The 142,082-nt window shown below is 46.9% G+C and overlaps 4 protein-coding genes across 10 annotated transcripts; 2 read left to right on the plus strand and 2 right to left on the minus strand.

Annotated features, from left to right (window-relative positions):
- Nucleotides 1–17,370: 17,370 nt before the first annotated feature.
- Nucleotides 17,371–20,721, minus strand: ATP6V1E2 (ATPase H+ transporting V1 subunit E2). 2 transcript variants are annotated; one of them, XM_084791546.1, is made up of 2 exons: nt 20,677–20,721; nt 17,371–18,364 (listed from the first exon to the last, which is right to left on the minus strand). In XM_084791546.1, the coding sequence occupies exon 2, from the start codon at nt 18,208–18,210 to the stop codon at nt 17,530–17,532; it is 681 nt and encodes a 226-aa protein (XP_084647672.1). In that variant the 5' UTR covers nt 18,211–18,364; nt 20,677–20,721; the 3' UTR covers nt 17,371–17,529. The 2 variants fall into 2 exon arrangements, with proteins under 2 accessions (XP_084647672.1, XP_084647673.1); XM_084791547.1 differs by lacking the exon at nt 20,677–20,721 and adding an exon at nt 19,556–19,742.
- A 17,241-nt stretch (nt 20,722–37,962) lies between these two features.
- RHOQ (ras homolog family member Q) lies at nt 37,963–73,481 on the plus strand. Of its 2 annotated transcripts, none has more exons than XM_084791906.1 (5): nt 37,963–38,673; nt 39,248–39,306; nt 71,127–71,195; nt 71,581–71,676; nt 73,268–73,481. In XM_084791906.1, the coding sequence occupies exons 1-5, from the start codon at nt 38,532–38,534 to the stop codon at nt 73,421–73,423; spliced, it is 522 nt and encodes a 173-aa protein (XP_084648032.1). In that variant the 5' UTR covers nt 37,963–38,531; the 3' UTR covers nt 73,424–73,481. The 2 variants fall into 2 exon arrangements, with proteins under 2 accessions (XP_084648032.1, XP_084648031.1); XM_084791905.1 differs by having other exon boundaries at nt 38,035–38,673; nt 71,127–71,291.
- Nucleotides 73,482–73,621: 140 nt separating this feature from the next.
- Nucleotides 73,622–101,489, minus strand: PIGF (phosphatidylinositol glycan anchor biosynthesis class F). 5 transcript variants are annotated; one of them, XM_084791903.1, is made up of 6 exons: nt 101,364–101,489; nt 99,716–99,964; nt 97,878–97,969; nt 96,331–96,447; nt 85,557–85,665; nt 73,622–73,929 (listed from the first exon to the last, which is right to left on the minus strand). In XM_084791903.1, exons 2-6 carry the CDS (start codon nt 99,941–99,943, stop codon nt 73,816–73,818), a joined length of 660 nt encoding a protein of 219 aa, XP_084648029.1. In that variant the 5' UTR covers nt 99,944–99,964; nt 101,364–101,489; the 3' UTR covers nt 73,622–73,815. The 5 variants fall into 5 exon arrangements, with proteins under 5 accessions (XP_084648029.1, XP_084648027.1, XP_084648028.1 ...); XM_084791901.1 differs by having other exon boundaries at nt 99,716–100,128; nt 101,364–101,455; XM_084791902.1 differs by lacking the exon at nt 101,364–101,489 and adding an exon at nt 100,993–101,127 and having other exon boundaries at nt 99,716–100,128.
- Nucleotides 101,490–101,566: 77 nt separating this feature from the next.
- CRIPT (CXXC repeat containing interactor of PDZ3 domain) lies at nt 101,567–109,367 on the plus strand. Its single transcript, XM_084791908.1, has 5 exons — nt 101,567–101,720; nt 103,118–103,183; nt 104,011–104,065; nt 107,708–107,811; nt 108,495–109,367. The coding sequence occupies exons 1-5, from the start codon at nt 101,705–101,707 to the stop codon at nt 108,557–108,559; spliced, it is 306 nt and encodes a 101-aa protein (XP_084648034.1). The 5' UTR covers nt 101,567–101,704; the 3' UTR covers nt 108,560–109,367.
- The last annotated feature ends 32,715 nt before the right edge of the window (nt 109,368–142,082 follow it).

Below are 142,082 nucleotides of genomic sequence, written 5' to 3' on the forward strand. Positions count from 1 at the left end.
TTACATACAATACACACCACACGTGCCACACAGTACCTCCCCTATACACCATACATAGACCACACACTACTACATACTAATCTACACATACAGACGGACCACACACACCACACACTACTCACACATGTGTTATACACTGATAGGCGTGTTCTTCTGCTGACAAAATGAGCCAGTTCAAGCCAAAGTAGGCACTCTTCACTGCCCTCACAGGAGGAGGTCAGGAAGTCCCCATGCAGAGGGAGACAGAAAGGAGGGGGGGAGGGGGGGAAGTACTTCCACAGAGCGAGAGAGGAGAGAGGAAATGCAGAGAAGAAGGGAACCAAAATGTCTGGGTTATGTAGTGAAGAGCCTCTGGGGAAGAGGAAGTCCCGCCCCTGGGCAGGAAGTTCAGGGTGGAGGGCTGGGTATGTCAGCCATGCCCTGTGACAGGTCGGGCCCGGGGGGGTGCTAGGAGATCCTGGAGGCCAGGTCCTCTTTGCTTAAATAGGCCCCTCTGCAGTTCGTCCTGGGTCTGAATCCCAACAGCCACGTATACATAAAACACCGCAACACACATATACCACACACATGCCTCACATATGTCACACATCCCACACACCACAGCCCGTAGATCATACTACAGAGACTATACACACATATTGTCCATATCACAGTAGCAGACACATGTATATATAGCTCACACACACACCAGATCACATCACCTATATACCACATGGACACCTCAAATATATCATACATGTCACAGCATACACTGCTACACACTACACACACTCACCACACACACCCACCACAGTACCCCCACACACACACCTTACACATATGCCACATAAGCACACTACACATATATGCCACACATACAGTATACCACAAACACACACACACATGTGCGCGCACACACACACACACACACACACACACACACACACACACACTACAAGATACTGTTCTGCTGTACCTAGCAGAACAGCTAGGGTAAGCATTCAGACACCTGATGCCAGGAAACTCAGGTGCATCAGATAAACGGGGAGCTGGCTAGGTGTAGCTGGCGGGAAACAAAGCATCGGTAAAGCAGGCATCCCTACCCATCTCCCACCCTCGCTCTCCCTGTGTGGAGATGCACACACTATGCTTTGGTCCAGGGCAGCCAGATCCAGCTTTCATGTGAGAACTTGCTGGCTTTGAAAGGCTGGTTCAGCTTTCTTTGGTCACTCTGTGGCCCTGGCAGAAGTCTGCAGGGCCAGCAGCTCGTAACCCCCTGAACGTGCGACTCTTTCTTTTTGGGTAGTCTCTGTTTCCCTCAGAGACAGGCTGCGGGGGGGGGGGGGGGGGCAGTGAGGTCTTCTCAAACAGAAACACTCCCAGTACAAAAAGAGAATGTGATTCACTCCTAATGGTGTTTAAACTCTGAGCAGCAACAGGGAGGCCTCTTCCCATCCCAAACTGCCTCACCTTGAGGTGTTCCGAGGAGAGGCAGATTTCTTAATGCATTTCAAATCAGGTTAGAGTGGCAAAAATCTAATTTTCATATAACTTCCTATAGATGGGAGTTTAACTAAAGCCCAGATCAAGATTAAGGAAGGCTCAATTCAGAGGCTTGGGAAAAGGGAGATACGGTGGGAGGTGTTGGGAAAGGGGGGGGATGGGGATGGGGTGAGGGAAGCTGGGGACCCTGCCTGGGATGTGGGAGAGGCTGGCAGCTGCTCTTTGAAGTTGGTGAGACAAAGACAGGTGGGGTCTGGGGACTGAGGAAAGCCAGAGAGGAGGAGGAGAGGAAGGAGCATCATTGGTTGCCATGGTAATGAAGGAACAGGGGAAGGGGCGGGTGGGGCATCTGGAGGAAAAGCTGCAGCTTGCTGCTCCTACAGACTCCTCCCTTTGCCTAAGACACCATGGCCCCTCTGATTACAGTCATCCCAGCACAGATCAGCGACTGTGAAATCGCTGCTAGGCATGAAGAAGTGGGCAGGCACTTGGTGAATCTCTGAGTCCAAAAGACCCCTGGGATTCAAAGTGATTCCAGCTCTGCCTGGCCATGAAGCCTCCAAGGCCCCTGTTAGAGAGGCGTTTCCTAAGGTTTCATCCGTGCTCAATTGCAAATCTTTCCTTAAAAGGGTTGGTGTCTTGGTGATCCACGCATAGGCTTCCGGAAGGCGGTGGTCATTGTGTGCAGCATCAGCCTGCGAGTGTCCACACCAGGGTTCTGAAGGCGTTTGATACACTAGTGGGCGGGACTACAGAGAGCGCATTGGATGGCACCCTTGACAGTCGCTGCATGTTTATGCAAAGTTTACTCCCTCTGACTTTCTTTTGGGCAACTCCTTCTTCCTCCATTGAGGCTCAGGTGAGCCAAATAAAGTTAATTGCCTTTCTCGTGTTTGTGACCAAGGGACGGAAGCCACTTAAGGGAAGATGATGTGTTCACTTCAGCCCCACAGTTCAGGGGATAGATCCATTGGGGCAGAGGAAACATGGTGGCTGGAATGGTTCAAAGAGTGACTAAGCATCACTGTGAACACGATTGATTTGGACTACCCTGGGGACACACCTCTGAGTGTGTCTTTGAGGGAGTTTCCAGACAAGAACCTTAAATGAGGAGGAAAGACCCACCCTGCGAGAAGGTGATCCCATTAGTGAGCTGGGGTCCCAGGCTGAATAAAAAAGAGGTGGTGGGGGGTGGGGCTGGAGAGATGGCTCAACGCTTAAGAGCACTGCCTGCTCTTCCAAAGGTCCTGAGTTCAACTCCCAGCAACCACATGGTGCCTCACAACCATCTATAGTGAGATCTGGTGCCCTCTTCTGGCCTGCTGGCACACATGCAGGCAGAATACTGTATATATAATAAATAAATGAGTAAAGAAAGAAAGAAAGAGGCGGTTGAGGAGAGTTGCTGGGCTGCAGCATTAGCCTCTCAATGCAGTGCTAAGCTGGGGTGGGGTGGGGGTAGGGGGAAAACTGCCTAAGTGCTGGTAGGTATCTTTTTTCACTTTGGGAAAGCTATCTGAGAATGGAGCATGGAGGCAATTAAAACAAAACAAAACAAAACAAAACAAAACCTGGAGATGAAAAGGGCCCAGGGAGAGGAAACAGGAGACAGAGAAGAGAGAATCACAGTGGGCCTTGGTTGGAAGGCAAGTCCACGGCGCAACTCAGGCTTGACAGCAGATGCTGGCCACTACACAGGGCACTGTGCAACTTCAATGTCAATCACGTGATAGATGGGTCATGACATGTGGGCCACCCATATATTATCCCACAATGAAGAGAAATAAAGTGCTTGGTTCTACTACAGCACGGACAGATCCTGAGAACATTCTCGGCAAGTCAACCCCTGCTGCAAAGACCACATCTGGCCTAATGCTGTTTGTATGAAATAAATACCGAGGGTAGGAGATGGGAAATGTATTTGTAGTTGCCTAAGATTACAGAAACAGGGAAAATTTGGGGTGACAGCTAAAGACTACAGGGTTTTCCCTTGGGGTGTTGAAATGTTCTGAAACTGACTGTGGTGGTAATTGGCTGTACATCTCTCTGAATATACTAAAAGCATTTCAGTCGTACGTTGTTAATGGATAAAACGCATGTTATGTGAATAATTTCTTAGTAGAGCTGTTACCAAAAGAAAAAAAAAAAGGCAAGGCTGTTGAGGTTCTCAGTCTGTGTGTGGTGGGTTGGGGCAGGGAATGGCTCCGAAAGCCTCAGGACGCGTCATGCAGCTGCCATGCCCGTAGGCTGAGCTCCTGAGACCTTGCTATAGGCTGGTACTCCAGCCAATCACTCCAGCCTTGGTCATTCTTATGGGAGCTACCTCACCCAGGCGACATACCCAACCACACATGCTTTCTCATCCCCAGGAGTCCCCGCCTCAAAGGCCTAGAACCTGTTTCTAAGGACTCCGGGTGCTTCCCCAGGCTCACCCTTCGTCTGGGCAGACTGTCGCAAGCTCTCAAAGCCTGAGGCAGAGCTGATGTGGAAAGAAGAAGAGCCACCGGACGAGGGGACCAAGTCCCGGCTGGAGGCAGCTGGCCCCACAGCTACTGCGCTCTCATGAAGTCACAGGAGGAATATGCAGATTCTAAATTTAAACTGCACCTTCCAGGTCATCATGGAGTGTGATTCACCAGGGTAAGAGGCTAGAACGTTGTGTGGGCCCATGTGTCTGTCCACTTCCGGCTTGTATTTAAACTCCTGGTTTTTGTGGCACTCCATTTGTAAGCTGCTCCTGGGCGTCTATAAATGTGAGGTGCCAAGATCCTAAAAAGTGCTACATCAGAGAGAGGAATCTAGCCCAGCTGTCTTTCTAGTGACTCAGGGTGTGAGGTTTCCCGGGCTGTGATTACAGATGTTGAAAACACAGTTCATAAATTCCTTGCTCCAGGCTAAACAGAAAGCCGCCACACCGCTGCCTGCAACCTTGAAGTCTAATGATTTCTCTCAGTGAGGTCTCAGCTGAGCCTAGAGATGTGGGAATGTGAGGCACAGGCTGACTGGGGTCCTGTGAGCTGAACTAAGGGGTCCCGTGTCTGTCCAGCTTTCTTGACTTTCCCTTTTTAAGATATAAGAAGAGTCAAGCTGACAGAAGCTCCCTGGAAACCTCTAAGAACAAGGCTCAACATGCTGCCCAGTGCCTCCTGGAGGCCACCCTCACCCCTACTCATGCTAACCCACCCTTACCCCTACCCATGCTAGTCCACCCTCACCCCTATCCATGCTAACCCACCCTCATCCCTACCCATGCTAGCCCACCCTCACCCACCCCTACCCATGCTAGCCCACCCTCACCCCTACCCATGCTAGTCCACCCTCACCCACCCCTACCCATGCTAGCCCACCCTCACCCCTACCCATGCTAGTCCACCCTCACCCCTACCCATGCTAGCCCACCCTCACCCCTACCCATGCTAGTCCACCCTCACCCCTACCCATGCTAGCCCACCCTCATCCCTACCCATGCTAGTCCACCCTCACCCCTACCCATGCTAGCCCACCCTCACCCCTACCCATGCTAGTCCACCCTCACCCCTACCCATGCTAGCCCACCCTCATCCCTACCCATGCTAGTCCACCCTCACCCCTACCCATGCTAGCCCACCCTCACCCCTACCCATGCTAGTCCACCCTCACCCCTACCCATGCTAGCCCACCCTCACCCCTACCCATGCTAGTCCACCCTCACCCCTACCCATGCTAGCCCACTCTCACCCCTACCCATGCTAACCCACCCTCACCCCTACCCATGCTAACCCACCCTCACCCCTACCCATGCTAGCCCACCCTCACCCCTACCCATGCTAGCCCACCCTCACCCCTACCCATGCCTGCCCAATAAGAACCGCTCTTGTCTAGCTTCTTGTATCTGTCTTCATGAGCCCGGCTTCATGGGAGGAGCCACTCTAACTGATCCTCAAAGGATGGAGAAAAACTGGCAGATTTAGCTGCACAGCAGCATGGATACCATGCTCCAGGGCGGAGAGACACAGACCAGCAGCACACTGCACATGCTTCTACAGCTGTCTGAAGCCGAGTGTCCAGCTGGAGACACAGTGCGGACTGCAGTGCTATCTCTTTAGATGAGCAGGTTACATTATCAGCCAAAAAGATGGAGAGCCCCACCCGCCTCCACAAAGGTGTCTTTGGACTCTGCATTGGCCTAAAGAGGACTTTTTCCTTAATGATGAAAAATGTGCCACAGAATCCAGCAAAGCGTCCTCGAATGGTATTCCTGGCTATGACAAGGACAGCATATTAGTTACTTCTCTGTTGCTATGATAAACCCCCATTACCAAAAGCAACTTTAGGGAGCGTTCATTTTGGTTTATGGCTCCAGAAGTTCAGATGCTCATACTGGTGCGGAGGACACGAAGGGAGGAGCGGGGTGCTGAGAGATCATAGCTTCGCCACACACAGGAAGCCGAGTAACCTGGAAGTGGGGTGATGTGATACACTCTCAGAGCCTACCCCACTGAAGTGTTTCTTCCATCGTGGCTGTGGCCCCGAAAGGTCCCATAATATCCCCGAAATAGCCATGAACAAAGGTATTCAAGCTACCCCGCTGACCAAGAGCCGAGGGAAGCAAACCAGCCAAGAAGGCCAGCAGGGCTCCATGAGCGTCTGGTTTGTTGTGTCCTGGATGCTCTCTCTGCCCCTTGCCACTCTGACTGGTAGGAAACAGGCCCCGCCCCGCCCGGTCCCTAAAGAGGCAGGTCCTCCAGAACTGTGGTAGCCAACCATCATCGAAGAAGACAGACCGCAGCCAGGACACTAGAACTCAGAACGTTCACTCCCTCTTCTACCCACTCTGAAAAAAGGGTCTCACGGAGCTAAGGCCGTCTTCCCTGCAGAAATGAGAGAGAGCGCCTTCACCCCTTCAAGTGCGGCCCCTCAGCCCACCACCTTTCTTTGTTCACCAGTCAGCAGAGGCACGCGAAGGTTTCAAAAGGGGGTATGTGTTTGGACCTGGGTCATCTTAAGAGACTCACATGAAAAGCCCTCACAGCCCCAAGGCTCTCCCACGGGTGACCTGAGACCATCTGAGAAGACAAGGCTATGGCTTTTTCCTGTCTTCCCTTACCTTCCCCTACTTCCTAGACACACAATTCTTTCTCATACTGATGTGTTAACTTGGGGTGAAAAAGCTGGAGCAACAAAGGGCCGATCTCAGTCTTGGGGTGTGTGCTGAGAAAGAGAGGAGCAGCTCCAGTCGTTTCCAGGTCCCTGCTTCCTGTACGGGATAGAATCTACTGCCATGGCTCGGCTGACAGGTTTTAATCACCTTTCTCATATAACTCAGAGTTGAAAAGAGTAAGTAGCAGTAATCACAAAAGTCTTTTCATTTCTTTGTACTTGCTTGGAAAATGTAACCTCTTGTGGTCAGTTTTTTAAACTTTATTTATTTATTAATTCATTCCTACTACATCTCAATTGTTAGCCCATCCCTTCTATCCTCCCATTCCTCCCTCCCTCCCACTTTCACCCTATTCCCTTCCCCTATGACTGTGACTGAGGGGGACCTCCTCCCCCTGTCTATGCTCATAGGGTATCAAGTCTCTTCTTGGTAGCCTGCTATTCTTCCCCTGAGTGCCACCGGGTCTCCCCATCCAGGGGACGTGGTCAAATACGGGACACCAGAGTTCATGTGAAAGTCAGTCCCCACTCTTCACTCAGCTGTGGAGAATATTCTGTCCATTGGCTAGATCTGGGTAGGGGTTCAAAGTTTACTACATGTATTGTCCTTGGCTGGTGCTATAGTTTGAGCAGAACCCCTGGGCCCAGATCTGCCCATCATAATGTTCTACTTGTAGGTTTCTAGGACCCTCTGGACCCTTCTATTTCCCCATTCTCCCATACTTCTCTCACCTAGAGTCCCAATAGGATGTCCTCACATCTATCCCACTTTTCTGGTAGGTGAAGACTTTCATGGGACATGTCCCTTGGGCTAGTGTCTAGTTATATGTGAATATATACTATTTGACTGGGAAAGATCTTCACCAACTCTACATCGGACAAAGGTCTAATATCCAAAATATATAAAGAACTCAAGAAATTAAACATCAGCAAACCAAATAACCTAATTGAGAAATGGGGCTCAGAACTAAACAGAGAATTCTCAACAGAGGAATATCGAATGGCTGAGAAACAAAGAAGTGCTCAACCTCTTTAGTCATCAGAGAAATGCAAATCAAAACGACACTGAGATTCCATCTTACACCCATCAGAATGGCTAAGATCAAAAATTCAAGCAACACCACATGCTGGTGAGGATATGGAGAAAGAGGAACACTCCTTCATTGCTGGTGGGAATGCAAACTAGTACAGCCACTTTGGAAATCTATCTGGTGCTATCTCAGAAAACTGGGAATAGGGCTTCCTCAAGACCCAGCTATTCCACTCCTTGGAATATACCCAAAAGATGCTCCAGCACACAACAAGGACATATGCTCAACCATGTTCATAGAGGCCTTATTCATAATAGCCAGAACCTGGAAACAGCCTAAGTGTCCCCCAGTAGAAGAATGGATAAAGAAACTGTGGTACATTTACACTATGGAATACTACTCAGCTATTAAAAGCATGGAATTCCCGAAGTTTGTGGACAAATGGATTGAACTAGAAATGATCATAATGAGTGAGTTAACCCAGAAGCAGAAAGACTCAAATGGTATATACTCACTTGTGGTCAGTTTTTTACAATCCACAGTAATGACTCAGCCGCATTTAACACCGAATAAAGGGCTGCAGAGGCAGCTTGGTGGGTAGCAGTTAAGAAAAGCCTCTGCTTTTCCAGGGGGCCGGAGTTGAGTTCCCAGCACCAGTGTCAGGCAGCTTACAACTTCCTGTAACACCAGCTCCAGAAGATCAGACACTCTGGACTTCCGGGAGTAGGCAGGCTTACATGCACACACACACCCCAACACACACACACACACACACACACCCAGAGTCACACATCTTCTAAAAAGCAATAACCAGTTACAGGTATATGAGCTAACTGAAGTGGGAGAAAGCTCCATCTACGTATGCAGGCGTTTCCAATTAGAGTCGTATGCTTGTATTCGCTTACTAGCTATGAGTTTGAAATCGCACTTGTTTTAGTTGGGAGCAGGTTGTTGTGACACCAAGTCAGACTCTATGGTTGGAAGAGGAAGCCATTTTCATCAGTAGTGTAGCCACTGACTAAGTAACTGTCCATGCTCAAAACCTGAATTCCGGGACACATACACACACATACAAACGTATGTGTGTGCGTACACACACACACACAGAAACAGAAGCAGAACTTGTTGGTAAGAAGGGGCCCAGTGGGATTACAGAGGGTGGTAGGGGTATGTATGATCAAACATAAAGTAGTCAAAAATAATTTTTAAAATGACAAAAAAAAGTATACAGTCATAAGAAATGTTTTAAACTCATTTATATGAGTACACACACAGGTATACGACAATAGCGTTGCTGCAGTGAGCGAGGCTGTGATAGGGGATGCCTAAGGCCGCCATTCATAAAAGTGTGGGCTAAAATAAGAAGTAGAATAAGAATGTATGTTGAAGGAGAAAGAAAAATGAAATGGTTCCAGCTTGCTCATATATTTTTAAAACGGATGGTGGTGGGTAGCCAACCACTGTGGTATTGCATTTAGAAACATCTTTCAGAGTACTGTAACCATTTTATTTTAAAATGTCAATATTTGCAATGTACCAGACCATGTATTTCATGTAACTATTTAAACTTAAGAAAAATATTTGAATGCTGGAACCTAAAAATGTACATGAAGCTACATGGGTTTTTTTTTCCTTAAGAAGCCAAAGAAAAACATTACGGCTCTGTGTGTGTGTGTGTGTGTGTGTGTGTGTGTGTGTGTGTGTGTGTGTGTGTGTCTGTACCGGCATGCACACTTGAGGGAGGTCGTAGGGTGCATTTGAAGGCTTGTTTGCCAGCAATGAAACTGGCATTTGCATGCAATAGGAAGCTGTCTAGAATGCATGCAAAATCTAGGGCTGTAAATGTTCCCTGGGTCTTTGCCAGCCTGGCACAGGCTTTCTAGAGGGGCAGGCGTTCTAGAGGGAAGTGCAACTGCCACAGGCTCTGGGCAGGTGGGAAGGGAGCACTCCTTCACTCTGCGAGTGAATGCTCTTCAGTCCTTTGGGCTAGTTAATATTAGAGTTTCTCTCAAAAATGTCCCTTGTGCCCTATAGATTCGAGTAAGTTCTGTCTGCTGTTCTGCACTGTCGCATCTTTCCTCTCTCCCTTTTTTGTTAGGAAGTTCCCGCACCTGGCGCAGGCAGAGGTGGGGGGGCTGGGGGCGTGGGGGCTGCATATCCTGCGCTCACTTTTTGGCTGGAATCTTAAGTTTTCTCATTCTGTTTCCAAGCCTATTTCCTGAGCAATAAGATGTGGATAATGAGAGTGCAGGGAGAGGAAATGGGCAGATAGCCTGGCACAGGGATGCGCCTGCAGTCGGAGGTGGGCACCCAGCTGCACGCAGCAAACAGTTGCTAATGAAGCAGCGAAATCTCATTTCCAGTCCATGAGAAAAGTCGGAACATCTCCCTCCTCTACACTCAGGGGGCCCAAGAAGAGTTCCCAGACCTGCGAGTCTCCTTTAAGTAACTTGCCAACTTGGAGTGATGCAGCAGCGGAGCTTCCCGCCCCTCCTCCCACAGCTGCTGGGCCTGGCACAAGCCCGGAGCTATGAGGTCATGTTCATGCCACGTGACCGCTGCTGCATCTGTCAACTGTGATACAATTACTAAGACAGTCAGTCAGGGCGATTATGACATTCAAACCTGCTCTTGCCTCCTCCTCCTCCTCCTCCTTCTCCTCCTCCTTCCATTTGCTGGCCCCTTTCACAACCAAGGGATCGTCTCAAAAGTGCAGGAATCCGAAGTGTAAGCCTTCCAGCCGAGACACCTTCAATTTCAAAATAGGAGGTTAAGAAGGGATGAAAACCACCAAGATTGCAGTTCCTGCTGCTGCCGTTTGAAAACCACGCTTGAGCCCTGATCTCAAAAATATTTTCTGTTGACGCAATTTAGCATATGCTTTAGCAGTCTCTTAAAAACACAAGTGGAAACAATTCAAACTGGGGCAGGACTTTAGGTACCCCCAAATCAAATATAGAATGACATTGGATAAATCAAGGTATATAAAACAACGCAGAACCAGGAAGTCACTAAGAACGGCTCAGCCGCTCTGCCATTAAGGACACTGGCTGCTCTTCCAAAGGACGCCCCCCCCCCATTGGATGCTCAGCAGCCACATGGTGGCTGACCACTGTCTGTAACTCCAGTTCCAGAGGATCTGACACTCTCTCCTGGCCTGGAGAGTACCAGACACCACCCACACAGGCCACATACATACATACAGGCAAAACTCAAACACGTAAGACAAAAGTTAAAGGAAAGCAATAAAAACTCATCTCCAAGAATGCTTTGTGACAGGGAGCAAGCATGAGACACGGGGATGGCTGGTATGGAGGAGCACTTGCTGACGAATTCTTACACTGGAAGAGGCAAGTACCACAATTATCCTTCTAAAAGTGTGCCTGGAAGAAGGAAGCTGGCCGGGGTTAACTAGCCTACTAACATATGAATACTGAGACTTACGGTTTATTCGAAGGGTGAAGTGGCAGAGCCAGGATTGACTTAAGTTTCATATTGGTCTAGGCTCCAACCTTCTAACCCTCACGTACTTAACTGCTTACCACAATAGCAGTGAGTAAAGCAAGTAAATAATGAGGCCATTTTAAATCATATAATAGCACTGCATATGGACCATCAGGCCAACAGTGTGCATATCTGTACAAACCTAAGTGCCCCATCACAAAACACAGAAAAAGAATGGAGCTTGGTATGGTCCATGCCTAGCACTTGGGAAGTAGAGGCAGAAACATTAGGAGTTGGTCAGCCTTGATTACACAGTGAGTTTGACACCAATCTCTCTCTCTCTCTCTCTCTCTCTCTCTCTCTCTCTCTCTCTCTCTCTTTCTCTCGTTCTCCAGATCTCCATTTTTACTATGATATCCCTCAGTAGCATAATTAGATTAAACATTACATACAGACCCATTTTACTTTTTTTTAAAAAAGATTTATTTATTTATTATGTATACAGATCTCATTATAGATGGTTGTGAGCCAACATGTGGTTGCTGGGAATTGAACTCATGACCTTTGGAAGAGCAGTCAGTGCTCTTAACCTCTGAGCCACCTCTCCAGCCCCCATTTTACTTTTTAAAGTGTGTTATAGTGTCATATACTGTAATGGAACCTTGAAAGTAGCTCAGCCGTCAACTACTACTGGATCCACTAAATTATGAAACATATTATTTCCAATAGTTTATGGACATTGAAAATGAAAATTACAGCTGGGCAATGATGGCCACACCTTTAATCCCAGCACTTAGGAGGCAGAGGCACACAGATCTCTGTGAGTTTAAGGTCTGGTCTACAGAGTGAGTTCCAGGACACCCAAGGCTACACAGAGAAACCTTGTCTTGAAAAAAACAAAAACAAAAACAAAAACAAAAAAGAAAATAAAAGTTGCAAAGACCCATAATCCCATTATGTGAAAAACCTGGGTATAAAATGGTAAATAAAAATAAGTATATTGTGCACAATCATTTAAATATATCATTTTTTTTATTCAGCAGAGAAAGTGAGCAGATGGCAATTTGAAAAGGCTGGTCAAATTTTAAACATCAAAGACTAAACTTTAAAAGTTTTAAGACTTTTTAAACTTTCTGAACTTCCAAAATATTTTCCTATTTCTTGTATAATTCAGTAATAAAAATAATCCCACTAAGTTAAGGCTGTGTATCAAAATTAGCACAGAACACATAGAACTCTCTGGCTTTTTTAGAGCACTCTCTGTGTTGTCTTGTTTCACTGTCAAAACACCCCAGGGAAAATAAGCATTTCTTTCCTGCCTCACTAAAAGGAAAGCTGGGGCAGAGAATGAGTGAGTTACTAGATTACTCCAGTGAATGGCCTCAACCCAGGGCTGGAGAGATGGCTCAGCGATTAAGAGAGCCTCCAGCTCTTCCAGAGGTCTTGAGTTCAATTCCCAGCAACCATATGGTGGCTCACAACCATCTATAAGGAGATCTGGTGCCCTCTTCTGACATACAGGTATACATGCAGATAAAGCACTCATACACAATAAATAAATACATAAATAATCTTAGCCGGGCAGTGGTGGTGCACACCTTTAATCCCAGCACTCGGGAGGCAGAGGCAGGCAGATCTCTGAGTTTGAGGCCAGCCTGGTCAACAGAGAGAGTTCTAGGACAGCCAACGCTACCCAGAGAAATCCTGTCTCAAAACAAAACAAAGTCTGTTGGTGATCTTCCCATCAGTGCTCCTGCCTCTCTCATTCTTATATTCTTATGTCCTCATAATAAAAGGCTGCTGGAATACAAGCTGCTGTTATGAAGACCCCAAGGCCCTAAGATCCTAGTGTGGTGCTTAGGCAGGAAGTGCCCTATCCATACTCTCTGGGGACACCTATGGCCTGAAGCATTCTCCTGCCTTTCTCCAATCCCATGGATCATTGTGACCCTTGTACCCAAAAGCAGACTTTCTGGGAGAAGCTTGGGTTCCATATCCTAGGCTTTGTGGTGACAAAGCAAATCAACAATGACAACAAAGTACAGCTTGGGGGCGGGGCGGGGGCGGGGCGGGGATGGGGAGATTCATCAGTATCCACTGGGAGACAGCCCCCCAACCCCCCACACCCCCACCCCCACCTCCCGGACAGGTGCCACGGCCTAGCCTCACCTTCCTACCATTCTCCTACGAGGGCTCAGTATCTCCCCAGCCCCCTCCAGTTACTCCTCTTGTAGCCACTGTAGCGTGGGTCCTTGTTGTGACCATAAAAACGAATGGTGACAACCTCAGGCTTTTCAGACTTGTTTTCAATCCCAGGAGCTGTATTAGCTGCACTGCTTCCTTGCTCTCTCGGGACTTCAGAGTCAAGCAGGCATTTGGCAATCTGGGTGTCCTGGGCTCCTGGGCCTCCTGTAGCGTCCAGGACAATGGTCGCCTGTTCTTTGGGGGCCTCCAGGATGACACTAATGTCACCCTCCACGGGCTCAGAGATGAGTTCACTTTCATCGCTCTCAGGAGATGCCACCGAGGATGTAGGTCAAGAGTCCCAAGGCCTATATCTTAGTGCCCAGGGGTTGGGGGTGGGGGGCAGGGACCCCTTTTATTGTGTCTTCAGACAATAGTGCCCCTTCCCTGTAAAAGAGGGCTACTGCATGGGAAGGGCCCACTGACCTATGAGCTTGCTCAGGAATGGGGTTTAGCATGGAAAGGAGATAAAGAACAGTTGGTCAAACAAGGGGCCACCATCGCTCTTCAGAGATGTGAGTAGGGCCGCAGCTGGGCCCAGAGTAACCTGGAGGCCCATTTCTAAGGGTCAGTCCCAGAGCCCTGCTGCGTTTGCATTGTTGCAGGTCTGGTCTCTCAGCTTTCTCTGGAACTCACCTCAGGTCCAAAGCATCCAAGTCTGCTATACTCCAGGAAGCAGAGCTAAAACTATTTTTTTTTCTTCCTCTACTTGCTGACAGACCACTTTTTTTTTTAAAGATCTATTTATTTATTATGTACACAGTGCTCTGCCTGCACATACACCTGAAGAGGGCACCAGATCACATTATAGATGGTTGTGAGCCACTATATGGTTGCTGGGAATTGAACCCAGGACCTTTGGAAGAGCAGTCAGTGCCCTTAACCTCTGAGCCATCTCTCCAGCCCCAGACCTAACTCTTGATGAAGCACTCATATGTGTGGTAGCAGTGGCAGCAGTGGGCTGCTGGGCAGGGTTCACATTCCCCAGCTTCCCTGGGAGGGGGCAGGTGTCTCCACAGTATCCAGGCCACTTTCAGCAGAGCCTTTCTGCCTTGCAGCCACCAGTTTGCCTCACACCTCAGGAGGATGTGCTAATGAGAAGAGCTGGGGGGTGGGGGGGGGTTGGGGAGGGAAAGGCTGTGCCTGCTTGTGGGTTCTCACAGGTGGCCCCAAGAACACCCTTTCTTTTGGGGGGGAGGATGTGATTGCTAATAAAGAGTGCAACCTGCTAACAAAAAGAATGGACCAGCAATTCTAAAGCACAGGCTCTGATGGTACGGCACATGCAACTGTCAGCTCCACGGCAGGCCACCACCCACGGCAAGTTAGTACTGGAGCCACGCAGATTCGAAGGCTGGAATATGCATTCCCACTGCCCCCGTGGGGGCCTCTGGCACAGGCCCTCCAGAGCACCCCAGTTTGTTCACACAGATACAAAGCAAGGCCCTGCCTGTGGAAGACAGAGGTGCAGAAGCCCCAGAGGCATTCAGGCAAGAAGCAAAGCAGGAAGAATAGTCTTCCTCAAGTTCAGCTGTAGTTCTTTCTTGTAGGAGCAGTAGAGATGGATTTTCTTGTCAAACTCTGATTCTAAAATACCACAGAGGTATTGTTCCTTAGACTTTTGGGTCATAGCCCCTTTCCTTCTTACAAGCCAGAAGAGGAGAAACTCCCCTCCGGGATGTCTACGAATGCTCACGCCGAGCCTCTTGTGTCACCCAACCCCGGATGAAAAAGCAACATGCGGCAGGGCTACAAAGAACGAAGATGGCCCCTGCCTGGAAGGCAGTGTGTGGGGGGAGGGACGGGTGGGAAAGTGATGCCAGTACATAAAGGCCTCGCATGCTGAATCATCAAAGGGATACGGTCCATGTGGCCGGGAACTGGCAAGTATTAGGGCTTGATTGCCCACCCCCTTTTGTACTGCTGAAGGGACAGAGTGTATGATTATACTGGAGCCATGGGGGGGGGGGCTAGGAGGAGGAGGGGGAGGAGTCGGAGGAGGGCAAGGGTAAATAATGTGTGGAGTGTCAACTCTGCGAGTAAGAAAATTTGGCAAAACATGGAGACATGGAGATGGGACTTAGGAGAGCGAAGATTCAGTGGCCCCTCTGATCCAGAATCCAAGCCCTTTCCTGGGGCCCTAAGAGACTCTGCCCCTGGACTTGGCAGAGCACCTCAGCTTCCTAGTAACCTGGCCCCAGATGTGTTTGAGTCTCAACGGGGCTTTGACTCAGTACATGGTCCTAGCCAGACAGGGCGTAGCATTTGGTCCAGAAAGTTGCTTGGAGTTTCTTCTGTTCCAAACCTTTTAATCAGTGGCACGTTCTCCATCAAGCACAGAATAAACTTGAAAGCATACACACCCACACAGAACTAAAGCACGGAAGTAGTGGGGTCCAAGTGTAAAGTAAAAACGAAGGCTCCTTTGTTTAAATAGCAGAGGGAAGTGTGTTGATGACGTGGGACGTGCTTTCTTCTGCAGTCTCTCCACTTTTCATGCTTGTTTACTTTTTAATGTCTTCCTAAATAAAGCAAAATTAACACAGACTTTACTGTTCATTTATGAGTGTTTGCCTCATATGTGTGTACACCAGGTGTGTGCCCGGAGCCTGTAAAGGCCATAACGAATTGGGTCTCCTGGAACTAGCGTATTGGTTGTTTTTATACAATTGTGTTTGTTTCTCTTAGCTTATCTCCTAACCTGGCTATCACACAAGTAATTGAGACTCTTTTATATGTGTGTATAAAGCTTTACAACACAATCTTGAGCAGTTTTAGTCTGTTCTTAACTCTCTATGCTATCCTGTCTTACTCCCAGCAAACATTGCATCCATACTTGCACTTCATAGCTTTCCTAGACTCCGGTCTCTTGATCTTCCTCAGACCTCTCCCTATGCCTGAATCCCCTGCTTCCTCTCCTAACTCCTCCTCCCCTGCCTGGCAGGAAGTCCAGCCCTATTCTCTCCTCTGTTCATCCATTGGCTGCAAGCTGTTTTATTGACATATCAGCGGGACAATTGGGGAGCAGAGTTTACACAACAGTTAGACAGGAGACCAGAATTTAAACTACACTAGAGTTACAGGCAGATGGTTATGAGCCACCATGTGGGTGTTGGGAACTGAACTCAGGTCCTCTGAAAAAGCAACAAGCTACGTAACTACTGATTATGCACATAAATCCAGCCCCACTATTCATTTTACACTATGTAATGGCCTCATGTAAACAAAGACGAGCAGAGTTTGTGTTTCTTGGCTTCTCACAGAAAGTGCTTTAGGCTGTCTGGGAGAGAAAACTAATCCCACAGGCATTCAACTATCCAGGGGTCTGGGGATTCTTTGCAGGCCACGGGGATACCCTCGGGGTCGCTGGAGGAGACTACCTTAAACCTTGGGCCCAGAATGTGAAACAACGTGTGGGTTTTCTTTTCCATCAACCCCCAAAGCTCTGCACTGCGTCTGAGCTGAGATCAGGGATGTCTACCAATGCAGACCCTGAGCTCCGTAGAGTATTGACAGCCCCCTCTGACCCACCACGCACACAGGGGTAGAATGTTAGCTGGTTGTGTAGAAGGCTGGGACTTGGATCAGCAGAAAGACAGGAGAGACAGGCCACGAACAAATCCCAGGACCCCAGGCAGGCTTCTGGAGTCCCATTACACATACCCCAGGGTCCCATTGACACTTCTCCTACAGGACGTGTCTCCAAAGATGCCATCAGGAACCTCAAGGCAGTAGCTCCAGGAACATTAAACCCAAAGTGTAGTTACTGATTGCCTGGGGCTTTTCTGAGCATGAATCAGGGGAAAGTGTACAAGACACACATCCATGATGTTGGCCCTCATTAGCTACTACTGTCATAAGTTACTCTAGCTGAAACGAGAGAGGAAAAGCACACTTCATATTTGAATAAGTGTAGAGCCTGGGACAGACACACAGGTCAAAGGCACAATTTGCATCTCATCCGAGATGAAGCTGACAGACATCTTCACTTCCTTCATAAACACAGATGAGCTACAGTTTGATTTCTGAGCACAATTTGGGCTTTATTCCAAAAGTTAACAACATGTAATGATTTTAGCTATTCTAAGCTAGGAAAGAACTACAGAGGAAGATGAAGGTCCCTAGCTCCCGTTGTCCAAATGATATAGGCCTTCACAACTTAATGGTTCAGTGCAAGATTCCCAGAGACTTACATAAAGAACTTTCTATTGGCATTATCTCCAAACAAAGCTCTTCGTATCTCTGGCATCATTTCCAGGGCTGCGAGATTCAGCCGACTTTCCAGGGTATTGGAAACCTTTATTCTCTGATCGCTACTGTATACCTCCACACCTCCTGCGGCGCGGGAAGCTAGGTACGAGACCTGATCTACCTGGACATCCGAATGTTTCCGGCAGAGCATCACGTACTCGGGGACCGCTCTCTGCACCGCAGCCTCCACCAGGTGCAGGTCCTGTTGCCTGCAGCGGACAATCATCACAGGCTCCAGCAGCCGGAGCAAGGCTTGGAGCACGAGTTTATCCAGCAGCCCCTGGTAGGTATCCACGTCTGACACGATCCGGCTTAGTCTCATCTTGGCGTCCCTGAGCAATTCCAAGATGAGGTTGTCTCGGGCTCTCAGGACCGCGATGCGTGCCTGGTTCCTCATGGTGGACAGCTGGATCTTTTTCTGCTGCTCTATCTGTTTCTCCTTCTTCTCGTAGTAATCCATGATCTTCAGGCGCTGGGTTTGCACCAGGCGGCCTTTCTCGATGTTGAACTCCTCCTCCGCCTTGGCGTCGATCTCCTCCGCCTTCTCGTTGGCTTCCTGCTCGATGAAAGCCATCATGTGCTTAATTTGCTTCTGCACGTCGATGTCAGTCAGGGCCATGGCTGCTCCCGGAAACGGGCAGAGGGAGGACTTGGTGGACCTTCTGGTGCCTTCGGTTTAGAGCTGAGTTTCCGGAGTGCCGCTAATGTTCCAGTCCCTCCCGGCGGAGTACATAGAGAAGGAAAGGGGAAAACGGAGTCTGAAGGGAAGGATCCTAAAGACGGAAAGTGAATTGTAGGAAACTCTTCCCTGGGAACGGAAGCTTCCGCCTCTCTTCCATCCCTCATTCACTCACTGTAGCCCAATACCAGGAAGTTAGGGCCATTCTAGGGCAGAATTATCTAGGTGGTGATGACCTAGCACTCAGATCCAAGCCAGTGGAGTAGAAATACCAAATCAATACATAAACACAAAGAATGTCTCAACGTGGGGGCTGGAGAGATGGCTCAGTCATTAAGGCCTGAGTTCAATTCCCAGCATTCACCCGGCGACGGCTCACAGCTTCCTCTAACTCTAGTCCTAAGGGGATCTGACATTTTGTGATGTCGTCTGCAGTCACTGCACATATGTGGTGCGCAGATATATATGCAAGCAAACCCCCAAACATGCAAACTTTACAAAAACAAAGATTAAAAAGTAAATAAGCACATTACGGTGTGGGAGGGACTGAAGAGAATCCTGAGACCCTGTTAATGCAGGATTCAATCCAGGAAGCCTGCTCGGAGGCAGAGGGCTTCACATAACCTATAAAGGTGCCAAGAGAGCATGGCTAAGCGGATAATAAAAGCCCTCTGGGGAGAGGTGTGGGGTTGAGGAGGCCAAAGGCAATCTTTTCACCAGGATGGTTTCCAAGCTCGTATATGTATGTGAACCCCCTGGTGGACCTTTAAGAAGAACTCCACCTTTGAAGGTCTCGCTCCATACTTGCTGCTCGTCATACACCTGCTGCCATCCAAATCTCTGCCAGTGTTGTCTGGGATGCTGTATCTTAAAAAGACTTCCTCAAAGTCTAGAGAGTAAGCGTGCTTGCCAGACAGCCCTGACAACCTGTGTTTGTCCCCAGAGCTCCCTCTGTGGAACCGTCCTCTGACCTCCATGAACGCACTAAGGTATGTGTGCGTCCACACTCACAAACCCTCTTCATAATATATCCTAACCAATAATAATAGTGAGGGGGAGGGGGAAGGGAGGGGAAGGAGGAGGGGAAGGAGGGGGAGGGGAAGGAGGGGGGAAGGAGGGGGGGAAGGAGGGGGAGAACCCTCAGACTTGAGATATGATTCAGTGGTAGAGCATTCGCCTAACATGCACATGACCCTGGGTTTCATCCTAACACACCAGAAACAAAACAAAACAAAACAAAACAAACAAACATAAAAACACAAGGAGCAAAAAAGACTTTTCCTACCAGGGCCATAAAATGCTGTCCTTTGGACATGAAATGGCCATGACACTCCTGACCTTATAAGAGCCGTAGTTGCCTTCATGGGACCCACATAAGACTAAGCATTCCATCATAGACAGATGAGGGGTTGGTGGGCTTCCTGCCCCACCCCCCAGGAAAGTTAATGGTAGTTGCCAGAGGGGAGAGAAAGCCATTTTCTTCAGTAATATAGGCATCTGTGAGTGACTCATGAGACAGTAGATCGCCCCACCCCCACTCACATGAGTGACCTGGTTAAACCCAGTGGGTCACAAAGCAAAACAAAACAACAAAAAGACAAGCAAGCATGGTGGAGATCTGTTGAGAGGGAAGAAAACGGGGTAGGGGAGGAGAGGAAAGAGGATAAGAAAGGATAGGATAGGAAATTGTCAAAGAATAATTTGATTTTTAAAAACTCTCCAAAAAAAATCTCATCAAGCTTGGGGAAATATCTGAATGAGAATATTCAAAAGAGAAAATGTAAAAAAGAACTAAATAAAATTTAGAGCTAAAAAAAAAATAATTGAAAAGATATTAGAGGTCTGACTATGAGGTGGCTCAGTGGGTAGTAATGACACTCGCCACCAGGCCTGAAACCCTGAGTTTGATCCCTAGGACCCACACGTGAGAAAAGAACCAGTTCTAGGAAGTTTTCCTTCAGACTCTACACCTGTGCCCTGATATACATTTGTGTAACTTTACTTCTTCAAAAAGGCCAGGCATGGTGGCACGGGCCTCTCCTCCCAGAGCCTCGGAGGAAGAGGCAGGTAGGGCTCTGTGAATCTGAGGCCAGCCTTGTCGACATAGTAAGTTCCAGACCAGCCAAAGCTAGAGACCAATTTCCTAAATAAAATAATTTTTTATCCAAAAAGAACATCATTGAACTCATGTTATTTGGAAATATCTGTTTGAAAGCCAAGGTTTTTCATCAATGGCTGAGGGTTCCCTGCCCCTACATCGATTTAATCCGTAATAAAAGGCTCCCAAAGTGACTCTGCTGCTCCTCGGCTTTTGGAGCCACTCTGGATGAAAGGACAAGGGGTGTGAGATGTAGGACACCCCCCAGGGCATGTGTGGAGGAACAAACACACCAGGGCAGCTCTTACCCCTTCCCTGCCAGGAGCCGCCTTTGGTCTGGCGCCGGGAGTCTGACACAGACTGTGGAACTTGGAACACACACTGGAACCTGGCACTGCCGTACCCTTCTATACACATGACTTTGGCTGTCGGACCAGGCAGCTCGACTTCACAGAGCCAGGCCGCCGCCCCTTAGGAGGGCTGGCCAGTTCTGCCAAGAAGAGTCCAAGACAGGACTCCTTGGCACCTGGGCTGTAGCCGGGGGCTTAATTCCTGCACACTCAGAATTTCAATTAAGTTGGCACAGGGTTGTTGGCCCCATCCTGAGTTGGGCTTCCCTCAGCAGACATGTGTATAGACCCAGGCTGCCAGTTTATTAATTTACTAATGAAAAATTACAGCTGCCGTGCTCATGGGTCACAGCCTCTTTTCTTGAAGGCGAGGTGCCTGGGGAGACAAATCTGAAGGCTGTTAAACAAGAAAGCTGTCAATGACCGTTCGCCAGATGGTCTTCAAGAAAGCCACTCCTCCTATCACATGGCCGCAGGGTGCCCTTTCACGTTGGTGGCACCTCTCTGTGCGCAGACGGGGGGGGGGGGGGGGGGGCACCTCCCCGCTGGCCGCCACCTGTGCGAGCTTCCCAGCAAGGCTGCCTGCTGCCGCCCAGCTCCTCACTGACCATGCACGTGAGTTTCTGAAACAGCTCGGATTCTCCCCTCATTGCCAGTTTCCGCAGGAGCATGATGGGGATGTGATGGCATCCATATCGTGGGGCCGTTGCTTAAATCAAAGTGAAGGTTTATCCCGGTGGTGGGCAGAGCCAGTCTGTACACATGGTAACCGCTATCAACACACTGCTCCTATGACCTCTCTTGGGTTTGCGTGGCACTCCTCATAGCAATCCCTCTTTTGCGGAAAGGATCTAGATCAGAAGTGACCTTCACTCACTAGCCGTGCCCGCTTTATTAAACTTAGCAGGCCTGGTGGCCTCATGCAGAATCCAGCCACACCCTCAGAGATGGTGGGTAAAGGTCTGAATTTCAAAGCCCTGGGCTCGGGCTGGGGGCGTGGATCAGTCTCATCACGAGCCCCCGGCCAGGCAGATGCAGCAGGTCCACAGGCCTTGTGGCTCGCTCCCAGTGCACCGACTTTTACAGCATTCACTCAGGCTGGCCTTGGAAGCAGCTGCAGGGTGCGCTGAGCGAATGTGTCATGTTGTCCGCCTGTCTGGGGTAGAGATTATGAGCTCACGACGACGGCTTGGGGATTTAGCAAAATGACAAACCAAACTGAGAAATCTCTTGTCTGCTTTGGCACAAGGGCTTAAAGTGGCATTGGCCCTGCCCACACCTGGGGCTGGGGCGGGGGCTGGGGCCCCTAAGACAGACAGACACCTCCCAGCACCTACCCCACGCACAGTAGTGGGCACCTTCACTGCTTCAAATCTGAAATACGAGCCCAGCTTCACCTAGCAGTGTGTGTTGAATCTGTTCCCTCAGGCAAAATGTCCACTTGGCTAAATCCCACCTTCACTTTCAGATTCCTTTGAGAGTGACATTACTTCTTGGGCCTCTGGACTCCTCCTTAGAGTGACAGCAATCCTGAGCTGGGCCCAAGAAGCCAGGACTCCATCAGAGGCAGGGGGAGATGAACGCTAATCCAGTGCGATTGATTGAACTAAGGGCTTGGAGTAAGGGGGAAAATGTCCTTTCTTCTTCTTCTTCTTCTTCTTCTTCTTCTTCTTCTTCTTCTTCTTCTTCTTCTTCTTCTTTGTCTTCTTCTTTTCTCTCTCTCTCTCTCTCTCTCTCTCTCTCTCTCTCTCTCTCTCCCCCCCCCCATCTTCTTAAATTGCAAAATACAACATAGATTCAGAAAAGCGCACAGAAGGGCAAATGTGCGTCTTAATGAATTATTACTAGGCAAATGTTTGGTAACTACCACCCAGGTCAAGAAAGGAAACATCAAGGGCCACTGGCCACCCACATTTCAGTGGGTGAAGAAGGTGCTTGTCACCAGACCTCTTGACCTGAGTCCTATCCCTGAGATCCACATGACGAAGGGAGAGACTGACTCCCACAAGCTGTGCTCTGAACCCCCAGACATGTGCCATGGCATGTTCACAACGATACACAAACAACACTGTCACACAAAAGACGTTAGTTAAGTTTAAAAAAAAAAAAAGAAAGGAATGCTGATAGCCCTCGGATGCTCCTACTGTGTGTGACTGTGGAAGGGAATTTTCAGAACTTGTGATTTTGTATCTGTGGGTGTTGGAAAGGGCCTAGGAGGAAGCATGCGCTTGGAAGTTTCTATTTCTTCCATCCCTCACCTACCTGAAGCTGTGTGCATCCTAGAAAAGTGAGGAATCCTGCACCCAAGAGGAAGCCAAAAGCCTTGTGCAGCTGCCCCATTCCAGCTGTGTGTGGAGGCATGTCTGAGGTCAGCTGTGTGTGGCATGGTTTCTCTGCCCTGTCAAAGGGGAAGCAGCAGCAGATGTGGCCGTCCGGACACTTGGCGATTGCCAAGTAACTAACAAGAAGAAGGGGTTTTCCAGGCCTCGAAGCACGGGACAATGTGTAGGGGCTGGTAAGTAGGGAAGAGATTTAGGAAATCCTTTGGGGGGATTTCAGAATTAACTACATGGGAGGTGGGCATCCCCTCCTCTGTCTTTAGTAAATATTGGTTAAAGCAGGGTGTGAGGCACTGTTTGGGAACCTGCGACAGAACGGACAATAAGACAGGAGCCAGCGCTGGCTCCCAAGCCCTTGGTGTGATGGGAGACACGGTTTGTAAGCTGGAAATCACAGACCAGAGGGTTAGGCATGGGCAACGGCAATAAAGCTACACGGATGACGGGATCTAAGCCCCGTCCTCTGGAGCCCATGGCAGGCTCTGCTATCGTGTATCGCTCTGCAGACAGCTCCCTCTTGCAAAAGGGCGGTTTCAAATGTCTGGGTGTTGACAATATAAGGGGAGGGGCGAGGGGATGGAGATAAATGGAAAGGTATGCAGACATTTAGAAACACTCAGACAACAAAGAGCGAGGTTTTGGGGGGAGACCCAGTACAGTGCCTTAGTTTGGAGTAAGTCACCAGAAAAAGACAGGACATGGGTTGAATTCACAATTGGGGATGCATCCAAGTTGACAGGAATGGCCCAAACTTCATGCAGACCCAATTCTTTTTTTTTTTAAACTTGTTATTCTTTGTGAATTCCACATCATGTACCCCAATCCCACTCATCTCCCCATCCCTCCATATCTGCCCTCTGCCCCTGCAGCAGCCCCCAAGAAAACAACAGCAACAACAACAACATCAACAACAACATATCTCTCCATGGAAGCTGTGGTGTGTCACACAATATACCCCTTTGCTTTGCTTGCAAATGTTCATCTCAATGAGTCATTAGTTAGGTTCAAGGCCTCTGGCTTCTGCTACACTTTTAACACTAAACCCTCATGGGGACTCCTCTTGGATGTATCCTGTTGTTGCCGTGTCAAGGAGACCATGCAGCTTTGGATTTGCAGAATGGGTCCCTCCACGTCCTCCAGCTCCATACATGGGCTAGATGTTGGGGTGGGCCAACTCAAAGCCCTAGATCTAGGCCTGGGTGAAGTCTGAGTTGGTCAGCTCACCAGCTCTCCCATACCTGTACTACCAGGGCTAGCTCTCCTGCACTGCCCAGGTGAGGGGCGGGGCCAGCTCTGTGTTCCCTAGGACATTAATACTGCCCGGGTGGCAACCCAGACCAGGGATGTCCGCATTGCCTTTGGTGGTAGTATGGGGCATGGACATTAACACACACACACACACACACACACACACACACACACACACACACACACCTCGCTGCTGAAGGGCCATGGATCCAGACCGGGCCCTTAGCAGCAGCATGGGCCAGGACATCACAATGGCCTCAGCTGCTGGCATCGCAGGCTACTCACACCAGGCTGTTCCTCACCACCCTCTTGGTAGACCCAATTCTTAATAGTGACTTGACCTTCCCAGAAAGGCTTTTGGCTAAGATATGTGGACAGGTACCTACCACTCAAGGTAAGAAAGGATAAAGGGAAAAGAGAGGCACAGAGAATGTGGCTATAGATTTCAGCTGAGTGACAGATCCTGTGGCTTCCAAATAGGGATGTAACTTGACCAAACTCTGGTCTAGGAAGATTCACCAGGTGGTGGCAGAGGCAGAAGAGACCACCTGGCTAAAGCAGATAGGCACTGTGCACAGATGAGGCCTGGGGTGAGGGACAAGCTGCCAGTAATGAAGGGCAGGAGAGATACGCAAGCTATCAGGTGTGCCCTTGGACGCAGCCCTCAGCTGGGCTGTGGGACAGCAGGAACTATATACCACTGCTCTCTCAGGAGCAAGCTGGAAAGAGGGAAAGTAGGAGCAGAGCACACATTTGATCCAGAAGTAAAAGCCTGCTCTTGGAGAGCAAATCCAAAGTGTCTGACAGTGTGGACCACATACAGTCTTAGAGACTCCAGCCTGGTGCCTAAGCAAGTTCTGGTCCTGGCTGCAGAACATGAAATGCCTGTTGGGGCCAGACAGAAAAGGGAAGAGTGAGTCAGACAAGGCCAGGAAACATTTCTTCAAAAAATAATTTACATTAAGAATCCACAACTTCTGTGTAACAGAGAAACCCTGTCTTGAAAAACCAGGAAAAAAAAAAAAAAAGAAAGAAAGAAAGAAAGAAAATAAAAGAACCCATAACTTAGCTTCATCCCAAGACATCTGGAAGACACACATTTCGAAGCAGAGAAGTTGGGTTCTCCCCAAGAGCAGTTTGCTTCGAATTATCATAGCTTGGTTTCCAGGGACAGTGTCCTCCACAAGAAAAGCCCTTGAGTTCTATCTCACCTCTGGGTGACACAAACGTTAACAACCTTGAAAAAGTAGGGCATCTCCAATATGCTGGGTTCTCCCCTATGAGGCTGCAACTTCACCAATGGCCTCTCCTGGCTTCTTCAGGGACTCCAACTGTGCCACACGGTGCCAAGCCTTCGTTTACCCCGCTCTGGGGTTCTCAGTGCAGCTGAAGCTGGCCTTCACCAGTGACCTCTCCTGACATGTCATGTACCATGCCTCAGCTCCCCACCTCCCTTAACCCCTTCAGTCCCAGTCTTTCACGTGGGATACTTTTACAAGTTACCAAGTTCATTTGCCAGCTCGAACTGCAGGCCTGGACCCTCTGGACCACAGCTTTGCATCCTGTCCCTGAGGAAAAACTTGACAGCTTCACCTCAGTGATGCCTCTCTCTCTGTCTCTCTCTGTCTCTCTCTGTCTCTTTCTCTGTGTCTCTGTCTCTGTCTGTCTCTGTCTGTCTGTCTCTGTCTGTCTGTCTGTCTGTCTGTCTGTCTGTCTGTCTCTCTCTCTCTCTCTCTCTCTCTCTCTCTCTCTCTCTCTCTCTCTCCTCTCTCCTCTCTCCTCTCGGTTTTTTGAGACAGGGTTTCTCTCTGTAACCCTGGCTGTCCTAGATACTGGCTTTGTAGACCAGGCTGACCTCGAACTCACAGAGAGCCTCCTGCCTCTGCCTCCTTAGTGCTGATTATGCTGGTCCTCTTCTTAATCGTGGATGCTTTTTCAGCCCTATGTAACCAGCATTGATTGTCCCAGTAAAGCAAAGATTTCGCTTTATGGGTGCTGGTCTCTTACTAATCACAGCTAATTCTTCAGTCTCAGCTGACCAAGACCCATAGATTCTCAATTAAAAATATCAACAGCCCTGATAGTCTTGGATTCCCTCTGAAATGTCCCAGCTAGGCTTGCACCGTCTGCATTGCTCTCAGCATTCCCTTCCGCTTAGGCAAACCCCAAACTCCTGACAGCATTTCCAGACAAAACTTAAAAATGCTTCCGGAGTCCTCGCCTAAACAGCATGGCCAGGTCTGCCATAGTGACGACCCATTCTCTGATACCAGCTCCTGTCCTAGCTTGCTTCCTATTCTATGATAAAACATTGACCAAAACCAACTCGAGGAGGACAGGGTTTATTTCCCCTTACAGCTTACAGTCCGCCATGAAGAGAAGTCGAGGCAGGAAGCTGGAGGCAGGGGCTGAAACAGACGATGGAGAGGACTGCTGTCCCAGGCTTGCTCACTCAGTCTCCTTTCTTATACAACCCTGGACCACCTGCCTAGGAATGACACCACCCACAGTGGGTTGGGCCCTCCCACATTAATCATTAATCAAGAAAAAGCTCAACAAAGCCAGGTAGTGGTGGTTCACGCCTTTAATCCCAGCACTTGGGAGGCAGAGGCAGGCAGATCTGTGAGTTTAAGGCTAGCCTGGTCTACAGAGTGAGTTCTGGGATAACCAGGGCTAGAAAGAGAAACTGTGTCTCAGAAAAACAAACACACACACACACACACACACACACACACACACACACACACACACCAAAACAAACAAACAAACAAACAAACCAGAAAGCAACAACAAAAGAAAGAAAAAGAAAAAGGGAGGAAGGGAGGGAGAGAGAGAGAGAGAGAGAGAGAGAGAGAGAGAGAGAGTTAACAGATGTGCCCATAGGCCAGTCTGATAGGGGCATTTCCTTAAGTGAGATTTCCTCTTCCTAGGTGACTCTAGTTTATGTCAAATGGACAAAAATTAGCAAGCATACGTCAGAGGATGTGACTCTGACACCAAGAAATGGCATCTGAAAAAGAGACATGTTGGTGAGCAGTCTGCTGCCCTCACAATGGAACTGAGAAGGCCTGTCAGTGAAGGTTGAATAAGTTTGTTACTGCAGAGCTTAGCTTCCCTGCCTCAGCTCCAAGGCCCTGCCCCCTGACCTCACACAGAACCAAGCTCCTCTAACCACTAGTAGGGAAGTGGACCTAGGTCATCAGGAAGTCTCCAGGGGACCAAGCCTAAGGGTGAGGTGGGTGAGTATCTCTGGGATATAGCTCCTCTGAGGGAGCTGTCTGTCCAAGATCCCAGCCTGCAAGCTGACAACGGCCCCAGGAAGGAGTACAGGCGTTCGTCAACCTCAGAGACATGCGGCAGCCACGTGGGCTACGAGCCCTCAGCCTTACGTGACATTCCGAGCAAGCACTGCTCTGACACCAAACTCACTCTCATCCGTGTTTCCTCAGAGAAACACAACTCAATCTCTGGCGCAGGGAAAGTTCTGGTTTGCAAGGACGAGAGGGGAAATGTCTATCTCACATTGGCCCTCACCATGTCCAGGGGCTCTTCAGGGACTTCTTTGGAAAGAGACCTATTCCTCGCCCCCCCCCTTTTTTTTTTACCTGTGGAAGCCAGCACGATGCTGCAATCACAGCTATGCACTGGGCCCACACCTGAATGACTAGGTGGGGAAGACATAGTGTCCCCTGTAAACTGCCAGCAACCTTGGGGGTTTCAGCCCTCATGTCAGAATGAGAGAGGACTGGGTGGATGACAAGGGGAGGGGACACAGTGTCCCGCTCGCAGTCACTTCCTCTCATACATCTTCATTGCTGGAACACAGGGACCCACAAGAGTTTGTAGAGTATGCGGGATTTGGGTGGACTTATCTGGAAGGCTCAAAGACTATGTGACTATGAGGTTGTCGTGATTCTAACCTACACTCAAGAAAAAAGGAGAGGACAACCAGAGTGGTCCTGCCTCCTAGAACTGTGTCCCTGAGCCCCCTGCATTAACCCTCCAGATACCGAACCAGGAGGTCAGGGGGAGCCCCAGAAAGGCTTGGGATAACTTCCCTGGGGGAGCTCAAGGCAAAGAGTGTTTCCGAAGCAAGGCAAAATTATTTCAGTACTTTTACTAACCGTTTAGCCATGGAGCATGGGATGCTGTAAGCTATAAGATAGATCTGGATCTATGGAACCTTCTGGAAGTCCCTGCACTTAGCAGAAGGTCTATAGTGTAGGACAAAGATATTTTTGCCTCCCTTACTGAGAAGTATTCGCTGTTGATAAAATGAGATGATTTTAGTATTAAAGTATAAAGGCGGGTTTATTGAGGGCAGCTCTCAGGCAGGTTTACCTGTCCCAAGGGACAGGGACAGGGAAGTCACTGTGCAGACAGGAAGACAGAGGCGTGGGGTGAGAGGAGGAAGAAAGAAAGAGAGTGGCAAGTGGGGGGGGGCACCAAAATGTCTGGATTACGTAATGAAGAGCCTCTGGGAAAGGGGAAACCCTGCCCCTGGGCTGGAAAGTTCAGATAGAGACTGAGGGATGCCAGGAGAACCTGGAGGCCAGGTCCGCTTTGACACCTCAGCAGCTAGTCCTAAGCCTGAATCCTAACTCATACCATGCAGCCTGCTGCCACCAATGTCCAGTCCCCTCGTCCCTGTGGGACCAGAGAACCTGGACATGTGAGAGACCAGGCTGGTGGCAGGGAACAGACAGGACTGAGCAGAAGTCAATGACATGCTTGGGGTGCTCTGCATGGTTGTGGTAGGGCTGCTCCCTGTTAGGTGGTTACTTTCGTCTTGGGGACCCAGAATCCACCTTCCCTCATTCAAGAACAAACAAACAGCTTGCGTTTTTTTAGGTCCTGAAGCACAAAGGTCTCCTGTGTGCGTGCTCTTTCCATGCACAGGAGGTCTAGTTGCACTGAACCATCCCTTGGTGTTCTGAGATGTGACCTGCCCTTATGCCTGATGATTTAGAAGAGCAAAGCACACAGGCTGCATCGAGGGACTCTTACAAGAAGGTCTTGTGGGTTCAGACCCCATCTTTTCATTCTCTTTTTGCTTTTTCTCCCGCAGAGAAGATGCAATAACAAAGTCATATCCTGCTAGCGGAGGCTGAGCCCTTTCCAGACAGAGTAGAGTTGCCAGTGGTTTGACTCTGAACTTCCCAAGATAACTATATGAGCAGTACACGTCAACTATTTATAAATTAGCCGACCTAGCACGTTTTCTGAGGAATAGACGGATAGAGACAACACGCAAATCGCACTGCGCCTGTCTCAGTTTCTTTTCTATTGACGTGATAAAACTTGGTGACCAAGGCAGCTTATAGAGGAATTTATTTTGGTCTCTGGTTCCAGACAGTTGGAATGCATAATGGCGGAGTGGGGGGGGGGGTGCGGGCAGAAACTGAGAGATGAGCTGAGAAGGAAACAGAGTCCTGGGGGTGAGGCAGAGGGGCTTGGAGGCTCAAAGCCCATGCAAGTAGCACACCACATCCAACAGTTCTTCTCAAAAAAGCTCCGCCAACTGGGGAGTCTATAGGGGCCGTTCTCATTCAAAGTGCCACAATACTATTTAATGCATGATATAGGACATTATACCAGAATATACTTCTGTTTCTGATTTTTTATTGGTGTGTTACTCTTACTATAATGTTATTTCTATAGATATTGTAAGCCATGCAAAATCTTCTGTTTTTTGCTTTAGAGGTCAATTATCTTCTAAAAAAAATTTTTTTTAATGGCAAATAAAAGTATAGTGGAAGTTTTTGTTTCTTTAAAATCTGTTATGTTACATAAACAGGTTTTTGTTTTAAATCCCAAATGTGGGATATGAAGTTGCCTTTAGTTTGCCCACAGCTGATAATCACCTCGTGCAGGATGTGGTCTATGCCGGCTAGTAACAACCTTGCGTGGCAGAGAGAGAGGCGCAGTCTTTGCTTGCTGGACTTAGTGGAATTCTGAGGACTCTGGGAGAGTATAAATATCAGAGCCCAGAGAGAGGGGAGGGCTTCTAGGAGGAAGAGGCTGCTTGTTCGCCCTGCTCTTTGCTGTTGCTGGACTGCGAGATATCCTGGTAACTGAGATTGGTACTTTCCCGAAGAACCCAATGACCCCAACCAGCTGGAATTAAGTCCAAAGAGGTCTACGTCCTTCTAATCTTCTTCCTCTCCTACCTAGAGTCAGGGAGTTGGAAGAGAGGTAGGAGCATTAAGAAACCAAATAAAACTGTTAAAAATAATGCCAACAGAAAAGCGTCATAGATTTGTCTACATATTTTACCACTTCCGAGCTCTTAATTTCATTGTATAGATCTGACTCTTCAAATGGTATCAACGGCTGAAAGACTTTCTTGATATTTCTTGGGGTAAGGCTCTTATGATTAAAATTTTCTTTAAGAGCCCAGAGAAATGGCCCAGGAGTTTAGACATTGGCTGTTCTTCCAGAGGACCCAGGTTCAATTGCCAGCTCTCAGAACTGTCTGAAACTTTGGTCCCAGAGGATCTGATGCCTGCTTCTTGCCTCCTTGGATACCAGGCTTACATGTGGTACACAGACATATATGTTGGCAGAACATTCATACATATAAAAAGAAATAAAATAATAATTTAACTAGAAATATTTAAGGCTGACTGTGGAGTCTAAGCTACAGTGGCTTCTTCTCCTTCTTCCCAACGCTATAAAGACTCCCTTACACTAGACTCAGATTTGCATTATTTCTCTTACACTAGATTCAGATGATTTGTATTATTTCTCTTTATTTCAGATGAGGAGCTGGCTGTCCTACCTCTGTTCCATGATACCTAGTCTTTTTCTTTTTTGCTTTCAATTTTCTTCTTTTTATTACTGATTTTTAGTGATTCCAATATGACATGGGTTTTTTGTTCTGTTTTGTTTTGTTTTTTAAAGTGGTTTACTTTGTGGTTTCCTTGCTTTACAGGTATGGAAATTCTTGATTACTAATTTTCATGAAACTGTAATGTCTTCAAATCATCATTCCCCAGACCTTCTTAGAATCCAGATTTGTGTGCGTAGAAAATCATTTAATGTTGCCATGCATGTGTGTGTGTGTGTGTGTGTGTGTGTGTGTGTGTGTGTGTGTGTGTTAGTTTACATGGCTTCTATTGCTAGGTCTCTAGTGTCAACTATTAATGTTTCCTTTTCAATGTCCAGTGAACTGCTCCCTTCAGGGGATGAACATTTCAACTCTAAAACTTCTATATGGTTCTAAAAACAAGCCTTCTATTTGCCTCTTGTTATGTTCATACTTTTTTTTCAATCCTTTCTGCATATTTTAAACTTATATTTAAGTACTTGACTGCTAATTGCATTGTGTTGTCATTCCTGGTTTGTTTCTGTCGACCAAATTTTCTATGATTTTGTTGCAGCATCCCTCCCATTTATATGTGCAGAAATTTATTTATTTATTTATTTTTGGTTTTTCCAGACAAGGTCTCTCTGTGTTAGCCTTGGCTGTCCTGGACTTGCTTTCTAGACCAGACTGGCCTCGAACTCACAGCAATCCACTTGTCTCTGCCTCCCGAGTGCTAGGATTAAAGGTGTGTGCCACCACACCCGGCTCTATGAGCAGTAATTTTTTAACATTCTTTTTTTTTCTTTTTTCTTTTTGGATACCTGTATTTTGCTGCTAAAAATGAAGATTTCTTTTTACCCGGCTGTGTTTGTTAATGAACTTGCCCTCTCTGAGGCCTGTCTCTAACCCTTGTTGGGGAAAATGTCTGAAGTCACCTTGACACCAGAACTATACATAACCCTTCTACCGGAGTCACCACTGAAGTCCCTGGACTTTCAACACAGTCTCTTCATACTGGCTAGTTGAAGCCCAAACAGCTCCTGGGACACTGTGAACTCCCGTCCTTTGCTTAGCCTGGCAGAGGTTCACTCTACTCATATGCGACATGGTATCCAACAACAGACCCGGGGCCTAGGAGCCTTTTTCCTTCCTCATGTTCTCCTCTGTGGTGCCTGACCTTGGAAGGCCTCCCCAGAGATCTCAGGTGAGCATGGCCACTTTTCTCCTCTTGGTGCTACCCTTAAGAAGATGCTCCTGCAGAAAGTAAGCATCTTCTTAAGGGCTTTCACAACACCATCCCTTTCTTCAGGAACTCGGCCCTGTCCTAGCCACGGTCTGATATCAGGGAAATGGTGGTTTTATGCAGTTGGTGTCATTTCCACCAGGAAGAATAGTCTAGTTCACTAGTAGAAGTGAACACCACTTACATCACTTTCAACATTCAGTGTGGTTATCTTCTCGTCCACATCCTTCTCTGGAGGGTTCTGCAAGCAACAGAAACCATGGCCGGTCAAACAGAAAAGGCATGGGGGGATCTTAAGAAAATCACCGGTCACATACGGGGTTGTAGAAGGCCGGAGAAACTGAGGAAGGCCGGAATGGTGTGCATCACGCGGCTCGGGAGCTGCCCTATAAGAAAACCACGCCCAGCACCCTTGCTGTCCCCACCTTTCAACAAACCCGTGCATGTAACTGCCGTTCACTCTTGAGCCAGGAACTCAGTCACGCCACATCTACAGCCACTGCCCGCCCTGAGGTGCCACTTCCCCTGTGGCACGGGCTTCCATGCCCACCACCGAGGCTGGGCCTCTCCAGACTGTGTGGAGCTTGTATCACTCAAGCTCCACTAACTCATGAATTTGGCAAGGCCTGAAAGCCTGCAGTGTCTAGCTCTACTTCAAGGCGGGCGCTTCTCTTCCCTCTGAGACCTCACAAACTTAGAGCACTTGCTCCTCAACCTTCCTCATGCTACAGCCCTGAAATTCAGGCCCTCGTGTTGAGGTGACCGCCCCCCCCACCCCCACCCCACGCAGCCATAAAGTTATTTTATTTGCTACTTGATAACTACAATTTTGCTACTGTTACAAATCATAATGTAAATATCTGATGTGCAGGGCATCTGATATTTGCCCCCCCACCCCCACCCCCACCCCGGGGTCAGGACCCACAGGTTGAGAACCGCTGAACTAGAAGCTGATCCACATTCAAAATGTGCTTCTGATGTGCAGTGACCAAAACATCCGCTATGAAACAGTAGCCAGCCGTGAGTCTGGCTGGTAGATATCACTGACTCCACATATACCTAAGCGCCTCACGTATCTGCCAGTTCTGGACCAGGAACTCAAGTATACCACTCTTCGTACAGAAGCATGGGATAAGATACTCCCAGAGAACTCTGCGGGCCATCTTCCTTTAAGGCAGATGGAAGGGGACACTTTCATTCCAGCAGTGTCTAAGGCGGTGTCCTCTCCTACTGTTTAGCAACGGGCGGTGATACCACAGGGCACAATGACCGACACCGGCAAAACATTACTAAGCTTAAACTCTACACCTCAGTGTCTGGGGTACGGCTCTGAATTTCTGGGAGGTGCTGAGCTGAAAGGGGGGGGGCGGAAATCTGGTTACATCCACTTGGAAAGGAAATCCACGTGAGGCAATTTTATTAGATTTGGTCATTAAAGTCCAATGACGCTTAAGAAGTCGATGCAGTGTTTAAGCCATTAGTATCCCCCAGCTCAAAATGCGATGTATGTTACCAAAGAAAGCAACACAGATGGGAGGAGGAAGAGGAAGGAAAAGCAGGGGTCACACGTGGCCAGGTGACATGAAGCCAGCAGGGTATGGGTGGCAGGAGGGAATCCTCAGCAGTGACGTGGCTCATGCTGAAGATAAATGTGTAGGGAAGAAGCATCTGGAAGGATGATGATCGTTTTACCTTCCTTGCTGATGATTTCCCAGAAGGAGTTTCGGGGGGGGGGGCGGAGAGTCACAGGAGCACGGGCTGCTGTGTGGACAAACCTGGAATCAGCAGCAAAGGATGGCTTTGGGATGGCTCCGCCTCACCTTCCTCTGTCCTGGACCTGACTAGTGCCTGCCTCACTTCTCCTCACTTCTGTCTTCAAGACTGTCATTTCCACTGTTGCTTTGGGAGACCTCGGAACTCTGGTGAGCAAACCAAGCTGTAACAGATGCAAAGATTCTCCTTCATAGGCGCTGCCTATCACTTAGGAGGTGCAGAATGCAGTCAGAAGGAAGCCCATGTCTCGGTAGTAAGGGCTGACAGGAGCGATCCAAATGGCTCTCACAATGATGGTTCTGTGGACAAAGTGTGCCCAACTGTTAGGCAAAAGCCACCCAACATCTCACTGGCTGCCATGACTGGGTTAAGGATGAACTGAATTTATCTAAGCAGAGGAAGTCTAAGGCTTTTTTTTTTTTAACTAATGAGTCAAGGAAAAAGTGCTGATCAGAGTAAGAGGAAGACATGCCCCCTCCCTGTGCTGTTACCGACCCCATAGATGCTACCTTGACCCTCTCTCTCTTCTTCATGTTCATGGGGATGCTTTGTGATGCAGGTGATCTCACTCTGGCTTAGTCTCCCATTCTCCAAATCCATCCTCTAGCCCCCGAGGGGTCTCAATTAACAGATCTAAATTTTTGTTTTCCTTGTCTACAGTCTTTGATGCATTGTCATGGGACGTATAGCAAGTTAGCATGCATGAGCTTGGAAGACAGCATTTCAACCCCTGGCTCTGCTTCTTGGCTGCGTAATGGAACATGTTTCTTAATGTCTTTGCATATTCCCTACCTCAGCTGTAATAAGAATGCTGTAAGAGTGCAGTTCTTTTGGTTACCAGTGGCTGGAAAGTAACTTCAACTCGTTAGGCAAAAAGGAGAGATAGCTGTGCTAGCTCAATTTGACATTCTGGAGAGCCAGAAAGGCCCCAGGAACAACAGAGCCATGAGCTTAAATTATCTACACGTGCTTTGCCTGTGTGCGCATGCGTATGAGTGTGCGTGCACGCATATGAATGCGTGCACACCTATCTTGAGGGCAGCGCCTCTATTTCTCTCTCCTCTCGTTTCATTTTCTTGCACTGTCTAGTTCCTGAGTGGCCAACAGTTTTTGGACCCACACTAGCCAGCCATGAACCCGAAATTAAAAAATTATAGGAGGCCCAGGTGTGGTGGCGCACTCCTCTAATCCCAGCACTCGGGAGGGAGAGGAAGGTGGATTTCTGTGAGTTCCAGGCCAGCCTGGTCTACAAAGTGAGTCCAGGCCAACCAAGACTACACAGAGACAGAGAAACACTGTCTCAAAAAAACCAAGAGAGCTTTGCTTGCCTTGCCTGGGATTCAGTACCCATGCGGGGTTAGTCCTGGGAGGCGGGTGAGCTTCAGGCGGGACGTGTAAGATGAAAGTTTCCAGTCAAACCACATGAAATTACAAAGAATATTTATCAGAAACCAATGGCGCTGTCCTAGACAGACTAACTAAAAGCTACTGTCTGCAAATCATATCTCGCACAGTCATTTCAGAGATAAAATAAGACTATTTACATCGCTGACCACCAAGTGCCCAGCACAGCACAGGTACTGGACACAGCAGTGCTCTGCCAATCTCCCCCTTGTCCACCATATCCTCGCTCTTAAGGTCACTGGCCCCCCTGGATGGCTCCTTTGTCTCTTGCTGTGTAGGTAAAGATCTACCTCTCGGATTGTATGTACCCCTGTGGGAATAAGGTTTGACAAACAAGCCGTCGGCCTCGGCTCGCCATTCCCAGGGAGCTGTGTGCTGCTCTTCCTTGGCCAGTGTGTTGCGGCTGCTTTTCTGTCTCCTATTAGCCTCACAGGCCTCAGGCCCGTGATACCTCTTCTGTCTTTCCTTCCTCAGCACACCCACAGCCACGCACGACTGCCTCCTCGGCTCTCCCACAAGCTTCTTTATCCTCTCCTTGTACTCATTACATTATATAGCAATTATCTGTTTTTTTTCCCCGCTCCCTCCTTTGCAGCCCCCCCCCCCCCCCCCGCAGCCCCTGGTGATTGGGGCTTGCCAGCTCTAAGGCCCCTGCCCAGGAAGAAAGCCTGGCTTCTAGTCGGCATCAATTCATGCTTGTTAAATGAAATACTGAATGAATCAATGAGGAGGAGGAGGAAGGAAGGAGTAGAGGAAAAAAAGAGAAGTCTGCCTAGACAAGTTACTGTTCTCACACAGACCTGTGTCTGTTTCGATGTGCGCAGTTCAAAACAAAAGGAAACAAGCAGAGGCCTATGGGATGCTCAGAAACAAAGTTGTTTCCTGTCCCCTAGTCCTTGACATTTGAGAGCTGTGTTTGGTTTTGTTCTGTTTTGCCACTTGGGCATTCTTTTTTTTTTTTGCCCATGGGAAAGTGAGGGTCTTGCAGAGGTCTAAGTATTCCAGTTGAAGGGCGCAGGGGCTGACAAGGCAGCATCTGGATGACCCCGCCCCCCTCCTTAACCGGCATCCATACCATGTGTGACTGTCGCCAGAGTTCTGATATGCTTGGCGTTACTGTGGGCCAACAGAATGAGGTCACTGTTGCCAGTGAAATCATCCCTGCACGGCTTCCCAACTTGGGTTATGCTCTAAGAGCTTGCCACAGCCACCCAGAGGCTGGGGTCCCTGGGAGACGAGTCCACATTTTTAGAGCAGAAAACTGAGGCCAAGAGAAAAGCAGCCACGCTGCTAGCTTGCGGTGCTTGGACCAAATTCAGCTTTCTGGCAGAGCTGGCTCCCACAGCTCTTTAACCTCCTTTCAGAATACCAGTCTCTGCAAACCAGGCCTGAGCTGACGGTCCTGCAAGACGGCAAACTTTCCTCTCTTCCCCTCTGAGGAAAAGTGGCAAGCCCTGACTTCAAGGCAGTGTGCGCCCTCTTAAGCTCTCAGAATTTATGAAGTAACTTTCAGATTTATTAATGCAGTTAATGCAAGTACCTCCACTCAAATGCAATGATCCCCCCCCCCCTTACGTTCACAAGGAACTCTAAATAATTCTCGAAATCTCCCCGGTAGAATGAAACCCAAGTTTAGGATTTGAGAATCCGCACCTGGGAACCGTGAACATGAAATGAATGCGCGAGAGGAAGCGATTCTCTGTCAGCAGGCTGGGGATTGAGTTGTGGTGTGAGATCAGCGCAGTGAGCCTTCGCCCCAGGACCGTTAAGTTTAAAGCAGCACTCGCCACAGAACTGGCCCTGGCCAGACAAGTGTTTCCGGGCTTGCCAGACAAGAGGAGCAGGGTTGGCCCTGGACCACTGGCCCATCTCAAGGATCACAACATTTGGGACGAAAGGAAGCCTCGGACAATGTCGCCTCCAGGAGCAGCACAAATAACATCTGCGGTCTCCAGAGGAGGGCTCGCCCCTTTGTGGCTGGCTGGGGGTGCAAAATGCTGCATCTCTCTTAGTCACCAGTTTCACAGAAAATGACTCAAGCTCGTGCTGCGAAAGGCGTGGGGTGGCAATGCGGAAGAGCAAGCAGTAAGCCAGGAGTCCCAGCTTTCCAACTTAGAGACCCACCACCCTCACAGCCTCCGCGCGCCTTTCTAATTATTGTTATTAATTATTTTTATTTTTATAACCCTCTTGGCCGGTGTTCCTGATTTCTAGTTGCGCGGAGCACTTGCAGGTCGATTCCTGCCTTCCAGGCAAGAATTTAATATATATACGTCTGTATAATTTTGCACAATTGCGTCACCGCTGAAGTCGTCGTGGTTCCCCGAAAGGCCTCCACGTCTCCTCCCGGCACCGGGGCCTGCGGACGCTTCCGGGCTCTGGCGGCACTTTCGCGAGGAGCCCTGGGCTCCTCCCGACCGACTGCCGGAGAGCCCCTCCCCCAGCCTCCATCCTCCCGGCTCCCGGGCGCCTCCTCCTCCTCGGCCTCCGCGCCCGCCTCCGGGGGAGTCAAGCTAGGGTGAGCGGCAGGACCGCACGGTGCGCGCGGACGCCGGGGCCCGCGGCTCTCGGGAGCCGCCGGGACCGCCCTCCTCCCGGCCCAGGCGGGCGGGGGCCGGGGCGGCGCGGGGCGGGCAGAGCCTCCTGGCCCCTCCCCTCCGCCGCCCTCCCCAAAGTTGCCGACTCCCCTGGGGCCGGACGGTCTTATGATCCGGCGGATCCTCCTGGGGAGGCCGGGCCGGGGAGCGGGTTCGGGCGCCGAGCGGCGGGGCCAGCAGGCGGGCGCGGGGAGCGGGGCAGCGATCGAAGCGGCGGCGGCTGCGCCCCGGGCCCGCCGCACCTTCCCCCTCCGGTCAGGGGACCGCTGCATGGGGCCAGGGGGACGGCCCTGCTGCGCCGAGCGGCGGCGACGGCGGACCCCCCAGGCGGGCTGGGGCTGAGCCCGGGGCCAGGGCGGGGGCTCCGGGGAGACCATGCCCCGAGGCCGGCCGGCCGCAGCATGGCTCACGGGCCGGGCGCGCTGATGCTCAAGTGCGTGGTGGTCGGCGACGGGGCGGTGGGCAAGACGTGCTTGCTCATGAGCTATGCCAACGACGCCTTCCCTGAGGAGTACGTGCCCACTGTCTTCGACCACTACGCAGGTAAGCCTCTGCCCTGCTGACTAAGGGGCTGATCCCGGGCCGGGAACTTTGGAGCAACTTTGGCTGAGCCCCCTGGCTGCCTCCCCTGAGCGTGCTCCCCTCCCCCGCTGTGCCCTCCGCCTGGCGGCCCCACCCCCCGAGACTATACCTCTGGTCACCCCTCATAGCAACTCCCAGCTCTATTCTGTCTCCCCCGCCTCCCTCGCCCCTTCTCGCACACTTCTCAGTGCCCTGAGTGCCGTTCTTGACCTTCCCACGGTCTCTTCCCTTACTGCCCCAAACCCCCTGGCCGCGAAATATTTGGGAGCACTAGGGTTGACGTGGCTACGGGACTTGGGAGAAGGTGGAGTGGACAGCGGGGGTGGTGGGTGGGGTGAGGGCGGGGGGAACATCGCACCTATATTTCATGTCACTTGGCAGTGAACTGGACTCAAAGCAAAAGGGGGTGTCCTCTCCCGGGGAGCACCCCACACTTCCCAAGTGATTTGGGAAAGGATGGTACTGTGGGGAGTGAAATTGCTAGACATCAGGTCATTGTGAGCTTCTCTCCCCACCCCCACTTCTGTCCTTGCAGTCAGCGTCACCGTGGGGGGCAAGCAGTACCTCTTGGGACTCTATGACACCGCTGGACAGGTGAGTGTCTTGGCCTCTGGCCGGTTCCTTTATCCCCCACCTTTCTCCAGTTCTGTGTATCTGTGAAGGGCCTTTGGAAACTGAGGTGTCTTAAGCGGGAGGGTGTGTCTTCCAGGGGGGCTCCCTCAGGATCAGGGTTTTTTTCCCCCTTAAGTCAGCAAAATAAGGCAACAAACCAAAAAAAAAAAAAAAGAAAGAAAGAAAGAAAGAAAAAGAAAAAAGAAAAGAAAAAAAGCAGGCTAGCGTGAACCCCCGGGATGTGAAAGTTTTTGACTGTGTGGGTCGTTATGTATGTTGCCTTGGCGTGTAGGTCCCAACTCCTGTTGCAAAGTGGCGGCAGCCAATGGCAAAGCGCTCTTATTTTTAGTTGCTGCTGACCAGGTCTGCCCCTCACAGCCTCTGTCTGGTCCCTCATTGGTGAGTGGTCTGCCTGCCCGCGGAGCCTGATTGGTAGGAAATGGCATCATCTAAGAGGATGGGAAGGCTTTTGGTCCTGGTTCTGTTTATTACAACATCATTGCGCTCTGGGGCTCCAGTCCCTGAAAACGTAATTTGTGGTGATACCAGAGGACCACAGGGAAAACGGAAAGAAACAACAACCATCAGCTGCTCCCTGGGGTTCGGGGTGTGCGGGGTTAAGAGTTCAGCTTGGGTCTTGGAGGAAGAGCTTTCTTACCCCTGGAGGGCCAGGTGACTTTGTGTTTTCTTTGGAGAGGTTATTGTGCAGAAAGGAAAGGAACGCTTCTCCCTGCAGCCTCTGGCTAGTGTTTGCAAACCAGAAGGGCCGGGTGGTTCTCCTGTAGGCAAAAGTCGTTCTCTGTCTCCCTGACCCAGCTTTACAGCCTTGCCAGACCCACTTTCTTTCCTCTGGGGTAAGGTGATGAAGTTTTGTGGAATTCAGCTCTGCAATTTGCCCTGAAGTCTCTGGAAGACGTTTCTGTGCATTATACAGAGTTGAGCACCCTGAGGACGAGTGAGCCGCTGAAGGGCCAAGAGTAGCTCTGCAGGAAGTCCCGTCTTAAGGTCTTTATTTGTGAACAGGGGCTAAAAGAAAAAGAAAAAGAAAAAAAGAAAGGAAGGAAGGAAGGAAGGAAAAGAAACACCATCACAGATACTATATGTCAAATATATGTGTCCAGATTTGCCTTTCAGAATTATATGTTCTCAGATTCTATTTTGAAGTCTAGAAATACCTTGTGGGCTTTGTGGGGGGGGGTGGGAGTGGGGGGAGTGAGGGGCTTGATGTGGCCCTGATTTCTCAGCCTGTGGTAAAAGGGGTCTCATATCAGATGTTTGCATTATAGCTCATAACTGTCGCAAAATTATAGTTATGAAGTAGCAGTGAAATAAGGTGACAGCTGGGGGGTCACCGCCCATGAGGAACTGTATTAAAGGGCTGCAACATTAGGAAGGCAGAGACCCACGGAGCTAGAAGATCATCTGCGGATGGAGAAGGGTGGCAGCTCCCAGGGCCATCGACGTTGTCCCGGGACAGAGCAGCCATGGCTGAGCCTGAGCTTTTGGGGCCTGTTTTGATTATTATTTATCCCCACTTTCATCAGTTGTGGAGGGCAAGGAGTGGGACTCACCTAAACCCACCAGTTCTTAAGCAGAGCTATTGATAAGGAGCTGGTATTAGTGAAAATAGTTTGTGGGTGGGGGGGAGGAGCCCTAATTTTAATTTCTCATACTTCCTACCTCACTTCTTGTTGTGGTGATCATGTTTGAATCACGTGCCTTACCCAGCAGGACATGTGAATGTCAGCTCTGTTTACACAGAGGTCCCAGTTATTATTTGCCTTCTACATATCAGAAATGGGGTGGGGCGGGGGGGGGAGCAACCATATGTACATGTATGTACAACTCAGGTCACACAGCTTACAAAAGCTTACTCTTGAGATTATAAAGACCCCTGCACCACTCCAGTCTGAAGTCCTGGGAAGTTCTGAGATGCACCGGTGTTAGTTAGTTTTTAATGTATATAGTACTTGAAGTTTCCCAGCCATTCTCTCAGTGGTAGTTGTCAGGGTGGGGGTGGGGAGGATGTGATCAGGGCCACATGCCACCTGATGGCGGGCACCAGTGGTTTCTCACCCACCGACTAGTAACTTTTGAGTTTAGGTTAGAGTTATTGATGGTACATTTCATTAGTAATAAGCAAGCTTGGCCATTATCAGAAAAAGTGGTGGGGCTGTCGTATCATGCTAAGCATCTGGGGTGTGCCAAAGAAGACGTTTAAATTATGGGCCCACCGGTGCTGGTAAAAGTACATGTAAGAGTCTGGATCATGTGTCTTGTGTAGGCTTCTGTGTTGTTTGTTAAGGCCCAATAATAATGGTGGTAAACAAATATACAGGCATACATGCATACACATAGATAGATGTCTAGGATTTTAGCCAGATAAACAAAAGAGCAAAGCCCATGAGCTTCAAAGTCTTGGGGTCAGATCTCTCTGCCTTGCTATACGAGGCTTGTAATTCTGGCTGAGTTATTTACTTTCTCTGTAATAGTAAAATGCGGAGAATTAGGATCTACACGGCAGAGATGGAGGCTGCCTTAAATTCATTAACCTTTGCAAAAACAGTTGGCACCAACAGTTCTTTGTATATAGTAGGCGTGCAAATGATACTGCAAGAAATTGCTGTGCTCTGCTATGGGTAGGTGGGTAGGGTATTTGTTGGGGGTGGGGGGATGGGTGGAGTAAGTGGAAGAGGACAGTGTATCCTGCCTCAAGTTGACAGACTCCACTAGAGGGCCAGATCTTAGAACTGTTAGCAGAGGTGTGGAGCCAGGGAAATAGTTTCAGGTTCTGTGTAGAGGCTGAGAAGCAAGGGGCGGGTGCAGTTTTCGGCTGGTTCTTTTTTCCAGAGACCGTGGGATGAGGAGATGGTCTCAGCATCTTGAAGGCTCTTGTCTTCTCTCCAAACTGTGTGCTCATGTGTGTGGGTGCTTGGCACACCTACTTAAGTACACACGGCAATGCCTCCCGCGGGTTGGCACCTCTAGCCCAGCTTTTTTTTTTTTTTATTCTTGGCTGTCTTAGCCACACCAGTCAAGTCCAAAGCCACAAGCATCCTTTGCCCAGCTGACATATTAGGAGTCTTATCAGTCAAATGGGGATGGTTAGCAGATGACCTTTGGCCTTCTTGAGCAGGTTGCTGTCTGCTTGACCTCTGCTGCTATCACTAGAGAAAGAGAAGGAGAGCACAAGAGCGTGTGGGCCATCAGTCCTCGTCAGGGACATCTCTCAGTGTCCCACTCACTCACAAGCATTGCTGCCCAAAGGAGCCCCCCACACCACCCACCTCCCCACCCCCTCACCCCCGGCGCCTGTTCTTGTCTGAACCTCAGAGTGGTCCAGGAGTAGTGTGCCATTTTGACTGTCAAAGCATGCATTTTGGAGTGGGAGTCGACACAGGCCCCTTCCTCTACCCCGGGGGCCTTGCAGGGAGGTCTGGCTTTCTGCCTAGGTCTCTGTGGAACTTCTCCTTCTGTGCCTGGCCTTGGGCCTTCATTGTAGCTCTGCACTAGTCCTCTGCCTGCTCTGGGAGGGAATTAGGTGTGATTGTCCCCACTGCCTCTACTGTTGGGACTGGGAGGAACTTCCCCTCTGCCCAGACAAGCCACCAGGGATCTGCTTGGCAGGCCGCTGTCTTGCCACTGCCGCCTCCAGGCCCAATCTCTGCATCCTTGGCGGGAAGGCAGAGCTTGATACTCTGAAGACAGAAAGCACCCAAGTCCACTTTACCCAGGTTGCAGACTACTGACGCTCGGGAGGGTGTGTGGTGGGGGTGAGTTTGGGATCCCTACGGTTCTAGATTTAGCCATGATCTCTGCGTCCAAGTTCACACATATGCTTTAGGCACGCTGTTGCTATATCTGGCCATTTAAGCATCCAAGTTCAGGGCTGCATGCCTGAGAGCTATAAATATCCTTGCTCCAGTATCTCCTGGGGGTAGCTTTTCAATGACAAATGAGATTTGCTTCACACTTGGCATAACCCAGCAGCTGTAGTTCCCCCCCTTTTCCCCCCAAAGCTCTCTGAGTACCTAGGAAGGCACTTCCTCCAACAAAGGGAACCCCAACTGGAGGCAGTGGACCCTCCCCTCTTATAATTTTCATAGGACAGCATCCAAGAACCTAGTGGGAGGGGGCAGAGGTGGTGGGGGGAGAGGGTACTTCTATCTTTTGGTAGAGTTTTTTTCACAACACCTTGGCAGGTAGACTTCCCAGAGAAGAAACAGCAGGCGAGTGAGCCGAAGGGAAAGAGATATGTGAGTCTGAAGTTAAGTTTTCCTACTTCAGTGTAGGCAAGCATAGCACAGAAGTAGGATACAGGGAATGACCACGGGCATCCCTCAGCCATGAGGTTTCCTTAGCCTCACACTCCACCCTTGAGGGACTAGAGTGTGAGAGGAGCCTTGAGGCTCTTTCAGCTATGAGCTGCCACAGGTAAGATATGGCGCCAAGCATCTGGTTTCCCGTGGTAACCCACTGTAGATGTCTTGCCTGCATCTTGCTAACCTTTGTGGGAGCTATTTATACCCCAGGCTGCAGTGTGCCGCACAGGCCACGCTTGGTTTCCTCCGCTGTACTGAGAAGATGGGTGCCCTGTCCATTCATAAGCTGTTGCTGTTTAAAACACACTGTTTTCCTGCGTGGGACTCTGCTGGTCACTTGCAGCTCAGGCTTGGGTCCACAGGCAGGGACCTAAGGGTGGGGGCAGTCCCGACTGAGCCTCGTGTTGTGCCTCAGCCTTTCGGAGCCCTTTGATCGGCTTCCAACGTGATTCTCCTGAGGTCTTGTGGCATTTCCAGTCTTTAAACTAGTGCTTCCTGACTGGGATGCCAAGGATGAGTGCTACAGACATGACAGAGATGCTGCCCTGCCAACCTCGGGGAGCTGGGAGGTGGAGGGCCTGGGAGGGATGAAGGGAAGTGTGTTGCTATGTGTCCATGATATGGCCACAGAGCTAACTTATTTCTTGTACTGGAGTTTAAACTTACAACCCCATGCCCAGGTCAAGGGGCTCTGTTGGAGGATTGGACTTTTGTGGTTTTGTTGTGGAGTTTGGAGTTCCAGGGGTTGAGAACAAGCGGCAAAGCCTAGCAGCTCTCCACGGAGATCAGTCTTCAGCAAGGACATGTGTTGGTGGCAGCAGGTAGCCCTGAGGTTTCAGACACAGTGGTGCTGTGCAGAGAGGGAAAAGGCAGCGGCAGAGAAACCAGGCAAAAAAAGAAGAAAGAAAAAAAAAACCTACAAATGCAGCTTAAAAAAAAAACCCAACAGTTTATGACTGTGATAGGCTGGATTTCCTTTTTCACCCCAAGGAGGTTGATTTTGCCCTAATTTGGCCAGCTTTGGTCAGGGAGTGGCTTTCTTTGCCCTCAGCACTTTGCTGTTCCTCTTTCAATGCCTTTTGCAGCTGCTCTGCACCCAGGAAAGTCTGCAGGTGGCAGGTGGCCAGCTGCCCCGGCCCTTCATGCACCCCAGTGAGTGGTGGGGACCTGCCATTGCCTCTATGGATGCTTTGTGCCCTGGATGAGCACACTGTGTGTCCCAAAGCCTAGTCCAGTGCCTCATGAAGCTGAGTGCATACATCTTAGCATGAGCTCGCTGGCATTTGCTCTCCATTGGCCCAGCTAAAGGCTAACCAGTGGTTAACCCCCCCCCCCCCCGCCCCCCGATGATTTCATCTCTTAAGAGGAGTGAAGCTCGCGTGCGGATGGTGCATCGAACTACCAATTTGTCTCCGACTTAGCTCCCTAGGCTCGACGGTTACCAGGCTCTGGCCTTTGCATCTTCAAGGTCTTTGGCTCCTCAGGCTCCTGACTACAAAGTAACTTGGCAGTGGAACAATGGGTTTTAGAATCTTCAGATGAACACCAAATCTTGTTTATGTTTTTATGTGGCTAGGCTGAGTCCACCAGCCAACTCCTCCCACGACCTCTTTCCTTCTGATGTGTTGGGAGACAGTTTCTACCCTGCAGGCTGACCATGAGGCTTACGGTTACCTATGTCATTGCCTCAGTCTGAGGAGTGCTACACCACCTCAGCTCTGACGATGTCGATTTGGTGCCTGCTCTATGTTCCAGCCTTCTGTGAGACACAAGGAAAGGTGATGGGCCCCTGGAAAGTGGGTTGCCCAACTGGGAGGCTGAAAAAGAGCTGTGCTGCCAGATCCTCTGCAGGGCGAGGGGATACAGGGAAAGGTGGAGGGGCGGGGGGCAGAACACCACCAGCCAGGGTAGGCTGGCTCACTGGGCCGTGGAGTCCTGGCCGGGCTCTGCCACTTCCCACCAAGAAGATTCACCTCTCCCAAACCGATGTGCTCGTCCATAGAATGAGCGTACGATGGTAACTTCTATCCCAACAGAGGCATTCCCCCCCCATTTAGGGTGACCAAGTGGGGCTTGGGACAACTGTGTGTTTAGCTCTCCCTTGGGGCCAGTCACCCTTCTTGCTTCTTGTCCCCACTCAGCATATGCTGGGCACAGCAGCTCTTTTCTCTGTGCCACCAAGTGCACGTCTGAGAAGCCACGTGGCAGAGAGGGGGTGGAAAAGCTCATGTCTTGGGGGTGGAGGGGGTTGGGGGGGAGGAAGCAGGGTGGAGAGGGCAGACATAGGAGGTGTCCCACTTGTGTCTTTATGGGTCTGGGATCCCTGCTGTCACTGCCAGCTTGAGGTGCGGGCTTGATAACTAAATTACAGATTTTTCCTCTTCTGACTGACAACTTAGTAATTAGAGAGATATTAATCTGCAGCCTTATTGCTTGTTGGTTTTAATAGAAAAGTAAGCGGAGGAGGAGGCTTTTATTGTTGCTGTTTCTTTTGTGGTAACTGGCCAGCAAAGTGAGCCAGCCTCCTCTCCTGATCCCCAGATATGTAGAACCTTGGGGTAGACTTGGGGGTGCTCAACCTTGAATGGTGTTTTCCCACAGTGCAAAGAGTGGGGCCTCTCTTTTTTTCCCTGACCTCTGTGAGGTGGAGGCTAGTGGTGTTTGCCCCCTTTCACAAGGTCTGGAAGGTCAAGTGGTTTGCTCCAGGCTGTGTAGTTGGTGAAAGTTAAAACCCATTTTTCCAGGGCAGGACTTGGGATTGCAAGCCTTGGGATCTTTGTGTTAGCTGATGCTAAGCAGCTCGCCAGTAAGCGAATGCCTTGTTCCACAATACATGCTCCATTGGTGACTATTTCATGCAAAAAAAAAAAAAATGCAATCACTTTTCTAGACAGAAGACTTGATGGAGCGGTTCCTGTACCTAGACTGTCAGGGGCAGGTGCGGGAATTGATCCAGCAAATGCTGTTCCCATCAACTCGAGACTTTTGTCTGTTTGCCCACACATCGCTGTACTTCCTTAAAAGGGGCTTGCCTGGGTGGGGCTGATGCTACCCTGCTGACGAGTGAGTAGACTGAGCAGGCTGCCATTTGCTTATGTCCTTAGTGGACTTCCCTCAAGCTTAGGGGGCAACGTCCCCCCACCCCATGCCCTTTTCTGCTTCTTGTGCCCTGTTCTGCCCACTTGACCTGCTGCCGGTCTGCTGCTTGGAATCTGTCCTACCATGGCCACTCAGAACCCTCTTGCCTCTCTTTCAGAGTTGTCTTATTTAGGGGAAGTCGCCATGTCACAAACATGTGTCTGGGGCTAAGGGTGTAGCAACAGTGACAAGCCGGGCGTGGTGGTGCGCGCCTTTAATCCCAGCACTCAGGAGGCAGAGGTAGGCGGATCGCTCTGAGTTCAAGGCCAGCCTGGTCTACAAAGGGAGTCCAGGACAGCCAAGACTACACAGAGAAACCCTGTCTCAAAAAACAAAAAAACAAAAAACAAAACAAACAAAACAAAACAAAAAAAGCAACAGTGACAAGGAGCTTGCCTATTGTGTACACTGAAAAGAAATAGTCTCTCATCTAAACGCATCCGATAGCTCCCTGCAGGTGCTCCGTGCTGCCTATATAGTTTACCTGCTTGTGCCGCCATCCAATTTCGCCACCAACTTGTCCCTGGGCATCTAGAGCTTCTAGCATCTAGCTTTCCACGGTGGCTGTCTAGATGCGAGCATCCCTTTAGCCAGTAAACAGTCCCTGAGCACCAAGTCTGGGCTGGGGTCCGTGATGGAAGTACAGTGGGGTCCGTTTCTGGTGGGGGTGGGCGGTGCTAAGGAAGCCAGTGTCTGCTCCTCTGATTCCTAGTGAGAGCTAAGTCAAAGCAGGCCTGCTGAGGGGCAGAGTACCGGACTGCATGCCTCCGTGTGCTGGCTTCTCCAGGTGTGGTCCTCAGCGCAGCGGCCTGCCTGGGAGCCGGTTAGACACCTCGGATCTTAGGGTCTACCCCGTCTCCTAAATCACAAGCTTGGGGGAGTCGCTGTGGGTCCAGGCTGGATGAGTGAGTCTGCTCTAAGCCAGAAGGTCAAGAGCTGCACAATGTTTGTGAGTCCTGGCATCTCTCAGCACGCTGCCTTCATCACCTCCGTACACACTGTCCCAGTGGCTGGGGAACAGGACAAGTGTCACGTTTGGCCTTCTTCCCTCCTAAACATTCGCCCGGCCTCCTTCCTCATTTTGAGTGTGTTGGGACTCTCCACATTTGCTCAATAAAAGGACGCCTCCCACTTGCCTGTGGACACAGGAGAAGACTGAAGGCCTCTGTGAGTGTGATGTCTGTCTTAGGGGTGTGCAAATAGTAGGCTCCTTGGATATTCCTCAATGAGGTCTACATGCCAAGCTATGTTCTCTCATGGTTTTGGGCCGTCTTAGATCCAGAGTAGCGGGTGGGCTGTGGTGTCTTTGTGGCACGAAGCCCCAGGTAGGTCACCACGGCCAGAGGTAGAGAAAGTGCCGTGCTGCTCAGTACCCACTCAACAGGAATCACTCTCCGTGGCTGACCTCTATTCCTTGACGTGACCTCCTCTTTCTCTTTCCGGCTGCTCCCTTCCTTTCAAATGTTACCTTTTTGTTTCCCTTAAGAAATGTTTTGGTTCCAGCCTAGCAGTGACATTCTTCAGAGTGTCATGGCCAGGAGTGTGAGCGAGCTGGCTGGAGGGGGCCCCTTGTGAGAGCTGCCACTGAGCCAGCCCGATTAGAACTCCATTTGCTGTAGCTAACGGCTAAAGGCTGTCCTCTCTGGGCAGCTGGGTCAGGACTCGCTCACTCTTATTACCTGAAGGTGTCTCTAGAAGCTTCCTTGGCCCTGAAACCCTGGGGATGGTGCTATATGTGGGGAGAGGACAAAGGGGGGGCAGAGGTGGCCTGGGAATTTATGCTTCTCACACCAGGGACTCTGTCCAAAAGGGGGAGTCACCCAGGCCTTGTCCAGAGATCAGAAAGTCATTCTGAGGTGGCCCGCTCAGCAGCCCCCTCCCATTTGAGGTTAACATATACCCCACTTTTGAATCTGAATTAAGTAACTGACTGAGCTACAATCTGACATTTGGCTTTGTTCCTGGGGTAGGATCTTTATCACCCAGGAAGATTGGTGAAGCCCCTGAGGCAAGCTATATGTGAACAACATTTTACACAACGTTTGAAATTCACCGTAGGAACTAGGCAAGCGTTGGATTTCAGAGAGTCTGTTGGTCAAATTACTTACGGGAAAAACCTGACTTTCATAAACACTCTGCCCTTTGCAAGAGGATTCTGACCTGTCTAGACTTGGAGACTTTAGAATCAGCGTGCAGGTGGTGGTTTTCAGTGCATTGCCTGAGTAAGCACTGTGGCACTCACCGCCAAGCCCGGTGTAGACAGACTGCCGGGTCTTGCTGCATGTACCACTGCCTGGGGGTTTGAACTGTAGAGTGGGTGGGCTGTGGAAATGTGTTCTCCTGTGAGCCTGGACTGACACAGCTAGGCATGATGTCAGGCGTGCCTCCAGAGTGGCCTGTGGAGATGCTCTAGAGGGAGCTGGCAGGAAGGCTGGATTGTCCAGGTGGGCCTAGACCAGCATGGACATCTGTGCATTTTACGTGGCCACTTGGGTAGCAGAGGTATCAGTGACCAGGAACGTGGGCCAGGGGTGTTCGCGGTAGATCACACTGGCCATGCACTCTTGCTCTAATACTTAAAGCTGCTGACACGCTGTATATCACAGACCATTTTTTTTTATCATTCCCCCTGCACCCAAAGAAACTTCACACCCATCATTGGTCACCCCCCCCCCCTGTATCCCCTTTCTCCTACCTCCTAGCAACCACTGGTCCACTCTGTTCTACAGATTTGCCTGTTCTGGGCATTTTGCATTAAGTATTTGGTCTTTTTATTTAATATAACGTTTTCAAGCTTCATCTGTACTGTGGAAAGTGTCAATATTTCATCCCCTTCTAGCTGGGTTTCCTCTCTTTCAATCTTCCTTCCTTGGCCATTCTCCCGCAGACACGGGGGGGGGGGGGGGGGGCGGGGGGGCGGGGCGGGGAGTCACACGGATGGTGGAAGCAGAGTGCAGGCACAAAGGAAATGGCCTTATGGAGCCAGTCGCGGATGCTCTGGTCCATGGGTCCTTCTGCACTGTGCTGTTTGATAAGAGGCCAGAGTCTAAGTGAGGTTGCCAGCAGGCACGTAGTAGGAAAAGGACAAAGACATAAACCAGTAGGTCACAGAAGAAGAAAAGCAAGTAGCCAATCACAACTCACCATGCAAAGTTATGTAAATAAATTGGATAAAATAGGAAAAGGTGATTCCCAAGAGACAGGAAAGTTAATACCCTATCAGGCATGACCAACCTACGGCGGCGTGTAGGCTACACGTACCTCAAGGTAACTATAAATGTGGCCTGGAAAAAAAGCTAGAAATGTATTCAAAACATTCTGGAATCTTTGTGTGTGCGAGATTTCTGTTTAACTCAATTACAGAGTTCTTGAGTGTGAACTTCGTGGATGACAGCATAGTGTTGATGCATCAAAAGGTTGGACACACCATGATGCTGCGAGTCAAAACTGTCCCAGCTAGCTTGAGGATACTTGACAAAGCCCCTTGAGTATGCAGGGATCCATTTCTCTGAGTTGATAACAAGAAAACAATCTGAGTGCATAGAGATTTACACAACGTGTATTCTTCATGGCATGCCTTAACGCAGGACCAACTGTGAACGCATTGATGAGTGGTGAAAAGACGATTATTGAGCACAGGACAAAAGTATATTAGGGTAGGGAAAAAAAAAGTATACTAGGATAATAGCAGCCGTTAAAAACTGCTCTCACAAAAATGTAAGGGTGTGTAAAAGCTAATGATGTGCGCAGTGTGAAAAGCGTGGGTCGAAACTGTAAGCAGCAATGATTACATTGAAAATAAACACGTGTATAATAAATGGGGAAATTGGAACAGAATGTCAGCGTGATTGGCCCTAAGTGATACTGAATGGTTTCAGAAATCTACTTGATTTGGTTTCCCTGTGTTGGTTTTTTTTTTTTTAAGTCACTTTATTTTTATTAGAGTTTTAATGTGGATGGTTTAGGAGCCAACAGTCCTGAGAGGGCCCATTAAGGAGGGACAGAAGGTCTCGCCACGCTTGTCCTGCAGCGTGGGCATGTCCCCTCCCTGTGGTAAGCACTGCTGACGGCGCAGCAGGCATCATGGCGGGACCCTACGCTACGAACGAACGCTCCAGTTCTCTCAGGATGTGTCCACGTTCCAGGCGCCCTTTCCAGTGGCTTCTTTCACAATCTCAGCCCGAGCAGTGATGAATGCTTAACTCCGCGGGGTCGCGGAGGGCGCCATGCTCAGTCATCCTGTCTCCATCCCGTGTTTATGTAGAGTTGGGGACTGCCATTCTCTCTTGCTTAGTTTAACCTCACCTTCAGCCCATCATCTGTCAGCCTCTCCTTGGGGGCACCCTCCTGAGCCTTCCAGCCTCTCCTGGTGGCCTGGTGCCTTGCACGTGCTACACACTTGTGATTTTCCTGGCACTATCCCCTAGCTCAGTCCCAGTGTTCAGGGTTTCCTGGCTTTGGTTCCTCATTCTGATGGGGGACATCCTTTAAATCAGTTTCCTGAGTGAAGGCTCATCAGGGGCAGGGGTTTTGTTGACACCTAATAGGTTTTGTTTGTTTACTTGGTTGTTGTTGTCCTTCCCCCCCCAAACCCCCACCCCCCCACCCCCCTCCCCCGCAGACAAGATTCCTCTGTGTAGCCCTGGCTCTCTTGGAACTCACTCTGTAGACCAGGCTGGCCTCGAACCACTGCCAGACCTAATAGGTTTTTGTTGTTGCTTCTTTCAGAGTCAATTCAGAATTTCAGAGGCATTGCTTTGTTCCCTTATAGTTTCTGTTCAGCTCTTTGAGACTCATGCTAGCTGGGTTCTTGAGCTGGCTTCAGGAACCTGTGTCTGGAAACAATCGGAACCATTGATTTCACCTCACCCCCTGCAAAGCCGCAGGCGTGAGCTGTTGGGACCTGTCCAGCTGGCAGCTGCACCCCTGCAATGCCGCAGGTGTGAGCTGTCGGGGACCATCCAGCTGGCAGCTGCACCCCTGCAATGCCGCAGCCGTGAGCTGTCTGGACCTGTCCAGCTGGCAGCTGCACCCCTGCAGTGGAAATTCGTATTTTGCTTCTGGCAAACTTTTTAGTTCATTTCTTTGATTTCTTCACTTCCTGTTACTTCACTTCTGTTACCTAGATTTAAATGCCTGAGTTCCTGGAATGTCTTCTTGGTTTTCTTATATTTTACTTTCTCTGTGTCGTTTTGCTCTATTTTAGGTTTGTTTCCTCAATTTTATTACTTCCCAGTACATCCCTATTTTGGTAAGTGTAGTTCTATTTTAATGTTCAAGGGCCTTTCTTGTTTTGTGGATGACCCTTCCCACCTCTTTGCTCTTCTAAGGGTTTTCTTCTTTGAGACCGGGTCTCACTATGTGGCCCTGGCTGGCCTCAGACTCAGGGACCAACGTGTCTCTGCCCCTAAGTGATGGGATTAAAGTCGTGTGCTGCCACACCCAGCATTTCTTTCTTTTCTTTTCTCTTCTTTTCTTTCCTTTCCTTTATGAAATATCCTCTGTAATATCTCTTAAGGATACTCTTGGGAGGCAGAGGCAGATGAATCTCTGTGAGTTCCAGGTCAGCCTGGTCTACAGAGCGAGTTCCAGGACAGAGAAACTCTGTCTTGAAAAACAACAACAACAACAACAGCAACAACAACAAAAAGAATGTTAGTGTAATTCCTTTGAAGTTTTCCTAACTACAGTATGTTGATCTAGTTTATTATTTGTTATTGACTTTTCATTATGCCTAATTTATAAATTAAACTTTACCATAGGTATGTGTATAGGGAAAATACAGGATATTAGGTTTGGATACCTCCACAGTTCCCAGTGTTGGAGAGTCTTAGACACTATGTCTATAGATTTGGGAGGCCTATGCTATACATTAGGGAGTGACAGGGTCTAGTGGCCATGCTATACATTAGGGAGTGACAGGGTCTAGTGGCTGTGCCATACATTAGGGAGTGACAGGGTCTAGTGGCCGTGCTATACATTAAGGAGTGGCAGGGTCTAGTGGCCATGCTGTACATCAGGGAGTGACAGGATCTAGTGGCCGTGCTATACATCAGGGAGTGACAGGGTCTAGTGGCCGTGCTATACAGTAGGGAGTGACAGGGTCTAGTGGCCGTGCTATACATTAGGGAGTGACAGGGTCTAGTGGCCGTGCTATACAGTAGGGAGTGACAGGGTCTAGTGGCCATGCTATACATTAGGGAGTGACAGGGTCTAGTGGCCATGCTATGCATTAGGGAGTGACAGGGTCTAGTGGCCATGCTATGCATTAGGGAATGACAGGGTTTAGTGGCCATGCTATACATTAAGGAGTGACAGGGTCTAGTGGCCGTGCCATATATTAGGAAGTGACAGGGTCTAGTGGCCGTGCTATACATTAAGGAGTGACAGGGTCTAGTGGCTGTGCTATGCATTAGGGAGTGACAGGGTCTAGTGGCTGTGCTATACATTAGGGAGTGACAGGGTCTAGTAACTGCTATACATTAGGGAGTGACAGGGTCTAGTAACTGCTATACATTAGGGGGTCTAGCAAAGTACAGTCTTTCATTGAGTCCTCCTTTGTTTCTATGGGTGCTTGCTGTAGATGTATCTGGGTCCTTTGAATGGACCTCACTCTCTTGTACGTGTGCTTTAGGAATTTTTGTCTCCACCCCTGCCACTCAAGAAGCATAACTTGGCTTCTGCAGGCACTTACTCATATTTAGCACATGGGAGGCAGGTGTACGAGAGGTCTGTTGTAGGTCAGGGTTTCTTAACAAATACTATTGGTCTGGCCTGAACTATTTTCTTTATTGGGAAGGAGGCTGTCTCATGCACTATAGGATGTGTAAAAGAACCATCCATGGTATCTCCTCCATAGATGCTAATAATACTTTTAGTTGTGGCAGTCCAGACACTGATCTGTGTTCTTCTGGGCAACACCACCAGTATGTTCCCCCCATTTTCAGTTAAAAAACCATGATCATATGGTGACCTGTCTAAGCCTTTCCATTTGGGGTTTCTGTAAAGTCAGCAGGTTTTTGTTTTTCCTTTAGGGATAGGACCATATTCCCCAGAAAAGAATTCTCCATTCTCCAGCCCAAGAGCTCATACGGAGGTGTAGTGTCGTGAAAGCAGGTGGAAAAGCAGCTTGGGGGGGGGACTTGATTTTATGCACACACTCTCCATCTTTTGCAAGGGTAAAGAGTATATCACGGTAGAGAAGGGGACCAGAAATTAAACCATGTCTTCACCTTTGTCCTATATCTAGACGTGCACACTGCTCCGGCCCTCATACCTTCAGCTCCCTGGGGCATGGTGGTACTGCAGAGAGCTGCCCCCGAGCCCCACTCTGCTGGCCCAGGAGCTGCAGTCCTGGGTCTGCTAAGCAGGTTCACTTTCTTCTTGTTGCCTCTGGATTCTAAAATTTCATGGCTCCTGTCTTCTTTCCTATTGGTCTCCCACCCCCCAACCCCCCCGCCAATGTGACTTTATGCCTTTAAAAAAAAAATCACAGTACGTCTTAGAGGATTCTGGAGAGATAGGAGATAAATGTATGTTCAGTCAGCTGGGATCTAGCTGAAGCTGTCCCCTTTTATAATTAGAAACATAAATATGTCCCCGCAGCGGCTCCTTTTCAGCTCCTGCCTCAACACTGGGAAGTGAATTTGCAAGAAGCTCGCTTGGCATTCGGGTTTTGGAGCAAAAGTTATTGGGTGTCTCAGAGATTTTGTGCTAGAGCCGCATCCTGGCGCTTTTCTTCCACATGAGAACTTGGCTTTTTAGTGACCAGAATCTGTGTCCACCAAGTCCAGTAGCCTTCTCTTGGACTGGAATGCTGATGTAGACCAGCTAAGACTGGGATCTAAGGTCTGTATAGACCATGACTCCCCAGTGAGCATGTTTTTCAGGCAGCCCCAAAGACTGTCTTTTATCTTTCAGCTTTCTCTGGTTGCAGTTGAGTCACCTTGGTTAGGTGTGATTGTTTTCATGTCCCCCAGTCACCTTAGTCACCAGCGCTACTGATGACTAATAAACATAGTTAGATTTCTGTTCATTCAAGTCTCAAGAGTGTAGCCTTATTGGCCAGTGGTTAGATGATTTGCTCTGAAACCCCCCCCCCCCTTTACACTAACTGTCTGCAGTGCGGTTGATAGTGGAAGGCAGGAAAAAGCACTTCTTACTTTGGGTCAAAACACTATAACCAAAAGCAACCTGGGGAGGAAAGGGTTTATTTGGCTTACATGACCACACAGCATAGTCCACCATCAAAGGAAGTCAGGACAGGAACTCAGGCAGGGCAGGAACCTGGAGGCAGGAAGGCCCTGATGCAGAAGTCATGGAGGGGTGCTGCTTACTGGCTGGCTCAGCCTGCTTTCTTATAGAACCCGGGACCACCAGCCCAGGGATAGTTCTGCCCAAAATGGTCTGGACCCTCCCACAGCAATCACTAATTAAGAAAATGCCCTACTTTGGCCTGTATCCTATCTTGTGGAGGTGTTTTCTCAACTGAGGTGCCCTCCTCACAGATGACTCTGGCTTGTGTCACACTGACACAAAACCAGCCATCACAACTGACCCCTTGTCAGTTCGACACACAGACACCTCACTGTCAAGCCATAACCTTCCCTTCCTTTTTTATCCCCAAGATCACACTGTAATATTAACATTGCAATAGAAAACATTTTAGGAACTTGAAAAGCCTCCACAGTATTTACAAATTCAAAGACATTAAGATTCAGTTAAAATTCAGTTCTCTTGTAAAACCATACTTTCTTTAAAAACTCAATCATTCAACTGTGGATTCCTGGGGGGAAAAAGTTACATACTGTTGGTTCACAGGCTGGTCTGCTAACCTCCTAGCCAGTCTGATCTGCCTCTAGGTTGCTTAGCAAACGCTGACATCATCATCTGCTGCCCACCACCAGGTGTGTGCACTCTCTCTAAGGGGTGCCCCCTTTCCCTTTCTTCCTCCCGCACCGTCTCTCTGTCTCTGTCCCTCATGGCCCACTCAGTCCCTAACTCCTCTGCCTTTCCTTTCCCCCATATAAATCTCTCTATAAATATTTGTTGCATGGCATCTCATTCTTAATGATAACACAGACTTCCTTACTTCAAGAGGGAAGAGCCAGGCGCAGTCACAGTCTGAATAAAGTAAATCCAGACTTCACCTGTGTAAACAACTCAATGCCCGATGACTGGATTCGCTCGCAATATTCTGGTCTCCTCCAAAGGATTTGGGGCTCCTCCTCACCGCTGCTGCTGTTCTTGGTGGTCATTCCCTGGAACTGGCATCTCCAAAACTGTGGGGTCGCCAGCTGCAACTAGGCTGCACTGTCACCAATAGCCTTGGTGCCAAGCCTCAACTTTCTGCATCAGCCCCTCAACCCTAGGCCTTCAACTGCTACCAGGGCTGTTCTTTTACCAGTGCCTCTCTTGGCCTCTCACAGTGCCAGGCCTTATCAGCTGCTCTCCATGCCCCGCCCCCTTCCTGCCTTCAAAACCAGTCGTGCCTGGGACTCTTACGCTACCAAGTTCCCCAGCAGCACGAGGCACAACTGTGGCCACCCCTGGAGCACAGCTTCTGTATGTTGACGCCAAGGAAATGCTTCCCAGAAGGTGTCATTCACCTCAACGATGCTGGTCTCTTCTTAATCGCCGCTAATCTCAGCTCCTCTGACCTGAATCGATGATCCTAGCAAAGCAAACTCTTTAGTGTTTCTGGTCTCTTGTTAATCGCGGCTGATTCTTCAGCCCCAGCTGACCAGAGGTCACAAGTTCTTACTTCACAACACGCAACGACCCTGACAGAGGTTTTAAGTCACTCTCAAACTTCCCTCTGGAAACTTCTCGAGTCCCACTCCATTGTCAGGGTTCCTCTCAACACGCTTTTCTTCCAAGCTCCCACAGAACGGCTCATAAGGCTCTCAACACCCAATGGGCAAAGCCCTTCCCCAGTCCTCCCCCAGTCAACATAGTCAGGTCTGTCACAGCACTACCCCACGGTGCTCGTACCATTTTCTGTCCTAGTTAAGATTTCTCTGTTGCTGTGATGAAACACCATGACCAAAAGCAACTCGGGGAGGAAAGGGTTTATTTGCATTATGCTTCCACATCACTGTTTGTCACCTAAGGCAGACAGGACCGGAACTCAAGCAGGGCAGGAGCCTGGAGGCAGGAAGGAGCTGGTGCAGAGGCCACGGACGGATGCTGCTTACTGACTTGCTCTTCATGGCTTGCTCAGCCTGCTTTCTTATAGAACCCAGGACCACCAGCCCAGGAGTAGCCCCACCCACAATGTGCCGGGGCCCTCCCCCATCAATCACTAAGAAAATGACCTACAGGCCTGCCTGCGCCCCATCTTATGGAGGTGTTTTCTCAGTTGAGGTGCCCTCCTCACAGATGGATGACTCTAGTTTGTGTCACGTTGACATAAAAGTAGTTAGCACGCAGACTTTAACAGTTTCCTGGGTGAGGAGATAGCATGAGCATGTGGGTTGGGGTGTACAGGGGTCACCCTAGGTGGGTGAAGTGTGCCAGGCTAAGAGGAAAGCAGAGGGGTTGTGCAGGAGCAGTAGGGGTGAGTGAAGGGTGTGGGGGAGCATCCTGTGTCCATTTTGGTCAGAATGGGCTCTGGAAACTTAGGCGGGCAGAGGAACGTGAGGTCAGCTGTGGCAGGTCTGGAACATTCTGCTCAAGAGCGTGGTCTTTCTAAAGGGTCCATCAGGAGAAAGCAGTGCCCAGAGATCAGTACCTTTTAAGTCCTCAAGAGGGGACAGATGTTCTGCTTTTTTATGTCCCGTGGCACATGGCACCTTGTCTCTTATCATCAGCCGGTACCTGCACTCAAGGATTCAAGAGCTTTTGTGGACCTGAGTACTGTTTAATCACAACAGAGAACTTATCAAGTCCAACAAGGATCTATCCCTTTGCTTTAAAAGATAAACAAACAAACAAACAAAAACAGTGGATGATGTGGTCTGGTGAGACGGCTCAGTCAGTGAGATGCTTGCTGGACCAGCACCAGGTCCTGAGTTTGGATCCCGAGCACTAGTCCATTAAATGCCGAGGGGATGGGGCAGATCTGTATCTAGGACTGGAGGCTTCCTGGGGCTTGGTGACTCCTAACCAGGTTAGCCAACGTGGTGAGCTCCAGATCCTAACCAGCTTAGCCAAAGTGGTGAGCTCCAGATTCAGAAATAAGGCAAGAAGCACCGGGAAGACATGTGATGATGGCCTCTGGCCTCTGCACACGTGCACAGCAGCACATGCACATACATGTGCACACTTGTGCACGCACACTAATGATGAGGAGGGAGGCTGAAGAACACTGAACTCATGGTTACACCTGTGGCTTCTGAGAGTCAGCGCTCACCCTCAACCCAGACCCCACACTCTAGATCTGCAGCCCACAGTTTACAGACTCCCTGCCACCAGGCCTCACCAGCTCCATTAACAAGCCTTGGGAGGGATGGAGGCAAGAAGGTCAGAGGTTCAAGGTCATCTTCAGCTACGTAGCACATTTGAAGAGTGTCAGTATAGTCCGGCTACAAGAGACCATCTCCAGAATCAGTACCTGAAGAGCAGACTTGGAGCCGCCATACCCCTTGAAGCTGCCTATCTGCTACTTTCTAATGGTGGTTGGTTGCTCATCCACTGAGGTGCTGCGTCACTTTGGCTCTTAGTTTGTGTTCAGTCAGTGTTACGTATGTATCTCCCTATATAGGTTCCGTCTTGTGAGAAATCCAGTCTGGACTGGCTAAACATTCACATCCGTAGGTGAGCATCCGCCCACATTGTGTACATGTACACGGAAGCCAGAGGGTGTCAGCCCTAAGCTAGCGTCGGCCTTACTTTTTGAGACATGGTCTCTCACCGGACTGCCGTTTGCCAAGTGGGCAGGTCTGGCTAGCCAGTGAGAGGTCTGCCCATCTCAGCCTCTCCAGTGCCGAGAGTACAAGCAACACCACCACAGCCAGCTTTTTAAAGTGGGTTCTAGGGCTAGAACTCCGTACGGGATTCCTGTACTTGTCAGTGAAGATTTCACTGAGTGAGCTGTGTCCCTACCCCTGGGAGCAGGTTTGGTTTTGGTTTGGTTTTTGGTTTTTCAAGACAAGGTTTCTCTGGGTAGCCTTGGCTGTCTTGGAACTCACTCTGTAGACCAGGCTGGCCTGGAAATCAGAGATCCACCTGCCTCTGCTTCCCCAAGTGCAGGGATTAAACGTGTGCGCCACCACCCAGCTGCGCAGAGAACTTTTTGAGGTTTATTGATTTGTGTTTTTCTCAAAGTCAGTTTCACTCACAATTCATTCATTCATACACACACACACACACACACACACACACACACACACACACGCACGCACACACACATCTATTTATACCTCTGCCTCAAATCCGACACTGAATGAGGAAGAGACTCCGCTGGTGGGCTGCTATAGACGAGCAGCCACTGTGTGCTAAGTGCCTTTCACACCCCGGCTTTTCTACTCTCACTCCCACACCACTTGCTGTGAGACTCTTTAGTAGTCTGGATAAAGGGAACAGGAAAGGTGACCTGCTGGAGACTGCGTAGCTAGCAAGCCCAGCTCAGGCTCCCAAGGCCAGTGTCTCAAACCTCTGATGTATTGCCGCCAAAAAATCGCTGTGTAGAGAACTCCGTTCGGCCTAGAGTTTAGCCCGGCTGTCCATGTAACATTGGACAAGTGATAAGCTTCCTTGAACCTCTGTTTCCTCATCAGTAAGCGGGGAGCAGCCCCATTACTAGGGCTAATGGTGAAGTCCAGTGGGATGGTTGGAGCGTATGTGAAAGCAAGAACCAGGTAGCCTTCCCCAGTCCGAGGATGCAGGTCTCCATGGAAACCCTTACAATACAGTAGGTCAGAGCTGAGGAAGGCGATTCGCACGGGTGGGGTGGTATCTTACGTGTGCCCGGAGGGTCATCCATGCTCCACAGTGTGGAGGTGCACATAGCGTTCTGACTACTGCGCCTCTGTCTCCTTAGTGCTGGACCGCAGGCGTGTGCACGGTGAATGGCTTCTGGGGCACTGGCACTCTAACTCGGGGCTTCTTGAGTGCTAAAGCAATGACTCTACCAGCTGAGCTGCACCTCTAGTGCTCTCCGTGAACTTTAAGTTATCTCCAGGTCTCTTAACAATACCCAACACAACAGCTGGTTAGGTCACTGTGTTATTAAGGGATAGTGATGGGGAGGAGGGGTTAACGGGGGGGGGGGGGCATTCTGGAGCTGGGCACAGGTTCTGTGGCTGAGCTATCACCTATACAGAATTCGACTTTTGGCACTGACCCATTACTAAGACACCCTGGCCTGACTCCATGCACTGCAGAGATCAGAGCTGTGAGTGGTAAGTCCTTACATTTTGGGGAGAGTGCCAGAAGGGATGTCCAGGAAGCAGCGGGAAAGGCAAGAGCATCTTGGACTGGTCAAGTGTTGCTTCATTCTGAATGGGCAGTTTAGGTCACGTGCAATTGCAAGAACGAGGGGCAGGGAGCAGGGAGCAGGGAGTGGAACTCACCACGCAGTTTAACCCGTGTGTCTAACCGGAAGTGGATGGGCCTTGATCCGAACCCTGATTGGGTTCTGGAAAGAAGGAAAAGACAGGATGCTGGGTAGACAGTGTCCTCCACATCTCGACACATAATGTGAAAATGGTGTCCAGGCGCTGGTGGGAGCAGCAATAACTATAGTGCTGGAAATATCTCCGTGTGAGGCCCCTGGGCTATGAGGTCACTGCTGAGTGAGTTTAGAGCAAATATCAGTCAGCAGAGAAGTGGCCCCGGTCTCAGGAGTCAACTTGACCCCTCCTTAAAAGTGGCAATAGCAACCGAACAAATCAGCATGTCACTTGCGAGTTCAGACAGTTAATATACTTTCTCCAGCTCCAGCTAGCATACTGCAAGCTCCCCAGGACCTGGAAGCAGGCCCACTCACCCTGCAGACCTGCTCTCAGGGTGCCTGGGGTGGGCACGGGGGATAGAGCAAAGAAAAGAGGCAGGTACCGTTGCAGTGCCAGGAGCAGCCCACTGGGGCAGGTGCAGGGCGGTGGATCCGAACCGGGCGTCCAGCTGAGATCTGTCAGATGAGATGATTTATAGACCAAAGCTTAGAAAGTGAGAAGGTGCTGCCCTGCGAGGAAGTGTGGAGAGAGACGGCTGTAAGCCTCCTGCGGGCAGCCAGTGGGTCGGAGACGTGTGCTTAGATTCCGGTGTGCATTTGAGTCGCTACTGAGGATTTCCGGGTTTCTAGCATGGGCATCTTGGGTGGGTGGCAATTTCTTTTATTGAGGTGATGAACTCCTGAATTGCAGATTTGAGAAGTGAATTTAGTTCAGAGGTGTCAACTCGAGAGGTTCTGGTTTGGCCAGAAGGTGCCCCTTGGGTACAGAGGTCTGTCTGGAGCTACCCATAAGACGTCCCAAGCTTAGCATGGCAACATGGCCCTCCAGTTTCCTCCCTAAAGTGTTTGCCCACCTCAGTCTCCCTCTGCTCTCTAAAACCTACCGGATGGGGGTACTAGCAAGAGCCCCATGTTCAACCTCTCACATCCAGTGGAGCTTGCCTCCTGACTGGATTGAGAAGCCACCAGGTCTCTGGGCCAGTGCTTCCCACTTGATCCAGGGCACCAGAAACAACGCCTGTCTGTGTCCCTCTTCAGCTCCAGCCTTTAGGGAAAGTGCCTCCAGGGAGTCATGACTCCAGTGACGTAAGCTTGACTTCCTGTCCAGCTCTCTGTCCCCATGGCCTTTGCCAGGGCATCAGTGGCCATCAGGCCTTGGGGCTGGCCTCGAAACCTGTTCTCAGACCCTGAGCTCTTCCTGTCAGAATCCATCTTTCCAGTTAAACCTAGGCCTGTCCCTTCCCAGCAGCTACCTCAATCTGTGCTTGGCATCGTCCTTGGGACAACTTTCCCCAAGTCAGTGCCTCAACTTCATCAGACTCAGCCTCCCCACCCCCCCACCCCCACCCCCCCACTTTATAACAAATGCTTCTCTTCTGTTTATGCTCAAGCGAGAGCTACCGGTGACGCAACCTCTGTAGGCTCATAATTTCACATATCAGTGTTTAACATTACGAGCATGAAGGAGGGACACAGGGAAAGGAATCTATCGTGAACCCGTTATTTCAGTTCTAAATTCCTAGAGTCCCTGGGTGCGAATATTCCTGAAATCACAATTCTGTATTCAGGTACCTGTAGAATTACCACAATAATCATGTTTTTATTAGCCATTTAGATGCTTAGAGCAATACTACAAGCAGCCTGTGACCTTGGGCAATGGCAAGTCATCCAGTGATGTTTCAATGCTTTGAACAAAATTGTCTCTCTTCTTGAGTTTGCCTTGAGATTACCTTCCTAGACAATTTATTTAAAGGCTTTGTGGTGGTGGCGCATGCCTTTAATCCCTGCACTTAGGAGGCAGAGGCAGAGGTATCTCTATGTGTTCTAGGCCACACTGGTCTACAAAGTGAGTGAGTGAGTGAGTGAGTGTGTGTGTGTGTGTGTGTGCGCGCGCGCGCGCGTGCATGTACATCCCAACATGAAATTCCTGTCGGAAGTCAGGCAAGACATACCCCCAAGAGTGAGCTGGCATTTAACTCCTTTCCTGGTGCTGGAGGCCAGCTGACCTCTGTTTTAGTAAAAAGCGACTTGTAATTATAGCTCCAGACAGTGTAGAATTTCATCTCCAAAAACCTCTCCACCCAGGGGGGTCACCTCACCCTGCACAAAAGAGGCAGCACTGGCCGCGAGGTTGTGGCTTAGCTGGTCTGCAAAAGGAGCTCAAAGCACTTAGCCAGCTCTCTGCTCTCAACATGTGTGTGCTATATTTACTGTCCCTCCACGGATGGGGAAAGGAAGCTTGCTGGATGGAGGGCCATATTTAGCTGAAGTCTGCACCCTTTGCCTGGTGTAGTCAGCTGAGATAAAACAGACCCCTGAGACGTGAGCTTTATGGGGGAGCATAAGCCTTTTCCTAGGGCTGTTCACAGAGTGAAAGATGGAGATGCAGGACCTCCTGGTTCAGTCCCTTTTAGAGAGAGGAGGCACTGGCCCATGAAGGTCCTTTCACGGTCCACCCCACCTCATTACGCACATTTTCTGTCCTCTTGGGTTAACTGAAACTGGTGTTATAGGCAGTCAAGTGGCGGCAAAGAAGGTATCAATGGAACAGCCTATAATTTGGATCTGTAGTTCCAAAATAGTAGATAAATTAATGGTAAAGACTAACACACACACACACACACACACACACACACACATACACATACACACACACACACACACACTTTAGAAGTCAGAATACAAACCTTCAAGTTCAATAATTCTTTGACTAGAGCCAATCGGGCCCGTGACTTACAAATACTATCTCATAACTAAAATGAAGACTGAAAACAATAGGGAGAGAAAAGACGGAATACTCAAAAAGGTTTTGAAGAACAGTCATCACTTAAGGAATTTATATCAGCCTAAAAGTCATTTCTTCTCCCTGAAGTTTTTTCTTGTCTAGCAGTAGTGGGAGGGAGTAGAGACTAAGTAGGTGAACTCCAGACACCCAGCGGTGATGACCTTTGAACCATATTTATCAGTACAGTTTCCAAGGGGCAAGGGGACTCGACTCAGCTTTTTTGAGTAAACAAAACCAAACCAGTTATTGTTTACAGTGCTGAGGGGGATCACGTCTCTGCTACGTGAGCATTCCACACCAGCCCTAGAGTTACTTTTTAAAGAATAATTTTAATTTGTAGTATGTGTGTGCGGTGGGGAGTGGAGTAGTTACGTGCACATAAGTTCACGTGGCCACGGATGACAGAGGCCTCGTATCCTCCTGGAGCCTTTGTAAGCTGCCTGCGAGGCTTCTGGGACCTGAGTTCAGCCCCTCCGGAAGAGCAGTGCGTATTATTTTGTTTTTAAAGTCCTGAGCCGTCTCTCCAGCCCCCCTGGAGTACTCTGAGATCATTTGTTGTTTATGCTGCTGGAGGCTCTAACCCAGCACCATGTTGTTCACCCTAGGCCAGTGCTCTACCACTACTTAAGGCGGGGGGGGGGGGGGGAGAATGCTGTTTTCATTTGACAAAGTTAAATAGGAAACAAACTCAAATGTGACAAGTTGACAGCACAAAGGAAATAGTTTCAGAAGCTGTTGTTCCCACAGAGCCCGAGCCTGCCTGGCCTCCCAATGGCGCCCGTTGAGGGCTGGGGTGATTCCAGAGGGCAGGGTGCCTATTTTGGGCTATGCATTGGAAACAGGTGTTTGAGACAGGATGACCGCTGCTGCACCCATTGGAAGGGACAGTTGCTGCTCTGTGTATAGCAGAGGCACAGTTGTCAGGCATCCGTGGTCATTAGACAGCCTTTCTGTCTCCAAGAATAATCGGCAGCTGTTTTGGACTTAGAAGGCTGTTGCTAGCCTGAAAGAATTAAGTCTCCTGTGGCCCCACTTTCCCATTCCGGGCTGTCACAGAGAGACGCCTGTACCACTTTGATACTGAACTGTAGCCCGATCACTGGGGAGCATCCTTTATCCCAACAGCATTCTTCTGGCCCAGAAGAAATAGGCAGGACCACAGCCGCTGCATGTGTTCAGCCCACTCCAGCTGTTAGGCCTGACTCACATGCACGGTCTGAGATCTTTTTGGTATCTCCTAATCACCACTTTGGGATACACAGCATTCTGGCGTGTGATGGCGTGTTCACACACAACTTGTTAGCCTTGCCATGCCCTGTCTTAAGAACTAAGGCGGGTTGACATCTGAGCATCACTCCCCACCCATGTAGTCCTGCTTGGGGCTAAGCTTTTTTGTGCTCCCGCAGCAGCCTGCAGTTCCATCCTTCTGTGGCTGTGGCTTTCTGCTTGTCAAAGCCCTAATGGGTTGCAAGGTCCATCGTGGGTGTGTGTTCATATAACACCACTGCCTGATTTGTATGGTTTTTTATTTGTTTGTTTGTTTTGTTTTGTTTTTTTGAGACTGGGTCTCTCTGTAATAGTCCTGGCTGACCTGGACTCACTTTGTAGACCAGGCTGGCATTGAACTCACAGTCTCTGCCTCCCAAGTGCTGGGATTAAAGGCGTCCACCACCATGCCTGGCCTCACTGCCTGATTTTGTAAATACACATCTTCATGAGAGAACTTTGTAAATGTTTTTTTACATATTTTACGGGTTGGATTTTTGAGTCTTGCTCTTTCTTCGTGTCCTGTTGGTCACCATTCTGAGCCCTTTGGAGCTGTTTAATGGGGTTTCTTGGATTAAGCATTTCTCTACTCACCTGATGTGGCCTCCACCTCTGTCTGTCCTACTGTCATACGTGATCATTCTTCTCTGTTTATGTCTTGAATCGTCAACTAAATTATAAGTTCCAGAAGGTACAGTTAAGTCCCTTATTTGCATATGTGTTTCCTTAGGACATCTTCACACAGTGTAATCTCAGCAAGTATTTGCTGATGGCTTTGCAGTGGCCAGGGCGATGGGGTGCTCTCTGGTGATGCACAGCAGAGGCAGCTTGTTGGGTACCAGTGGCTGATGAGAACTTTGCACTTTGGATATGTAGTGTAAACAGATATTCACAGAAGACCAGGGAGGGAGTACCCAGATCTTCAGGATTGATCAAGGACACAGCTTATGAGGGAAGGTTTGTGGCCATGCTTCCTGGGCCCGTGTGCTGCATGGAGTCTCTGACAGGGTCCCTGAGGTGAGGAGGGAAGGTTTGTGGCTATGCTGCCTGGGCCCCATGTGCTGCATGGAGTCTCTGACAGGGCCCCTGGGGTGAGGAGGGAAGGTTTGTGGCCATGCTGCCTGGGCCCTGTGTGCTGCATGGAGTCTCTGACAGGGCACCTGCTGTAGCTCACGTGGCCCCTGAACATCTTTGCTTTTCTCTCGGAGGGCATTTCTTCTCTTGTCTGTTATTCTTGTCAAGTATATGCTATTTTTTTAAAATCAGTTCTCGTTTTTAATAATGCAAAACCCACTCAGTAAGCGGTCAGAACATAGGTTTTTTCAAAAACCGAAACCTCTGTGATATAGCCACTGAGTAGGAAGCTGGAGAAATCCGTTAGCAGTCCAGAAGGCCTATGGACGAAATTCAGTATTTCGGTGTCGGGTAGTTGTCCTTTAATACACTTAGCTGTGCTCCTGAGAATGTTCTAGTTCAGTGTCCAAATGCCTATTTTAAAGATTACAACTAAAATGTATAATTGGTGTGCTAAATAGGAGGACGCAGGAGACTTGGTTGAGAGAAGTTCTGACTTGGATAAATGGTTGTTTAGAAGTTAAGGACACTTGCTCAAGGTGTTCCTGTTTACAGAGCCTGGCCCGAGGTGATGGGGTAAAAAGACTGGGCAGCTCGGTGCCCTTACCCTCAGACCCACCGTTGCACATTACGTGTGTGCAGACACGGGACAGTGGGAGGAGCAGTTTTTTGTGATCCTGGGTACAGTATGCACAAGGGATAATTTGTTTTTTTAATTTGTTCTCTATTATTAGCCTTCTAATTACTCAGATTGGATGAAAGCAAGAGAGATCTTGTTCTTAAAATAACCGACAATTATTTAGCCCAAGATGGCAGGCAGAAGCATTTCATTTTAGGGAGTCTAGGTTGAGGAAGCATCTTTCACTTCTGAGAAATTCTGTACAAGCTTTTATTTTTGTTGTTTTTATAGCCCTAGCTCCCCGTGTGTAATAATTCCTACCAAAAAAATGCAATTTCATAGATACCTAGAAAGGATTGATTCAACTGCCCTCCCATATGTTGGCATGCCTGTTACTGGGAAAAATCAGGCCCCATTTACTATGGTCACAGAAGTGTCCAGCATTTGGATTAACATGACTATGCATTTCTAGGGAATTTTGAATTCAACTTCTCTTTCTTTTCACAGCCCCCTAAAGAAAGAATACCCAGTTCTGTTTCCCTGATGAGGTAACCTTGGTTGAAAAATGAGTATTTAACCTGGCATTCTTAAAAACTACACATATATCTTTGATGTTTTCAATTTTCGTAAGCTGGTCAGGGCCCAAAGCACCCGATCAGCACAGTGATAACAAGCCATTCCCCAGGTGTTTTGACTAGAGTGTAGAGAATTTCATTTCTCAGTAAAGACACTTCTGCCAGGAGATAGTCAGGGACACGCAGCTTTTGGGACCTTGCAAGTTGGCGTGCCCGGGACAGGACTTCTGTTAAAGCGGCCTGCGGGTGCTCTCCGGCTCTGCGTGCAGTGCTGAGCGCTTCGGTGGCCTTGTCTTACATCTATGCCTCCGCATCCCGGGGGGGGGGGGCAGGGTGCAATTCCCATATTTTTTTGTGCCTGTGAAACTTGAAAATCTAAATGTGGATGAAGAGTGATTTTTTAATGACTACACCCCACCCTCGTGGAGGTCTGGCCGAAAGCTACGAGTTGCTGGGTGGGATGCTGAAAGCACCGGCCTCCTTTTCCTCTCCCTGTGCGCTGGCTGTGTGTCGAGGCTGCGGAGCGTGGAGCGCATGCGCAGATCAACTGCTCATCCTTCACACTCGTCCTAGTCTTCGGAAAATAGGTTTTAGGAATTTGTTTTAGATTTATTTTGTGTGTATAGATGTTTTACCTGCGTGTATGTTTGTGTACTACATCTGTGCCTGGTACCCTCTGAGGTCAGAAGAGGATGTCTTGTTTCCTGGGACTGGAGTTGCAGATGGCTATGAGCTGCCATGTGGGTGTTGGGAATTGAACCTGGGTCCTCTGAAAAACAATTGCTTTTAACCCCTGATCCGACCCTCCAGCCCACACATGTTATATTTTAAAATCATGACTATTAATATATACTAATTGCCTAGATCATGTTTTCCTATGACATTTCCATATGTTCGTATTTATATTTTGGTTGTGTGTCCTCTCAACTACACTTTTTTGTCCTCCTCTCTCCCTGGGTCTCCTACCCTCACTACTTTCCACAAATGAAAGAAAACATGTTGCCTTTATCTGTATGGCTTATTTGGCTTAATATGACAACTTTCCAATTCTACCCATCTTCCTGTAAAGGACATGACTTTGTTGAATGAAAGCCCGTACCTTTATCCCTGTAGCTTCTGATGGGCATCCGAGCTGGTTGTATAACTCAGTAACCATGGAGAGTGCCGCAGGAAGCATGGGTGGGCCTATCTCCATTGCATGCTGACTTGGACTGTTTGGAGTGTAGACTCCGGCACAGTAGAGCTGGCTCCGTTGGTTCTATTCTTAGAGGTTTTATGTGTGTGACTTAGGACTGAATGTCCTCCGTGGCTGTAGTAATTCACATTCCTACCCATGGACGATAAAGGTCCTGTCTCCCCCACATCCTTAGCAGCGTGGCTCCTCTCTGCTTTGTTGATGATAGCCGCACTCACTGGGGCGAGGCAGGACCTTAGTGTAATTTTGATGTTCCTTTCCTTGGCTGTGAAAGATGTTGAGGTTTTTTTTTCAGGCATTTATTGGCCATCTGTTTGGCTTCTTTTTAGATAAATGTATGATTTGGAACATTTTTTTCAGCTGGCCAGGGTATGGCATGCTTCAAACCTGCTCTATTCATTTTCTCACTGATACCCTCTCCTTTTCACCTTTTTTTTTTTTTTTGACTGGAATAGGAAAAGCAGTTAAGTTCGCTGCAAGAGGGCACAAGTTGGGCAGTAACTAGATTCCTGCCTATGGCCTGATTTCAAAGCCCAAGCCATAGATTTAGTTAAAAGCAAGTAGACACTCCCACATCGGAAGGAAAGACTTGAGGTCAGGCATGGGGGTGTACACCTTTAAGCCCAGCACTCGGGAGGCAGAGGCAGGAGGATCTCTGTGAGTTCGAGGCCAGCCTTGTGGAGGAGACAGAGAACCCCTGTCTTGAGGGGGTGGGGGAAAGGAAGGAAAGGCTTGGGGCTGGAGAGGTGGCTCAGCAGGTAGGAGCACTAGCTGTTCTTGGGGACCACCCACGTGGTGGCTCACAACCATCTATAACTCCAGTCCCAGGGTATCTGACACCTCTTCTGGCCGTGTGGGCACCGGGCATGCCTGTGGTTCATATACATTTATACAGGCAAAACACCCAGACACATTAAATAAATAAATACACAAAATAGAAAAAGAAACGTAAAAATTGTAGAGGTGGGGATGGCACTTCCCCACTGTCCTGTTCTATCAAGAGTCTTCACTGCCTATAGCTGTCGAGTATATGCCCGCTGATGAGCCACTGAGATGAATAAAGTTGTTTGTAGAGTATATTGTCATTTGAAAAGCTTAAAAAAAAAATAGATAAGTCCCACAGACAAGAACTTGAGATGCTATATAGTCAGCCCGTCATGCCTACAGATTTTAGATCCAGCTATGAAATTTTAGCCAACTATGGACTGGAAATATTTGATGAACATGTATGTACCCTGTGCAGATCTTTATTCCTGCCATTATCTTCTGAGTGTCTAACTCAGAGTCTCTATTGCTGCGATGAGACACTATGACCGACAAGCCGGTTGGGGAGGAAATGGCTCATTCGGCTCACACTTCCAACATTGTGGTCCATCACTGAAGGAGGTCAGGACAGGAGCTCAAACAGGGCAGGAACCTGGAGGCAGGAGCTGATGCAGAGGCCATGGACGGGTGCTGCTTACTGACTTGCTCCCCATGGCTTACTCAGCCTGCTTTCTTACAGAACCCAGGGCCACCAGCCCAGGCATGGCTCCACCCACAATGGGCTGGGCCCTCCCTCATCAATCACTAATTAGGAATATGCCCTACAGGCTTGCCTATGGCCACATCTTACAGAGACATTTTCTCAACTGAGCCTCCCTCCTCTCCAGAGACTCAAGCTTGTATGGGGTTGACATGGAACTACGCAGGACACTAAGAAATACAAAATAACTTCGTGTTGCATTAGGCATAGTAAGCAAGGGATCAGTGATTTAGGAGGTACACAAGGTGTACAGGCTACATGTAAGGAACAGCGCTGGTTTATAGAAGGGCCCTGAGCATCTGCAGATCTTGGTATCCAGGGGTGAGGGGTGGGGGGGGGGGGAGGGGTGGGACTGATCACTCACAGGCAGGGGGAGAGTTGCCGGAATTCAGAGTGATAGTAGAAAACTCTCAGGTGACGTGGAAGGACAACCCGTGAGTAGGGAAATAACGCTGCAGAAACTAAATGGCGGCTCTTCTGAGAGAACTCTCGTGGGTCCATGTTTAAGGTATTCTAGTAGTGACTAAGGTCGTTTAAGAAGGTAGTCTACACCGTACCAGGTTCCTTGAAACCAGACAAGCCCAGCCATGGCAGAAATGCAATCCTCACCCCCATCTGCTTGCTAGGATGTAAGTGGAATTTTGTGTCACATAAAATAATCCACGCAAATATGAAAGCCACTGCATTTTGTGGCAGTGGCTGTCAGGAAGAGAGCCATGAAGCAACAGTTTAATGCCCAGCGTCTACAGACTGATCAAGGCAGTCACAGAGCAGAATGCAGTGTGTGGCTGTTTGGATGTGTGCAGTTCTGGGTGTATACGTGCAAAAGCAAAAGCAAAAACAAAAAACTGGCGAATACACAAGAAAACCTTTAGGAAAGGAACAGGACACATTTCTGTCTTTAAATATACACGTGTGTGGGTGTGAGAGAGAGAGAGGCAGAGACCGAGAGACAGAGACAGAAAGACAGATGGAGAGACAGAAACAGAGAAACAAAGACAGAGACAGAGAGACAGAGACAGAGAAATAGGGAGAGAGGGGAATGAGGACAAGAAGAGCAAGAGTCTCCGTAGGTACTAAGAGCGCAGCCCCACACTCGGGACCCCAGTTGGAAGCGCAGCTTCTGTAGCCTGTCCATCCTTACAGAGTCTTCACCTTCAGTGCCTCCGTGTGTGAGTCACTCAGTTTTAAGAATGAAGTCCATGAAAGACCATGTTGGTCAATCCCTGTGCTGTGGTGCTAGGGTTTATTATTATGTTAGAATACTTAAGCATTGAGCCCGCTTCTTTGTGCAGACTTTGCAGTGAGAGCTATTGGAATCACAGTGTACCCCTCTCTCCTACCGTGCGTGCGTGCGTGCGTGCGTGCATGCGTGCGTGTATTTTGAGATGGGATCTTGCTGTGTAGCTCGGGCCTGCCTAGAATTCCCCATTTCCTTTAGCCACCTGAAGGCTGGAGTTACAGGAGTGTGTGCTACACCCCTTTCTATGCCTGGTTTTTATTTGATTTGTTCATTGTACTAAATTTTTTACTTAGAAGGAGAAAGCCCCAAACCAAGTGGAATCATCATATTTCATGGAGAGATGCAGTCCTGGATGTACTTTTTGACCACGTGACCTAATTTATTTATTGCTACTGATGTGTAGACATGCTAAGTGTAAGGAATGACTTTCCTTTTTTCCCCACAGGAAGACTATGATCGTCTGAGACCTTTATCTTACCCCATGACCGACGTCTTCCTCATATGCTTCTCTGTGGTAAATCCAGCCTCATTTCAAAATGTAAAAGAGGAATGGGTCCCAGAGCTAAAGGAATATGCGCCAAATGTCCCCTTCTTACTAATAGGGACCCAGGTGTGTCTGCTTTGATTTATATTCATTTAAGAATAAGCTCTACAATTAGTTAGCCTTGGGGGACTGCTCTCAGACAAGACCCCACGATTAGCAAATGATGCGTTAAATGTTTCAAATGGGTAATTCCTCTATTTCTACATAAAAATAACCCCCTAAATTATATTAGTACCTCTAAAATCTTATTTGGGTTTTTTTTTTTTTTTTTACTATATAGAGATTAAATGGGACTATATGCATTGGTTTCTTTTAAAATACATATTATAGGACATTATTGATCTTTCCTAATTAGATTGATCTCCGAGATGACCCCAAAACTTTAGCAAGACTGAATGACATGAAAGAAAAACCTGTCTGTGTGGAACAAGGACAAAAACTAGCGAAAGAGGTAAAGAGTCCCTGCTGGCTTTAACACCAATGTGCAGACAGCAGCAGGAACCAGCTGTGCTGTGCCTCTGCCCGCCCCGCTGCTCTCCCATTAGTCCCCCTTATTTCTGCACTGACACAGTGAGGAAGATCTGTCTCCCTGGCTGCAGACACGAAAGACTGTGGGCTTTTAAGTAACAGGAGCCTGAAATCTTCCAGTAAAAAAATGGCAGAGCTGGGCTTCCAGCTCCAGTGCTTGTCCATCTGTGCTATGTTTACACTAAATTGGCTTTCAAGGCATCTGTAGGAGACAGCAGGAGTAGAGGCCGAGACTTCACACCCTTCTTAATTATTTAAACATCTGTACTGTGCCAAATTAGGCTCTGTTTTCAGTTTACATTCCTGCAGAGCAGTTGAAGTGACATTAGGTGACAATTTAAATCTTTAAGAGATAATTATAGATTTCTAAAAAATATTTAGAGACATATATTTTCCCTTACCCTAAAGCTATATTCTTTTCCCTGCCATATGACTACAAATTATGAATTATCCTCTTCTTCCTCCTCCTCTTCCTCCTCTTTTTGGTTTTTTGAGAAAGGGTTTCTTTGTGTAGCCTTGCCTGTCCTGGAACTCATGAAGATCCGCCTGCCTCTTCCTCCTGAGTGCTGGGATAAAAGATGTGAGCTACCACACCCAGCTGCTGCTGCTGCTCCTCCTCCTCCTCCTCTTCTGGCTTTAGTAGGATTTTTGTGCAAGTGCAATCTAGTAAATCCTTTTTAAATGTACTACTAGGAGATAGAAAGAAGAGAACTTTCTGGAGGATGGGTTTTTCCCAAAGCAAAGATAAGTGATTTCACCAACAAACCACTTCTGAAATTCCTTGTGTTGATTTTATAATCTTGGGGAGAGAATTTCTAAATGCATAAAGGCAAAAGTTGTAAGTGCAGATGATCTGACTTCATAAATTTGTGCTATCACACTGGATGCCAGAAACAAGTCAGATCGGTGTATCGGCATTAACATTTAGTATACAGGAACCCCTTGCATAAAATGACTTAATCAGAAGAGGGTACATACCCCAGCAGAAAAGTGGGCAAAGAACTACCATCCAAAGTCTCCAAGTTTGAGGAAGTAAGCTTCCTCTCCAGAATGAATAGATAATTGTGCATTCTAGCTGGGCATGGTGGCACATGCGTTCAGTTTCAGCATGCAGGAAGCAGAGGCAGGCAGATCTCTGCTCAACCTTGAGCTGTGAGAAGGCCTCCCTGACTAGCACCCTCTTCCCACTTCCTTCTGTTTTGTCCTAACACTTATCAGCGTCTGCTCTGTATTCCTTTTCTTGCCACACAGCAGGACATCTTGGTCACTGACATGTCCTTAGCAGCTAAGCAGTTGCTTAATGTATAGAGTATGTAATATCTGATGAGTGAATTTTCCAGAGAAGTCTGGAAGGCCATACACTAGTGTTTTAACAACCATATCCCTCTGAGTATTGTGGATATGTGTGATGGGGCTTTCTTGCACAGCTGTATTTTATAACTCCCCTTATAATGTGTTGTTACAGAGTTGTGTAAAACTGTCTTATATAACTGCCTTTTTTTTTTCCTTCCCAGATAGGTGCATGCTGCTATGTGGAATGTTCAGCTTTAACCCAGAAGGGTTTGAAGACTGTGTTTGATGAGGCTATCATAGCCATTTTAACTCCAAAGAAACACACAGTTAAAAAACGAATAGGATCAAGATGTATAAACTGTTGTTTGATTACGTGAGAAACATCTTTAGTGGCCAAGGAAACTGTCCATTTTTTCCCAGAAAGCATTTGAAATGCTACAGCAATGTCCTGACCTCTTACAATGAAGCAGTTTAACTCGAGGTGGGAGGGAATGTGTCCTCTGCATTCTACAGAGTTCACTGAGAACGTTTCGTAAAGGTCTAAGCGGCAGCAAACAGCATCTCAAGCCACAATCTACTATAAATACTTTATTTCAACTAGAAAGTACAATCTCTCAGGGGTTTCATAGTTAAAAAGCTACAATGACATCATGTTAAAATGACATTAAGAGAACAGTGCTGTAAATGGACTGCTTGGCTTTGACCGTAGACATTTCTGCACAGCCCTTATGGAATCTGCACAATGAAATAACTTCTCCCCTTTCTCCTCTTAATTGTTCTTGTATGTAAGTTGCTTTCTATTCCAGTATATCCAGAGTGGTGAGACAGCCAGGCCAGCCACGTAGCCAAAGGTTGCTCCGAGTGTACAGGAGATGGGCCACACCTAGGAAAGAATCACGCTTTCATTAGTACTTGAGCACAGATTGAGTGTAACATAAACATTTCTGTAGTGAGGGTTAGTGTGCTTTCTTCCAGAACACCCAAAGGTTTAACAGACCATGACTGCATCCATCATAAACACTAACGATGTACACAGTTCAGTTAATGTGCATTAAACAGTACAAGGCTTCCGCGCTTGTACATTAGCTTGATGTTCCCCAAATTGCATGGAATACATGCTAAAGTAATATTGAAAAACTGGGACATAGTTCACCATGATCCTGAACTCAGTTTAGCTCTCTGAGTTAGTTGGCCATTTTACTAATTCCTGCATTTGAAACGAAGTGTGTCGGCTGACCAAACCTTAGAGACTTCCAGTTGTGCCATTGGGAAGATGGAGAATCTAAGCATGTTGTGTGGGATTTGTGGGTATCTGCTTCCATAGGAAACTTGATGTGCTCTTTGAGCTGCAGATACTGTATCCACAGCAGAAGGTACAAACCACAGCTTATGTATACACCTACAGCATGAGGCAAGCAGAATGCTGCTGACTTCCCACGACTGTTTGTCCAGCCAAACTGCATTTCACTATGCCAGAAATAAATAATGGTGATTATTTTATGCCATAGACAGGGTATGTGGGTCTCTAAGTAAAAAGTTCTGTCTAAAGTCTTGGAAACAAAGTTCCATGTTCCCCTATAAAGCTTTTTTGGTGTGCTGGAGCCATTTGTAACACTTCTCTGGGGAATAGGCCAACAGAGTGTACCGGAGGCAAACCATCTTTATAACCAAGTGGCTGGTACCTCATTTGGCTTCCTTCTTTGGTCTGCTATGGATCTGCCTTACTCTAAATGCCGTGCAACAGACAGTAGCAGTGTTAGGCGAAGCTTCCCTGGGAGCCACCTCACGCAGTTTTGGGGAGCATACACATTCTTACCAGCCTTTCTTAGGTTCAGATTTGCTGTTGCTTTAACTACGACTTCTCTGTCTTTAGCAAGCTTCTGTTATCGTCCACGATGTGTGCTCAAAGCTTTGTTGATTGCACAGATTGGGTAATGGAACACTAGACATTTATACTTGAAAATGACAGCCTTAAATGTTCATACAGTCACAAACCTAGATGTACTGTCTTGCATGTGAGCTTTGTAGGAGTTTTTAAATGTAAGCACCACACCCCCCACTCAATGGTGGGCAGTCTACTGGGCAAGAGCTTTCTTTCTCTTGGAAGTGGACATAGTACGTCTCTTCTCCGCAGCGGTGGTTCCCATTAAGTGTATCATGGCCTTATATATGCTCCAATGGGATTTCTGTAACTTTCCCATTTAGTTTTGATCTGTATTTAGGTAGAATTGAAGGAAACTGTATAGTCAGTTAACATGTTAGCTAAGCTGTCAAACCTATGATATGAAGGAATCAAGACAGTAAAGTATTATTCTTTTCCAAGTGGCCTATGGAGATTTGATGGGTTTCGTTTGCTGTTTTTCCTCCATCTGTGAAACCCTTGACACTTGGTGTATTAGCAACGGAAGTTAAAGTCACGAACTGTCCTGCTCCACGAGAGATGGAGTAAGCACCTGGAAATGCGCACTGGTGTCACCTCCGCCTCCTCATGTATGACCATGGGGACGGCCTCCAGGGCCCCTCCCGTTCACGAGCTCTCATCACCCTCTTTTGATTCGCAGCGTCACCTTCTCCGGATGGTAGGAATCATGTCTATAGAATATTAGAACCCTACGCCGACGATTGCATCACCTGAGCCTGAGGTGCCTTAGGTACTCTATTCACCTTGATGGGGTTTGGAGTTTCCCATTGCTTGTTAAGAGCTCTTTGTGTTGGTTATTTACTATTTCTTTTTGCAAAATCTTCTCTCTGCCACTTTAACCAGAAAACCAAAGATTTGTTTTCTATTCATGAGCAGATTATAGAGAAATTGCCTTATTTTCAGAAGCATATCTTCATTAGAGGCTTAGGTTGCTACAGAGACTCAGACTAATCTCTGGAAAAACTCTTTCAGACTGGTGAGCTATCTGGGAAAGGAAATGCTGTCAACAATATCTTATTAGCTTGAGCTATGCTAGTGAGCGCTGTGCTCCAGATACGGTCATGTGAGAAAGAACTTAGGAGAAATGAGAACTGATCAGTGTTTGCAGAGAAAAATTGTCCTAAAGTCCTTTAAAATGTGGAGGGGACCTTGAGATCTAATAGCACTTTGCTACTGTAAACCCTTACTCTGTCCTTACAGGCACCTTGTAGCTTACCGCAGTGAATTACCATATTTCCAATAAGCAGAGCTTGAGTTCATGCCATTTGTTATGAATTATCTTAGTTACTTAGACATTGCTTCCGTTTGACTTTTAATTATTGGTTTTAAATACCAAGTTAAATAACTGCTTTGTTGGTTGTTGCTTTTTAAATGATTGTTACTTCAACAGCGTCCCTTCCTAACGTACGGGGTCATAATAAAGTGAAATGCATAGTTTACTATTTATGTAACGCACTGTACTTCTTACCTCAGTGGTTTTTATTTAATCCCCTTCCCTCTGCTGTGAGACTGCTTGCCCGACCCTGCCAACATGTGAGCACCTGCCCCCCTAGCAGGCCCTGTTAGTCAGGTGTGGGGAATAACAATCCCTATGGGCCTCAGCCACACTCCAATGTGGGGCATCACATTCTGTTTTAATCACTGAGACCTCAGTGTGGTTCACTGTTGTCAAACACACACACAAACATTTGCACACATCAGACAGTTGCCAGGCTTTACTTCCAAAGAACGTGAAAGATGAAACAAATGTTGCTTTCATCAGTTTCCTCCTTGGAGCACTCAGCAATTCACTGTTATGTCAAGACATCCCTGCCATCAGCAAAATAAAGTGTACCTGCCTTTCCGATGGTTGCCTAGCAATGTCTCAGCCTCTACATACCAGAGTGCTGGTGAGTCTCCTGCAGTACACAAGGCATTAACTTTGAACAATCTTTTCTTCCCTAAGCAGCTTACAGGCTTTCTGATGATTGCTCTAAGATGTTTAAAGCCACACCACAGCATAGAATTCATCCTGATATGTCGAGCCAGCCTAGCTTAATTATATTTTAATAATGAGATATTAAGTTTTTCGCTTGAAACTATTTCCTTGTTTCACAAGGATACTTCTATGCTAACATTCTTTATGCCATAGTAGTATTTTTAAAATCTGTAGTCCTATTAGCTAGTTCACCTGCAGAGATATAAATAATTATCCAAATTGTGATCATCTGAAATCGCTATGTATGGTTTTGTTTTATATAAGGAGAATAGGAAGTTGAGAAGGAAGACATTCATGTTAAGAAAGCCATTCACAGCAGGTGCGCTGGTGCACACCTGTGGCCCCGGCACTCAGGAAGGCAGGGGCGGGCGGAGCTCTCAGAGACCAGGCCAATCTACCTGGTCTACAAAGTGAGTTCAGGATAGCCAAGGCTACACAGAGAAACCCTGCCGCGGAAAAAAAAAAAAAAGCTATTCACAGGTTTTGTCACCAAAGGGACAGTCTAGTGTCTTTTAACTTCAAATGTTTCTTAAAAGCCACTCAATGGAAGAAAACATCTCGTGTTACATAATACTGTAATGCAATGCAAGTAGGTAAAATTAGTTAGTTACAACAGGGAAAACCTATCTTAAGAGATGAGTGGCTGACGCAGCGGAAGAAGAACCAGCATCCTAGACATGGACGGTGCATGCACACGCCTCTTGTCTCAGCCAGCAGGAGGCCGAGGAAGAGGAGGAGGACTTATTTGAACCCAACCTAGGGCGCTGTCTTACAGATACTATGCTTAATGAAACACAGTATCCAAAAGCAACCTGGGGAGGAAGTGGTTTATTTGGCTCACACTTCCACATCACAGTTCATCCCCTAAGGAATTCCAGGCAGGAACTCAAACAGGGCAGGAACCTGGAGGCAGGAGCTGATGCAGAGGCCATGGAGGGTGCTGCTTACTGGCTTGCTTCTTATGGCTTGCTCAGCCTGCTTTCTTATAGAGCCCAGGACCGCCAGCCCACGATGGGCTGGGCTGGGCCCTCCCACATCCATCACTAATGATGAAATGCCCTATAGATTTGCCTACAGCACAATCTAATGGAAACCTTTTCTCAACTGGCCTGCCCTCACAGATGGCTCCAGCTTGTGTCATGTTAACATAAAATCAGCACAGCGGCAAGGCAAGACTTTATTTCATAGAATGCACCCTGGGCTGGGGCTGCTTGCCTATGGCCAGGTACCTCAGAGGCTGGTGAGGTGGCCAGCAAAGGATGGTCACCATGAGTTCGAGGCCAGCCTGGGCTATAGGGCAAGATACCATCTCAAAAAAGAAGACAGAAACCCAACTCAAACAACCCTCAAAATAAATAAAAATGTCTCAACTTTAGGGCACCATCATGATCCTTCCTATAAATCAAGTCACTGTGGATTTATTTCTTTACCACTTGAACCAAAAAAGGCCAGTTTTCTCAAAGTAATAAAAAATCTAGCATAGGATCTGGTAAAATGAAACCTATAGTAAGGTTTTTTATTCTTGTTTTTTTGTTTTTGTTTGTTTGTTTTTTGTTTTTTAAGAAATAAAATAACGGGCTGGAGAGATGACTCGGTGGTTAAGGGCACTGGCTGCTTTTCCAGAGGTCCTGCGTTCAATTCCCAGCAACCACATGGTGGCTCACAATCATCTGTAACGGGATCTGATGGCCTCTTCTGGGTGTGTGTGAAGAGATTACTCATATCCATTAAAATAAATGATGTATTTTTGAAGAAAAAAAAGAAATAAAATAACTTTATCTTCATAAGCCTAAAAATATTTTAAAAATATAAATAAACTGTGAATGTAGATTTTTTTTTTAATGTCAAGTAAAAGTTGTTTAAGAGGAAACCTATGGCCTGGGGCACATGGTTCAGCAGTTACGACACTGGCTGCTCTTCCAGAGGACCTGAGTGTGACTCTGAGCACTACGTGACAGCTCACAACCATCTGTAACTTCAGTCCTGATCCAACACCCCCTTTTGTCCTCCGTGGACATGCAGCTCCATGTTATATGTACATAGAAATACATGCAGGTAAAACATGTAAAGTAAGTACTTTAACCATAGAAGATACAAGTGTGCGTATCCACTCTGGCTTAGGGAGAGGCCTGCCTATGTCTTGGGAAAGAAAACATTCCAGCACACCTCAGAGGGCTTAACAGTCCTCGAATATAGTTTAGCCAGCATAGGACAGTGGTGAAAAACACCGACGTTCATACTAGGCAGACTGGATTTGAATCTTGGCTTAGTAATCATGCAGTTCTGGGCAAGCCGTCTAGCTGTTCTGTGCTTAGTTTGTGTTTGCTACACACTCTGGTACCTGCAGGTGTACAGGTGTGTGTGCGCTCGCGCGCGCGCGCGCGCGCGCGTACACACACACACACACACACACACACACACAGCAATAATAAATATAAATGTAAAAAAAAATCTATGATTCCTTTTCTTCAGTTTTACCAGGGTAAAAAAAAATATTTATAAAACATTTATTTTCTAAAATCTCAGATGCCACAAATTATTACATAATTTGAAACTAGAAGTCATGGGATTATAATGGAATTGGTTACTTGCAAATCCAGAGTAGAGATAAAATAGGTCACAGATTTGATTGAATGTGACCTTAGATTACTTGGTATTTTCCTTACCAAAGGAATTGTACTGTATTAAACTAAAATGCTAATGTACAGTTTACATGTTGTAAGACTGGGAAAAAGCAATTCTTACCAGAGGTTCGGTTTGGATTAAAGATGTGTTCACCGTGGCAGGACTATCACGACAGGCTTTACTAACAGGCCAACTTAGTTGTGTGTGCATGTGTTCAGATGTACTTCCTGTCACTTTTGACAGGAGTCCTGACTAGGAATTCACCGCTCCACTGTAACAGGCTCCTAACTATGTGTTCTTTGTAGTAGGAGAGCAGTTAGAGTAAATGCAGGTCAGTGTGCATTTACAGTTAGCAAACGAGAGCCAGAAGAGCAGGTGCCATTTGTGCGTGTGCTCCTGCACCAGGCTGCAGCATTTGCCCTGGGAGTATTAGCAAAACATTCAAGGCAGGACTCCTTTATCGTCCTTCATATCTGGAGAGAGAGTACCCACTCCTCTGCAGATTCCTCAGGTTCCCTCTATTTACTCGGATGGCACCCACATCTGCAGGCTCTCACACACCTGTAATCCCGCTAAGGGATCCAATACCCCTTCTGAATTCCATGGGTACACACACACACACACACACACACACACACACGTATCTGCATAGACACACGCACACACACACACACACACGTATCTGCATAGACACACGCGCACACACACACACACACACACACACACACACACACATACATAGAATACAAAGGAGAATGGTAGAACATGACATCTATCATCTTCCTGTAGCCACATGCTACACACATGTGCACACACAAAGAAAAAACACGAGTTTTTCAGACACAAAGGCACACTATAAGTTAGCTTTAAATATGCTCCTACAAATTATTAAATTTTGGTCTAAAAATAACAGACATCCCAGTCACCATGAAGCTTAGAAGAAACAATGTGGGAGAGGAGCAATTTAATACTTAAGCTGTTCTAAAGAGAACAAAGCTGTGGCTTTAAAGAAAAGCAAACACCGTGTTCCCGTCTCCAGCAGTGAGGAGAATCATAGTGTAGGTGGGGCTCTTGTTTAAACCCCAAATCTTCCTCCTCCCAGTCAAATAACGGTGAACACGGTGCGTGCCCCTCCCTCAACCATTCCCCTTTGTGGTGGGCAGTAACAGGAGTGAAATCTACCTTGCACTACATTTGTCACGATTACAGTACCTTTGGCCTGGTACACAGAGACCTGCAAATGCTACTGTGTTCTATTATTATCTGAACTGTCAGACAGAACTGAACATGATACGAAACTCAAGTAACTCAATAAGCTGGCTTAACAAAATACCAAAGAAACAAAAGGGAAAGAGCGCACGTAAGGGCTGCTAGCAGAGAGAGCAAGAGTGCAGTGAGAACGCAGTATGAACACTGAGGCTTCCGTGTGTGTGTGTGTGTGTGTGTGTGCGTGCGCGCGCGCGCGCGCGCGCGCGCGCGTGGAAAGGACTGTCAGCCCAGCCCAGGCACGCGGTAGGAGCCTCCTCCCCTGCTGCCTCCCTTCAACTGCGCAGATCTTCCACAGTCTATCACTATAAAATCACTGAAGGCTCAGACAAGCCGAAACTACATTTTCATTGGCATTAATTTTCAATAGGCCTTGTCTGTCTGAAAACCATAGATATGCTTGAGGTTTCTCAGCTGATCTGGCCACAGGAACATTACTCAAAATCTGAGCTCAGGGTAGAGAAAATGGCATTAAAACACGTTGGTCCTGTGTGTTTGTGCATGTGTGTTTTAACGAAACCAGATATTCCTGTTTCTAAATACAACAAACATAACCCAGAGATGCTTGTTTAAACATGATTTAAACATCTCAAATGTGTATCAGGCTACAAGGAACAAAGACTTGCACTCTCTTTTTAAAAGCACGCTGAATTTACACAGTAGAGTATGGATAGTACTATCGCGTCATGAAGTTTTGCTTTAGCGAATTCTCCATGTTTAGGAAAAGCAGTTATCCCTTGTCTGTCTGTTTTGTTTGTTTGTTTGTTGTTTGTGTTTCGAGACAGGGTCTCTGTGTAGCCTGATTTACTGCTTTTCTGGCACATTCAACATTATGAGCCACAGTGAGGTCTTGTTCTGTATAGTTTGAATTATTGGGAAATCACAACAATAGCACCAAAACAAAACAAAACAAAACAAAACCCAAAACAACAAAACAAAACAAAAACCAACCAAACAAAAATACCCAAAAAGCAAAACAAAACAAAAAACAAAAAAACCTTGCTTTCTGAAAATGAAAAGTAAAAGAAAAAAATGAAGCCTCATTATTTCTATAGTTTATTAGAAAACAACTAAAGAGACAGGTAGGAAACTGAATAAAAGGTTTTGAGAAATGTCAATTTTATTCCCCCATCAGTGCATATCACACTTTAAAAGAATCATAATGAATTAGCTAGCCATTAACTTGTAATACCCTAAAAACCAACAATAATACTAAGCAGCCAGTGTATTCTAGCCGGTTGTGATATTTAAGGCATGTGCCACTGCTTCCTGAACAGAATGAAATATTTTAAATATTTAAACAATTTGTACATGGTAGTGTGTACCTTTAACCCCAGCATTCAAGGAGGCAGAGGCAGGTGGATCACTGTGAGTTCGAGGCCAGCCTGGTCTACAAAGTGAGTCCAGGACAGCCAAGGCTACACAGAGAAACCCTGTCTCAAAAAAACAAAATAAAACAAAAACTTAGCTAACTAGAAACTCTTTTTTATAAAAGCCCATAATTCAGGAGATTGTGGCTCCGTGGGTAAGATGCTTGTCACAGAAGTGGGACAGCATGAGACCTGCACACAGCCGCCCATGCAGCGGTCATCCCAGCAGGTGGGAGACAGAGACAGGAGCTCCCTGGAAGCTAGCAGAGCCAGCAGGCCTGGTGGTTGTGGCTGCAGTGAGGCCTCATCACTGGACTTCCACATACATGTGCTGTAGCACACATGTGCTTGCACACACACACACACAGACGTAATAGTCAATTCTGTCAGGCATGTTGGCCTATGCCTGCAATCCCAGTACATGGGATGTGGTGAAAGGAGACCAGCCCTGGCTACACAGATAATTCCAAGCAAGTCTGGGCTACAAAGTGAGAGCTTGTCTCAAAAACAAACAAAATAAACCTGTTAATTTGATTTAGTTCACTCTTTATTGTAAATAAACACAGAAAGAGAAAAAGTTTGTAGCAAAAAGCCTAAATAATCTAAAAATGGACAAATGAACTGTGAATAATTAATGTCTCCTAAGCAAACCTAAAGGCATGCTTTAATCTACTTTCCACAATTCAGCTTCTACTTCTGCAGTCTTGCAGGAAAGCTCTAAATAGCTAAGATCAAACTTTTATGCACTAAAAAAGGTCAAGTGTATAAAAACTGACATTTTACCAACTCGTTAAAGCTTATTTATTAATACTCTGTATTTAGATTTCATTGTATGACTGGAAAGTCTAGTGGTTTGGCACAATTCGTGTACCCTTTTCAATACCTTTGCCCTCCAGCTTAAGTCACTGACACTCTTCAGGTGAATGAAACTAAGTATGGATGGCTGCAAGGAGATGCCAGCTCCATCACCACGGCAGGGGAGTAGGGCACCCTCCTACTTCCACAGGGATGTCAGGACTACCATAGTCTCCAAACTGTCTGAGACTTCCACAACACAACATCAAAATGGGGAGGGCGGTCACCAGAGTTATGGAACGCGAAAGAAAAACACAAGATAGAGAGAGTATCTAAGTGGACCTAAAGCCAGGCAGTTATGGTCAACAGGAAAATCAGGTCCTATAAGTGAGTTATGTATGAAAAATTTAACTCCAACTATTTTTTACCCAGGAATTTACCCTACAGATTTGGCAAATGTACAGATATATGCTTAAGTATGACAATAGTAACAGTGATGCTACTACCAGTGAAAACTAAAAACAATCTAACTGCCCATTCATTAAAAACTGATATATTATTCTAAGATAGAACAATATTTTATTCTAGTAAGTACTGGCAAAACTAAATGGAATATTCTAGTTATGTAAGTCTTCACTAACATAAAAAGGAAAAAAGCAGATTAGAAACATGTGCTTTCTGGACAGCATACATGGAGGGTAGACTGCAAAATGTTACTGTCACAATATAAATAGTGGTTTCTCCCAGTGGATGAAGAAAGTTAATTTTACCATTCTGTAATAATTATTAATACAGCCTAAATTTAAAAGGCTAATATATTTTTCTCTTTGAGAAAAAAAAACATTCTTTCCATGCTGGAAAAAATGGTATTTACTTTTAATAGCATTGTTCTTTTTGGAGAAATTATCTTAGGAAAAATGCATGGTGCTGTAGATTCAAGTATGTTTATCAAATAGTGTTTATTACAGTAAAATAGTGGCAATAAATTAAGTGATATCAGTTTATTATAAAATAATTTAACGAAGAAGCACAGTCTAAGACAATTATAAATTAGTGAAGGAAGATTTGGAGGACAAAATAGAAAGGCCATGGTATCTGTGTTGTGCGTCAGGCTGATGGCATATGCAGGGTCCCCGTTAGCCTTGGCTGTCAGCCTGCCACAGCCGGGAATCATCTGAGAAGAAAGGCCTCAGCTGAGGGTCGTCCCCCACCTCACCCACCGTGCCCACTGGCCTGCGGGCATGTCAGCGGAGGCTCCTTTGGTTATTAACTGGTGCAGGAGTGCCTATCCTCTGTGTCTGTGGGTGGCACCATCCCATAAGCTAGCTAAGCCTGAATCTGGGAACACACCTTGAGCCCCTCAATGACGGACCATGACCTGGTCAGTGTTTTACCACAGCAACAGGAAATACTAGAGCATGGTGACTCATACCTGTAACTCCCATACCAGGGAAGGAAGAGCGTGAGGATCTGGAACTCAGGCCATCCTCAAATACAGAAGAAATTCAAGACCAGCCTCAGCTGCATGAGATCCTATCTAAGCAACCGTATTTTAAAAACCAAGATAAGGCTGCTGGGTGTGGTGACTCATCTATAATCCACCAAGCATGGAGCAGGGGCAGGAGGACCATAAGTTTCAGGTCAGTGTGGATGACAGGACAAGCTCAAGGTCACCGTGAGCTACACGGTGAGACCTGTCTCAAACAGGAAGGGTTGGGGATGCCTCACCACAGTGTACTGTCCCATTCCTCTCAGTGGCAAAGGCTGCCAGACCCCACAACCTGTTGGGTTCCTAGAACCCAGCTGGTAGAAGGCGAGAACCTATTGTGACGTCCACTTTTGCACTCTAGCATGAGTGCACCTACAGATTTGTGCACACATGAAATAAAATAACAGCTTTTTCTAACATCACTTTGCTATGTGCTTTTTAATATATTTCAAGGTAAGTGTTCAATGTGGCCATCAATCTAGTTAAGAAAATATAATCTAAGGTCAGAAGTATAATAACTTAAAAAAAAAAAGGAAGATGAGGAAGAAGAGGGCAAGGATAAGGAGGAGGAGGAAGAGGAGGAGGAGGAAATAATCTCCATGCAAGAAGGTGCAAACAGGAGGGCCCCAGGGACCCAGTGGCCAGCCAGCCCAGCTAATCAGTGACCTCCAGGCTCAGTGACAGACCCTACCTTAGAAATGAGCTGAAGAGCCATGCAGACAACTGCATGTCAACCTCTGACCTCTACACAATAAAGAATAATTTTTAAAAAGCACACACATCTGTACATATAAGCACACACATGCCTACGCACAACACTCACACACAGTTTAAGAAGAAACATTCATCTATGCATATAGAAAAACTAAAGCTGGATGGTAGATCTAGGCCAACGTGGATGCCTCTGGGACTGGCTCAGGTCCCAGGAAGCAGCCACCTACACTGTGCTGCATCCCCTACTTTACTGAACAATGAAGCACCTTGCATCACAGGCAGGCTCTCTTCATCCGCTTTCCTACTGCTGTGCCAATATACATTTCAATGGTTTAAAGTCTCTGGAACCAACCTGCCATGGTCTTTCCCAATCCAGTGGAATAGGAAATGCTCCAAGCCATGCTCCTATAAAACTAGAGACTGTCGTGATCTGAAGACTGTTCTCCCAGATGGATGTAACTCTGCAAGACACAAGACAGACTCATAAGAGCTAGAAAAATCACACAATCATGAGCCCAACTTGTTGCTACACATTTTTTTTCATCCATTTAATAAAATCAACTCGAACTGACACAGACCTATGAAGATACCAGTGCATGTCCACGGTGAAGTCCTGCATGTGCACTGTGAGAGGCAAACAATACAAGCGAGCACTGCAGCACCAACCGGGTTCTCCCTCCACAACTCCTGAGTTTGCTCCCCACAGGGAACTGCCACCCATGGTGAAGTTATTGCATGCCTCTCCAGAAAGACTATGCAGGTCCAAATCCGCACACAACTTTATCTTAAAGTATGTGCGCATATCTGCATAAATTAAATATGCATATGTATGTACTGTCCCAAATAAGACTTCAGTGCACCACGCCGTCAGCCCACTGCAGCACTGCTGTGTGTGGGACAGCTCTAGCAGCTCATGTATGGACGGGAGTGGTTTGCTCAGCTGGCCCTCTTCATGCTAGATTTCACCCACCACACTGACTCTCTCTGTTTGACAAGGACTTCAAAGGATCCCATGATGGTGGCCGTCGTGGCACACACCCATAAATCCAGCACCAGGGCAGGGTGGTGCCGAAGCACTGACTTCAAAGCCGGCTGCTATCTAAGGAGATCCTGCCTTAAACAGAGAAACAAAGGCAATGCCAGTGATTTTTCCTAGCGTTCCCATATTAGAGTGAAGGGAAGGACAGAACTCTCACAGATCAGGTCTTGACTTCAGCCTCACACTGTGAATACTTAAGTCATGTGGAACACGTGCGTGGTTACACTAAAGGCCCAAAACAGTGTAGCGAGTGGGTTACAGATTAGATAGATTGCTTATACAGGAGTGATGGCGCATGCCTGTAATCCTAGCACTTGGGAGGCAGAGGCAGGTACATCTCTGTGAGTTCGAGGCCAGCCTGGTCTACAAAATGAGTCCAGGACAGCCAAGGCTACACAGAGAAACCCTGTGTCAAAGAACAAAACAACAACAACAACAATCCGACTGCTTAATGTCACTGAAGAAAGTGACATCGCTTCCCTGGCTACCTTTAACTATTCACAGTCCTAAGGAGGGAGTGGGGTCTGATAAGCCTTTAAAATTTTTTTTTCATTTTTACATATACATTTATATTATTACACATATATACAATAAAGTACCCACAGCAAGGTATAACCATTGATATCTTGCCTACTTTCAAGCTGCCACCTATGCTTTTTTAGGCAACCTTATTTAAATGTAGTTTGCCACACATTAAAAGACATGAAAGTAAGAGGGAGATGTGAGAGGGAAAAATAAGAGTTACAGTATAAGGAGAGAAAATTAGGTTGGGAATATAAGGGACACAGAGAAACTAAAATTCCTAAGGTATACACATAAAACAGTCAAAGGAAAAAATAAAATAAAAATTTAAATGATAAGCTATGTGCCTTGAAACTCATGTTATGGTTATATTTTGTCAATTCCAAGTAAAATTTCTCACTAAAAATTTCTCATTAAGCATATCTAAATTTAAAGTTCAAGTAATTTGGCATTACTTTTTCTCTATACTATATGTTTTAATATTACTATTTCAGAAAATTCTTAAGGAAATTGGTTTTTATAGGAAACCTGTCAAAAATAAGTAAACCCATTTATTTATTTATTTTTAGTAAACTCATTTATTTAAAAAAAAAAAAAGAAAGAAAGAAAAAGGACACTCCTCACCCATAAGTAGTCAGCTTCCACTTCTCCTTCCCCAGAGCCTTTTATGTCTGTGGATTTGCCTGCTCTAAATATTTCCTGTGTGTGGGTTCCTACATCATGAATTCCTTACCAACCTTCCCCCCAGAACCCTCTCTTCAAGCTTCACCTACGGTGTAGCACGCATCAACACTTGGCTCACATCGGCGGCCATGAGCCCTTTACAGACACTGCAGATCTTACTTCTCCACGCAATAACTGAGGAGCATCCGGCTTGTTCCTGCCCTTTGGCTAATAGATATAATGCTGGTAGGAGCTTTTGTGTGCAAATCTCTGAATGGACATGTGCTCTCATCTTTCTTGGGGTTATACCTAGAGGGAAATAGCTGGGTCACCTGCTGCTGAACCACTTGGAGGGACTGAGTTTTCCCAAAGCAGCTAAAACACTGGGTTTTCCCATAAGTCACATATAAAGGTTCCAATTTTCCTACATCTTCCTAACTATCTGTGGATTACAGTCCTCCCCCAGGGGAGGTTCGGTGCTGTCCCAGGTCCCGTTTCTACAGGCAGCATGCTTGTCTCCCTCTCTGTGAGAACTTCTAATCATCTCTTTATCCCCGATCATCTAACTTTTCACACACACAAATCTGTCTTTTTGTTTGAATAAGAATTTTTTCAACTTCATCTCTACCTCTATTTTGTTTTCCTACCGTATTTCATTTTCCAAGAGTTTTACTGATACCTGAGTGTCCCTTTTGCCTATCTGTTCGCATTTTACAGATTTGGGGTGTGTTTATCTTCTGATTGCCTGTTGTCTTTGTTGTACTTTGTGTTTCCCTTCTTGTTTCTAGATTTCATTTGAGGTTAGATGACGTAAGCCTAGCTTCCTGCGGCAGAGGATGGGGCATCCTAGGCGAGAGCAGACTGACTGGTGTGTAGAAGTTCACTGAAGCTTTAGCCCCTGAAGAAGCTGACCGAGTCTCAACACTAGGGCAGCTGAAGCAGCTGAGGTTAGGAAGGGTACAGCTTTTTCCTCATTCCTCTTCTTCCACTGTTCAACTATTTGTGTTACTTTTCTAGTATCTTCTGCTCTACAACCCTAATTCATTCAAGTATTTTCTTGATGTGATGACCCACTCTCGTGCTGGCGCAGAATAATCCTTTCGGTCAGGAGAACTGTCAGCCGTCTCTTCTAAGGAAGCGCACACTAGCCCTACGCCTGCGTCTCCTGCGTCTCTTCTCTGTGTCTCCATATTCTCTAATCACCTTATGCTCCCCACTCCTCCCCTGCCCCTCAGTCATTTTGATTAGCTCAAATCTTTCCTTTATGCTAAAATTTGATTTTCTAACTTGCTGTATGCAAGTTAGATATTTCTCATTTTTTTGTTTTTTGAGACAGGTTTCTCTGTCTAACCCTGGCTGTTCTGGAACTAACTGTGTAGACCAGGCTGGCCTTAAACTCAGAGATCTGCCTGCCTCTGCCTCCCAAGTGTGGGGAATAAAGGCGGGCGCCATGTTTTATACATGTGGGTTACGTCCTATTTATGGCACTGATTCTGAAGCCTGGGCTTCCTCATTTTGGCTGATTTTCTCTCAGCTCACACTATGTCTGCCTGTGGGTTGTCTCGTCCCCTCCTCTGCACCCCACCTTTCCTTCACAGTTGCTGTACCTCTGTTTCTCTTGCACACACTTCCCATGGGCAAGCTGGCGAGGCTAGCTGTGAATTCTCTCTGGTGCTGTCTTCCCATCTATCCCGTCTTAACTGGCTGCAGTTTCTCCTGTGGTGGGTCTGCACTCTGAACAGCGGATGCTATTTTCTCCCTGGTGTCATGAGGTGAGGAGAAGAATGAAGAGGAACAGATAGGTGCCATTCCTGTGACTCAAGAGTGACACTCAGCTGAAATGAGTCAGTGGGGGCTCCATGACCAACTTTAAAAAATCCTGGCCAGGGCTTATACATCCTTTTAGAAACCAGGTGAAGCTATTATGTCACCGTCTGTGCCCTTGGCAGCGGCCCAGTAGAAAGCAGCCCTGTAGATTCATAAAAAGCAGGAGACTTGACAATGAGTCAGGGAACGGCTGCTGTGTGGCGAGGAAGTCCATGTAGCAGTACGCACAGCCTCTGTATTAGAATGTTAATTTGACAGTGTCAATTCGCCACCTCTGATCCCTAGAAGTTTAGGTCACAGAAACCCTTGCATAAGTGCATCACATCACTTACAACTGCTCACAGAAACGCTTGCTCAAGTTTGAGGAAACCAAGATGTACATTACCTTACTCACAGCTGTGAAAGCATGACAGCAACATTTAATAGTAAATTAATCACAGAACAGTTTTAGTGATAGGATGATTAGACTAATTGGATCATCGTGACCTATTCTCAATATTCGAGATAGGAAGGAAGCTGCTGTCTTCTCCCTCCTCCACCAAGGACAAGGCCCAGAAGAAACCCTAAGAAGCACAGCCAAGCCCTATCTGTACCCAAAAACAGCTGACATCTGTACTACAGCATAACCATGTTCCTTCATGGTAAAACAACACAGGCTGAGGTTTCATTTCACTTAAAGATATGGTAATCGAGTGTGCTATGCAAAAAGTGCATATGCACAGAAATGTTCATAACATCAGTGGAAAAAAGTAAGTAAGGCAGCAATTAGAGCAACCGCTTTTGTTTCAAAATTGAACATTATATGAAGAAACAAAATTAAAGTACATAAAGTTAATTATTGCCCCATCGATGGTATTATTAGGCAGTTTCTATGTTAATTACTTGAATTTTTAACTCCAACTCTATTTAAAATTATATGATTTTTACTACAAAATCTATATATCTTACTACTTCGAGTAAAAAAAAAATATAACACATACATACATACATACATACATTCTTTTGTAACAAAGAAATGAGAAAAATAGTGAAACAGGCAACTTCCTATTAATTAACTTCTTACAGGACTGTGGCACTGGCCAATTCTCATATCATAGGTTTCCACAATGAACTTGTTTAAAGTGTGTGTATAGAACATTTGCATATAACCCACAGGGCTGAGAACACACCAAATGGTCTGTCATTCCACTATGAATTAACTTTTAAGGGAACTAAAGAAATATTACAGATCACTCTTCATGACAATAAGGCCTAAGTACCATGCATATTATCTGACTTCACGGAAATTCACTATGTCAAACGCCAACTGAAATATGCCACGTTGAGTGCCTTCTGTGTGTCGATGCACCAGCCATTTGAACGCCATTAGCAGTGAGTACGTGAAGTTTAAATAGGCTCTTAGCAAATAGGTGTGAGGATTTGGTCTATGGAAAATGGGGTGGGAAGAGTGCAACTCCTCCTGGTAGCTAAGATCATTTTACACATTTTTCAGTATGACCTTTCCTCACTGAATGCATATTAAAGCCATTGCTTCAGGGGCTGGAGAGATGGCTCAGTTAAGAGCACCACATATTCTTCCAGAGGTCCTGAGTTTAATCCCCAGCAACCACATGGTGGCTCACAATCATCTGTAATGTGATCTGATGTCTTCTTTTGCAGATAAACACTCACTTACAATAATTAAATAAATAAATCGTTTTTTAAAAAACCATTGCCTCTTTACTTTTTTTTTTTTTTTTTACTACATTCAGACTAAGTTACCTATTTTTATATGAGTAAGTCTTTGGCTATTTGCTACCCTTTCACGCTTAATGTCCATGGTGGTTTTCTCATTTAAAAATCTGCATCAACATAAAAATGACAAAAGGAGACCTGTTGCTTCATCTACAGAGGAGGTGGTGCTGAGAGCTTTCACCTTGGCAAGAGCACTGACCAGAGGCTCCTACCCAGGAACATACTTAGCTCAAGTGACCAAGCTCTAACTCAAGACAGTTAAGAAACAGCATAAGTGAACTGACAAACCAGAAAACAAACTTCAATACAAAACACAGGTCTATGATTGGTTATAACTTTCCTTTATAAGAAAGTACATAGGCTGGCAAGATGGCTCAGCAGTTAAGAGCACTGGCTGCTCTTCCAGGGGTCCTGAGTTCAATTCCCAGCACCCATATGGTGGCTTATGACCATCAATAAATGGATCTGATGCCTTTTTCTGCAGATGTATATGTAGATAAAACATTCACATTAAAAAAGAATATATAAATAAATAAATGAAATGAAAAAAGTTTACAAGTGGCACATTTTGGGATAATTACAACAAGGCAACAAACTGAATTAAACTCTTATAAATCAAGCATATCCAATATTATGCATACCAATAAGAAGAAACTAAATTACTTTTTGTCTTGTTTCTTTACAAAAAAAACCCCTTAGGGTTGGTTTCCTTTACTTTTCTGGAATAACTTTAGGGATAACTATTACAATAATGAAATTAAGTCAAAGGTATGAGAAATGACCCTTTATTCTCAGGCTATAATTCTCAATCTTCAAGCTCAAAATTTTTGTGTTTTCAATCTACACACGATTATCATCTGCTCAGCACTGAATTTGCCTGAACATGCACATAAACGCATTAAACCTGGGGGCTGGTGAGGACTTGCAGCTGAGAGCACCTGATGCTCTTCCCAAGGATCCAGGTTTGGCTCCCCGCACCCATGTGCTGCCTCACAGTGTCTGCAGCTCCAGTCCAGGGAGACCCAGCTACCTCTTCTGGCTGCCATGCACCAGGGACGCAGGTGCTACGCAGATATATATATGAAGGCACAATACCCATATACATAAATAACAAAGTAAAACAGTCATTTCACTTAAAAATAGGACAAACTGTTCATACTGATGTGAAGCTGGGTGGATGTCCTGCCAATTCAGAAGAGGCCTGTTTACCCTCCACGTCTTAGGCTCATCTCATTGCTTGATACGGAGACATAAGGACTTGCGTTCCATTGTCACCACCAGGTCCATGTGCACTCCACACTGAATTGAGTGGCAAGGCCTTACTCTTCTCTGTGGGATCCATATACTACACTGGGTCTGTTACTTCGAACCAGACAGAACTATTGAGACAAACCACAGCCGGGGTTGGAAATATGATAAACAGATGCTCCTGATATGTGTCAGTCCACTTGACAAACACTTGCCATTTGATTTTACTTACTGCCTTCCTCACTCTGGCAATAGCCCTGAAGAGCGCGCATTCATTTTAGTTTAATCACATTACACACGAGAACTCATGGAGCTAGGTAGCTTGTCTGAGACGAGCACTGTGTGGCTGTAGCGATGGGCACAGGTACACTCGCTGACCTTGTACCCCTAGCGTCTTCTCATTTCTGAATTCAAGTTCCAGCTCCACTGCCTACTGACTATGGACCTTGAGGACAACACTCATCCTGCCAGATGCCCAGTATCTCTGTAAGGAACATGTGAAATGTCTCTGAGGAAAAGCACAATGTTAATGAACATGCTTTCAGTTATTAAAACGGCTTCTTATTTGATTTTACTTCATTATCATTTCATGCCATGTCCCATACACGAGTAAATGGAATGGTTTGTGTTACACCTGACTTTTAGCGACAGTCCTGAGCAGCTTACTGTTCTTCAACTAACTGCATGTTGGCAATTTCGGAAGGGTAGCTCTTATAGTCTAGTGACAGTTAGGAGGCATCTGAGAAGCCCGGCAGCTCCTATCACAGCCCTACCTTTCAGTAACCAAGAAGTCAATTCAATATCTAACTCATGCTCTCATTCTGAATAGGTTCAGAGTTCACAGCTAGCTAAGAAGTTCAGTGAAAAGTCTCTAGCTTGTCCGCTAGCTTCTCAGATGCCTTCCTCAGAGATACCAATACTTCAGCAACTTCTGCATCCTTCAGAGCCCACACGTCTGCGCCTTCCACCCCTCAGAGATGCACGCGTCTGCGCCTTCCACCCCTCAGAGATGCACGCGTCTGCGCCTTCCACCCCTCAGAGATGCACGTGTCTGCGCCTTCCACCCCTCAGAGATGCACGCGTCTGCGCCTTCCACCCCTCAGAGATGCACGTGTCTGCGCCTTCCATCCCTCAGAGATGCACGTGTCTGCGCCTTCCATCCCTCAGAGATGCACGTGTCTGCGCCTTCCATCCCTCAGAGATGCACGCATCTGGGCCTTCCCCACCTCAGAGATGCACGTGTCTGTGCCTTCCATCCCTCAGAGATGCACAGGTCTGCGCCATCCCCACCTCAGAAATGCACGTGTCTGCGCCTTCCACGCTTCCAGCATAAGTGCTGCATCCTGTACACAGCTTTAACCTTGGGGTGTCTTTTCTGCCTAACTTGAGCAGTGCTAGGGATTTAACTTGGCTGGTAGACTGACTGCTCCCACACGCGAGGCCCAGGTTTAATCCCTAACACTACTACAGAAAGAAATCAAGTATCAATACATGCTATAGCATGTATGAACCTTGAAACATTATGCTAAGTAAAAGAAATCAGTTACAAAAGATCACAAGTTATATGGCATGCCTCTTACACACAACTCTACTGAGGTAACAAGATACATGGTTGCTTAGAAACAGAAATGAGATAGCAATAAGGACGCAAGAATATACTTCTATTAGGGCTGGAGAGATGGCTCAGAGGCTAAAGGCACTGACTGCTCCTCTAGAGGTCCTGAGTTCAATTCCCAGCAACCACATGGTGGCTCACAACCATCTATCATGTGATCTGATGCCCTCTCCTGGCCTGCAGGTATACCTGCAAACAGAGCATTGTATACATAATAATAAATTAATTAATTAATTAATAAAAATATACTTGAATTTGAAATAATAACAATATCCTAAAATTGACTCTGGTGATGGGTATGTATACTGTGACTATACTAAAAGCCATTATAGCATACATTTTCAGTAGGAGACATTTATGGTGTGTGAAACTTGTCTCAATATTGTTTTAAAAAAAAAAGTGTCTCCCATGAAATGGCAAGGTAGCTCAGGAGGTGTGTTGGTTAGTTTTTTGTCAACTTGCTACAAGCTTACATCGTAAAGAAGGAACCTCAATTGAGAAAATGCCTCCACCTGACTGGTCCATTGGCAAGCCCATGGGCATTTTCCTGATTGATGCTTTGGGAGGGGTGCCATCCCTGGGCAAGGGGGCGTATAAGAACACACGCTGAAGAAGCCAGGAGGAGAAAGCCAGGAAGCAGCATTCTGCCATTCCCTCAGTGATAAACTGTGACTGGAACACGTAAGCTAAGCCCTCTCCTCCCCAAGCTGCTTTTGGTCTTGGTGTTTTACCGCAGCAGAAACCTAAGTAAGGCAGCAGCAGGGAAGACGTTTGCTGCCACGCCTTCCAAACTAGTGAAAGGAAAGAACCAACTTCCAAAAGTTGTTCTGTGACCTCCACACATGCCCTATGGCACCCACACATATATGCACACATGTGCACATACATACAAAAAATTAATAAAATACATATAAATATATCTCCCAAGTATATCCATTTACTTAATGTATCATGAGCCATATTCAGCCACATCTGGTGTGAGTTCTTGGTCAGATTTCCAATAACCATCTTTCACTACTTTACAATAACTGCCAAGGAACAAATTTCAAGGCTTTTCCTAGGAAAAATATTATTTAATGTATTATTCATGGGTGTGAGCCATTCAGTGTAAAACTGCTAACTGCTAACATTTTTATTAAGTTCCTAGCTTCTCTTTTTGTGTCATCGTGAAGTCTCCAAGCACATGTCTCTAAGTCCATCCTTTCCCATACAAAATCTCAGTGGTATTTATTACCTAATTTTTGCAAAGTACAAAGTGAGTTTCAGAACACACAGTGTCAGAACTATCTATAAAATCAGATAGCAATATGTCCCCAAATAAATAACTCAGACACAAAATTCAAAGCTGACTAAATTACGAATCTAAATAAACCATTAACATTTCAGCCAGTTTCCATATTTAAAATTTTCAAATTAAATAAATAAAATTCCATTGGAGATACTGCAGTAATAAAGTAGGGAGTGTGGAAATCTGTGGTTCTGCTTTTGTTCCTGGAAACTTTATGTCTAGACAGCAATTCCAGAAAAAAATAAAACACAGCAAGACCAAAGCTATACAAACACACATAAAATATTCTTTCCCAAAGAAAACTGAAATCTATAGAGACGGCTACCCAGAAGCCATCTCCTTGTGTGCTGATTTCCACATCACATAACAATACCAAGCTCACCTCAGTTTCTGTGCTCCTGTCAGACCCTGCAGAAGCCCTCTGCCCCTTTTTTGGTTTCATCAGATCTTGTATTTCTGACCCAAGCCACCACAGATGAGTCCCTCCCCAGCCCCGTTCTTTGATGCTCCCGTTCCTATAGCACTATTTGTGGGGCAGGTTCACTCTAGTCACTTCCTGCCTGCCCATCTCACTCTCAGCCCCTGAACACACAAGCTCCTGGGGGTAATCGTGAGCATTCTGGAATCCACATGGAGCTGGCATGGTGGGGGAACACAGGGTGAATGCTCTAGAAGTTTGGTTGTTGGGTCACGAACAGCCCAAAGCTGTGAGAACTAACCTGCCTGCTTTTCTTAATTAAAAATTAACCATTTTTAGTATGCATCATTTCAAGGGCTTTAAGGAAGCTACACTGAAAATATGTATGGTAGCTAGAGAAACGAAATCTGGCAGAGCTTGCACTCCATATCTTACCATGAAAAAGACCAAAGAAGAGATTGTTAAGTCGCTTTTTTCCACACTATAAAGTACATAGAAGCAAGTATACTTGTAGTGCTTTATCTTGCTAATGTGGAGGGCGGGGCCAGCTTTCTCTCTGTCTGGGGTTCTCTCTAACTGTCTACTGCTGTCCCTGTTCTCCATGAACTGTCACCTGCTGTCCCTGTTCTCCACCAGCTCTGGCTCTTCTGACATCCCTGAGAGGCAGATGATGCCTAGAACCACTCAGGATGAGTACATTCACATGAGTAGAAAACACATCTCTAATTCTTTTCGATTACTAACGTCACTAAAATATAAGTTTTAAACTTACCCATTTCTACTGAAAACCCTCAGCCATGCTTTGAGGTTTGGTCCTAACAGACATAAACAAGGAACTGTAGTAAACGTAGACAAAATAACTGCAAATAAAAATGTTTCCAGCACCAACCTAGGATAAAACAGAAGTGTTAACTTTCAAAAGTATTAAAGGCACATGTGTACACAAGCGCATACAGCCCTCTAAATAAGGACTAACTTACTCCTTTAAACCCAGCACTCTGCAGGCAGAGGCAGCTGGATCTCTGCGAGTTCGAGGCCAGGGCAGTCAAGGCTACACAGAGAAACCCTGTCTCAAAAACAAAGTCTGAAGATCCATACTGAGGACTTCTTGAAAAAAAAAGAAAAGAAAAGAAAAAGAAAAAAATATCAATTTTAGATAATTAGCTTTCTTCCTTATCAGTCTCCAGAGATCTTAATTGTGAACTGCCTTTTTTTAAAAGCCACATAAAGAGACTAAAGATCAGCAAGTTTCACCTCATCACCTCAAGAGTTTATGACTGAGGTCTCACAATTTGCATTTTGATAAAATCTTGAACTATGAAACACACTGTCCATTTGTTGATTCTCTTGGATTAGACAGAAACCATTTTCCATGACAAAAGACTTCCCTGCCTTGCCTAAAATTGAATAATCTGTTAATTTAATGTGTATATACACATACATATGTATATATCTGCATCTGTAGCTATATGTATATGTATATATATAATCACTCATTTCAAAATGATCGTTAATCACACTAAACTGAAATGTCTCATATAAGAAACATTTGTGAATTTAATTCCCACTAATTTGAAATTGGTCCAGTTTTGGTTGTTTGGTTTGTTTTTGTTTTTTTTCTTTTTTCTTTTTTTGTTTTGTTTTAGTTTTTCTAGACAGATTTCTCTGTGTAGCCTTGGCTGTCTGAGGTCCAGTTTTAAAAACAGTTAAATTTTAATACAAACATTGGTATTTAATAAAGGAGTTGTGACCCTTAGGAAAATAAGCTCAGCTACTCTAGAATCACATTTATGAATCACTGAGATGCTATTTCTAACCAATTTACACATATCACAATAGCTGGTCGCCTGCAGAAGTCAGGGCGTTTCCAGCCCACAGCCCTCAGCCACGGAGAGCTATGGATGCATCCCAAATCATAAGCTTACAGCACTGTCAGATTTTCCCCCTTTGGCAATGTAATCACAGGGTTGCTAAGTACAAATCTGTAGCTGAGCACATTGTGTTGTAATGTCGAAAGGCTGGGCACCCAGAGGCTTTTAACAGCTAGTTTTTAACTGTAGCATATAGTCATGGTGTTGCCCTGCCCTGCTCACGATGTACAGCTGGCTGCCAGAAAGCTAAATTACAGAACCATGGGAGGAGTTAAGCTGTGCTGCTGTTTTAAAATAACAGTTCTAGAAACAGAACAACAGCAACTGTTTCCTACCTTGACCCACTAATGAAACCCCACTCTGGTTCCACTCTAGCTGCTGAAAGTTAGCAATCACTTAGATGTTAACATAGGAAAACATAATTTTACAGTAAATATTCAAAACTCACTCTATTAGTGGTGCTCCATATAGAACAAAAATGATATGAAGGGAAAAACAAGACATAAGAAAGTAGACACAGCATTTCAAAATTCTTGTTACCTAGAAGAGAAATGAATAATCTGAAGATTCAAGAAAATACCTAAAAATCCATACATTCTGCCACTTATACACAAATATAACCTGTTCCCATAGTGTCTGAAACAGCATTGAGGCCACATGATGGCCTCAAATCAGACCACATGTGCTATCACATCCACAGCCCTCCACACTGGCTGTAAAGAACTTAAAAGGCAGGGCCATCAAGGTGGCTCAGCAGGGTAAGGCTGGCCTCCACACCCGACGACCTGAGTTCAATCACGGGGACACACATGGCAAAGTAAAGAACTACCCTCTGACCTCAGTAGGAAAGCTGTGCTGTACGTACACACACTAAACAAATAATTTTTTAGATTTAAAAGACAAATATCACAGCTGGGCTACATATTACCACTTTAAACTGTAAGTCAGTCATAGGGGAGGGGAATAAGGGGAAAATGGGAGGGAGGGAAGAATGGGAGGATACAAGGGATGGGATAACCATTGAGATGTAACAAGAATAAATTAATAAAGGAGAAAAAAAAAGTAAAAAAAAAAAAAACAAAACTGTAAGTCAGTCAAGGTGTTTAAACTGTTGTAACAGGGAGTTAAACATGGTTTTGAGTATTTAGTGAGGATTTAAACTTAGCATAATTGTCAAATATCATAGCACTATTCCAGAAAAAAACAATTGGTTCTAATATCTGAAATTTTTTAATAGTTTAGTCAAGGGAGGCTACATGTGAAATAACAGTTGCTATGACTTAATTTGCAGTTAATTCTGGAAAAATCACTCCTTATCTAAGGAGTGCAAAAATATGGGCTGGGCCTCCACCCCTCGCTGAGGAAGCTACTGGCAGTTGAGAACTGTCAATAGAAAAAGAAAGTGAGTTTTCTTTAGGACTGTGGTCCCTGGGAGGTTGGCCATGCTCCAGTGATATAGGACTCTGGAAGTTACAACAACAACAATGATGACAAAAAGGGTATAGGTTGGGCAGGGGTAGGAGTAGGGAATGAATGTGTTCAAAGCACATTGTGTACATGGATGAAACTGTCAAGGAATAAACACACACACACACACACACACAGATAGATAGATAGATAGATAGATAGATATATCTTAAAACACACATGGGTAGGGGATGGCACAGTCAGTGAGCAACAGGCCGTAAGTCAGTTCCTAGACCCATGGAGCACGCTTGAGTCCCAGCCCTGGGAACAGACAGAGGGTCTCTGGGGCTTGTCTAGCCTAGCTGGTGAGCTTCAAGGCCAGCGAAAGCCCCTGCCCAGGGCATGTGAACAGTGTTCCTAAAGGTACCGCTTCAAGCTGTCCTCCAGCCTCCACATGCTTTTGCACATGGTGTAACACCCCAACACACACACACACACACACACACACACACACACACACACACAGAGACAGAAAGATAAATGAAAATAAACTGCAGGGTCTTGTAAGTTATCGTCAGTGATGATAAAGAACAGTGCCGCTACAGATTCATGATATCTATATTTTGATGCATTGAAGGAGCCACAATTCCACAATTAATACACAACAAGGACCTAGCAACACTGAGGGCAAGTAAGAGACTGCTGCTGTGGGGAGGGGGGAGGGGTGGGAGAGGGAGGGGAGGGAGGGGAGGGAGGGGAGGGAGGGGGACGGCTAGTTCCCTTTGTATACTGAAAATAACTCAGTCAGGATAGACCAACACTTCACACTTCCACTACTACCTCCATCTAGAAACTTGGCCGTGAAGAAATAACCCTTACCTTGTGTGACAATGAACTTCTTTTAGAGGATACATTCGGTTTCACTACTAAATATAACAGGAGGTTTACAGCAGTCACAAAAGCTGAGCACGTGCACAGCCAGGTCAAGTGAGCTTCCAATATTGAGAAGTTATCCAGGAAGAACGATGGAATAAAAATGCTTAGGAAAATTGCAAATATGCACAAAAGATTGGTATACAGAAGTCTCTTGATGTCAGTATCTTTCATGGTGTTTTCTTGGGTAGCTTTCTAGTAGAAACCAATTTGGGAAAAGAAAAACATGTAATAATGATTTTTTCCATGTAATTTTCTATGGGCAATATATTTGTTTCAAAACACAGACGATGCGTATGTAGACTTTCTATTCTGTTACTTCAGATTTCTCTAATACGATGCAAATATCTTTCAAAGCCCTAAAAAGAAAAATTCAGCAAAAAAATTAAATATTCGTGACTGGATTCTGCAAAGGGGACATGCATCAGAGACAATTAGGCAACTTTTGGGGGGGCATAATCAGTAAGATGCAATCACTGTAGTTTCCAAATGTAAATCAAGTATATACTTGGATAGGCGGTGAGAAAGATAGATGGTCATTATGCTAAACTAAGGGCTCCCAAAGCCCCCTGGGAAACAAAGGAACACTGTCACAGATGCTAGATTCTAGTTCAAAGCAGAACAGCAGGATCCGGAGGCGAAACAAAGGTTTATGGTCTCTAAATGACACATATTTGACCTAACAGACAGTTTATATGTTATATGACTAAAATTAAGAAGAACTTAAAAGTAATACGTGTTACAATGTAGTAAAAATCCCGCCCAAACATCCACACAGCAAGGAAGAGGCAGGCATAAAAGATAAAAGTGCAAGTCTGGGCATTATTCTATCAGTCCTCCGTGAATTCAGGCAATCGTTTTGAAAGGCAAATACGATAGTGATTAAGCAAACTGGATGAACAACTTAGCAGATACGGCCAAGGTTACACACGCCAAAGCCCTTTCAAACACCCGCGTGTTCAACAGGAAGATCTCCCTCAGGGTCGGGAGAAGAGCATACAGCAAGAACAGACTTGGGGAAAGTTTCTCCGATTCTTCCCTCCGTTTCCGGGATCGGGCAGGTAATGGGGATGAGGAATGCATCCTCTGAGAGCTCGTCTGGGCCGCCCGCAAATCCCGATCGCACAGCGAGCGGTACCCAATGGCAAAGGCTTGTGGAATGGAATGGGGGAGCCCATCCTCAGACACTGGTGGCCCCGAGTTGTCCCCTCTGCACTCCAGACCTGCGAAGCCGCCTTCCGGAGCCGCGATCGGACGCGAGCCCGGTCGGAAGGCATGGCTGCTTCTAAGCCCTCCTAAAGCAGCCTCTGCCCAGGTGCGGACCTCAGCCCGACCCCACCCAGGGTGGCTCGGGACTGCGCCGACATCGGACGGCGCGCGTGGACAACTGAGGGGCGTCCACCCCGGTGACCTGAGAGACAGTGACAGAGGGTCGGTCCCGCGGACGGAAGCCGGGATCTGGGGGGACGGGGGTCCGTCCCGCTGGGCATCCTCTGGCCCGCCGGAAGCGTGGCGCCCTGGAACCCAACTCCGCAGTGGGCAGAGCCGCCCGCACCTGCCCCGGGCGAGCGTGCGGGGTATCCCGCCGGCTTACCTAACTCTCCCGCCCGCCGAAGGGAAGGGGACACCACCGCCTCCCACCCTCAGGTGCGACAGGCTGCCATGGCCCTCGCGCAGGCGCAGACCTACACAGCACACGGCCAATCATTGAAGAGGAGAGGCGGGCCAATAAAGGAAGCCCCGCCCATTAGCTCGCACTGCCCCCCCCCCCCCCCCCCCCGGCTTCCAGGTGGGAAGCGGGAGCTGGAGCGGGAGGGCTGGCTGTGAGAACGGAAGCGAGCTGACGTAGCCGGAAGCGGAAGCTTCCTCAGGCTGTGTTGTTGGTTTTTGGCGGCTGGTCCTGCGTCGCCGATTGAGGGGACAGTCAGTGGAAGGATGGTGTGCGAAAAATGTAAGTTAAGGGGCTGCTTCGGTGGGAGGTGGAGGCTGGAGGAACCTGACGTCATTCTCTTGGAATCTCGGGCTTTACTTTTTCTCCTACAAGTCTGTGGTGTAACCTTTGTTTTCCGGTCATTCTTGTCCGCCCCTGGATCCATATAGCCCTACGCTTTCTGTTGAGAAAGGGTCTCGGTTCTGCACCTCTGTGTTTGTTTCTGTCGCCCGCCTCCTGCCCTTCCTGGATCTCTTCAATTCAGATTTCTTGACTGGATCCCAGAGGCTTAATATGGATCTTTAAAAAAAAATCTTTCTGGTAGCATCGAGATTTGCCAGGTGTTAACAAGTAGAAATTCCAGGCTCTGGATTACATTTTAAGATTATAAACAATGAATCATTTCTAGTACTATTAGTATGTTCCCTGTAGTATTTGAGTTTTTATTTTTCTTGCTCTATACTCAAAAAAACCACGCAACATTTAGTACAGATTTTACTTTAAAAATCAATTCAGTGGTTATCTGAAATTAAGTTTAACTGGATATTTTGTATCTTCTTGTCCATTTTTTTTTCATTAATACATCATTGAATCAGGAGGAGAGGCTCATTAGCATACAAAAAAATTTGTGTGGTCACACTGGCTTTAACTCTTTTAGGACCACTCTGTACTTCTAATGAAGCCTTTGAAATTTTTGGAAAATATTTGTTTTTGTTTTCTAACTGCAAAAAGTGTTGATTTTGTTTAAAAACACATCTCTTTTCCTCGAGCTATTCTTTCCTCGACAATCTTTTCTTTGAGAGAGTCCAACTCTTTGTATCCCAATTGCTGTCTAATGTACATGATCCATTTTGTATATATCCCCTCGTACACAGAACTCAGGAAACAGACACCCCCAGGAAGCCAAATTACAGGCGTGTGCCATCAGGCCCAGCCTCCATCCTCAAGCAGTTTTTATTCTTTCTGAAAGTGGGGGAGATGTGTAAACCTAGATTCGTGATTTTATTTTCGACAGTGCCTTGTGTAGTGGTTTGTTTTTGCTTTTGTTTTTTTATATAGTGTTTTGCACATACTAGGTAATTAGAAAATGTTAAAGGGATGAATACGTTTGTCAGAACTGTTTAAAGTATAAACAATGAAAGCGTATTATTACGACATCTTATTGTCCTATATATTTTGTTTAGAACCAGTTATCCGTTGCCCACAGTTACTATGCTAAGTCTTCATTCACTGGTTTCTACCCTAGCATTAGTGAGATGGACTTTTGTAATCTCACTTTCGAAATCATTATGCCCCTCACGCATGATATATAGTTATTATTTTAAAGTCAGCAAAGAAATGGGTTTCATTGCTTTATTTCCACCCAGTGCACACAGCAGATGATAATTCTACTTCTCCTTTGCCATCTTACGTACCAGGTGAAAAGAAACTTGGCACAGTTATCACTCCAGATACATGGAAGGACGGGGCACGGAACACCACAGGTACCGTGTGCTCTCAGGAACCGGGAACTGGGTCGCATGCTTGTGGGTGCTGCTCTGCTCCTTTACTGTTTGCGAAGTGCATGGTAAATGTGTTTACTTCATGTATTAACCGCTGAAGAGTGCTGAGTCCCCTGTGATCTCGTACCTCTTTTTCATCATCTGAATCACATGTGTAGAGTCCTCGCATAGTCAGGACGTGGTAAATCATTCTGTTATTTCGCTGTGTTTCTGTTCGAGTCAGCTGAATAAGGTCTGTATTTAAATTAACTTCCAACATCTAAGTTTTATGTTCTTGAGCAAACGTAAACTGTTTTCACATTTTTTATTAAACACACACAGCAAGGCCAGGTGTGGTGATGCACGCCTTTAATCCCAGCACTTGGGAGGCAGAGGCAGCCTGATCTACAAATTGTGTTCCAGGATAGCTAGAGGCGTCACAGAGAAACCCTGTCTCCAAAAAACAAAAAACAAAACCAAAAAACCCTCACATGAAATAAAGTTTATCTCCAAAGGTCGAGGAAACCCAACTTTTTCTTTATTCAGTCTATGATACCAAAGTAGAGAGATGTTACAGATACAAAGAAAATGTATGCCATTGCCAAAGCACACTATTGAGACTGAATAATAAAGCAATTATATTTTATGCAAGTGTTTTAAGAACTGAACTATTATATAAGTATTTTTAAAAATTAGATAAAGGGTAATTTATTGGTAGGAAGTCAGAGAGTAAACTTTTAAACTCATTCCTGGGTATTGCTCATTATATGTTAAATGCATAGAAGTAAATTCACTGACAAGTATGCACTTTTTTTTTTTTTAATATATAGAAAGTGGTGGAAGGAAGCTGAACGAAAATAAAGCTTTGACTTCAAAAAAAGCAAGGTAGGTGAGCGCATCCCTAGGACGGTCATAAAGCCCCCTTCTCAGGTAGCACCTTCCTAGAGTGAACTTTTGCCTGTTCCATTGTGGTCGAGTTAGTTGTGTTGGCGTATCAAGGCAGGCTGTTTGCTATAATCTGTTCCTCCGCCCTGTACCAGCAGATGAGGATACTAGTGTTACTTTCTACTATTTTACTAGAAGACATGGAATTTGCCTACAAACCAAAGGCACTAAGGAAATACGGAAAAGTCATAAGCTTTGGAGTTGGACCTGAATTTGAATCTAGACTCTGTGTCTTTGTGGTCACGTGACCTTACCCTTTCTAAACAGTACCTTTTTTTTTTTAATCTGAGAATGAGGACAAAATGTCTTTCATCTCAAAAACAGTATTTTGACTCAGTTCATTATATCCAATTTAAATTTTTTCCTGAACCCTCCCCACTGCTGTCCCGTTTCCTTGCTTCCTTTTACCACAGTGAAGGGTTTTATCAGCCAGAATGACCATCTGGAAAGGTCGTGTGATTCCTTTCCAAAGCTTTCCATTGGTTTTCCTTTTCCTGTAGAGTAGAATTTAAGCTCTCTCTACCGCGTCTGTACAAGGCCCTCCATGAGGCGACATCTTCTCTGCTGACTTGGCGTTGTACCACACTCCTCATCTGGCATGTGGCTTTCTCAATAGACTGGCCAATCCCACTGCCCCTAAAGCAGCTCCTGCTCGGGCTCCCAGGATCCTCTTGAGTCCTTGTCCCTTGAAAGTTGGCTGAGATGTGGCCCCCTCAGAGGGGTCCTTAACCAGTGTTTGTCTCCTCACCACAACAGCCTACAGCTGGGATTTTCCTCTGTAACACTTACTAGTTATCTGGAAAACGTGTGGGTTTTTTGGGGGGTAGGGGTGTCTTTATCTTTTCTCTCTGTCCATCATATGAGGTTGGTGAGGGCAAGGACTTTGTAGTGTTCACCTTTGGTATTTAGAACAGTACTTGGGTTTCCTCAATTGTGTGGTATCACCCCAAGGATTAAAAGAAGTAATAATAAAGCTTTTGCTTTATAAGGTGGCTAGCACATATTTAAAAAATTGATAAAAACAGCATAATAGACTTAAAGGTCAATATAGCATCATACTATTTGTTGTTGATTGGCTTGCTGTTTTCTAAGACCATTCAGTTTGTACGAGTTATACGAATTGTGCAACTTCATATACTTTTAATTCCTCTATGCTCATAAATTTTTCTGATTTCTGAGGTCTAGCTATTCTTTTTGAGTACTCTAGCTTATTTTAGTAAGTATACTACTATATTACATTGACTTTTCAATGCCATTATTTATAAGAAGCAAGAAACTCTGGGAGGCTGGAGAGATGGCTCAGTTGTTAAGCTCACATTGCCTTTCCAGAGGACCTGAGTTCAGATGGGCATCAGAAAGCTCACAAACTGCCTGTAACTCCAATTTCAAGGGATCCAGCGCAGTCTTCTGGCCTCTGCAGCACAACATCACCCCTGCCATACAAACACACACATAATTTTAAAAAATAATAGAATCTTTAGAAAGAAAAGGAAAGGCCTGCCAATTAATTGTAAGAGTTCAGAGATGAACAATAAAGTATGGTTTGAGAAAAGGACTCCAAACATCCAAATCTCAATGAACTGTGCTAACTATATGGGAGTAAAGGGATTCTTTAGAGTTTAGAAAGGTTAGCCTTTAAAAGGGACCTGTAAACCTGGCCGTGGTGGTGCATGCTGGTAATGCCAGTGTGTGGGAAGCTGAGGAAGAAGGTAGTAAGTGCTCTGACAGTCTGTGTTGTGTCTGTCTTGAAGAGGAAAAAAAAAAGCAAGCAGAAGGTAGGCTTTGTTTATTATAGAAAATAATGAGGCTGGAGAGATGGATCCGTGATTAAGAGCACTGGCTGCTCTTTCAGAGGACCTGGGTTCAGTTTCCAGCACCTGTGTGGTGGCTTACAGCTGTCTATAACTCCAGTCCCTGGAGATCCAGTCCCCTTTTCTGCCTCCCACAAGCACAACACACATGGCACACAGACATATTTGCAGGCAAGACACCTGTACACCTAAAATAGAAAGAAAGGTTAAAGAAGAAAAAGTAAAAAGAAAAGACTCTGCTGTGCTGTATACCAGACAGGGTACCAGGACTGTGTGGTGCTCTACAGAGAAAATATAAATTAGCTAGAGCATTATTGCCAGTTCTAAAAGAACTATTCTAAAGTTATTTGCCTAGTGTTCCCTATAGGATTCTAAGTATATATAGTAGAAAACCCATTATCCAAAGAGATTAGGCCAGTCAGTTGAAAATGCTTATCAGCATGAGTAGTCACCAGGAGACATCCATGTATATCTTATTTTATTTTAAAGCCTGAACTGTGGATGTATCCGTGTATTGTTGGGTATTGAGATAAAGCCTTTACAGTCTGAGTCTACTGACGAGAATTTTATATCAGTTTCCTCACATAATCCACCACCAAACACATTTTCTGTGCTCATGGCTGTGCCTGGGATCCCAGTGCAATCAGGAATTCAAGGTCAGCCAGCCTGGGAGATGGATGGATAGATGGATAGATAGATAGACAGACAGACAGATAGATAGATATGTAGATAGATAGATAGATAGACAGACAGATAGATAGATAGATAGATAGATATGTAGATAGATAGACAGATGGATAGATAGATAGACAGATAGATAGATATGTAGATAGATAGATAGATAGATATGTAGATAGATAAATAGATAGATATGTAGATAGATAGACAGATGGATAGATAGACAGATAGATAGATAGATAGATAGATAGATAGATAGATAGATATGTAGATAGATAGACAGATGGATAGATAGATAGATAGATATGTAGATAGATAGATAGATATGTAGATAGATAGACAGATGGATAGATAGACAGACAGATAGATAGATAGATAGATAGATAGATAGATAGATATGTAGATAGATAGATAGATAGATATAGATAGATAGTAGATAGATAGATAGATAGATAGATATGTAGATAGATAGATAGATAGATATGTAGATAGATAGATAGATAGATAGATAGATAGATAGATAGATAGGCAGGCAGGCTCAAAACCACCTGTATCCCTATCTCTAAAGGACCTGAACTCTCTGACCTCCATAGCTACCTGCACACACATGTGACAAACATGCACACATATAAAAACAAACACACACACACACACACACACACACACACACACACACACACACACACGGAGTCCTATTTTCAGTGGCTTGCTTGTATCTCATTCAGTAGCAGTTACAACGGTTCATGTTTAGTCATCCTAAAGCAATGGCTTACATTGGTTTTTGTGCTTGCACTCATATTTCATCAATTTTCATATTTATCACACAAATAGAATGACACATACAAGTGATAGGAACAGGTCTGAAAATAAATAAAACTGATTCTTCATAACTATATAGCGTATGTGGAAGGGCAGGGAACACAGGCATTCTACGCAGTCGTGGGCCAGGGGACAGCTGCCTGTCAGGCGAGGAATCTGATGGAAAATGATGCAGTCATTAATCATGGGTGCTGCCTACCAGGGCCCAAGAGTTTCTACTTTAGTATGAGTATCTGTCGTCCTTCCTTTCTTCTTTCTTTCTTTCTCTTTCTAGGTTTGATCCATATGGAAAAAATAAATTCTCCACTTGCAGAATTTGTAAAAGTTCTGTACACCAGCCAGGGTCTCATTACTGTCAAGGCTGTGCATACAAAAAAGGTAAGTTTCTTTAACTTATATTTTCTATTTACATCAAATCTTCTTCATTTATTATTGGTTGAAATAACAGGAGTAGCTTTTCATAAACTGTTAGTCAAATACCCTTCTTTTAAATTTACTAAAATAGAATTTAAAATAAGTTTGTAGGCAAAAAGGTATTCTTTTTCACTTTTACGATTAAGTTCTTTTTTTGTTTGTTTGTTTTCGTTTTTTTGAGACAGTTTCTCTGTGTATCCTTGGCTTTGAGGTTCTTAAAGATACTATTTAGTCTTATATTTATGTGTGTGTGTGACTGTGTCTGTGTGTGTGTGTGTGTACAGCACACCTAGGCAAATGTGCCCAGAGGCCAAAAGAGAGCATGCTGTGTCTTCCTCAGTCATTCTCTGCCTACTCCTTTTTGGGGCAGGGTCCCCCCTGAATCTGAGGCTCTTGTTTCTCATTGGGCCAGAAGCCAGCAAACCCAAGGGATCCTCTTGTCTCCACTTGCATCTGGAGTTACGGGCATTTGTGAACGTAGGTGAATGCTGAACTCTAAACGCCAGGGTACGAGGCTGCAGAGCAAGTGCTCTGAGGCACTGAGCCAGCTCTCCGTTTCCACTAAGTGCAGGTTGAAGCTTTAGATTAACATACATAACCGAGCACTTGATTCTACTTGGTTGCTCTCATGTTTTCTTTTGTTTCAGGCATCTGTGCGATGTGCGGCAAAAAGGTTTTGGATACCAAAAACTACAAGCAGACTTCTGTCTAGATGTGCTGATGGAGTTTCCGGCTTTCTGTGGTTGTACTTTCTGCTGTGACTTTTCGAGGCATAACATGGACGTTCCATTGTACAAAATAACCTGTTTCAAGATGAATGATTGAGTCTAAAACAGGGAAGTTGATCAGTATTCATTTGTTTGCTCTCACCACATTCTCAACACCAGTAATCTACCCAGTCTTCTGCCTTAAGTGGTTATTTTCCTTGTGAGCGTTTTACTGAATCAAGTAAGTGGCAACCTTAGTGGACACGGTATGCCTGAGTTCTGTATGCACTTTCTCTTTAACTCGTACCATGCGTTTTATTTATAGATACTGCAAGTGTGAATTACTGATCCTTTGCTCTAAACTTGACATCCTGGCTTCGAGCTCCTTCCTTATTCACACATGTCACAGTTCTTAGCGTCAGCAGCCCCTTAACTAAACGCAGTGTCGTCATGAGCTGTAAAGCTGGAGGCCATCATTGCTGAGCGCTTCCTTAGTGACCCGTCCTGCCACAGGTCTAAGACAAGTTGCATTTGTTACTTTAAATTTGTTGTTAAAGCTAAAGTGACAGTTGCTGTCTCCCTGAACAAGGGCCCATGGAGTGCCCACGCGTCCAGATGAGAGCACTGTGTTTCAGAGAGATGCATTCTGCCGGCATTGTCCTATATTCAGATTGTCCTGGGAGAGCAGTGCCTGTCCATATGCAGTGAGAATGCATTTCTTCTGTCTGTTCTTGGAGGCAGGAAACAAACTTTTCTTAATCTCTCCACCTCCCCTTCTCCCTCCCAAGAAATAAATAAAGCAAACGTCCTGGCTCTCTGTGGTCCAATGCTGTTGCTGTAGACTGTAGGAGACTATATTGAGGAGTCAAAGGAAGGGTTTTTTCTCTTGCCTTCTTAGGGTTGGGCCTTCTGCCTTTAAAACCCTCAGCTACAAGAAGTGTAGTCTCTGTTTCCGTCTGTAGGATCTTAAATGCACTTCACTGTGTAATGTGGGAGCTACTATAAACAATAAAAAAAGGACAGTGATTATTGTGTTTATCAGAAAGAAATACAAGGGTAATGCAGAATTCAAATAGTAACTCTCATCTGGGCACCATGCGCTTCCTTTAATCCCACCCAGCATTTGGGAGGCAGAGGCAAGTGTATCTCTGTGAGTTCGAAGCCAGCCTGTTCCACAGAGTGAGTTCCAGGACAGCCAGAGATACAAATAGTATCTCTCAGGACAAAAAATACCTTCCTGTGTTTAACTTGGATTTTTTTTTTTTTTTTTTTTTTTTTTTTTTTTTTTTTTTTGAGGCAGGGTTGGTTTTGGTCTTTTTAGAGACAGGGTCTCTACATAGTCTTGGCTGTTCTGGAGACCAAGCGGGTCTCTTGGAGCATTGAGATTTTTAAGCCAAAATCTTAACACAGAGAAGTCATATTAGGACCAGCTGGGCACAGATCTGTTGGTGTGCCTCTGTACCCGTACAGCAGGTCCTCACCCTCTAGCACTGTGGGAGGCTTTGATCTCGGGAAGTCGGAAGCTGGACTAAGTAGTGGTGAGTAAATGGAAGACAAGTTGGAAGGTCCCAGTGTGAGACTGGCAGGGCTGGCTGAGCAGAGTGGAAAGGCTGGCCTCGTGGTGGACCTTTCTCAGCGTGGCAATAGGAGGCCTTTCCACCAGATGGCAACCACGCTCTTCTTGGCTTGCAACCACTGTGCTAAAATGTCTCTAGTTAAAGCAACCCAAAGGTCAAATATGTAGACTTAAATCCCCAATAATATTGTGAATAAGCCAGATACGTTTATCATAAAACATTAAAAATGTAGAAAATAAGGGCGGTTGATAAGACACTTGCTTGGGTGCATGAAGCCCTGGGTTTGATTCCCACACTATATACACTAAGTGTACTGATCTAACACTGGGGAAGTGAGGCCAGGTTAGAGGCTAAAGGTTACCCGTGACTATATAACAAGTTTAAGGCCATGAGATATATATAACTAGGAATTAAATTACATAATTTAATATAATTAATAGCATTCAGTGTTCCTCTGCTCCATGAGACTATCTTTTGAAAAACGTTGGGAAGGGGTTAGTGGTTAAGAGTGCATACTGCTCTTTCCCAGTGCCTGGTTTTGGTTTCCAGCATCTACATGGTGGCTCACAAGCCTTGCTTCTCGTCTCCTTACCTCCTGCACACACACGCAGGCACACACACACACACACACACACACACACACACAAACACAATCTTCAATTCTGGAAAATATATTTAAATGTTATTAAACAGGCAATCTTAAGAACAAAGATGGAAAATATTAGAAAACGAATCCAGCAACACAAGACAATAATGTTTTGTGATCAATGTAGTATTCTGTTTGTTTGTTTGTTTGTTTGTTTTTTACCAATGTAGGAATTTAAGGTTGGCTGACATTTTTAAAACCTAGTAAAGGTACCCACCCACATTAGAAAATTAAAAGCTGCATGACAATCTCAGAAAGTATATAAAAAAAATTGTTTGATTAAAGTTGAATGCTTGGGGTTGGAGGGATTGCCCAGTGGTTTATAACAGTTGCTTCACAATTTATATTAATATATATATATATATACACACACACACACATACATATATAAATGTATCAGATTCCAGCCCTCATGAAATATTAGGTTTCCCCCTGCAAACGCCTATAACCATGGGACTGAGAAGAGCAAAGACAGGAAGTTTGTGCAGCTTGCATTCTTCCAACCTAGCAGAGACTCAAGCCCCAGGTTCATGGAGTGACCCTGCCACATAGGAACAAGGAAAACTGATGAAGGAGGGCACCTGATGCCCTCTCTGGCCTCTGTGTGAGCAAACAGATGAGTACACCCACACACATATGCACACAAATAGATACAAATAATGGAATATTTAAAAACATCGGTTATAATGGAAATTGTTATAAAATTAAAATAGAAAGAAATTCCTTAGCTACTAAGGTAGCAAGAGGCCCACAACAAATGTCAAGTGCATTTTGGAAGGGATGTGCAAGGCTCTGATCTCTTGAGGAGTCTGTTAGAAAGGATGTAAAGAGGCTCTCACTGTAAGGACAGGCTTACCCAGTGTGAAGGTGTGGTCCTTCCAGGACTACATCTACAGCCTAGCTGTCAGTGAGGGCGCCTCCGCGCTATACACTTCGTGTTTGCATAGGGTCTAGGTAACACAGGTCGTTCCCAAGCTTACTCTCTCGTCAGCCTGGTTTAAAGCATAAACCACCACATCTGGCTCCCTGTATGCTAGTATTTTGGAGAGTTTCGCGCCCTGTGTGAAATCTGGGAACTGTTCAGCCCCCGTCCCACTCTTGTTTTCCCCCTAGCCTTGTGGGCTCGCACAATGGATGTGTGCACTCTCCTACTTAACAAGGACACCAGAGGATGCCTACGGAGGATGTCTGCAGCTTTTTTGAGGAGTTCATCCTTTATAGAACTCTGTTCCTTTTAACTCCCCGACACTGCTTTAACTTTATAGTCTCTGTCCTCAGTCCGCTTTGGTATAGCGCCCTCCCAGGAGTCACAGCCCTGTGCTGCCTAGCCTCCAGTACCCAAAACCAGCCTTTCCAAATTGTGGCCAGCTTAAAAAAATTAATTAGAGCAGGGAGGTCAGTATGACCCCTGGTAGTTTGTCATGGCCACAAACGGAAGTCCATTGCAGATGGACTAAGATGTTTGATAAGATTCCCATCCCAGGAAACCCATAGGCTGCAAATGTTATAAGTGCACTTAAAGCATGCAGTGATGGAACACCGCAGCCTACAGCACGGTTCACTGGAGTGTCAGTTGTCACCCTCCCCCTACCCCGCACCCCATGATGCTGGGACTAGCCAAGACCCGCCGCTCCATGCTGCTGCCCAGCGTCTTGACGAAGCATCGAAGCATCGCACGACTGCTCACCAGCCTGGGGAAAGCTCAACATTCCAAATCCAAGTGCAGCCTCTGCATGCAGAAGGCTTCCTTGCCTCCCCAAGTTCAGAAGGCCCCAAGTCAAGCTAGCATATGCGGAGGAATATCTATAGGTTTATTTGTGTGGAGGTTGGGGAGTATCACTGTGTAGCCCAGGCTGGCCTAGAATCCTTGATTCTGCCTCAGCCTCCCAAATGCTGGGATGAATGAGGTGTGCACCCCCGTGCCTGGATTGTCTGGCACAGTTTCTTAAAGTTTTTCCCCTACAGATTCTGCCCTTTTCAGGGTGCTTTTCCCATTTCTACCTCTCTCACCTTTCTAGTGACTTGAGTCCGTGAAGACTCAACAATGGAGAGTCTGCTATTCCGCAACTCTGCTTCTATTGGCGGGGCCAGCTTCCTCGACACATTGAGAGGACAGCTTTCCCAACGTATTGGAGGCCAGCTTCCCCAACAGTATTATTAAATGGTGCTTTTGACTGGGAAGAGAGTAAATAGCCCTCTCATCTCTCTTGTCTGGAGGTGAAGAGGAGGAAAAAGCCTGAGTAGTCAGTGTTCAGTCAGTGGCTCTTCCTGTCTTCAGGTCCCGTGCCCACCATCAGCTGTGCATGGTGAAAATCTCTATCCACTGCCCGAGCCTGGAGCCTGCATCTCTAGATTTTGGGCACAGTGTGGGAAGAACAATACTCCACCAGTAGAACGCTTGCGGCTTGGAGTTCAGGAGTTCACATGACTCTCACTTGTCCTTCGTTCAAGCACTGTTCTTTCAGTCAGTTGTGCAGCCCTTTCCAGAGGCACCGTTAGTCCTGAGCCTGTCGGCACGCACGTGTGCTGAACTGATTCTGACAGTTACTTACTGTCATTTACAGTTTGGCTTTCCAAGAACGTGTGTCAAGTCTGTCGCCATTTGCTGCTTTTCACCCACTCAAAGTTGGGTCCCTTGATACCTTCTTTTCACTATATTTGGGGTTCATGCCGTTTCCCCTCAAAATACTGGTAATGTAATTTCAGAGGGGAAAGAGTTGAGGATCCAAATTAGGTATGTTTTGTTAACGTTTCCTAGACACTTCAATTTCATATATTTTTATAGTTTCATCATCTTCCTAATGTTCACCAGACATGTACACTCACAGCTGTCTGTCTTTATCTATCTATCTGTCTGTCTATCTATCTATCTATCTATCTATCTATCTATCTAGTTTGTGGTACGGGGGATTGAACCGAGGCCTTCACAAGTGTTAGGCAAGTTATCTACTGCTTAGCCAGGCCAGCAACCCAATAATTAGATTTTGACAAACAAGATCAATCCTCTAATGGGAGAAATGGGGATGAGCAAAGGGGATGAGATAGGTTAATGTGGTTGAAGTTGAATGCGTGTAAGGAGCATGCTTAGTACATGTATTCCTTTCTTCTAAGTGTTTTCCACCTCAAAGTAACAATTCTTCCCGATGCCAGCACTGCTGCTGCTTCCTCCTGAGGCATCCTGTCTCTGACAATGGCAGGTAGCCTCCTCATGCTGTATTTATAAACATTAAAGGACACCATCTATCAGCCAGTGACTGATCCACCCTCAAAGCACAGTTTCACACAAATCTTCTGTGGACGTACAAAACGAGCTGCTAATTTTTCTCAAAGAATTTATCATCTTTCTGCATTGATACAGCCGTCTAGGGTCAGGCCTGAGGCTGTTAAAGCCCAGGGACAAGTTCACTGTTTTGATAGATCAAGTCGTATTGGAACATAGTCACCAACATTTCCCAGTGTGGATATGGCACTAGGACCCTCACTGACTGCTTTCCTGTAAGAGGACAGAATTTCAGAGCCTTAACTATTTCCTACTTGTTCCTTAAGATGCATTTGTTGCCCTGACCCCTATCCTAGTTAGAAATGATGAGTGTATTTAGGAAATTGAGTTGATTGCTGCCTAGCAGTGACTTGATGTTTTCCCAGACTATTCTTTTTCTTTTTCTTTTTTTTTAATTCCTTAATGAGCTTGTGGATTAATGTTAGGGCCAGAAGTCACAGACATCTCTACAGATTTTCTTCCTGGCATTCGTTAAAACACATTATCGTACATTCATGAAGTAAACTATCAATAATTTGATCCACATGACTGTTTGCAGCTTAGCACAAGTATACTCAGGCTTTTCTGGTTATTTGCTCAAGGATCGTACTTTCTTTGTACATTCACTCAGTGGGAGTAGTAGTATGTAATTATTTCCTGTGTGATCTAGATAATTTATGGACTTTCTCCCAAGTCAGCCCTCTGATTTGCTTCCATGCTATAAACTTGGCCTTTGGGTGATGTGGTTGGGGTTCCCCGGGCAGGATGACACTTTTCCTTGTTCACAGCTGCAGAAACATAATCCTTTCTCATGACTCAGTGCGCCAAAGAGCCTCCTACAGCTCCGGCACTCTTTGTTTTATAAAATGGACTCTAACTCAGTTTTCTGTGGATTATTCAAAACCAGCCTGTGCTTTAAGGAGTTTTCCCCCCACACACAGATAAGCACACTCAGCTGAGGCAGCCAATTTGGAAAAAAATAAGCTTTAGCCACAGGTTTAATGATTAGAATGCATCACTCACCAAAGGTCTGTGCAGCACTCTAACGCCTCACGCGTGCTTACAAACTCCTTTGCCTGGATATAGACGCGGTAAGGCATTGCTTCCTCCTCTCTAGGGGGAAAGGGGTAGAGAGCCCGTGGCTATTGCATTTGGAAGGCCCCTCCAAGGCTCCTGATTCCCTCAGCATGTGCTGATAAGCAGGGGATGGACCCCTCCTGCCCAGGCATGCCGCAGCTTGCTCTTTTGAGTGGAAGAAAAAAATGTGTTCATGACCACCAACTTTGAAACATACAGCCTGTCACTGCTCCTAGAAACCTAGGGCTGAGTCAGAGCCATACCAGCTGTCCGCTGCTCCTCTCTTCCTTAAGAGGCAGTCTGCCTACAGCTGGCCTGTTGGAACTTGCCCTGCACTCAGAGCCTGGGGCTTTCTCTTAAATCTCCTTCCTTCTTAGCCCACCCAGAATGCCTTCTTTGACACCTAGAGGCCTTGCTCGCCCTGTCTCTGTGCCTTGTAGCCTGCCTTTCCCCCATCGGAATATTGAGGTCACTCCACTTGCATTTACATGAACTCGTCCATCTCTCAACTAAACTATAAGAATCACATATCCAAATATGACATATGTGTGTGTGTATGTATAAATATATATATTTGTTTAACAAGCCCTGTAAATAAAGTCACCGAGATTAAGACTGGACTTCCTGTTCCCAATTCATAGCGGGTGGCAGTAATTTGGTGGTTTTTAATGAAGTTTCAAATAAATTAATGACTAAAGATATTTTGGCTCTGGTTAAGGCTCCTAAGTCGGAGGCAGCTGTGTTTCCAAGAGTCTGAGGGTCAGGGAGTTTCCAGAGGGGGTGGGCGGGGAGCTCTTGAACAGAGCGAAGTCTCAAGGGGCAGTGAAGAGTTGCTTCTCCTTCCCCCATTTCCTGCCAAAACTTAGATGAGGGGCTGCCATAAACAACACTTCCGTCGCTCACCACTCCTGAGAAAATACTCATATTTTACTGTTGTGTCCAAAAGCCCAGGCACCGAGTTATGGACGCCTACTCCCTTTATCAAAAATGTCAGATGTTGCGGGAGAGGGCTCTTATTTTAACTACGCCCCAGAATACCACTTTTGGCTCAATAGCTGATTTCATCTGAGGGTGCTTCGGTCTCCTGCACACCCTGGATCCAGGAAATTTCTACCAATGTATATGTGGCCACATGACAGGTGGTGGTTGGCCATGTTCCTCCCGGGTTCTTCTCCTCCCACAGGTAGCCTAGATTGTTCTCTGAGCCCAGAGAAGACAGAAGAGCAAGAAACAGAGAAACAACAACAAAATGTCTTCCTTGCTTTTGTTTTCAGAAACTCCCTTAAGATAGGAAAAATAAAACCAAAACAAAACAAACAACTAGTGGCACAGAGCCATGCAGGAAAACACTGCTTGCTGGCTTACTCCCGTGATTTGCTCAGCTTGCTTTCTTTAAAAACCCTCCTGCCTGTGGGTGGCGCCACCTGCCGGAGACTGCGCCCTCCCACATCAATCATTAATCAAGGAAACTGCCACAGACACGCCCACAGGCTTGGAGGCAATTCCTGGAGCTTCCCTCTTCCCAGGCGACTAGTTTGTGTCAGGTTTACAGAAACGTACCCAGCAAAATATCCAACAGAAATTTTGCAGAAATCTTTCTTCTAGGATCCCAGTCCATGGGCTCCGACTATCTGCCGCATGGCACGCCGTCTTTTTCTGTCATTTGCAGCTATACAGGTTTTCGTTGAAACTGCAGCATATCCTGGGGCCCAAGAGAGTGACAGAGAAATGGAAGGCACCCTGAACTTTAAGTAGGCCATGCGAACGGTGACGAATGTCTCATAATGGCATGGCGGGATACTCGTCGGGACGCTCCCCAAGCCCTGTGTCCCCACCGTCCTCACTCACTGACCTCCTGACATCTCAGCCCCGCCTTTCCTCTAGCCAGGGCCCAGGGAAAAGGAAAATTGAAAGCCATACATTCACTGGAATTCCTTTTGTTTTGTTTTGTTTTGTTTTTCGAGACAAGGTCTCTCTGGGTTAGCCTTGGCTATCCCGGACTCACTTTGTAGACCAGGCTGCCCTCAAACTCATAGCGATCTGCCTGCCTCTGCCTCCCGAATGCTGGGATTAAAGGCGTGCATCACCATGCCCAGCTTGAAATTCCAGTTTTGACAATGCGAAGCTACGGAGATCTGAAGGTAAGTGGTTATGTTACTGCCGCTGAACCAGTCTGCCTCCACCTTAGGCTTGACGCCTCACATAGTAAAGACAAGCTGGGATCATTCCTGTTTATGACTAAACCTCTGTTCCTCAAGGACTGGGCTGTGCCCCACCCATAGCCTTAACTACATATGGATCTGCACTGCGGATTCCAGGAAGCAGCAACCATGTCTTTGTTTTAGAAAGCTGGAGATGGCTCAGAGGTTAAGAGCACTGTCTGCTCTTCCAAAGGTGCTGAGTTCAATTCCCAGCAACCACATGTGGCTCACAACCATCTACAATGAGATCTGGTGCCCTCTTCTGGCCTGAAGGTGTTACATGCAGACAGAACACTGTATACTAAATAAATAAATATTAAAAAGAAAGAAAGAAAGAAAAGGAAAGAAAGTTGTATGACCATTTTGCAACCCTAACTTTGTTTCAAAATGTTATTATAGCCACCTGTTCTCATGACTACCTTGTTATTACCACCTTGTTAAGTTCTGCTCCTGTAGCACCAACCCCCCGTTTCCCCCCACCATATCCACCATTTGGAAACTACTCTTGAGCTAAAAAAAAATAAAAAATAAAAAAACCTTGTCTTCATCACATCTGATGCTGACCTCTTGAACACTGCCATAGGGGATGCAGCCCTATATAGCCCATGTACACAGAGAGAGAGGGAGAAAGAGAGAGAGAGAGAAGAAGAAGAAGAAGAAGAAGAAGAAGAAGAAGAAGAAGAAGAAGAAGAAGAAGGAAGAAGAAGAAGATAAAGAAGAGAGGAGAAGAGAAAAGAGAAGAGAAGAGAGAGAGAGAATGGGGGGAGGCTTGCTTTAATTCATGTGGCCATGATGACTTGGGTCCATGTTCTCCTCAAATTTGGGGGATTCACACTGGCTAGGGGTCCTGATTAGGTTTTTCTGACAGCTAAAGAATTAAGAGGCAGGAGAAATCTCAAGCACAGCAGGTAGCAGCCAGGAAATTATTGAACAAGCGAACAGCAACAGACAGAATCAGCTTTTATTAGGGATGAGAACACACACACCAGCTGCACACAGGAAAAAAAAAGGCCTCCACAAAGCAGAGGCAACACCCTGGAAGCCCAAGCCAGCTTCTCCCTGAGGGTTTCGGTTTTGTTTTTGTTTTTTTAAGTCTTTGAAGAGCCTTCCTCCTCCAGTTCAGGTGGTCAGTTTGAAGAAAGACATGATGGCTGCTTGGCCTACAACTGTTCTATTACTTGTGCTGATTGAGCCGTACTTGAAGCTGAGTCAGCTCAGCGGCAGGCGGCTTGATGGCAGAAGAAAAGGCCCACCATCCTTTGCTTTAAGCTAAGATCAGGTTAGGAGGAAGAAGTCATGAAAGAAAAATAAAATTGTTATTTTAGCCTAGACTCAGAGTAGTCCAGACTACTAGTCTACTTAGACTCTCAGCCCTGGCCCTTCTGCCTCTGTCTGCCTCGCAGGGCGTGTGTCTGCTTCCTAGTCACTCAGTTATACCAGCCGTAAAGATGTGTGGACTAAGGATTGCATCCCTTGCTCACTGCTTAGGACATCTCCCATGGAGAAACGATGCTCAGTTGTCCATTAAGGGCCTCCCAAGAGGTGCTGATGTTCTGCAAGCCGTGGTACTACATAAACTGAGGACGGGGTCGCCTCCTAACTGTAAGCCCTCAGAACCTAGATGTGATCTGAAAAGTGAGGCCGTTTCAGCCGCCAGCTCCATCCAGAACAACCTCATTTTCTCACGCTCAAGAGTGACCTTGCTTTTAAGATCAGTTGATTTAAAATCCATGGGAAGTAACATCACCGGTTAATTACGTTTAATTTATGCATCTTGGGCATCCTAATACTCATACACATTTTTCATTCCCTCTGCAAAAAAGAACACACATAGGCTCTACAGATTCCGTGCAGCAACCCCAGAGCTCCCAAGGGCTCAGGATCCATAAGGTGAGACCTACTAGACCAAATAATTTCAAACAGGCTTGTGCCTAAGATCCAGGGTGACGTTGGCAGTGTCTGGCGGAAGCCGTTCTTTAAGCCTTCTGTTTCGCACGCTCAGAGCAGTAATACCCTGCCTCGCAACACATCAGCCTTTCGTGTTTGCAAAGTCTTCAACCCCGCTGAGTCACAGCTTGCTTTTCACTCCTCGTAACACCTTGCAGCATCACCAAATATTTGCTGGAGTTTGTGTAGGGGCGGCTGCAGAATTAGTGAACCAAACCGAGGCCTTCCTTCACTCCCACCCCCGGCACCTTCTGTTTCGGCAGCCCCGAAAGGCAGTTGGAGAAATCTGATTGCTTCTCCAGATTATGACAATTCTTGGCACCATAGCCCAGGGCAAGAAGGGAAAGAGAGGAAGTATTACGGAGCTTTGCAGGTGCTGGTACATAATATTGTCACTTTACAGAACTGAATTTCTGACGGACTCCGGGAAGGTGAGTTGCTATGGTAACCAGCAGCCACAACCTTTCTATCTGGGAGTGAGGATAGCGTGGGCCATTTCTACTGGGGAACATATATTCTGGGCTTAATGAGTAACAATTTGCCTGCTCCTACTCCTAAGTAACCAGGCGCATATAATACTAGACCTGGGAAGCGACCTTAGCAACCATCTAATCCACCTATTTAGACACAGGGAACGGAATCTCACAGAAGTGACACCACGCAAGGACCTGTTGGCTCAGAGGCCATGTTCCTCTGTTTAGAGATTTTTTTAGGGCGTCTTAAATTTAGACCACACCGTCTACCCAAATGGGCTCCCACCATGTTCGTGAGTAGATAAGGAGAAATGAAGCCTGGGAGACATAGGACAGTGCCACTTTTCACTAAGACATTAAATCACTGAATGTGTTCGTTCCTGAAGAGTTCTCTCTCCATCACAATAAATATGGACTCCAAATTTCAATTTCATGAATTCAGAATGATAAATAAGAGGACAGTGTAAGGCACTAGGGAGTGGCCTGAGGAGTCCTGATATATGTAACATATATAAACTATTTATCTCCAAAAAATTACAGTATTCCACAGTTAAAATAAGTATGTAAAAGTCTCTGTAGTGATTAAAAAGTTAATCCTTTGTATTTTTTCCAAACCCTAGTTTCCTGAAACTTTTTCACATAAATATTCAAATTCAAATAAATGTCTACAAAAATACTTCAAGGTAAGAGTTTTCCTTCTAGTTAATAATTTACCAGCCCATAGAAAATTTTGCCATTAAAAGTGTCTATGAGGGGGCTGGAGGGATGGCTCAGAGGTTAAGAGCACTGGCTGCTCTTCCAAAGGTCCTGAGTTCAATTCCTAGCAACCACATGGTGGCTTACAACCATTTATAGTGAGATTTGGTGCCCTCTTCTGCTGTACATGCAGGCAAAACACTGTATATATATGATAAATAAATAAACCTAAAAAAAAAGTGTCTATGAGGTTCAGGGGCCCAGAGTATGCAGGTACAACTCCTCCAAAAGCAAGACAAAATCCAAATGAAAATTTAAAATGAAATTAAAGTGTTAGTATATTTTAAGGAGACTTACAAATGCACACACTTGGCCCTTGGAAGTCTTTTAACAGGTTCAGAGAGTTTGTTGGAATGCAGGCTGTCGCTCAGGAGGCCTGGGACAGCACTCCACATTGCTCAGAGCCCTCAGGTGAGGCCTGATGATGCCTCTGATCTTCGGTTGTCACCTTGAGTACAAAGGGCATAATTTATCTGCTGTCTCCCTGGTACATGTTCGGTGACTACCTACCACAGGGCTCTTTCTGGCTTCCAAGCTCATGATGATGCTCTTGTGGTCTATATGATCTGCCTGACACTGAGGTACCATTGTGCATAGACATGTCTTACCTGGACACATTTCATATCACTGACAACACTGTAAACCTGTGCATGAACTTGCTATTGAATTTGGGGGTTGTACCTTGTGCCCCAAGTCAGGTCCTCAACAAGACAATTAAAACAGAAAAAAAAAAAAGGAGAATTATTTAATGTAGCCACACTGGGAAAAGGGACAAAGAGATACAGTGAACGTCTCAAGTCTGTCTTGGGGGCCTGAAGTGAGATCAAAGTTTAAACAGAGGACCAAGGATGTGCACATCTAAGCAGTCCTGGTCAAGGTGTGGTCCTGCCCAGCACTGAGCCATCTTTAGTCCCATCCCATACTGTGTCTCCTTCTGGGCAGATTCCCATCTCTTTGGGATCCATTGATTCATTGGCCTGGTAAACTGAGAGACACAGGTGTCTCTTTAGATTACCCTCACTTCTGCCAGACCGGTTATAAACTTAAGGTGCTGAGTGAATGAACTCAGTGGTTCTTCGTGGTCGATTGATGCCCTCAGGGTTCTTGTCTCCTTTCACCAAGTTATGCTTAGCCCACCCACATCCTCAACACCTAACGGTCTGGCCCGAGAGATACTGAGTCTATTCTGAGTTGACATCCCTCCCCCTTCTATAAGTTGACATTAGAATCCAACAGCCATGGAAAGAATTCTTGTTGAGTCTGTGATGAAACACCAATCACCTGTGAGGAACGTTATTTTTAATCTGAAGGAAGTACACTATTGGCTTATGAGGCCATAATAAAAGTGCTAGCATATATACTGGAAAGAACTCCAATATGGAGGCCAACGGATTCAGGTTGAAAGTGTATCCTTAAGAAAAGTTACTTCAAATAGCTGGAAATCTGTTTCCTCCCTTGTAAAGTGGGCTAACTTGTCCTGTGGCGGCTGTAAGAGCTATAATACGCATTGTAAACTGCCTGGCATAGTGCTCAGTGAGGCAGATGTTACAAACTCAGCAAAATCCCTCCCAAGCAGAATCCTAAATTAAGCCTTTTGCTAACCCATCTCTCAGGTTTGAGAGACTCTGCAGGTTAGTTTGCGTGTAGGACATTTGCGCCATCTAGTGGCTGACCACTGCCCAGGCGTTCGCTACACGTACCTATGACTGGACATTTGATTATTTATTTAATTCAGCAAGCCTTTGTGAATGCCTGCTGGGTACCAGACCCTGGTTAAGTCACTGAAGCTACAAGAGTGAACAAGATAAACATGGCCCCTGCTTGGAAAGTTTGTCAGCGACGGGGAAGACTGAATTTAAATAACTGCCAAAAATAAATTCATTTTATAAAAAGAAACATCAAGGGCACAGGGCCCCATGAATCCATAATAAAGCTTGCTTGGAAGTGACTTTGACAGTAACAACAGTAGAATGTGGCCACGTTACATAGATGTAGCATTACATAGATGCAGCATTAGGTAGATGCAGCTTTTGATAGATGTAGCAGCATCTCCCTGGGCAGACAGACATACCAACCCACCTGAGCTCAGGCTCTTGCTGGTCTTGGGGTGCCCCAGACGTGAGCTGGGCCTCTCGTGTCAGTCATTTTAGTGACGATCACACCCCTCTCCTTGCAAATCAATGCACACGCGTCACTGCTGAGTTTTCACAATGTTATCATCTCGCAGAGAAACGTGCACAAAGTCATAAAACGGCCTGTGAGAGGAAACGAGACTCACACAGGTCTCTCCTTGCTCTTCTTCCTCTACACACCCTGCCCCACCCCCTGCCGCCCCACGCACAGCCTTCCTGTGCCAACCCCAGCTGTCTTTATTCTGTGTGGTACTGCAGAAGGTAGACCTTCAAACGTGCTTGAGGAGGATGACTGTGTGAAGGGGGAAACAATAGCTTGGTGGGTCACATCGAGGGGAAGAGAGCTGCTGCTGTGACCAGCTGCCCAACTCTGCATGGTTGTAGAAAATAAACCCCAGGGACCTGGCCACCAGGACAGAAGATAGCCCATGTGATGCTCCTTGTGCTCCTGGGATCCAACATGCACTGTAGCTGCTTCCAAAATTCCAATGATATGGGGACCATTTGGAGAAAAGTGTTTTCCCTGGAAAATATCTAGGAACATGTAAAATGTACTGAGCAGGAAGCACCAAGCATCTCTTTGCAGACTGCAGGATTGAGGAGTTTCCTGTTACACAGGACCTTCAAATGATTGGTCCCAGACAAACTAGATAACTGGTCATCCTAGCAACAGGTCAGGCTAGGCAGGTTTGATGTACTTATTGAAGTCAGCCCAAGGCAGATACTGAGATCGGGGGCCATCAGAAGGCTTAGTCATAGACAAAACATGTGGGACGAGCTTACCACAGGTCCCTCAGTAAGACTATGTCTGGATTCATGTCTGGGTCTCTTTTCTTTTCTTTTAATAGTTTCCTAAATTAGCATACCAGTTCCCGCTCTGGGCCTTGTGGGCAGAACTGGCTGGTCCCAGACCCCAGAGGGCTCCGACTGAGCACAGACAGCCGGGTCCTGCCACACTGCACCTGATCCTCCTCGTACATGTGATGGATGGGGCGCATGCCCTACCCCCGAGACAACATGTTAGTTAAGGCAGGTAGAGTGGCCCACAGGATATCGGGGTGTCAGTATGCAGTTCTCTAGCAGAGAAGCTGTGTGGCCCTGGTGGGACTGTTTCTTCTGTACGTCCCCTCTCCCCATCTCCAAGAACCCCTGCCCAAAGCTGGGCGTGGTGGTGCACGCCTGGGATGCCAGCGCTCAGGCAGAGAGGCCAGCCTGGTCTACAAAGTGAGTCCAGGACAGCCAAGGCTACACAGAGAAACCCTGTCATGAAACAAGACAAGAACAGAAACAAACAAACAAACAAACAAACAAACCAAGAGAATCCTTGCCAAAGATCTCAGAAGAAAATTAGCAGAACAGTCAGCAGGAGAGAAGTGGAAAATGGGGATTTATTTTCAGGAATCACTCCACCTGGTTCTACGCCGCTTACTTCTGTGCCAGGCGCTGTTCTGAGCGCTCGGTACGCGTTAGCTCACTCGCTCCTCGAGGCACGCTTATGAAGTAGGCGCTGTGAGTCATGTCATCTTGCAGGGGACAAGTTTACAACGTCCCCATCTCCTACACGATCTTAAGAGAGTTTGTTGTCGTTTCTGGTCCCATCAGCAAAATAGGGACAATACACTATGGCATCTGCCCTGTAAGGCTGCTGTGAATGTTACATGAACTACTCTACACGATGTCCTTAGGAAAGTTTTTTTAGTTTTTGTGATTTTATTTAAGCACAAATAAAACACGCACGCAAGCCATCCACTCATTTTCTTCACTGCGTAGGCCTGGCGCTGGGATTGGTGGCTCTGATGGCCAGCTGTGTTGCTCTTTCTATGATGCTTTTCGCTTCTTGGAGGGAACATTGTGAGCAATCTCAGTAAGATTTGCTGCACATCAGCAGCACGTCCAGCTCCTTGACGTGGACCAGGAACTCCCGGGAGCCGCTGCACCACAGCGTGCGCTTGGTCTTCCTGTTGCTCCCATCACCAGTGTTGGGCATCGGGATCCGGCCCTTGAATCTTCTCCACACCCTGTTGTGGATACTTTGGGGTTTCTACCAGTTTCGCTTAATTTTGACATATCATCCTGACCGGTGCCTGATGAACTTCTTGGTCCTCTTTTTGATGATCTTGGGCTTGACTGGAGGCCAGAGGGTAGCTATGATGCCCCAAAAGAGATGGCAGCCACCTCGTAGGTAGCACCAAGGAAGAAGGAAGAGGCGGCAGTGCACAAGCAGGAAAGTGTGTTCTAAAACTATCACAACGCAACTAGCAGTAAAGAACCAGGCATAGTGGTGTGAGCTATAATCTCAGCATTTGGGAGACTGAAGCGAGAAGATCACAAGTTCAAGGCCACCCTAGGCTATGGCAAAACCTTGTCTTAGAATAAAAGGGATGTTGTGTGTGTTGTGTGTGTGGGGTGTGGCTAGCAAGGTGACTTACTGGTTCTTGCTGCACAATCATGAAGACCCGAGTTCAGATCCCAGCAGCCATGTTACGAGCCAGGCATGAGCGTGTGCACACCTGTAACCCCAGCATAAGTGGTAAAGACAGGATTCCTGGAGCCTGCTGGCCACCAGCCCAGCTCCAAGTTCAATGGGAGAACCTGTCTCAAAGGTTTAAAGTCTGACCCCTGCATGAGTGCATAAGCATGCCCACAGTGTCTCATATACATGTTAACAATGTAGATGCATGTTGTGGTTTGTATGTGTCACACACACACACACACACACACACACACACACACACATGTCAGTTTAAGAAAATGGCCAGATTAGTGAAAGTCTGGCATGGGGACGGGCACCTAAATGCTATGGGAAGTCGGTGACCGGAGGACAGGCCTAAGGAATCCCATTTGCAGCCAGGCGTGCTGCCACTCACCTGTTACACCGGGAACTGAAACCGAGGGGCAGTGAGTTCAAAGCCTATCAGGGCTACAAAGATGAAAGAAAGAAGGGGAATGGCTGATGCTTTAAGAAAGACCAAAAGGCCGGGCGTGGTGGCGCACGCCTTTAATCCCAGCACTCGGGAGGCAGAGGCAGGCGGATCGCTGTGAGTTTGAGGCCAGCCTGGTCTACAAAGTGAGTCCAGGACAGCCAAGGCTACATAGAGAAACCTTGTCTCAGGAAAACAAAACAAAACAAACAAACAAACAAAAAAGGCCAAAAGATCATAGGATCCATTCACATAAATAACCTGTAGGTCTTTACGGGGGAAGGTGAAGAAGCCTGGAAGTGTTATTGGTGATGACGATGCTTGAGTGGGGGAGGGGGAGGCGTGGTGTCATCCTCACCCTGAGGTCCAGATAGGAGAGTTCCTGGACCTGGCCAGGGCAGAACTGGCTGAGGAAGCTGTGGCTGCAGCTTCCCAATCCAGAAAGCTGAGTTAGGCCCATGTTTCTACTCTGGTGGCCCCTCCCCTCCTGCCAGAGGCAACGAGGCTACCTCCACGGTTCATCCATCCAGGCACAGCTTGGCTCACCAACCTCCGCCTCTCCACATCTGATGGTGGTCCCGCCCCCAACCCGAGACTCCAGACAGGTCATCCACCCTAAGCTAGGATACTTCACCCAGTGAAGAGGATGCAAGGGGAGAGGGTTTTCCTGAAAAGAGATGCGGCTAAGCTCTTCTCTTCTAGTTCTGGGGTCCTGGCAAAGTCACCCCACATTCTTCATGGCGAAGGTGAGTGTTGGACTGCGTTTTGGAAAGTATGAGTAGGACTTGTAGCTACCAAAGAGGAAACAAGAAGTGCCCGCCCTCAGCCCCCCAGCCCTGTGCCCTTCAGAACACGAACCCTTCTCTGGGGCCAGTGACAAGAGCGGTGACATCAGTTCTACCGTGATTGTCCAGCCAGCCTACAATTACTTTCCTATTTGGGGATGGAGCTGTGTTCCCAGGTTCAGGGAAGTCACCTCATTGGCACTGTTTGCCTTCCGATGGATTCTGTGTTCCCTTTCTGTCCCAAACCGGCCAGCTGGGTGGCTCCGTGGGAGAATTTTCTTTCGTGAGAACTTCACTGCTCTCGTAATTAAACCACTAGCATCCAGGTTTGGGCAAATGCCGTTTCTCCCCATCCGGGTTGCCCGAGCCCGGCAAGCCGTGTTCCATGTGAAGAGGCTGGAAGGTGCCTGCGGCAGCCTGGGGACCGCGCATTTCAGCCCTGGGGTCCTGGGACCTGGGATAGCCATAGTCATGAGTCCTTCCTACTGCCCAATCACGGCGACAAAAGCACTAGCGTGAATGTCCAACGTGTGTCGTGCGTGGCCGGCCGTGTGCGCATGCTCGCGCTCCCCGTGTGGAGGCGGGAGGAGGGTGTCTGGTGTCCCGCTCTCACCCTTTGCCTTATCCTCTTGAGACGGGGCCTCTCATTAAACCTGGAGCTTGCCACCGTTTGGCTAGACTGGCAGGCCACCAAGCCATGCAGTTGCTAGCGAACGTCCCGTTTGTACCCCTCAGTGCTGGGACTAGAGGTATTCAGGGTCACACTTGGCTTTTATATGGGTGCTGGGGACCTGAACACGGGTTGCTATGCTTGCACAGCAGGCAGCTTGGCCCTATGAGGCATCTCCCCAGTTCCCACACTGAGATCTTTATAAAATTAGCAGTCTCTTGATGTGCTCTGTATATGAAAATGCAAGTCAAGAGGCCCTCTTTGCATTGCAAGCACCTTTTGCCCAGGGGCTATAACAGGACCCCCACAATGGTTTTTTGTTTGTTTGTTTTGTTTTATTTTGGTTTTTTGAGACAGGGTTTCTCTGTGTAACCCTGGGTGTCCTGCACTCACTTTGTAGACCAGGCTGGCCTCGAACTCACAGGGATCCACCTGCCTTTGCCTCTCGGGTGCTGGGATTAAAGGCGCGCGCCACCATTGCCTGGCCCTGCAACGGCTTTAAATCACTACTTTGGGGCCTGGTACTAAGGTCCCTCTTCCAAGGGGATTTCAGAAGACTGATTGTCCCTTACTTCAAGAGGCTGCACGGGGGAGACTGTCTCTTCAGACACGCCACCCACACAATTCTCTGATGTGACATGCTTTCCAAGGACACCTGCAGCAGAATCTCCCATTTGTCTTCCGTCTGGGTCTTTGGGCTTTCTGGGAATCCCCCAGTCTCCAGCCTCCTTGCTTACTGAAGTTCCTGACTGCATTCCTGGGAGCTGCTCTCTGCAGTCACAGTCAGCCCCTGTCTTCTGCAGGCCTCTCCGTCAGCAGTGCTTTTACTGTATTTATTATTTGTTTGCTTGCTTGCTTGCTTTTTTCAAAACCGAGTTTCTCTATGTAAGCTTGGCTGTCCTGGTCTCACTTTGTAGACCAGGCTGGCCTCGCCTGCCTCTGCCTCCTAGGATTAAAGGCGTGCGCCACAGCAGTGCAGCCCTGTTTTTAAAGCTGGGAATAGCATCTGTAGCTTCCCCGTGGAGAACTTTTCTTTTCAGTCAGTTCACACCTCTCGTAGCCTGGTGCCAGCTCCAGGGTCCTGCCCGGCTGCACGCCCTTGTGCAATGCTCCTGGCTTACCTCAGCTGCCCAGGGCGTCTCCATTTCCACTGCCTGGCAACGTGAACCTGAGCTTAGCCTGCTAGTGCAACAGAATTTTCTTTGACTTTATGGTCTTTGAAAGGCAGGCAGGAAGAAATAAGGACCAAGTGGGTTTATTATTGTTTGCTTTATTTTATTTTTGAGTGTCGCGCACATTAACTTACAGTGATTCTGGGAAGCATCATCTACAGATTAGAAAACAGAGATCAACTAACTTGAACAAAATCTCTAAAAACTAGATGACAGACGCAGGATGCTAATATTCATTTAGTGTAAAACTTAATGAGAAAATTTTAACATTTCTGTTCTTAAAAAGAAAAACTTATCATTTGCCCCTGTTTTACAAAAACAAAACAAAACCAAACAAAAACAAAAATAAAAAACAAGGAAAGCCTGCCTCCTGCCAGCTTGGCTGTCATCAGAACCCAGATTACACGACCGGGAAAACAAGATATTTATGGAAAATAAGAGAATCTCTGCAACAGGTGAGTACCTTGAAGGCACAGAGACCACAGCTGGGAGGATGGTGCCTTAGTTCAGAGTGTGAGTGTGTGTGTGTGTGTGTGTGTGTGTGTGTGTGTGTGTCTGTCTGTCTGTCTGTCTGTGTGTGTGTGTGTCTGTGTGTGTGTCTGTGTGTGTGTGTCTGTGTGTGTGTGTCTGTATGTGTGTCTGTGTGTGTGTGTCTGTGTGTGTGTGTCTGTGTGTGTGTGTCTGTGTGTGTGTGTCTGTGTGTGTGTCTGTGTATGTGTCTGTGTGTGTGTGTGTCTGCGTGTGTCTGCATGTGTGTGTGTCTGTGTCTGAGTCTGTGTGTGTCTGTGTCTCTGTGTGTGTGTGTGTCTGCGTGTGTGTGTCTGTGTCTGTCTGAGTCTGTGTGTGTCTGTGTCTCTGTGTGTGTGTGTCTGCGTGTATGTGTCTCTGTGTGTGTGTGTGTCTGTGTGTGTCTGCGTGTGTGTGTGTCTGGGTGTGTATGTGTGTCTGCGTGTGTGTGTGTGTGTGTGTGTGTGTGTCTGCGTGTGTGTGTCTATGTGTGTGTGTGTCTGCGTGTGTGTGTGTCTATGTGTGTGTGTGTCTGCGTGTGTGTCTGTCTGTTTGTGTGTCTGTGTCTACGTGTGTGTGTCTGTGTGTGTGTGTGTGTGTGTGTGTGTGTGTGTGTGTGTGATTCCAAGAGCACTTACCAGCATTGTGGGGCTAGGTTAAGATTTTTAAATAGCGATGAACTAGCTTCTGACCTCGGAACAGACCGAATGAAGGAAGCTGGTTGAAGAAGGGAGCTAAAACTCGCTGTCCTCACCGACAGAGCGCCACTCCCTTACTGAGGGACCCTCGCCCCTACACAGCAAGGAAAGGACAGGCACAGTTGAAGGCTTTTGCGTATAAAGCCTTGCCTCATTCCTGATCTACTGATCAAGAACCACAAGAGACACTGGCATGGCTCAGGTCAGGTTTTCTTTGGCACCTGCATCTGACCGCTCATCTCTTTGTTCCCATCCCAAGCCTCCTCTGGCAGCCAGCCAAGCAGCTCTGTGCAATTCAACTAGATTTATAGGGCGCTCTGCAGCTTGGCACTGTGCTCAGAGGCATGTCTGCTGCGAGCTCCCTGACCTTGGGCTTCCAATGAGACTGTGGTCTTGTCCATCTTACAGAAACAACGCAGGAAAACGACTCAGCGCCCACTCAAATGGCTGAAATGTCTTCGCTGGGGCTGTCAAGGACGTGCGTGTCTGTCCTGTTTATTTATGTATTTATTTATTTAAGTGATTATTTAAAACAGGGATGTACTGCCCAGCCTAGGCTGGTCTTAAACTCTTGATGCTCATGCTTTGACTTTCTGAGTTCTGGGATTAGGGGGCACACCTGCCACAACCTGCAGTTTTGAAGGCGGGTTTGTTTCATTGTCATTTTACTTTTTACTTTACTTTTTGAGACAGGGTCTCAGTGATCACTGTTCTAAATGACTTTCCCAATCACAGTAGCTCTCCTTATCTGTGCCTTAGATTCTTACACTTTAGTCTCCAACTGTCAGCTGTAATCTGAAAATGCTAAAGGACAAAAATTTCATAGGTAAATCATTTATAACGTGTATTATGGTATAATTGTGTTATTTTATTTTGATTTATTGCTATTAATAGTTTATTGAATCTAATTTATAGATTAAGCTTTATTGTAGACATACATATGTTGGAAAAAGCAGTGTTTATAGGTCTTAGAACTATCTAGGGCCTTTGGCATCTTCTAGGGATCTTGGACAAGGTGGGAGTAGTGTTGCCCCAGTTGTATTTGATGAGACATCCTGGGATAGTAACTTGATTTGTATTTTTATTAACCTCCTTTGTAAGGGATTGTGGAGACACTGTGAGCTCAGCAATCTGGAGGCTCTTGGCTTGAGCCAGGCATGTTGACCTGTGGAAGGACACAGGGCCAAGTCTTAATGCAGGACCTAATCAAGTTGGAGTTAAAATCAGGGATACCATGGAGGTCAGAACACTGGAACTTGTAAAGGCATAAACCACAAGCCGAAGAACTAAATAGGTAAGGTAAAGGAGAGGAGAAAGTATTTGCTAGGCACTGCTTGGCAGAATACATGACTCCACAGACTATGTTGGACTTTATTTAATCGTAACAACTTTGGGAGCAGGACATTATGGCTTTGATGGCCAGATAAGCAACAGGTGTGAAAAATGCTTGGCCCAAGGTGAGGCAGAGGGCGCAGCTTCCTCTGTTGGTCTCCATGCCAGTAAGTGCTCTTTTCATCTTTACCTCACCTTTCTGATTACTACTTTGCCAATTAAAAAAAAACAAAACAACTCTGTGAAATGGATTATATCTGCACATGAATATACATTTACCATACATAGTGCTGAAGAAAGTAAGCACCTCTGAGCCCATCCCACCCAGATGAAGGGACAGAGTGCCCTGCTCACCTGAAGTGTCATGGGTGCCTCCGTGTGTCAGTCCTTACCCATCCTACCCTCACAGGGGACTACAGGGTTGACATGTGGGATGTCTCTTTTGCTCTTTATAATGCCCTGTGCTCTTTAAATAAGAACAGCCCCCACAGACTGATAGACTTGAAAGTTTAGCCACCAGGGACTAGAATTGTTCAAAAGGATTAGAAGGATTAAGAGGCGTGGCCTTGTTGGAGGAAGTGTGTCACAGGGGGTGGGGTTTGAGATGTCAAAAGTCTATGCCAGGCCCAGGCCTAGTCTCTCTGCTTGCGGATCAGAATGAAGCTCTCAGCTACTGCTCCAGGGCCATACCTGCCACCATGCTCCCTACCGTGATGATGGCTGGCTAAAGCAATGAGCTGTAAGCAAGCTCTCAATTAAACGCTTTCTTTTATAAGAGCTGCCATTGGGCTGGAGAGATGGCCCAGAGGTTAAGGGCACTGACTGTTCCTTCAATTCCCAGCAACCACATGGTGGCTCACAACCAACTATAATGTGATCTGGTGCCCTCTTCTGGCCAGCAGGTGTACATGCAGGCAGAGCACTGTATACATAAGAGCTGCCATGACCGTGGTATCTCTACATAACAACAGGACAGTAAGACAAGGAATGTCCTCAGGCATGCTTCACCCTCAGCCCTTCAACCTTTTTCTCAGACTTTTTTTTCCTAATCATTTCACTGATATTTAATCCCACAAGTAAATGTATTTGTACCCTCTATATCTCTGTGCTTTATATGTGAGAATAATACTATTTTATCCCTTTAGGACTGGTTTTTTTTTTTTGGAGGGTTGTGGTTTGTGGGTACTACTGCTTTCATTAAGAATGAGTACTGTAGTCCAATTTATATTCTATAGAGTCTACTTAATAAGCGCTTCACATGGACAGTGAGAGGGTTCACCAGGCAAAGGGACTTATCACCAAACCTGACAGCCGGAGCGCAAACCCAGAACCTACTAACTTCCTCACGTGATCCTCCCACCTCTATACGCATGCCATACCACATGCCCCTGACAATAAAAGAATAAATACATGTCGAATGAATAAATAAATGTAGGTTTTAAAACGTGTTTAAACTTATTCCATCTATATCATTTATACTTTCACATCCTTTTCCTTCTTTGTTTATGGTAGAGATCCATTTTATTTTTTCCATTTTCAGAGGAAATAGCTCTCCAGGATCATGAATTGAAAGCCTATCCTATAGCCACCATCCCCTATAGCCACCCCTATAGCCACCGCCCCTATAGCCACCATCCCCTATAGCCACCATCCCCTATAGCCACCCCCTATAGCCACCGCCCCTATAGCCACCATCCCCTATAGCCACCATCCCCTATAGCCACCACCCCCTATAGCCACCATCCCCTATAGCCACCACCCCCTATAGCCACCATCCCCTATAGCCACCACCACCTATAGCCACCATCCTCTAAAGCCACCATCCCCTATAGCCACCACCAGCTATATCCACCACCACCTATAGCCACCTCTAGTGTCTTCTCTGTCATATGTGTGCAGGTGGGGTCTGATCTGCATTCTGACTTCTATCCTATTGTGTGCTAGCTTATCCATGTGATAGTAACAAAGCTATAATTTCTACTATTTAATGCAGTTCTTTTCATCTGTGTATTCCTTCTTGTACCTACCAAAATGCAAACAGAACCAGGAATCCTGGGTTATAAAAGAGTATTTGTCCAGCGCCTGCTTTTTAAGTCCTTGTCCACCAGCTCAACTCAAAGAAAAACCACCCAAACGCTGCTAACGATGAGTCTTGACTTTCAGTAAGCTAAGCCTCTTCTCTCTTCTAGAAGCATCTTGTCTATCCTTTGCTCTTGGCTCTTTCCCGTCAATCGTTGTCATGGTTAGTCAGATTCCAAAAAAGAACATCATGTGGTCAGCACCAACAGACACAGCAAGGACAGTGAAACCACTCGGGGCAGAGTGTGTGTCAGAGCCCCGCATGGCTGAAGTCCGGGGCCCAAGGCCTCTGGGAGGCAGAATACGGCAGCCCTTTACAGAGGCGCTCAGCCAGTGTCAACCCACGCTGCTGTCTCCACCTGTTAGTAACCCTGGACACCACAGAGGCACTGAGGCTTTCACGTAAGCCTCCTGTGGGAGCATTTGGAACAACTAGAGTCTCTCTCTGAAAGAGCAAAATCCAAATAGCTTAGTTGTTTAACTAGATTAAGGAGATACATGAAAGAAAAAAAAAACAAGGCCAGGATTTGGGATTCTGACTCATGGGGATCAATTACCCCTGCAAGGGGACAGAGTTGGATCAATAGCCCCAGCCCATCACTTCCTAAGAGGTTCCTGTATCAATCCATGTCACTGGGGTGTGTTTTTTTTCTTTTTTCTTTCTTTCTTTTTTTTCTTTTTTTCTTTTTTTTTTTTTTTACTTTATTTTGGGGTGTGTTTTATTATTTAAGGTAATGGTTATTGAACATTTCCAAGAACTGGCTCTCTCCTAAGTGTGTTGCATTGTATAACTGATTGAAGAGCCCCTCAAAATCCAAACTCCAAAATCCAAAAACTCTGAGTCCAGTGAAGGACTGAGCCGACAGCACTTCCCTCTGGGGAAGAGATGGCTGAGAGAGTTAGAGAACTCCCTTCGTGTACAGAGTTCTGACAGTCCTTCTTCCTAATGGATTGCACCTTATTTAACCCAAACGGAAAAGCTGTGAACCAGGAGCTGTCAGGTGGGTACCACTGAAAGCGAGGGCAGATAAGATGCTGACTGTATTTCCCACGGAGACAGGCAGGAAGAAGATGGATGTCCTAAGACACACAGCCAGGGGACCCATCATGTGTTCTGTTGAGGCAGCATGAACAAAGACTTGGCCCCCTTGCTCTGGGCCAGGAAGTCCTTGGCATCAGATGCCAAGTATTGGCAGCAAGGATTTTCCAACAAGGAAGGCAGTGCCTGAAACCCTTTGTGGAACAAGACAGGTTATAAATAGACCTATAAATTTTTTTCTAAGCAGAAGGCAACAGGCTTAGCAGAGCTATTCTTCCCCTCTGGTTCCCCTCGCTGCATCCCTTTGCCTATTAAATCCCTGCTTCCAGGCAGAGCCATCTGCCTGCTAGCCAATCCGCTGCTACAGCCTCAGGAGAGCCAGGGTGGAAACTGGCTTCTATGACAACCTCAGGTTGTGACCTTGCTTGTGGAAAAAAGTAAATCTTCCTAACTTACCTCCGGCTAATTGGGCAGGAGGCAATGGAGCTGGCTGGCCAGGGCACTCACTCATCCCTCACAGAGGCAGCCTTGGCTTAGCAACAGACTGAGGAGAAAGGCTGTGTGCTAAGACCTGCTCTGGCGGGGTGTCTGTGTGTTCAGGAGCAAGGGTGGGGGCCTTCGTCTCTTCTAGCAGATGCAGAGGCATCTGGGCATGCAGATTTAGAATTCTTTAGGCCATCGTGTCTCAGACTTTGCTGGGATCTGAGCCACCTGGAGACTCGCTAAAGCGCAGGTCCCCAGGTGTCATTCACAGTGTGTCTGATCTGTTAGAAACAGGGTAGGGCCTAAGAGCTTGCATTTCCCATAAGCCCCCAGCGGACACTGGTACTGCGAGTTTGGGGAGGACACTTTGAAAACCTTTAGTTTAACTCAACCTCCTGGTTTTTTACAAAGAAAATGAACTCCCAACGGTTAATAAAAGACATACCTAGGGGTCCCAAACTGCTAACTGCCATCAGCCAGACTAGCCCAGAGATTCCCTGGACCAGAATTAAAATAGCAAGATGCTATTTTAATCATGAATACGTTGCCTTTCTGACTGAAGGCGACCAGTGTCACAGCCCTTCCCTAGCCCTACACTGCTGGCTCTGCTGGCTTGGCACATAACAGCCCACTCTGGTACTTTATCCACTATCCAGCAGGCTGGGAGTCAGAGAGTGTTGCCACAGCTGGTGTCCACTCCTGAGAGCCGTGCCTCTGTTTTCCTGCCCTGCTGTCCTTGTTAACTGGTGAACCAGATGTCTGGGGGTTTGCATTGGTGGCTGAGTATGCCTGTTGGCCCTGAGCTGTAACTCCTCATCCAGGCTCCAATGTGGCCGTAGCGTCTGACATTTCACTCTCTTGCCCTACCTCTCTTGAAGCTCTAGAATTCTACTTTGCCTGATCATTTCTGAGAGGGTGGGGGTGTAGGATAGGGTGGGGGTGGTGATGGTGACCTTTCCTCTTGGTCTCACTCCTGGGTAGGAACATTCACCTACACTCAAACCCGACAGCTCTGTCCTGCTTCTGGCAAGCAAACTTCTGTATGATGTCTGTCAACCCAGAGGACTCCTGAACCCCGAAATGCCTCTTTTTCTTTAAAGATTTATTTATTTATTATTATGTATACAGGGTTCTGCCTGCATGTACATCTGCAGGTCAGAAGAGGGCATCAGATCACATTACAGATGGTTGTGAACCACCATGTGGGTGCTGGGAATTGAACTCAGGACCTCTGAAAGAACAGGCGGCGCTCTTAAGCATTGAACCATCTCTCCAGCTCCCGAAATGCCTCTTACTTCTCTCTGCCAACCAAACTGGAAAGCTCAGACTCAACCTGGCACGGAATCCAAGGTGAGCCTGGCCTTAAACTGCCCGCCTGCCTGTCAGTGTCACTTCCGGGATTGGCTTCAGCAGTGGCACAGTGCACAGTTCCCTGCCCCATCCCACCTCCACCACATTTCCAGGAGGCCTGGCACACTTCCCACAGGGAACCAGTGCGTCAAATGTTTCTCCTCAGTGTAGAGAATGAATAAACAAGATCTACCGACAGCAGTGCCTTGCATGGCTCCTTTGGTTTGGAAGACCGTGGTCCAGGAGAAGACAAGAGACAGCTAAATCATTTTGTATGAAGAATTAGTTGGGCTGGCAAGATGGCTCAGCCATAAAAGCACTCACCACTCAACCTTGATGATCTGAGGTCAGTCCTGTGATGGAAAGGGAGAAGCAACTCCAGAAAGTTGCCCCCTGACTTTCACACATGCTCTTTGGCACATGTACACCTGCGCGTGTACACACACACACACACACACACACACACACACACACACACACACAGAGACACAAACACACACACATGAATAATAATAAATAAAAATTTTTAAAAGAACTGGTGGATGACTGGAGGTGATAGAGAAGAGGCAAGAGATGGCCAAGAGGGACTTGGGGGTAGCCTGAGCAACACTGAGGTGGGAAAGCAAGCACAAAGAATTTCCTTTCATGCTATAGTCAGAAGACTTCCCCTGGTCAGTCTGTCTGCTGTGAGACAATTTGACACACCTCCCCTTACTCCAAATATTGATATTGTTGGGTAGCTCTTGAGGTGGTGACATGGAGGAGGAGACAATACACAGAAGTGTCACAGAAGTGTCGCCTGCCCCCTCACATCTGCTGAGATCAGTTCTAGGCTGCCATGTGCTGCCAGGTGGTGAACCTCGGAAGAATGGCCAGTGGGAGACACGGGAGAGGACCACTGCTAGGTGACACAGGCCTGGACACAGACAAGTCCCCACTTGCAAAAGCAAAACAAAACAAAAACAAAAACAAAAACAAACAAAAAACCATACTGGAAGCTTCTAAACAACTCTGAGCTGATGGTGCTAGTAACTCTGCAATTCACGAGCACTCCAGCCAACCGAGGGAGCTGTCTTGATGTGAGACACAGTAAGTTCTCCTCAACTGGGGCTCAGTTAACTTGGAATCTGCTCTGCTGATGAGAGAGTCAGGAGAAACTGCACCATTTTCTTTTAACCAATGATGAAATGAATATGGAATAGAAACAAGGTAGTTGGGGGAAGGCCGAGGCTTTGTAAAGGAGCAACTCAATACTGTTCACACACCAACAAAGTGTTTATTGTCTTAGACGAAAACTTTTAATAAACCTATTGTTTTCTGAGATTATGATTTTAAAGAAGAAAAAAATAAACCCACAATCCCTTTGACAGTTTGATTTAAGGACTGTTCTAAACGCCTTCCCAACCCTCTCCCTCCCTTGCAGTTTTTATCCCATCATTTCTAGCCACCAGACTGTGCATCCTATAGACAGGGTGTGGAAAGACAGGTTTCCACTTCTCAGAGGCTCCCCCGAAGTGTCGTGGAATGGGATTATTTTCTTTATCCTTTCCAAAGAAGTGCCAGTTGTCAGAGATGCGTGGATGGTTGCCAGGTTGCAGCGGGAATACAAAGGAAACAGAGAGAGTCCTCCTGCCAAAACTATGCCCCCTTCTGTACTTGTTGCTCGGCCAAGAGCTGCTGGAAAGTGTCGCTCAGAGCACACCTTCCTGGTCCTTTCCCCAAGAAAGCCAAACTTGGAAGTGACCATCAGATCTAACTGTACCTTTCTGTCAGAATCCAGACTCCAAGGGGAGGCAAAGGGGTGTCTGGAGAGTGCTTGATGGATTAAATCCAAGCCTCACACGGACCCAAGAAGCTGTCAGGGTGCCTGGGCGATGCAAAGCTCATCTGGACAACTCACTCCAGATGCTTTGCCTGCCTACTTTGGATCTGGGGCCAGTTGGAGCTCCTGGGCAGAGGAGAGGGGGGGCAGTCTCCCAAGGAAGCCTCCCAGAGGGCTCAGGGCAGCTGTCCAGATGGGAGGGGCAGGCTCAGGCTCACTGCCGGTGGCCAGCTCAGAGCTAGAGGGAAGGGCCCTGCCTTTGTGCAGAGCATCTGGACATCATCTTTCAAGCTATTAAAAACACTAGCTCTTCTCTGCTACATGTAGCCATTTTTTTAAAGCACTTGGGGGACAGTTTCAGGCCCAGCAGTTGCACCCAAATAGATTCAAATAATTTAGGACTGTAGGATACAGTGAAGCTCAGAGAAGGGGGCTCCAAACCTCTCAGAGGCTCTCTCATCCCCATGCCAGCCTCCGAGTTTTAGCCTCTAGGGATGATGCTGCCCACTGCTAGGACCCCAGGGCAATGCCGGGACTTGGCAATATACTTTACTGTTTAGTTTTATCTTGTGCACAATATGTAAGACAGACATGGAAGATTTTTCTCCCCATGGAAAGTTTGCTGACCGGGTTACAGAATATAAGCACAAGATGGGAAAATGGTGCAGGAAGAGCCTATGACACAGCGAGGAGAGAGAAGAGCGCCACTTGGAAACACGGAGCTGTTCTGTATCTCCTCTGGCTGTGGTATGACTCTCTGCTGTGCAGTGCAAGCCCATTTGCCCGAGATGCCGCTACCACCACTTGCTGGGTAGTTCTGAACTCAGTCAACAGCACCTTCCTCAAGCAACCTCATCTGGGGGAGCAGAAAGCTCTTGTGCCTTATGTGTGACCCTGGTGGAGCAGGACAGAAAACTTTCCTGCTCCGAGCAGATAAACCCTGGCTTATAAAGCAGTGGGTCCCGATGCTACACAATGCCTATCTCACCAGAAGCAACCTCTCACGGAGCAACACGTACCAGGCAATTTCAAAGAAAGGAGTCTGTGACTATTGGAGACTTATGGGAGCCAGTGACCAGAACGGGTTGGGGTCATCCAGAAAGAGAAAACTTGTTAAAAAGAAAATATCCTTTCCGATCTAATAGCCAAATACTAGGTAAGGCCAGCACAGATGTACCGAAGCAGCCTGCTTTCTATTCTGCTCCCTTTGAAATGTGCTTTGTTTTTTGTTGTTGTTGTTGTTGTTGTTTTTGTTTTGTTTTACTTTTTTGGTTTTTGTTCATTTATTCAGATTACATCTCAATTATTATCCCCTTGCTTGTCTCCTCCCGTTCCTCCCTCCCTCTTTCACCCTGAAATCTGCTTTCTGGGCCAATATTAGACATATCATGAAAAGGTATGTAGTAGAGATTTAGAACCGTATACATCTAATTACTTCCCAAAGGTTGGCATGGCATGCTGAAGAATGGACATCTCTTATACACACAGCAGCGGCCCCTTCCAAAAGTTTGCCTTCTGTAGTTGAGGTCTGAAAATACTAAATGGGACATTTCAGAAACACTGTTTTACACTCTGGACTGTTCTGAGTCGTACAATAAACTATATCGCCAACTCCACCCATTCCAGAATATGAATTATAGCTGTAGCCAACGTATCCATGTTGCATGCGCTCCCTGGCCACTGGTCGCGGTCATATGACTAGCCACTGCGTGTTACAGTGCTTATATAGAGGCCTTGGTACGCCCCTTGGTTTTACATATCCACTGGGGATCTTTGAACATACACCCCAAGGTCCAAGGCACTCAGCTACGTGTCTCAAAGCCTCATGTTCAAGCTGAACAGACTACACACTCAGCATGCGTATGTGCTCCTAACAAACAGGAAGCTGAAAGAGAATCATGAGTTTGAGGCTAGCCTGGGCTACACACTCAGCATGCATATGTGCTCCTAACAAACAGGAAGCTGAAAGAGGAGAACCATGAGTTTGAGGTTAGCCTGGGCTACACACTCAGCATGCGTATGTGCTCCTAACAAACAGGAAGCTGAAAGAGGAGAACCATGAGTTTGAGGCTAGCCTGGGCTACACACTCAGCATGCGTATGTGCTCCTAACAAACAGGAAGCTGAAAGAGGAGAACCATGAGTTTGAGGATAGCCTGGGCTACACACTCAGCATGCGTATGTGCTCCTAACAAACAGGAAGCTGAAAGAGGAGAACCATGAGTTTGAGGCTAGCCTGGGCTACACGATGAAACCCTGTCTTAAAAACAAAACAAAAAACATGCTTCCTAAAGTCGTTTCTTAGTCGACATTGAGACCAAATAGTAATATTTAGTGCATAAATATGTACTGTGCATATATTATGCAAAACAGCTCATAAATCTACCTATGAGCATGTATATATCTACTGCAAACATGTGGTGGCAATGCCTCTAGGCAGCACATACACGCATTCCTACCTCCTTAATCTGTGTGTAGAAGTCACAAGAAAGCATGGGCACTCTTATTACTCAAGGGACATAATTATTATGCTGGCCTTCCTGGACGCCCCAACATGCAAATCTATTACCTTGAGGCCCACACTCTGCTCTGTCTTGGCAAAGACTTCCCTAGGCTTCCAGCACCTTCAACCCCCTGCTTTAACCCACATAGATCCCACCGCTGCAGCTGTGATGTGGACTACGGTCATGTTCCAAGGTCAGCGCTGAACTCTGCTCTTGTCCACTTGCAGTGAGCAACCAGGGCTAAGAGAGAGCAGTGAAGACTCTCACACACCACAGACAGTGCTGTCACGGGCACCCGCCAGTCCTGCTGCCACACTGTGCGGCAAGCACACAGGGCCTCTCAGGCGTTACCCCTCTGTATTTAAAAGTGGGTTCTTGGCATTGTTTTGCAGAGGGGCAGGAGATGTATCTGGCCAATAATGTCCCTGATGTCCCTTTTGTCACTAGATGTTTTCCAGGGACTCGGACAACTGCTCTCGGACTCTGAATCCTCCTTTCTTCCACCCTCCACCTTCTCTCTCCCCTGCAACTGGCCAGGGTCGGAGGAAGGAGTTCAAGACCCCCAGACATCCGAGATCACCACCACACCACCTTGCCCGCTGAGCAGAGGCCATAGGAATCTACAGTCTAGAAAATACATCTCTGCCCAGCTCCAAAACCAATAGCCACCATCTTCATTTCCCACATCTTCCAATGAGCTCTACCCTAGATGAAGAGTCAAGTGTTTGCTTAGAAAGATGGCAGGGAACATACCCAGGACAGAAGAGGAGCCCCGGAGGCTCTGTGTTTTACAGATCCTCTGGGACTAGAGGTAACTGCCTCATTTTTGTCACTGAGCTGATAGATGATGTGACTCTGATAAGGAGTGTCAAGAAAAACTTCCCAGCAGGTTGATACTCATCCTGTGGGCTTTGGGGACAGTGCCACAGTGATGCCCTGCCCACCCGGTAGCCTGCTCCTACCCACAGGTTATAAACACTACAAGAAGCCACAGCCTCCGGGGCCTGAGCTTGAGATGTCTAGCAGGCATCTACCCTGACTTGAGTAGGCAAGGGAGAAAGCGCTAAACCAACCCTTGTCTGGAAAACTAGCACTGCTCTGGTAGAACCCTCACTGGGATCTAAGAGCAGAGGAAATCAGGCTGAAAAGAGCAAGATTCATTCATCCAGGAAGCTGTGGTGGAGGCACACCCATCCTGCCGGCAGACTGGGTGCCAAAGTAGCTTGGCTCCAGGTAAGTTACTGGCAAGGAAAGGAAAGCTTCTTCCTGTTGCACACCCTCCCTGGAGCAGAGGGGCCAGCTGGCTGAGCTGCAGGCACACCCCAGGCTTTGGCTAGCTGGTGATGTCCCTGGGGTTCAAATCCCACCCAGTCTCCTTCCAGGATGCTTTCTGCCCATGGCTTCTCTTAGGGTACCACAGTGCGCCTTCCATTTGATATTAGACCTTTATTTCCACACTCTCGGCTTGCATGCCTCCATCTCAGAGACTGGCAGGTGCATGCTCGACCCAGGCGCCCACAGTGTGCACTTGCCCCAAGCATCTCTGCCCTCTTCTGAAGCACTAGATTACTGAGCAGCAAGCATTAGAGAAAGCAGTTGCTCCCGACGGCTGGGCTCAGGAGTGTTCAGCTTAACCGCACTCTCCACAGCTGCTCCCAGCTGCGCAAGAGCACAGCCATTTTCCCTTTGCCTCTCCTTCTTGCGGCTCACTGTGTCCTTGTAACTCTCAGGACCACGTGAAAACAGTCAGTTTCCTCCACTACTCAGCTGAGGACAATGTAGCTTCCTAGTGAGACGACCAAGATTGTCCAGGAAACTGGTGACAAGCTGAGGTCTAGGCTCCCAATTTCCACTCTGGGGTTCTTTTGAGGTGTCTTTCCTTGTCTATTTCTCCAATGTGGAAACTAAAATTTAAAGCGCCCACTGCATGGCCGGGATGAATCAGGCCACTAGCCTTATCTCTCACAGACCACCCACACAAGCCATCTGTCTAAGCAGACCAAAATAGCATGGTAGTCTGAGGCTCTGCACCTTCGCTCTTGCCCTGGCACTTGTTTGAACCGCCGTCCCCCAGTTCTCTGCTTAATGAAATTTAATCA

This window comes from Acomys minous, assembly GCF_964271855.1.
Source record: "Acomys minous genome assembly, chromosome: 8".
Classification (NCBI taxonomy): Eukaryota; Metazoa; Chordata; class Mammalia; order Rodentia; family Muridae; genus Acomys; species Acomys minous.

What these genes read in the sequence shown, in the direction of transcription:
- PIGF (XM_084791900.1), bottom strand. Translation starts at nt 101,046, where the DNA reads ATGCCTTCCGACCGGGCTCGCGTCCGATCGCGGCTCCGGAAGGCGGCT. An exon ending in GAAGTTCATTGTCACACAAG is followed by an intron (nt 97,970 to 99,715) that starts GTAAGGGTTATT and finishes TTTCTCTTCTAG; the next exon opens with GTAACAAGAATTTTGAAATG. An exon ending in TATGGAGCACCACTAATAGA is followed by an intron (nt 96,448 to 97,877) that starts GTGAGTTTTGAA and finishes GTTTTATCCTAG; the next exon opens with GTTGGTGCTGGAAACATTTT.
- CRIPT (XM_084791908.1), top strand. An exon ending in TTGACTTCAAAAAAAGCAAG is followed by an intron (nt 104,066 to 107,707) that starts GTAGGTGAGCGC and finishes TTCTCTTTCTAG; the next exon opens with GTTTGATCCATATGGAAAAA. An exon ending in AGGCTGTGCATACAAAAAAG is followed by an intron (nt 107,812 to 108,494) that starts GTAAGTTTCTTT and finishes CTTTTGTTTCAG; the next exon opens with GCATCTGTGCGATGTGCGGC.
- RHOQ (XM_084791905.1), top strand. Translation starts at nt 38,532, where the DNA reads ATGGCTCACGGGCCGGGCGCGCTGATGCTCAAGTGCGTGGTGGTCGGC. An exon ending in TGTCTTCGACCACTACGCAG is followed by an intron (nt 38,674 to 39,247) that starts GTAAGCCTCTGC and finishes CTGTCCTTGCAG; the next exon opens with TCAGCGTCACCGTGGGGGGC. An exon ending in TCTATGACACCGCTGGACAG is followed by an intron (nt 39,307 to 71,126) that starts GTGAGTGTCTTG and finishes TTTTCCCCACAG; the next exon opens with GAAGACTATGATCGTCTGAG.
- ATP6V1E2 (XM_084791546.1), bottom strand. Translation starts at nt 18,210, where the DNA reads ATGGCCCTGACTGACATCGACGTGCAGAAGCAAATTAAGCACATGATG.